Below are 102,146 nucleotides of genomic sequence, written 5' to 3'. Positions count from 1 at the left end.
TCGTCCAGCTTAATCTAATTTAATGTTTTTCATTTCAATGTGTGTGCTAATTTTTAAGTTTTCTTATTCGTCAGTTTTATTTCATCATAAGCCTTGCGGTTGGCGGTACAAATGGTTACTTTCCTGATTCAAATAGAGGAAAGTCAAAAAAGCCATGGAATAATACTTCCGAAACAGCGATGAAAGACTTCTGGATTCATCGTGAACAATGGCAACCATCATGGCATTTCAATGACGACGATAGCTCGCTAATTGTTGACTCTGTCAAAGTGTGGGCTTTATAATTCGCTTACTTTTATTCATTTTTGTTTAATTTGTGCAATTTAAACATTGATGAAATTAATTCTGATTCAAAAATTCCATTCAGTCGCTTTATAGGTTCGCTTAATTTGAAAAAGCAGAATGAAAATTATTCAGCAAATCGTTGAAAAAGTTTGAATATATCATCTTGCCGTGTAAGAATTTTAAATAACAAATGGTTAAGAATTTTATTTTATGTAAACACCTTTCGAATAATTCCTTTTCAAAATTTCCATTGACAAACAGGTTTTCATAAAGAATCCAAAACATGATCTACTTCTTTGATAAAGATTCTTTGTTCTCGATGAGTCATTGAAATGTGACATATTATCGATACTCACGGTGATAATTCAATATGATGATTGTTCACCAAAGTCAAATAAATTCAATATTTTCGAACAAAAAAAAATAAATATATTTTTTTATTTATTTTATATTATTTGCGATCAAACAAGGAGGTACGATTTATTTTGAACTTTGCAATGCAAAATATAAACGATTGAAAATGAGATGAACGAACTACAATGGCGTTAGTATCGTATTCATCTCTCATTGACCAATTGAATTTGTTCTAAAACAAAACTAAACCCGTGAATAACAATACTAACGTAATCGTTTCAACTAACAAAGGATACACGGTAAATATCTTCATTTTTTTTACAATCAAAACGACGGACGCACATTTTGATCTATTTTGTTTTTTTTTTATAGCTAACTTTCTTAATTTCAATATTTAAAAAAAAACAACTAATAACATTTGGAAATTTACTTTCAGCAAAATGTAAACAAAAAAATAATATAAACATAATAATATTGATGCCAGTACAACGGTAATAACGGTATCATAATGTATCTTCCTTGGTGTTGATTTGCAAATATCGACACAAATGTTTTACAGAATTATCGCGTTTTAAGCGAATTGAAACAGTGTTAACTATTCTATGATTTATTGTGGTGATTGATGTTGCATATGCTTTTGGCGGTATTCACGAATTTTGATGTTCAGGAAACCCTTGGATCCAAACAGATGCATATGCTCTTCCTGTGCACCGAATAAAATGAAAAATAGATGCAAAACATGAAAGGTGATGATGATGAAGTTTAACTCAAGAGCGTCTTACCAAAAAGTCATCAAGATCTTTCGGTGCTGGAAAGAATGTGCCGCATTTTCGGAATAAATCCATTATGAGCATCTTCCGTTGATCCATCAGAATTCGCTTCCTCTTGTTAAAAATAAGATCTTGCATTATTCGCGAATCTTCAGCTGATGTTGGTGTGGCCGGCGATGAATTGTTCGAATGCGCATCCAAATCTAATCGAACCGAAAACGATTGAATCCGAATAAAAAGTATTGCAGTGTGAAAATGACACGCAAAATGTTATTTTTACCTTTGAATGTGTTGACATTGAAATCTGGCCCGAAGAATCGATCGCCGATTAGACGCTTTTTAGCGCACTGTTGTTCGGTTGCTGATGCGTTTGATGGCTGAGCTCGTTTTCGTGTGAACGTATTGTATCGTGTAGGTGACGTTGGACTTGTATCCCAATCGCTGTTGATGCGATAGTTTGTGAAATCAAATTGTGGAAGCAAAGATAAACGATTTTCGAACTGATGTAGCTGTGGCAATTCGGTGACAATGGTTTTGTCGCAATCGTTTTGCTCCTTCGGTACTGTGTCGACAATTTTATCGTCATCATTTGTTGCATTCGCCTGTAATTTGTTTTGTTTTAATTGGGCTGGTGTTGGACCAAGACGAAATGGCTGTGCATCAACTGGGAATGGGTCATTTGTCGGTTTTTTAGTGTCATCAGTGTAAGCGAATGGGCTCAATGAGTTTTCCGTTGACGGTGTGACTGGAGAGAGTGGACTCGATAAATCCTTTTGACCATAATCGAATGAATGCATTTTTGCGGTGTCATTCTGTGCATTGCATTCAAATGCTCGTTCGTTCGCTTGTTGTGTCGGACTGTGATCACTTGTTGTTTTCCATCTGAAATCGATTCAAACACATCGCTCACATGTATGTACATATAATTTGATAAATCTTAAAAAGTACCTGTAATCGGGATGCATTTTGAAATGGTTTCGACGCATCTCGTTGGCCAAATCATGATATTCTTGCTTTTTACTCGACTCCATTGCGTACCATGTTTCGCTGAAATTTATTTAAATTTTTAGTGTAGTAATTTTATATATTGTTTATTAATCTTTAATTTTTTAATTTTAATCATTCAAATTAAAAAAATAGATTGTGAATTGCTCTGTATTTACCGATCCGTCATTATCTTCACCATTTTACCTGAGAATTTTAGAAACCGTTCGATTGTCACACATCGGATATAGCTTATGAACTTCTTTTCGATGACGTTTGGCGTAAAGCATAAATGAATTCATTGGTCGACGGATTTTCTTTTTATCTTTTGCACAATTCAAATCTTCAAATGTTTGATGACCGTTGTTATGCGGCAATTCGAATGGCACCGGTGATGATCGCATCATTTTGGTATCCGAAGTTTGCGATGGCATATACTGATTAGCTGTCGCCAGATAACCATCATTGTAATCCGTTGTGTTTGGAACTGTGGTGCTTTGAACTGAAGTCAATGGCATGCTTTGTTGTGATTGCCATTTCGGTTCCATTGCTGGATTTTCCATCATGTTGATGTGTGGCGGCTGATTTACCATCTGCGGATCATATTGGTACACATTTTGATCATATCGATTATAATAACGATTGTCCGTTACAATTGATGGTGGTTTTTGCGTTTCAAACATTCCGTAATCGTGTGGCCATGCATTCATTGGCTTAAACGTTGAACCATCGTAGGTTGGCGGCACTTGTGATTGCAATGCGTATTGATTTGGAACGTACATGAGTGGTTGACTGTGTACATGCTGGCTGACTTGTGTGTAATTTGGAACATAATACGGAATGCTGCTCGGCGTACTTGTATTATTCGGCGTCGTAACTTCAACAGATGGATTCAGCTCTTGCAATGCAACTAAACGAATGGAATATACATCAAATATGTATCAATCAATTAGCAATTCAACAATCCGAAATTAATTCAAAATGTAGTGAAAATGAGTCATCATTCATATTCTCTCAATTACTTACACAAACATTTCATGTAAATTTCGGTGCCTTTCGCGAACATATTACTCGACTCCATTTTGTTGCACAATTTTATTGTTCTTTTCAACAAAATTTTTTATTTTATTTTTTATTCACCCAAAAAATGTGATGCAATATTACAACATATTCAGTCGAACCACACAATATTCTTGGTAGTCCATTTTTTTTGGCTAAATACAATGGTTGTTTGATGACAATTGTGTGATTGATTTTGTTGCCGATTATGAATGTTCTTACTTTACAAGCATTGAATCCGTTTGAATGACATATGACTGTGTGCTTTAGCGATGAATTGAATATGAAGAAGTGATACAAAATCCCGTTGTCTTTTTTCACTGTGCACGCAAAATGAATAAATGCAACCAAACAAATGTATTTTAAGGAGTCGATGATCGATACGTTTTAATTACAAGTGTACTTTTGTTAATATCTTAATTCATTTCTATTGAAAATTGACATATAAATCGGTGTAACCGGTAATCGGCATTTAATGTGTTTTAGAGAAACAATTTATGATTTCGTTTATTTCAATGGTCAACACTTTAATTCGAATTCATTCGGAACTTATTTTACGTAAAACTAATTATAACTACTTCGATTTGATTGTTTTTGCTCTTCTTACAATATAAATCTTATTTATTAATACTTTCTTCTGTCAACGAACTCTGCATCAATCGCACTTGTGTGCTGCCAAAGGAATGAGTTGTATGCGCAAAATCGTTTGCTTTAACACCGACTGCTAGTTTTGTTCTGATTAACATGTACATCGTTTGCTGTGTTTGTGTTCGTGTCAGAATCATCGGAAATTGGAAGCATCGGCATTGACGCCGACATATTTGTAGTGACGCCATTTGCATTGGTATGCGTCGATAGTTTGTGTCGATATATGGTTTCGGCCATTTTTGCATATTGTTCTTTTCCCAACGGTGGCAATGCGTTCCACCACTTTACAAGCGTGCTTTGTATCAACACAGTGTCATCAGTTTTGTTTGTATGCTGTTGTGCGTATGCATAATTTTGTTGGGCAAAAAATCGAAAGCCGTTATAAACACGAAAATATCGCATCCACCGATTGTATTTGTTAACAAATTTGAGTTGCTCTTTCGGTGGCATTCGGCAACCGTTTTGTGTCAGATTTGTCATTAAAATCGGTGAATTCATTAACTTTTCAGCTGACTTCGTCGATAATACGTTTGAAGTTATTTCTGCTGATTTTTCCATTGGCAACGGTAAATGTTGCTGTTGTTGTTCAGAAATATTAAATTTCAAATCCTTTGTTTTTTTGCATGTAATGACATCCACTGGTTTTGTGTTGGTTGTTATTAGTATTTCATTGCCGTTAATGTCTAGCGGTTTGGATGTGCATTCATCTTCGTTTGATGTTAAGTCAATGATCGGCACTTCATTCTCCTTTACAATACAAGCTATATTATGAAACATTTGATTAGCAACATGGACTCATGACATTCAGGAAAAAAAATTGCATAATATGTTCTTACATTGTCGAGCATCACAATATTCTCGTCGTCGTTTGCGAGTGTATGACTTTTTTTGCGGTAAAATCATTTCACTTTTTGTCAATGGTTCTGATGGATACAGTATAAGTGGATTCCATTGATATGCATTGTCAATTGAAGTATCTGGAAAAATCATAGGAAATGAGACAATAAATATTTTTGTTTGATATTAACATTTTATATCGTTTTTAAATTTAAAAAAAAAAAAAATATCTTACGGATGGTGTTATTTTGACACACGGCAATGGGTTTGGGTAAATTTTTCACAATTTTTGGCTCGCTTGTTTTAACAGAAGCTATTGTTGGAATGTCATGCGATTCATTCACACTTGAATTCGGAACGGTTGGTTTAGGCTCGGGTGACGAAAAACCGTTTGATCCTCTACTAACGATTAGCGGTTCATATGGAATGGGAAATTGTGCTTGACCATAACGAAAACAATTGTTATCATTTGCTAAAATTACGTTTGGCATATTATAATAGCTCGATTCAACTACATGCCCTTTCACAGATTTGGCTGATTGAATGCTTTTATTCACTGATTTTTTTACGACTGGTTTGAATGCAGACTTGTGTGTTTTGTTTTTGAGGATGTCAAAATGTGGTTTAATTCCCATAAGCGGATAATGATTATAGGGTCTAAATAATGGAGGCGATGTCGTGTCAGATGTTTTTATTGTTGACGTGACCATTGTCGGTATGGTTTGCATCAATGGTGAATATTGTAATTCGGTTGCAGTAGGACCTAAAGCAGAGTTTTTTATATTTCATTATTAGACTATAGATTTTCAGAAGATGTGACTTTTTAATATAAAAATGACAAAGTTTCTGAAAAATTCGCAGAAAAAAGATAACAATTGAAATACTCACTCCAGTATGAATTAGATTGGCCATACGCTGGATTCATCGTGTATTTTTTTATTAATTTATTTTTTCCTCTTTTATTCGATTCAAACTCTGGTTATTTTTTTTAATTCACTCGCTGAAAGTAGTCATTCGTTCGGACGAAAAAACACTTTGATCTCCATCCAATAAATTGTTGATATTTATACTACGACGCTGAAAGATAATATACGCTTCGGTAGTTTGGAAAAAACGCGAAAAGAATTCGCACGTGTAATGACTTAAAAAGGAGCGCGTGTTTGAAAATATTCAAAAAATTGTCTGTGTTTTTATATCGCAAAGGTTGAATTATCTAGTGACATGTCTTTGGCAAATGATCGTTCTATTTAATACACAACGATCTATAACCGAATGTTTTAAATGCGACGTAGCCGCATCTGTTTTTAAAATAATTATTATTTTCGAAATGTATTTTTCATCTTTTATAAAGGGAAAAAAACAACGACAGTTATACACACTGAATAGGGTGAAGAATTTTTTTTATTTTTTGTTTATTGATGTCGTCTGGTTTTTATGAAGGACTGATTTTTTGGCTCCACCCACTCATGATAATTTCAAATATGATCTGAATGTATTGACACATGAAGAAATTAATGAACATTGAATAAGCTGTATCGAATTGTTTCATTTATTTTGCATATTTATTTTGCTATTGCAAAATGTGTCATTATCTGGTTTCTAAATTAAGAATCGTACGTAGGCTTCTTCTTACGTATGCAATGAGCTTTGTTTTATTTGACTTGCACCGTTGTTTACAAAATTGAGTACTTAAAGCAGATTCACCAAGAAAAATTGAATGCGTGTCAATATGTATGCCTGTTCAAGGTTTGATCAAGACGATTATGGTTTCGATTGGCACATCGATTGTATCAATATTGCAATGATATCGACATTATTGTCGCTGAAAGTACGAATCAAAATTGCAATCGAATATAAAACGGTTAAAATTCGAATTTGATGGCATAATGACTGAGAAAATCCATCAAATTCGAATTTTAATCCAATATCAGTCGGTAGAAAAAACATTGTAAGACGGCTTAATATTCGATCATTTTGTTCATGTATTGTCATCAATTTGTCGTTTTAATTAGTTTAATTTAAATTAGAAATGAAAAAGTTCGTCTTAAAAAATTCATATTTTTTCATTATTGCAAAGTGTTTTCATCGCTTTAAACCATCAATATTTGTTTTCTAAGGGGAGATCTCATAATTACAAAAAAAATCTATAGCACCTAATGTTTATTGACGCATTTTTAGATACGCACTTGTATCGCAACTTGCGCATGTTAATTATAACAAATTTATTAATATTGAAAAATTTCAGAACATTCATAAAATGCTATCATTACTTCTGGCATGGACATTTTTATGTACATAAATTATAAATTCTTTTGTTATTTATAAAATCGAAGGTTTTAAACTTTGAAGAATGAAATGAAATGAAACATTTCCAACGCAAATGTGAATGTGAAATTTTGGCATATTTTTCATTTGTTAATTGCATTTAGTTGTATTCAATCCATAGATTCTGATCAGGGGGTCCAGGGTATAAAATACCCTCCCCTCGAGCGTAAAAATTATTCAATTTTTCTAGGGTTTTCCATGCTCGATAAAAAAATCAATTTTTCTAGGGGTTTTGAGCATCTTTTTGCCGATTATCCCTCCCTTAAATCGTCAACTCCAGAATCTATGAATCAACAATCAACCATTCAATCCTATTCACATTTCTAATCTCTTTTTTTTGAACTGTTGGAAAATATCACGAAAATGTTTCACATGATGAACCCACAAATTATCAAAGTAATTTGCAACCAAACACTCGAATGTTGTTTGTCATTTTCATCCAACTTTTAATACGTTTGAAAGAGTCAGACATAAATTGAAATCAATGTGATTTGGAGTTTGCTCATTGTTATTCCCCATTCGAACAGTGTTGTGAGGAGGATTTGCATTGGATTAACATGTTATATGAGCCAGTACATTCGTAGATTCAATAGAACAAGAAAAAAAGAGTCAAAAAGCATTTTAATTAACTTTCATGACTTCTCCATCAATTTTTAATGTGTTACTTTAGTTACTCAGAATTACTTTCGAATTTCCATACATTTTCTGTTCAAGATTTTCTTCAACGTTACCTATTGAACACGACGATAGAAAAACTTCAACAAAAGTTATTTTTGTGCTAAAACATTCATAGAACTTTGTATAAAATTCATTCAAAGTATTGGTGTGTGTTTTTTTCCACAATCATATGGTTGGAAAAAACTATTATTACCCACAGCCACACGTGTTCTCTCTTTTCTGTAAAATAATTCAGACTTACCTTCAATGTCATATTAGAATTAATTAAGCAAATTTTCAACAAGTTTGATGCATTTTTTATTTTCAATTTATTGAGCTTGTTTATAACATCATAACATGACACGTATTCTAGTCAATACATTTATGGAATTTGTGTGTGCCAATACATTTATAGATAAGCAGCCAAGATCTCTAAAATGTTTCATGCATTTTGTGTGGTGTAAATGTGCATATATGTATCTCTCGCTTTTCTTTTCCTGAGATTTTTCAACTGTATTTGGCATGCTGCAGCACAATAATCGCAAATCTAATACATTCCATTCAATAATAGCAATAATAATCTTAAAAAACATCTACCATGTAAATATGTGATTCCCATTAAATAGTTTGATTTTTTTTCATGTCAATATAAATCAAATAAACTATCATTGTTATATATATAGTAGTTTTCTTCCATTTAATGCACAATAAATCTAATAGTTACGCTGTTTCGGTTCTGGTATTTTTCTTCTTCTGGATGGACTTATATTGATTGAACATTTATAAAATATTTGGCATATTTTTATACAAAAAAATACATCGCGTATTCCGTTTCATTTCAATCATTTGGACGTAATTTAAATCAATGGCAGTAAGCATTTCCTTTTGTTTAAAACTTTTTTGCAATATCATATAGTATTTGTACAATATTTGTTTTTTTCTTCATTTTTTTTTTGATTATATACTTAACATGGAACATTGATAGCTATATGACTTCCACGTTTTTTTTTGTCGGTCGTCAAAAAAGCAATTCCCCGATCTGGGATTTTATTTTAAAGTTCTTTCTAAACGACTATATTCGATAGAAATTGAATTTTTTGTTGGTTTCAATATATTCGATAAAAGGATTGTGGATTTTAGAAAGAGAATATAGGACAGGACAGCAAGGTAGAAATTGTATTGTCTCCTTTGAATCTACAAAGCTCCTTTTTCTTCTCGTGTTTCGATATTATCATCATTTTTTTCTCTGTGTTTTTCTCTTTTCATTGCATTGTCGTCTTCTCGACAATCTGCTGTTCTTAGGATGATTTCGTATCTTTCAATGATGGCCATCGACGTCGTATAACAACGAAATGAGTCTGTTGATATTTATTGGTTCTTTTATAGCCCCTCTCCAATACTCCAGTCAAACAGTAGCCCATGTTATAATCAGCAATACTTATATTTGACGTTAAATGTAGCTGCAAGTTCACCCGCCCAGCAAAAAAACAACGGAAAGTAAATATAAAAAGAGTAAGAGAAGAAAAATGATCAACATGAGAATGATTGTACTTTCGCTCTTAAAGCTATAACAAAAGAATATTTTGATTAAAAACTGTGCTGGAAAAATGGTTTCGTTGCCGTGTATATAAAAATGGTGCACTACAACATTATATTAACAACGAACTTTATCTTTGTAAATTCAAGCAAAAGAGAACGACGGAACGACCATTCTGCACAAAGGAAATAAGTCAAATCACTTTGTCAAGCGTGTGCGCTTGAATAAACTCTCCACAGGTATTTTTCCATTAGTTTCTATACAAATTGATGACATTTTTTTATCATTCATCATATTTGTTCTGTGTACAAAAAAGCAATTTCGTTTCTTCCCGAATTCTTCGTAAAATTCTCAAACGATTGAAAATGGAATACAACTTACCTTAAAATCCGGATCGACGGTTTGTTTTTTAAACGAGCCGATTATTAACAATGAGCCCGGCGATGAGCTTATCATTTTTGCATACGTTGATTTTTTGCTAAAATAGATAGAATTTTCGTAATAAGAAAAAAAAGAATAAGTATAAACCTTTTTACGTTAAATGGAAAAAAAGAATCAATTCGATGGAAATGGGATTATAAATGAAAAAAAAAAAAAAAAAAAAAAAATATAGGAAATAAAAAAAAGATGAAAATCCATTAAAATGAAATGATTTCGTTATCGACGACCGATTTTATTTTCATTTATGTTTTTGGGATGTTGGATGGAGAATTCTCACAAACATATCGTCTCATGCATGGCAGGATTTCATAAAATCGATTTAAAGCCCAACAACCAATGGTAAAAAAACAACTTCGATCTCGATATTTAATTAAATTGCATGTGTAATTGAAATGGTGATTGCTTATTTCCGACAACAACAGCCACAATATATGCAAACGTCATTTGTATTTGCGTGCGGTTTTCTCGTGGATTTTCATGGGAAGGAGGGCAAACAGGAGATGGTTTGTTATCATCGTTGCATTGACATCAGCCTATCGGTTATGGCTTCGTATTATATGACGCGAGAATTTTTGTTGCTATCACCGCTGAATCAATATTCATTTGAATTTGCATCATTCTAACGGGGTGATTTGTATGCGCAAGTTTCATGTAGTTTTCAACGGACGAGAGAGAGAAAAATCACCGAATGCAACAGGCCCCTTATTTCCGATTTAATTACTGACTAGTTCTTCTTTCGTGCCGCGAAAATTACGCGACATTTTCCATTCAACTGAATGAAAAAAAAAATGGAGTGAGGAAAAAAACTTGGCATCTAACGAAAAGAAACGTTTTTTTTTTTCGTACTACCACAACTGATTTAACATTCACATATAGATTTCTTGTTGTAGCGATTTTTTCGAAACCAATAATCCAATAAGCCTGAATGCCAGCTGCAAGTTTTTCGGTAATATTTTTTATTCAATCAATTTATTTGCATGAGAGTCGGTGAATTAATGCAACGAATCGGAAATAATACATATTTCACGATACAAATGCATATATTTCAACCGCAAACACAATGAAGCTTTAGTATGTGCACTCAACCGCCACCACAATTTACAACGAACATGGATTTTCGTTACATCGAAATATGTATATGAATTTTCGATAAAATTGCTTTTTATTTCTTTTGTCCATTGTTTCGGCATGGCCAAGGATTTGGGATATAATTTATTAGCAATTTATTTTTATATTTTCAATAAACTTACTGTCGGGTGCCAGCTATCTCTTCGACAATGCATAGATTTTTCCACCATGGACATTGTTTGATCATGATATAACTTGAAGTAGCGCTTCGGGCCCATGCCTCCTCAGGGTAAAGCCAAACCTACAAAAGTAATTTTATACGATTGGGATTAAGGTGCGTTTCTTTCGATTTGTGTTGAATATGGGCCATAAAATTGTATAGATTTCAAGAGTGACCACTCAAGCCCACATACACACATATACACACACATTAAAGATGAAATTTATCTTTATTACTTTGTTCGGATAGCCATTGAATTTGAGAAGTTTTTTGCAGCATTTTCCTCGACTTTCAAAATAAACTTCTTGTGGGGTTCGCGGTTGTGAACGAAATGTCGGTCTGAATGCACAGCAACCCATCTTGATCGACGGTGACGATGGCACTGATAATGGTGCGTTGTTGATTTTCTTCGGAGTGAACATTGTAAATTTAATACAAAAATTCGAAATATTCAAACAAATAAAATGGAGAAAACACTTTGCATTCAATTCAAAATGAATATTTTCATATAATATAATTGTTCACTTGTATATTGCACAAACTTTTGGTTATATTAAATTAAAGCGTTCACTTCAAACAGTGAAAAAAAAACTGAAACTTTTCATTTCTAACTAAAATGAAAATGTAATCTCTTCATCGAATTAATTGAAAGTTTCAAAAGTTTTGAATTTTGCACGATGCAATGGAAAACAATTCCGATACACAACACAGAGTTACCGAACTATTCACTCATTTACAGGAGTAGTGCCTGAACTGTACTGAATCATTTTGCTCAATTACACACTTTGAAGTAATTTTGAAAAAGATAGAGAGAATGCGAGGTTTGAATCAAGCAGCAAAAGTCGAACTGCCGGGCTCAAAATGAATAAAGATTACTACACAAATCCATTGAATCACTTTATATTGTGCAATAACGCAATTCACCATCGAAATTCATCAGGCAGCAGACAGAGTCGTTCTAATCGTGTGACGCCAAGCAGCCACTGTGCTTCAGCCGTTTTACCATCATTTCGTGTATAGTGTTGAAGTTGCTTGCTCACACTCTATGTCTCTCCGCTCTGAGTTGCTGATTACATTAAATTGCACTTGTAACTCGCAGGCAGAAGCACGCAATGTGGATTACAACCCTCTTGTTTCAAACCGATTCTCTCCCCTCGCGCACAATGAAACCGTTTTATCCGACGCTTTTCGAAGCTATATTTTATGGTGTTTTTGTATCGTTCGTCGTTTTTGTTGTTCTTATTGTTGGTTTCGTTGCCGTCGCCGTCGTTGTGTCGCCGTTATCATGAAACGTGCATATCTGTAGACGTCGTTCACTTTTTTTTTGCTTTATTTCTATCTCACTTTGCATGTGATTTGCTTTTTTTTCTCTGTCTCTCTGCTTTGCTTAAGGGTTTTCGACGTTATTGTTTACAATCACACCGATATCCGAATGTTGAAATCTAAATAGAGTTGCTATTGTTGATTTTCATTGCACATCTATGGGCACATTTTAATTGCGTTAAATAATTTTCCATCCATAAACTTGATTATTAGCGTAATTGTGTGTACGTATATGTCTATGTTTTGTATTCAAATGCTTTTACACTTATCCGATTTTTGTGTGTGACTTTTCTTTGTTCCATTCGCTATTCCACGGTGTGTGTGTGTGTGTTTCTGTGTTTCTCACTAATGAAATTTTCCTTTGGATGTTGCTTCTGTCAGATTCTTTTTTTCTTTTCTATTGACCAAAATTCATTTTTACTGCGGTTGAATTTCTTTTTTCTTTCGCTTGATTCTGTCGAGTACTTAGAAAACAATGCAATACCATGAAATTGAACTTTTTCCGTCTTTTTCGGTCGTATCGAATGAAAACTCGACCCTGATTTATTCAAAGGAAACAATGTTGAACTGTTGAATGTTTATTCAAATAAATTAAGCACAATTTTACAATGGACGGATATCGATTAAATTATGTCGATGAGAAATAAAGAGAAAGGAAAAAAGAGCACAAAACGGAATTGATTTTTTTATCTCTATCGAGTTCGCGTTTCACTAACTACTATTCTTTCATCAATACACAAAGTTAGTTCGAACACATTTGATGATAAATATAGAAAGGTGACAGGAGCAAATGAAAAGTACGTACAAATCTACCAACATCGTGTCGAAAACTGTCGTACAATTTCCAGTGAAAAAGGCTTTTTTGCACGCGCGCAAAATAATACAAACAGAACATTGTATTCCCCCGATTTTCTTTTTCTCTAAAAAATAAACGGGAATATGAATGAACCACAACGTCCCAAGTGTCGTATCGAATATGCTTTGGCAATGGGAAAAACTCATATCCTTTTCTCCCTTTTTCCTACATTCCCCAACGCTGCTTGTGGCAATACATACAGTTCCATTCACTCTGGCCGTTTATGTCATGGAAGGACATGCGCCTCACGCATCTCATGTTCATTCTGTACCCATGTTGTACAAGTTTTTTTTTGTTTTGATTGTGCTCGCTATCTTGCGTATAAATACATTTATTCCGATTTCATAGCTGCAAAGATGCCAGTGAAGTGGAAATATTCAAATTGACTTTATTTTTATTAGCTGCATTTTTTTCGTTAGTTATTCCTTTAAAATAAACAAAGAAACCATGATTGCCGGCACGATGGATGTGGGGGTGCACATATGCGAAGGGTTTCCCATCGAAAAATTCGTTATATTACACATTTATTTGGCTTCCAGAGGAGGGATTTTGTTAACATGAATAATGCATTACGCGAAATCTTCTTCAATTTCTATTCAAAAATTGTTTCGAACAAAATCGAATTTTATTTCTTGATTTCCGATACAGTTATCGATTTTGTTGCGTTTAAGTTTTTCTATTCTCTTTATAATCACATATAAAAAATTGTCTTATCTCTATTTGTGAATAATAATCGTAAGCACTTGCATATTGGAAAAAAAAATTAAAAAATCCTAATTTAAACAAAAGAAATTTAACCGAAAATGTGTCGTTTCATACGAACAAGTAGATTTCCTTTGGGCAGTAAACGTTGTTGCTCTTCGTAATTAGATACGTACATTTGATATTTTTCGAATATTTGAGGATTTTTTGGTCCCCAATTAGCGGTCGGCTGAAGTGGGCTTCGCATCTTTTCTTTGTCATTAAGATAATACTTGAGGTATGCATAACCAGCCCAAAGTGGCAACTGTGCCACACCGACTGCTGAAACTGTCCAACCCAGAGCTAGAATGAACAAAGCGAGAGATTGAAAATATTCTCAATAAAATGTTGAAAAATTACTCACAGGTGGCCCATGCTGGGTATGGTTGATCTTTATATGTCAATGGTTTATAATTGATAAATGTATAGATAAGAATCGTGAACATCAATAATGGTGTCAAAAATGCCCAGCACACCCTCCAGTAGAGGCCAGGCTTAACTGAAATCATAAATTCAATGTCTCGGCACAATCGATTCACACCTGAAACAGCAAACAGTACTTGTCAAGAAAAAATGGCAAAACAAAATTAAAATGTTCGTAACGAAATTACCGTAGATCCAGCAAACGGCCACAATTTCTCCAATTGCCAAAATAAAAACAATAAATGATGCACCGTAGAAATCAACCAAACTGAGCAAATGTTGACCACCCTGTGTGATACATAATAAACAAATCCGCTCAAAATAAAACCATAAACTTGGTTTGAATGAATCTCAAATGCGCTTTGATAATTATTATTTATTATACCGGTGTGACATACGCTATTCCCACTGAAAATCCAACAAACGAAAGTCCAATTGCAGCCTGCCATGCCTTCAGCGACGTGAATTTATCACGCAAAATTGTTATAATACAAGTACACATCGCAATATTGCTGCCGATTCCCAGTACAAATAACATGAAGAAAAATAGTATCGAAAACATCTGTATCATCATCATCAGCATCATCATCATCATCATCGAAATACACACAAAAAGCAATAAAAAAAAGAAATAGTAAATACTTTGGATTTATGAAAAACCAACACTACTAATTAATATATCGTTTTATCTATGACCTTTGTACTAGTAAATGAAAATAGCATCAATGAATGTAAATAACCAGAAGTCATATTCAAAATCGCGCAGTAAGATCTGCACACATTGTATACATTGCCACATGATGATCTTTGGAATCATGCAGTCAAACAATCAACGATCTAAACGCAATCGATTACCGTTTGTAATGGTCGCGTCGAATCGGTCAGTAATCGGGGCGCACTACAGACCTACACATTGATTTATTTATAGGTGTTATTTAACATATGGTGTTTATCTGTTATTTTTATATTGATTATACATCAATTTTTGCACTTTTATTTATTTATTGTTTATATTTTATTGGCAAAACCCGTTATCGATTGCGTCATTAAACCCTCGAAATTCCATTCCATTGTGCCAGGCGACGATGAATGTTACTGTGCGAGAAATGTGCTTTGCAAAACGTTTTCACTACGCAAGACGATTACGATATTGCATCATACAAAAAGGGTTTTTTTTCTCGATTGACTTGTAAATTTCTACAAATTGCCAATTGGAGAAAAAAGCATCTCTTTATTAAGAAAACGATGTACTGTCATGTGCGTGTATTGAGTTAATGACTCCTTAACGATTTTATGATTGCTTTTATTGATTGTCATTGGAACTGAGTCATTTACTTGGCCATTTATCGAAACAATCATTTAATTTATAAATGTTTGAAAACAATACAACAACGCATTCAAATTGGGCGTGTGTTGTTGTAGTGGTCAGACATTTATTTATTTCAAATCGAAGCATTTACCTGTGGAAACTGTTGAAAGCGTGCAATTGCTTCAGGATAGCTGATAAATGCTAAACCACTACCTCCATTTACTACCGATTTTATGTCGTCCGTCTTAATTTCATGAGCCAAGTGCCCTAGAATTCCGAAAATTGTAAATCCGGCAAATAATGATGTAAAGGTGTCAAGGCTGGTTACAATGGTGGCATCTCGGTAGACATTGTGGTTGAATTTATTGAATGATGAGTACATAATTAGATTACCAAAACCCACGGCCAATGAAAAGAAGCACTGTGTAACTGCAGCATTTATCAAAACAATCATTAAGTTTATAAATGTTTAAAAACAATTCAACAACACACATTCAAATTGAGCGTGTGTTGTTGTAGTGCCCAAACATTATTTTATTTCAATTCGAAGCATTTACCTGCGGCGTACCATACCTAATATATTAAACTGTTAAATGTCTGATGTATTTAAGAAAAATTGAAAAAATGTCATCTCTTACACTTGGTTCTAGAATTTTCTCCCATCTCGGTTTGATAAAGTACAAAATTCCATTCCATGCGCCCGGCAATGTGACTGCTCGAATCAATAAAATACCAATCACAACATATGGGAATAAAGCCAAGAAATAGGATGCCTTTCCAGAACTTTGAATGCCTTTGATTAAAACGGCAGCTATAACAATCCATGCCAACAGCAAAAATATGGTTAAATTTAAGATCGGGGCGCCGATTCCGTCATTTATATCTTTTGCTTCTTGCAACACTTCTCGACTGAACAAATACAAGAAAATTAATATTTTTGAAAACGAATTTTTTTTATAAACACACAGCAAACGCACGTAAAGTAATATTCTGAACTTGACATTTTTCCGATAGATGTTGTAGCATTTGGTGTGAATATTTTCATACTGAGTGATGTATTTGGACTGACGCAATTTACCCAATCTTCTTTGCATATTGTCCATGGCAACGGCGATTGGAATGAATCGTAAAGATATCGACCGATCAATGCCATTATGGACGCATAATATGTACTCAACAAAAAAATCGCTATTATTTGACCGACACCAGCTCCTTGAATGCAAATAGAAAATTGATCATGTATACAAAAATAAATGTGATTATATGGGATCTTACCTCGAAAGAATGGAGATATATCGAAAACATTGATACTATTTCGGCTTGAAAATTGACCGATTACCATTTCCAGAAAATACAGCGGTCTTCCAATCACAAACAAAACAATTAAATATGGTAGTAAAAAGGCTCCGCCGCCATTGTCGAGTGCAGTAAATGGAAATCTTGAATAGCAACCGGACAAGAGCATAAATGATTGATATCAAAAGAGAAAATATGAATTGTCAATATACCTCCAAACGTTGCCCAAACCAACAGACATTGCAATGCATGACATTAGAAATTCGATGCCTTTTCCCCAACCTATAAAACATTCGCAACACATCAATTTCGCTTTTATTATTGTCTGCCATTCTTTAATTGTCTCATTTTTATCTTTCTCTTTTGTAATCTCTTCGTGTATATATTCCAAATTTTGTTCAGAGTCTGTTTCACTCACATTTGATCGTATGATCAATGCAACCGGTGGTCTTTTTTTAAACATATGCACAAATGATATCATACATAATACAAGTTCTGATTGTGATGTACTAATATTACCTTCACGTTCTGGTTCGGAATTTTGTGTGGTAGATGAACCGGCCGTTTCTAAAGTAATGGTTCCGTTTAAATCGCCATTGCCATTTTGACTTTTGCTTTCAAGAGCAATGGATTTTCCATATTCTGTCGAATCCACCTCATTCTCAAATGCTTTATTATTCATTTTATATTTTTAGACAATTTTCTGCGAATGAAAATGTTACATTTTTCGTGAATGAATTTGAAATAAAAAGAGGTGAACGAAAAAAAAAATATTGAATAACCGCAAGTTATGCGTGCCGATGTTTGATTTGTGCGATAAATGTTCGTACTTTTTGTTGAAAAATTCCACAAATATTTATTCAAGTGTATGTGTTGCTATCTATAGTGTGAGCAGAAAATAGAACGATTTAATTTCGGTTGGAGATTTCATGAAAACTGATAAAAAAAGTTTAATGTTGTGCCTTTTTGTGTGGTTGTGATAAAATCGAGGAAACAGCTGCCCGAATTGGCATTAGAAAAATGGATATGTGTGTTTGTTTTATGTAATTTTTTTCATCTTCTGTTTCTTTTGAATGTCCGAAATAAAAAAAAAATCATTTTCCGCAACTTACGAGTAATTATTGAAAAAAGATAAAAAGTTGCGGAAAAGTTTCCAATAAAAACCTCCAAATACCAATGTTGTCTAGTTCGAACTGGTCAATTTCACTTCGTCGAGTAGAGATAGATTTCAAAGCAAAACCAATTGAGATGAGCGTCTGCTTTAAATCGATTTCTGCTTTAAATTGATATGATTCATGCTAGAAAAATCAAATAAATCGTCGTTTCTATTTCTGTGTGGCTGTGCGATGTGAGTGTGCGAATTGAAAAGAATTTTCGCTTAAATCACTCAATTTCATGAGTCTGAATTTCCTGTTGACATTTCTTAGAACATTGCACAAAATATCTTTATATTCGCACCATCAACTTTCAGTGAAATGAAATCACGATCAGTATCAACACATTCAATAAAATACCGAACAAAAAATCCAATTAAATTTATTTTATTTGTGTGAGATAAAATGTGTCATTGGTTTTATGGATTTTACACTTGCAAACATTTAATGATATTATTCAATGAAATAGAATCAGACCAATGTGAAGATTGTCATGGTGACAATCATTGTATAGCAGCAATAATAATCCAGTAAATCTTGAAAAGGCAATACTTCACATTCATTTCACAACACAATAATTAAAATTTATGACTGAACACTAAACCGATTGCAATTCTTTTATAAACAACAAAAAAAACCTTCACACTGTACTATTCGTATTTGCCAATCTCATATCATCGGTTTATCTCTTTGAACAATAGTCGCGAATTTAAAAATACATTATACGAAGAACTTGGAATTCGATTAATTTTTGATTTTAATATTTACATAATTGTATTGAATTTACAAATTTTTTTATACTGTGATTGTCATTTCACTTACATTCGTTACGGCGCAACAGCACACCCGACCGGATATAAATGCAAATAAAATTCCAAATACAAAACGTTTTCGAATAAAAAATAATCCAGTACGTACGACACAAGTGAAAAACTTAGAGATCACCAAGTGCTTTGCTTCAGGAGCAAATGATAAAGAGACGACGGTGTCGTACGGAAAACTCGGCGCGCAGTGAATGAGCGATTGGCGCGACCGTTTGTTTTTATTCGGTTTCGTTATGTCTTACGCTTCGGGTTTCTATCATTCAATTGAAATGAATGAAAGACGCCGATGAAATTTAATTGTTTTACTCAACGCGCACATTTGTATTCAACTCAATGATGAGTGCTTCTTCGTCATTTTCATCAGCATACACAGACACTCAGATTGATTCGACAATATCACATGCTTAAATTCAAGTGTGGCCCATTTTAATCAACATCGATATTTCATAAGCATTGTTGCCATCATTCGATATGCATGTATTTTACAAGCACTTCGGGATGATCTAGTATCTTACTAACACTGGTCGAATCGGTCACGTAATCGGACTTGTTCTTATCGAAATATCCACCAAACGACTATAATCGGACATCATTTTTTTTATTTGTGCAATTCGCGAAATATCTAATATAGATTACAATCTGGGTTTTAGCGATTTTACGTCAGGATTTGGTTTTGTTTTTCCATAATAGTTCATAATGTTGATGTTTTATCTGCTTTATGTCGTCTGCTACTAATAAAATATAACAAATAAACAAAACAATAGCGGCATTTTTTGAAAGTAATTAAAAGTTCATTGACTTGAATCTTTGGCGAAAATTATTTATTAATTTCGTTTTGAAATCTGTATAATTTATAAATAATTGATATAATTTTTGACTTTTATCTTAATTTCGACTAACACACATACGGCCTTCTACATTGCACGATGAAAAAAAAATGAACGTCGATCACCGAGATTTGTGTTTTTTTTTCTCACCTCCGTTTTAAATGATTGGTTTGGCTCGACGTATAATCTAGATTGCTAAGTTTTGTATACACGTTTTTATTCTTTCGCTTCGATCCAATTTTCAAAATGCTGTGGTAAATTTGCTTTAAATCCTGTTTTGTTGAGAAAATGCGTGAACAAATTAAATATTCACAAATTGTGACAATAAAGTGTAAGTGTATGAGCGGGAGAAAGAGTGTGTGTATGTGTTTGGTGTGCACTTGAAAAGATGTCACATGTAAAATGATGATTGAAGGCACAAGTGATAGAAAATGTATGAATTACCCTTGAAAGAATATGGCTTCCTTGGTATTTGATTTTTGTATGTCAATTACTTTTGTGAACGATAAGCTAACTCAATGAAAATCAAATAATTATATATTTTAAATGGAACCATCTCGGCATCCATCAAGAGCTCTTACTTATCCATTTTTTCGTCTTCTTTAGAACATTCTTACGATTATCTCTCTCTCTCTCTTTCATTTTTGAACTCTTATCAACTCTTGTTGATCTTGGATGTATACTTGAAAATTGAAGTTTGATTCAAATTGATTTGATGATTGACCACAAAATATCGCTTAAAATATGAAAATATTAAATATGACTTTTACAATTACAATCAAAGAGATTCTACACCAAACAAAGTATACACTCTGTAAACAGAAAAAAACCACTTTACTACTCAACCACTTTTCTCAATGCGGTTAAGTGTGACATTTCATAGCCTAATCGAGATTTCGTTGAACGATAGTCAAAACATCAATTTGGTTTGAGTGTTTGAATCAAGTGTCTGTCTCCATCTGTATTTGCGTAAGCCACTTCCATTTAAAAATATGTATGTGTGAACGTGTGCATATGTGTGTATTGTTCTTAAGTGCATAATTAATAATGATATGTGTTTAAACAAAATTGGCTTTTAGGACTAGATAGAGATTGATCTGTAATTGTTACCAAAGTGCCAGTGAATATTTGAATTGTATGGAGAAAAAAACACAGAGAAAAAATGATACCTGAGAAAAACATTCGAAATTTTGTTCATTTGATCTGTACAACTGTGGCTTTAAACTGTGTTTTCAATGCATGGATTGTAAATACTCATGGTCATTTTACTAATAATAAATAGAGATAAATGATTTCAATGTTATTAATATTATTATTATTATTATTCAGGACGTGTTCATTAGGACGTAATAATTATTTGCTTGTTTTTTTTTTTAATGTTTTGAAATATTTAGAAACATTTTTTTTTATTTCTTCCAGAAAAAGATTCTTTTCGCAAAATTTGTTATTTTTCTTTCAAAATCATTAACAAAATAGTTCTGTTATTATATCTTAACAATGGATTGATCAAATTTGTCACTCGCTGCATTGAGTGTAATACAAAAAAAAAATGTAAATCAATCTGTTGAAATTATTTGTCAAAAGTTAATTTTTTTCTTGTCATTTTTGAAACTTTTTCAAAAGGAAAAAAAAACATTATTATAATCGTCAAAAATTGTGCTTGAAAGTCGGACAGCTTATTCTATAGACAAAAAGTAGTTTTCAGTAGTGTTGCTGGTATAATTAAACTCTCTAGTAATCGTGTGAAAATCAACAACAAAAAATGATGTGGCCAAATTCAGTTGCTTATTATTTTTTTTTTCATTTATGGTTGCGTTTATGTGTATGCCATTAAATTCATCATTAACAGGGCAAATGCTCATTCAAAAATATTCATTTTTTTCAACAATTTAACTTTAAATATTAAGTGTCCTAGTTTATCTGAAAACAGTTTGAATGATTTGATGTTTGTCATGTTTTTTTATCTATTTTTTTTCTTGTCTTGTTCATTATTATAAGATAGCCACATATGGTTTATGGTTTTGCAAATTACAATTAATAAATTTACTTTTCTTTTTCGGTTACGGCATCGCCGGTGGCAGCAGCAGCAGCGACGGCAGCGACAGCAGCTGTAGCTCCGGTTGCGGCGTTTTCGGCTTTTTTAGTTTTGTCAGCTTCATCTATTGTGGCCGCTGTAGGAGTTTTTTCGTCATCGGTCTGTGCGGTGTCCGTATTTGACTTGGCAACATCGGCCGTCTCACTATCATTCGATGCCTTAGTACTGTCAACAGTGGTTGCGGTTGAATTTGGTGTTGCGGCCGTTTCCGATTCATTGTCTTTGCTTGCCGTAACTTCAGCCCCACCAGCAACGATTGCATTCTTTTGTTTCGTTTCATTTGTTTCAGCCTTCGTATCGTTAACCTGAACCGATTCATTTGACGCAATGTTTTCGTCGTTCTTTGTGTCCTTATTTTCTTGGTCATCCGTCGTTTTCTTTTCATATTCGCTTAATTTGGCATTAACCGCTTCAAGTTGTGATTTTTTTTCATCAAGTAGTGATTTCAAATCGGACACTTCTTTTTTATAGCCAATGACTTCTTGTTCAAGACTTTCGATGCGTCGTTCTTCGGCCTGTGTGGCGCCCAAATTTGCACGAATAAAATCCATTGGATGTTCGGGTTTTTCTGGCGTTTCAAGCAATTTGATGAGCACTTTGGTGATGCTGTCAATGACACCCTTGCTTTCAATGTACTTGCGAAATTGGTCGCGTTTCGCATCAATTTCCTATTCAAATAAAAACAACAAACACACATATAATTTGGCATTCAACAAAAAGAGGGGAACTCTATATACTATGCTCAAGTGCTGAGTTTCGCACTTTCTGCCCAAAATGGAACAGTGACACATATGGATTACAATAAAAAAAAATGGTGTACAAAACGCAATTTCTGTACAAAATTGTATGCATACACGAAACGAAAAAAAGAGTCAAATACGTGAAATGTGAGACTGAAAATGTACGGTCGAGTTGAATCGTCGTAAAAATCAATAACTTAGAATTACTTACTCGGAATGACATTTTGTCGGTGTTTCACTTGATTTCGAACAGAGAGACAGAATGTGAGTGAGCAAGTGAGAAATCCAATGAGTCGAAACACACAGTTAGACAGTTAAATGGCACCAATAAAAATTTTTTCCTCGAAGCAGCTCTCGATTCGTCGAAGTTTGTTTAGGTTTCGATTTACACAATGATACAAACAAAATTGTGTATGGTTGATGCACTAAAAATCAATAATTCACTACTTTAATCAGAACTTCTCTGTTTTCTTTTTCGTTCACTTTTTTTATTTGTTTTGTTCACAATTTAAAGCGTTAAATATAGCTCTATTTTTTGGCTTTTTCACACGTCGCTTATGGTGTTGGCCGCCGAGCGAAACAATTTATTCGATTCTATGCTGCTGGCAGCGTTGAAGTTAGAACGAGAACTGTGTGTAATATTTCATTTGAACGTGACAAGAATCCGATGCAAAGTCTTGTTGCGATAAGTCCATGGATGGAGAGATATATTCATTTTGGTGCGAAAGACAAAGAAGGAAAAGAAATCCAATACCTTCGAAAAAACACACACAATCACAACTGCATTGAAAATATACACGAATGAACGAACCGCTTGTCTGTTTACCTCTCTAACACACTAAATTCAATGGATACATGCGAGTCACCCTCTGCAATGGTTTACTTCAATGTGCTTGTCAATGTGGCAAACGAAACGTTTTGATAATAAATTCGTATCCAAAATGTGCACCATCTGGACTAATACACATAGATATTTATGCGCACGCGTTCTGCTACACACACAAACACACAATGTTCTGTATTTGTCTCTGTCGTACCACTTCACCCAAATCGAATTTGGATCAAGTGTGTCTCTTTTTGCATAAGAACATCAAAAGACAATAATGTAAATAAGAAAGTGCGGTGTTTTTTCTGCTCTTTTCATGACACAAAACACCGTTTGAATGCAACAACCAAGCTATCGAAGACCAAACAATGATTTTGAATTGTCTGATTCAGAAATGGTCAAACACAAAAAAATAAATGACAGATTAAAACGCATTTGGTTTAGTTTTAAGGATGTTGATTTTTGTTTATTCATCGAATTATTTATGTACCATAATTTATTGTTGTTTGAATATTTAATTAACTTTTATTGTGTGTGTGTGTTTTTTTCCTCTTCATTCCTGTCTGTCTCATATTAAAAATATATATTGTTTTGTTTGTCCCCCAATGCGCCAGGTTTGACCTGGATTTGGTTTCCAACACAAATTCTCCCCGTTTTTCTCTTAACTCTGATCTTCTCTCGTTCATTTACATCGCGAATTTTGAATTGCGTTTTGATTTTATTTGTAAAAGCATTTTGAATTGACGAGCAACTTTGTTACTCGTCGCATTTTAGAACATTTTTTTTTTGTTTAGCCGAATAAATATGAAACCCTTTAAAAGTGTTTTTTTTTTGGTTGACTATTTCTTTAAATCCACAGATGGGCAAGCTTCATAGATCTATCACATAAATTAATCCAATGCGAAATTTGATTGAGCTCCTGATTGAGTTTTTATATTGTATGTAAAATGTGTGTTTTCTTCTGGTTCATCTTTTTTTTCATAAGTTGTTTTTTGTAGTCTTTGGAAACCCTTTTGCAATTTTATCGAAACAAGAAACAACATGATATGAACTTCATTTCGGCTGGCCATCGTTTGCAATAAATATCAAAAATACACATTTGGAGAGACTGTTTCTTTGACTTATTTCTTCATTTCTTTGGATATAACATGTATATGATGACTTGAAATCGAACGGGTAAGCTGACTACAATCTAGGATGATGCTAAACGTGTGTGTTTCATTTTTTTTTTGGTAAATTTTGTGTGTATGTCATTTAATATGTATATGTACGTTATTTGAAATTGTAAACAGTCATGGAGAACGGATTTTCGAAATGATACGGCTACAATGATTTGATTTTTTGTTGTCTTCATAATGTGTACATTTAAGTTAATAGTTTTTAATTTGTTGTATAATTGCATTTTTAAACTTTGTTCGTTAGCTTTAAATATATCATAAAATGGAGTGTCGTTGAGAACGATATACATATACTATATATATTTCAATGAATTTTCTTTTCTTTTCTGTTGAAATGTAAAACTCTTTTTCTCTTCTTTTCTTCTGTTTTTTTTGTCTCTTCTTCAATTGTTTTGGACCAACACAACCAAATTTGAACTCAATCTACTTCTTCACATGTTTTGAGCATTTCCGTTTCGCTGGTCAAAATGATACACGTTAAATGATTAAACATTTACAATTCGAAATAGAAAACAATGTAAAATAAAGTTCTCGAACAATACTACTTTGATCTGCATCTATTTACCACCTCCCATCCGCATCTACTAAAATTACGATTATAGTCAAAAAAATTAAATCTAAAAATCACCGAACAAGTTTTAATCATTTTTTAAATCCATTTTAAACTCATTATGTCAAGTTCCACCGTACATAGCTATGCTCATCTGATGAGCTTCATCATCAGAATTATCGTGATATTTTCTTTTTGTGCAAAAATATGTACAAACATTCATTCAATTTCGGTTTTATTATCATCGGCTACCTCTTAATAACTAACTTTTATTTAACGGTTCTTTTTTTGTTGTTGTTGGTGATTCAATGTTCACTTTACATGTTTCATTTCTGTATTTTGACATTTGTTTTAAGATACATAGTTGTTTACGTTGATTGCATTCATGAAAACCTATCTCTCCTGACAAATTGTTTTCCCATATTAAAATATATGTTTATAAAAAAATGTTTTGTTTTTGATCAATGTACGAAATTCACGGCAACTGCGGTGTTTTTCTTTCACAAATTTCTAAATACATTTCCCTTCTCATTTACTGACAATGCAAAAAATGTCGCAATTCCAATTATTCCAAATATATAACGTATAAAATGACATCGAATTATTTTTTAGGTAAAAATTGATTAAAATGTTTACATTTAAATTTTTGAATGTGAATAATTTTGTAGTAAAAAATGGTTTTTCTTTCTTTTTTTTCTCAATTTTCCAAACCAAAACAACTAACTGATTCGGAATTAACAAATTTTCATTTTGGTTTAATTTGAAAACTTTTTTAGTTAAATTTTTCTCAATTTTAAAAAGGGAAAATCCATTATACACTTTTCTTTAACATTTGGCATCCCCATTTACCATTCGCTAGCGTATCGACTCAAACATACGAAAACTGGCCTTATCTTACGGACAATTCTATAAACGATCATTCTACCTCTAGTCGGAAATGAAGATACACATTATAATCGAAATTAAATAAGAGACGAAACTTAAACTACTTAAAACTCATATGCATGTGTCATATATGAAAAATGATGATAATAATAATAATAATGGAATGCACGAATATAAAATAATTAATGTTGTTGCTGTTGCTTTTTTCTCTTTTGGTTGAACGAAAACTGATAAAACTATATCTAATTAATGAAAGCAAAAAAAAAAAAATCATGAAAAAACGTAACGCCTAATAGTAATTGTATCACCAAAATCATCCACGATCGCCAAAATCCATTTTGTCAATGTCTGAATCGGCTGGTATGTTCGTAAAATGTGTGCGATCGCTATTGAGTGTGTTTCGTTCATGTGAATTGGTTTTGGTTGAGTGCTCAGATGGTGGCTGATATCCGGGCTGAACGCGTTTTTGTAGTGCCGATACATAATTCTGCGAATAAAAAGCAAACATACACACATTTTCCTTAATTATTTCAAACTTTTTTCGCTTGAATATTATGAATATGAACGTATCGAACCTGTGAAATAATGTCGCCGCGAGCTGTTCGTACTTGATACAAGTACCGATATTTGCGTTGTCTAGCTTCTTCGCGTGTTTCGCGCGGTCGACTTGTTGCTCGATGATGCGTGTGTCGTCGTCGTGATCGAGCACGAGCATGTTTGTGATCAACACGCCACGCTGTGATGAAGCACTGAACCAATACGCTAAATACAATTACGCCAGGATAAATACAAATCAAGAGACCGCCCCAACATGGTGGTGGTGGCGGATCAAATTTCATGCCCACAATCTGTAAATAGAAATTTAGGTGAAGAAAAACAAAAAAAATCCATTAATAAACCAACAATTTCCATCTAATTAATCAAACTACTATGTAATCGATTCGATTATTATCTACTTCTTTTTTTCACAAGTAGTATAATTGTTTTTCCGATTTAAAAATAATTGGAAATATACCCATTCAATCGTGTCGGAGCCGTGCATAAAGAAGTCTATGGCAGACATAATCATGGTAGTTCCTACGATGCTCGATGAAACAATTGTAATAAATTTATCGCACAACAGAGTTGTTACAGCGAATATTATTGCTCCGCCACCAACCGCAACTTCAATTTCTCGTAGCTAAAAATGTAAAATACCAATGTACGCAAATTAGTTTGCATGCAATGAATATAAAAATTTCTTTTAAATTGGTTTTTTTTTATTAATAGAAAACTTACGCCAAACTCGTGATTCGGTAGAGTTGCAATACAGAATACAATGACTGATCCACTTGTGATGGCACCGGCTGTGGCAGAAACCAACACAGAGGCGATCGGATGCGTGGACCCAAGTACGGCACCTAGAAGGCCAGATACCATGGCCAATGCTGCGTCATATAAAAAGGTAGTGCACATTTCAATTTCAATCATCAAAATATCGTTGTCTATCGAGTTCACTTACCCGAATCAGCTTGACTGCCAACCAATTCAATTTGCAGATGTTTTAGCCATAAAACGCATCCGGTGCCAGCAGCCAATCCACTTAAAAATCCAACCGCACGTAAACAACGATAACCCAATATTGCAAAGACAATACCTTGGAGTTGAAAACGAAATGATCTCATTAACTTTCAACTGGTTGGTAATTGTGATTAAAAAAAAAATACTCACCGAAAACAGCCACCGTTGTCCATAATAAACTTAAAATCGTTTCGGGCGGAGTCGATGTGCATGACGGATTATTCATTGCATTCTATTCAATTGTGGTATAGAAATAGAAAATGATAAAGATTAATAGTACTTGGTGACGACAATGGTCTGGTGATGCTTCATGACTCAGTAATAAAAACAAAGACACAGATGGAAGAGAAAATGTGGAAAAAATGAAAATGAAAATACCAACCTGTATCATAAAAGGCCAAACAATAGTTTGACCTATTTTTGGTTCGGACATCACATATTTGGCACGATTTTCTTCATGTTGCTGGAAATGCATTCGAATAGATTTATTTGAACTCGCAAACAAAATGAAGTGAAACGAAAAAATAACTGAACAGCAATTTTGTGTTCGATTGTCAGTGGTGTTTCCCTTTTTCTTTCTTCAACTGGAACGCGCTTGCTGATTGCAATGTCGAAACGAACGAATTTATTCGTTGGCAAGCAGAGTTTTATCGATTACGTGATTTACTAGTGTATTTTGTCGTTTTGACAATATGCAATCGCTTTGCATTATATATATGTGAAGCACTTTAACGATAAAAATCTAGATGATTTCGTTGAATTCCTCAGTAAATTTCACAGATTTGTGTAAATAATTTTCCAAATGTAGAACTACGATTTGTATATGGGTGCATACAAAAAAAATATGGCTTCCTACATCTTTGGCGGCAGTATGTGTGTGTTTGGGTTAATGGCAGTTCTGAAATGAAAAACAAAAGAACATGTAAGAAATGTATTGTAAAATCATGCTCATTAAATTTTCATCAAATGGTCATCGACTCGATTGTATGCAAAAGTGAAACCAAAAAGGTTATCGGCATGAATATGACATGAGTATTTTCATATAAGAATGCCACAAATTCGATTTCACGTGGAAAAGTTTTACTCCCTCATCATTGAATAGCAATCACATTGAAAACTGAACAAGTTTTGTGATGTGCGGTGATGTGATGTCATAATACTGTTGGAACAGAAAATTGACAGAAAATAATAACAACGACGACGACGCCTACAATTGTGAACACTCAAAGGTATATTCATTTGAATATTCAAGTATTTGACAATTGCTCTATTTTTTCGGTCTTTTTGCTCGCTCACTCATTTCTTTCCTCACCCCGAGGTTTTATATTTATTGTGGATGGATTTGTTTCCATTGCCTACTTTGATGCATGCTTGCTTTGGCTTTTATCATAGCGTTTTAACCTAAATTCGCATTATATTTTTCTCCCTTTTTACTCATTCAACTTTTCATATTCACTATATGCATTAATCGCACAAATGGAATCACGACTGCTTTTCTTTTTTTTTCTCGTTTGTTCATTCGTTCTTTCGTCGAGAACACTTTCATTGAGAAACGGTGCACTGTGTCGGGAGAAAGCTTTTGAAACAGTTGACTTAAAATGGGAAAATGCAATTTTTAAAAAGGGCCCGTATACACCATAAAATATGAACTCGGCCAACCATTACTCTCTATCTCTCTCATGTTCACCGTCATTTAGACATAATACTCTTGAGCGTGGAGACAACAAAACAATGGCATATACGATAGTCTTTTGGCACTCGTTTATAAAATCGTTCCATTGTTCTACATGTGTTCTGTGGCGTTTTTCGTTTGGCATTTGTTTGTTCACTCGTTTTTTCCTCCGCATTGTGCAAATGGTATTGATTTCAGTTTTATTTTCTCATGCTCCCATTACGAATGGTTTCCTTTAAGTTGAATTTGTGCCTTCCGGATTGAGTGGAGATGTAAATAGACGTCGATATCGACATATGTGGAGCATCTGAGTACATCTTTTTTATAAAATAAGCATTGAAACATTCAACAAACTTTTTTTTCCACTTTCTCTAATATGTCAAAGATCAAAAGAACGAACTATGAACATTTGTTACATAATTGGAAACTTGTTCATTCCATGCGATTCTAAGAGCGTGCCTTCATGATATTTCGGCGGAAATTTGTCAACTTTGAACATTTCGGCTTTTGCATCGTTGATAAAACCAACCAAAATTGATCGATTTAACGCAAATAATAAACAATTTGGTGTGTTTGTTTATTTTGCGTTGGACGTTGAACGCTAAAAATAACCTCTGTGCACTTTAATACATCAATATGGCTTCTTCTTTCATTTGATAAAATGACGATACGCAGCGCTTTATTTTGATCAATAAAATAATAGATGAAGTCAATTGAAATGAATGATAGGGGCACAATGTTGACATCACAGCTTACATGAATAAGTCCGCTTAAGTATATTCAGTGTAGAGGTTGTGTTGGTATTTATCGAATCGCATTACACTCAATCATCGAGCAAAATTCCAACACTCTTTTTATCATCTCCGTAGACTATTATTCGAGACTCAAATCTCGGTCGAGAGATTAAGTTATTTGAATGGATTAAAAAGGACATATGGAGCGAAAAATTGAGCAACAAAAACTGACCAATGGACCAAAATTATTCTGAAGAGCTAAATATCAATTTATTACTGCGCCATTGGTCACCAAAACGGTAGCGCTCTCTTTCATTTTCGCTATCTATAGTTTGACCTTAATTAATACACAGATGTCACATCACTTCTATGCACATACATAAACAATAATTCACACTTAATTTAATCGCAGCAACGGTTTTGACTATAAAAAACCCAAACAAATAGAGAAAAAAAAAATCATGGTTCGAGAATGAAACGAGCGAGATGGAGAAACATCCATTTTCATACATGTACGGCATGTGCCGGGTAATTTCAAACCAAAATATGCCTATAAAGTACATAAAGAGACATGATGCTTTTTTCATCCATGAGCGAGTTGCTTGTTAACTTAAATGGAATCGCAGACACACGCGTTCTCATAGAAAAACAAGAGCGAAAGAGAAAGAGAAAGAAAGAGTGCGACTCAAAGACAAACAAACCTCAAAAACATGGATGGAAATAAAGTAAATCGTAATGTGTGCGAGAAAAATGCTACAATAAAAATATTACGCGAACTCTCGTTTAACTGGGGCAGTGGTTTCAGCTCATCAGAAGCATAAAGCGCAGTAGGCTATCGAATTCGATGTTTTTTCGTGTATTCGAAGAATTATAATCGGCTACTTAGTTGAAGTATACTTCGAAACGATGGAAAGAAAAATTACGATGAAAAACATCGATGTTGCAAGTGATTATAGTACTTAAGGCGTAAAGTCAAATTGTATGCGCGTTTAATATCTATACATCTCGTCGTATTTATTCTTTGCTCTGATTCAAAGCGAAATGTAGCATCATAACAATCGGTCGATAAACCACTTATGCGTGGATAATAATGGTTGGTCGTTCCCATTGTTTCTGCATCAAATCAGAGAAACCTCAACTCAAAATTTATTTCATCGTTATGAAAATTATGATCATTTCGAGCAGATTGGGATTGGTTCCAATGCGATCGTGTTTGTCTGTCAATACGACGAAAATTGACACAAAGTACAACCACACATAAATATAATAAAAATTGAATATATTAAACCGACGAGCAAATTGTATGCCTACTTCAATTTGATTATTTAGCGTAATGTTATGCTTCAGTGACACACGTATTTCAACTCATTTTCAACGATCGCAATATATGTTCCAATTGTGTATATATATTCGACTAAGTGACAATGCGATGAAACACCCACACATGAAACAATTGCGAATGAAATATGTGCATCGCGCGCTTCATACTTTGAATCAAATTTTGCTAGTCTTCGCTGGAGAGTGTGATATTGTCATGGATATTGTTTCTCATTCCAAAACATCTACATAATAATATCAGTGTGAATGAGTTGTGGTGTACGCGAAATTGATGTTTTATGCTTGTTAGTCGTTCAATTAACTTTCCCGTGACCGAATCTAATAACGGATTTTTTTTTTCATTCGCATTTTGTTCGTCGGTTCTCTTGTTTTACAATATTTTTCATTTGTTCAGTTCAATCAAAAACTTCGCTCTATATTAACAATGAATTTAAAATGAATGCGGTTGCAAACGGACAGCGTACAGGGTTCCAAATCTGAAACGCAGTTTTATTTTTCAACACTATTCAGCCATGTTATTATATGACGGGTGGACCAAGAATATGTAAACGAAAGCCATTTTCATATGAACTATTTTTTTTATATAAAGACTTTCATTTTTTGTGTCGATGGAAAATATTGTTTTTTTTTTTTTTTTATCAGCAGTATAATATATCAAATAATATTACCCTCGATATTTACATAAAATCAGATATGAAAACCATGTTCGTTTTTAATATTAAACCAATGGTTTCCTAGATTACGTTTTATTTTTATTTCTTTTTGTCTATGTGTTATTTTGATAACAATAGACGACTAGTTTGAGCAGGCCTCTGGTCTCATTCACATCATCATCGCATTGGAAAATGCGGATGGAATTCGTTCAACAACAATAATGGACGAATGGCTGACACAGAAAATGAAATGGAGAAGAAGAAGTAGCGAAAAAAAATGTCTGATGAAATGAGAAGATCTCACAGAATCTAGCTGCGTGCAAACCATTGACGTGCAGTGAAAGATAGGCACGAGCGACCGAAAAATAAACTAGTGAAAAGACACTTCTCAATTCCATTTTGCTTTTTCTTCTATATCGAGAAAATTGCGCGAAACATTCGATGCAATTAGCACACACAGATCTAAATAGCAAGTGGCTTTTTTCGACGCACACACACATGAACAACCGAAAGAAAAAAACAAAAAAAATGCGAATTGAAATTGTGTTAATGATGTTGCTTGTCGCGTTCGTGTTAGCGACGCGCCCGCGTCTTTACACTCAATTTTTGCTTTCTTTTAGTGCTTTCATTTGAGCTGGTCGTTATCTCATACAAGCTTGTAAATGCGTAATTAATCGTTTATTGTCTTTGTCCGTCACTGTTGCTCGCGAAAAGAAAGAAAAGCAATCAATTTCCTTTCGTTTCACAAACAAACACACGATTCACTATTTTCTCATGACAATTGAACTATTTTGATCAAATATATGAAACAGAAAAACGAAAACTAAAATGAAACACCGTACGTTCGCATTTTTCGCTTCCTCGTCGAATTCTTGATAATGTCTCATTCATTCTTTCTCCCACGACATGGACTATAAATTCACTTACATCTTTAATTAAATGAAAAATAAACCTCTTTGTTCTTCAACATCCCAGCAAATTCTTTGGTTTATTTCTCGGTGTGAAAAACAAATCAAATAATGTTGAAATTAGTGCACATTAAACACAAAAACCACAAAACAGATTTAAAATTATATGCGATAGATGGATGATACGTTTGGAATGACACATTCAATTTATTTGATACGTTCCAATAAAATTGGTGTGTGTGTGTGTGGTTTTGATTCTATTTTACACTTTAAATCACATTGCAAACTTACAATTTATTTTTATTATTTTGGATGGAAAAAAGGGAATTGAACTGAAATTTTTACTTCTTTTCTTCCTTTTTTCAAACTGTTTAGTGGAAGAACAATATTAACACCAACAGCAGTGGCAGTAGCAACAGAAGCAACGTTGATGTTGGCGATGACGATAGAATTTCTTACAATGTGTATGTATGCGTGTTGTAGATGGGAATAAGGCGGTGTCACTATGTTGCGCGCGGTAGCCAAATAGCTAACATACAACACATATACTTATGCAAATAACACATGGAACATGAGCGCCACTGAAGAATCGTCTATCGCACGGAATTTGGTATATGTCGATGATGCAAAAGAGAAAGAATACCATAAACACTAATGCATATACATATTGTATGGTGTATCGGCAGTGGAAAAGCAGCAGAAGAAACAGGAGAACGACATTGGCGGCAATGCGCGCAATTTCCACACGAACACCAAGCCGAAGGTATACACCGAAAAAAAAAACATGTTTCGGTTTTAGGGTAGCGAACTGGTTTGATGGAAAAGTCCTTCGCACACTTTTTCGGAGTCAAGCTTTTCGTTCTTGGTTCATTTTTCGGAGCTATATTGCAGTGTGTTTACAGATGTACAAGTTTTCAAGATATAAAGGACGCATAGCGTGCCCATGTGCTATAGAAACACTGTGTTACATACAGGTTTTGACAACCCTCTCTTCGTTCTCTATCTATCTAGCGTGTCTCCGTGTTGCACGTTTATTTCATTCTCTATTTTTTTTTGCCATTTCGTTAGGTCATCGAATCCGTTGTATTGCTATTATTAAACACTAATGCCACAATTGAAGCGTTTAACATTGTCGTTGATGTTTTCATCACGTTATCATCGCTAATAAATAATTTACACATCTGTAAAACACAAATAAAATGTTACGTCATTGCAAAAACATTTTTTTTGTAAATAACACAATCGAAATGAAAGACTAAATCCATTAAATTTCGAGAGCAGATCGTTTTCAATGCGAAACATATTTTCATGCATGAATCGGTATTCCATCCGATGAATGCAGTGAAATTCATATACAAATATGCCATTGAGTTTTTGTCATGTATTTAGTGCTTAGTTAATAGGTTTTGAATTGGAATGGGCGTTAGAAAGAAGAAATGCTAAACAAAACACAATTTAAATAGAAGAATTAAATAACAATAAAATGTAATAGAAAGAAAACATCTTGTATGCTATTTATGATCCATGCGCTATTGAATACCACTGAATACCGTCTCATTGTCTGTCTGTGCTTGTTTTTTTTTTCTCTACATTGGCTTTGACATAGCTGTATATTGATATAATTCCATAAAAATATCGCCGGATATTAAATCCAAAAAGAAGCAAATTTGATTAGCAATTCTAACTGTGCACGCATGAACCGTTCCTTCGGAAACCATTTATTCCAAGAGTATAGCTTACAATTTCCCCTAGATATGGAGAATCAAACGCTATGCCACAACATCACCAGACAATAACACCACCGAATTTAAATCAAGACTCTTTTTTTCTCGTTTTTAAAGATTTTTTTTTGCTAAGTTCACAAGTGCATATAAAAATATTACTAACTTTTTTCCACTCAAAATAACCACCAAAAAATATATATATATATTACTACACAAAAATCAATCGCCGAAAATAACTTCGTGTAAATAATATTCCAGAGATACTGTGTGTGTTTGTTCAAAATCAAAACTAGTAAATGTTCTCGTTTTTCTCTTAAATTATTTTCTTTTTGATTATTGCAACATCATTTTATTAATAAGCCGAAGAAGAAGAAGAAAAAAATCCACATGAACTAACTAAACTAGACGAAATGTGTGCGTTGTCTCAATCCCGTTACACAATATAGCGATGCGAACGAAACAGTGTTTTCAGCTGCACTGAGGCTACTGTTTCAAATAAATATAGCCAGAGAACATGCACACACCAACCACATTTATTTTGTTCCCTATATTTTTCGTTGCCCGTTTCGTTCATACAATGTTAATCGTCAGAGTACGGCACGATAGTTCAACGACGCGCTTACAGCTATTCCCCGCATCGGATGTGTGTGGACTTGGTCCGCACACGAACCGTGCATGTTTGTGTGTCGGTTTCGAATCGAACCGTGTATGTTTGTGTGTCGGTTTCGAATCGGTGACAGTATGGTTGTATGGAGCATGTGAATATATTCGAACAAAACGCGCTCTCGTCTAACGTTAACTGCTGTCGGTACGTGTATTGCACACGCAAATAACATTTACTTCCCATCAAAGCAATTCGACATACTGTTCATTTTATTATGTGTTTGTATTTCAACGATTGTTTCATTTCTTCGTTCGCTTGTGTTTTTTTCTTCGGTGTATGTTCAATATAATTGAAGCACATTATTGCGTATGTTTTACCATGGCAATGGGGTTCAATAGATACAACGTGTTTTTAATTTCTTCGTTTCAACGAATGCAAAATACCGCTTGTTGTCTATTTTCTAAATAAACATTTTATTTATTAAACATGGCAGGTTTCTGGGAATTTTTTCAAAATTCATGATGTTACTAATCATGCGTCGCAAATACCATTGCCGTACGATATTTTGGTCAAAAATACATGCTAAGCGATTTTTTTCTTCTTTTTTATGTGTTGATTGTATGATAATTTGGATAAGATAACAAGTGTGTATTATATTTAATTGTGGCACATCATTTTCGAAGTACACACAACATGTTATGAATGTCGAGCAGATGAAAAATGGAAAGTGCTGATTATCAAAACAAAAGGTGAAACTATTCACTTGATAATGAAAAAAAAAAAACGGATGGATATGCAATGCACTAGTTGCGATAATGGAATGGTTCAACGCACAATTATTACGGTGCATATTATATTCACATTTCAGTTTTGCATCACATCTTGTCAGTATATTCTCTCATCAAACGGCAATAGCAACAACAATTCGGATTACAAACGAACTGTATTGATATTAACAGTCACGAAACGGTAACACAATGTCTACACCACTGTGATGCTACTACGCTAATGTACGAGGCCAAATTACGAACAGCTGATTTTGAATGTTTGAATCAGAAATGTATTACAACGCCATCTGACGACTGGAACTTACGTTCAAAAATATAAAGCACACAAAAATCCCATTCGAAAGCCCCAACGACGAATGATTTTCGTTCTGTTTTGTATTCACTTCCATACGTCATTGCTGCCTGACATTCATTCGATGCGATTGTATGGATGTCGGTGTTCATGTATTAGTTTTTTTGTTTTCAATTGAAAATCGCATAAACATACGCACACTAACGAACCAACATTCCACAGATTTCACTCACATCTCTCTACGACGACAATTGCGCGCAAACATTTCCAATTTGTGTTTCGATGTTGTTCACACATACACGCAACACGCACATACATAGACATATACATGCATACGCATTCGCTGTCGGTTTGATGTCGACCAGCAGCACAAAATCTGTGTGTATTTCCATCCATGAAATCATCCATTGGACTCAGTTCTTATGCGACTGCTGTCATAATTGGAAGCTAATAATATAGAAGCTCAGTCGAACATATACAATATTTTCTAGTTTTTTTTTTTCTTCTGACAAAAAGATACTTCTCCCTTTTGTAGCAATGCAGATGGGAACTCTTTGATAGATTTTATCGTTTGACAACCGAAAAACTACACCATTTTTTTATCAACATTGTTTATCAATATTTACAAAATCCAGTGTATTTGTGATGTGTGAGAGTGTTTTTGTTTGCGCACAATAACAGCCGTCAAGTGAAGAAGTGAAATGTATTTGTAATTAAGTTGGATTTTTATGAACATTTAGTGAAATCAAATAGAATTCAATCATCAACCGAAACAAGTACGTCATTTTTAAATTGTATTATAGAACCGAAACTGATGTGAGTGTTTCTTTTTTTTTCAACTCAAATGAAATTCATTTCCTGCGCTCGAATGAAGTGAATCAATTGATAAATCGGGAAATTCCGAAAAATCATAAACATACGGCATCCGCTTTACACACAATTCAAGCGCCGTTTCATTCGTCAGTTTTGACTCTGCATGCACATTGCACACCAGCCGTGTCGACGATCTCGAATTAAAAATTGTCGATGTTTTCTTATTTTCTCGCTGAAATCTGCTTATCTTTTCTCTATGCACAAAATTGTTGCATTTGAATTTGTGTGGTTGTCTTTATTGAGTTTGAAGTGAAAGTTTTTTGTCGTTGTTGTTTCGCTCATCGTTTTTTCTATTTTGGTTTTGCGGTGTGCGAGTAGTATATCGTTGCCGCCACCGTCTTCGTCATCGCCAACGTAAATCGTGTTTTTTACAAATTGAGGATGTGAATGAATTGTATGCACATACGATTCTTTCGCGTGTCGATGCCAAACAAAGTTATAACACAACCAAAATTAAATGAACGATTCAACGTAATTGGAAATGAAAATAGCGACATGAGCGCGCGCTCGCGACAGACATAAATTTTTGTTTTGATACATGTTTTCTCTTTTCTTTTCTTTTTCTCTTTCAATCTCTCAATTCAGGGGCCAGCACAAGAATAGAAACAGTCCAAAAGGCACAAACGAATCACACATTGGCTGCACCGTACGGTTAAATAATAATTTATGTGATCGGTTATTTCATGTGAACTTTAATATAAAACACGCTGCGGTTTTTGCATATAAAATATAAATAAGTACGAGACGAAAAAGTTTTTTTCATTATTGACAACGATGCAAATATCCTTGACTTGAACAAAGAATAAATATTAATTCTAATAGCATCGCAAGTGTGTGTGTGTGTGTGTGTGTGAAGAAAAAAAGAAAAAAAACGAAAGGACGCAACAATAGCAAAACGGATTATGTCAGAAAAATACGTGGCCAGCTGTGAATAATAATGCTGTAATCAACGACCGCGACCCACAAAAATGATAAATTTATAAAACAAAGCGAAATTTAGCAGAAAGTAATAAGCACACGCGATTCACCTAACATTGGAATGACGTATTTTTTTTGTTATTAAAATTCTGACACTGTCGACTGGAGAGAGTTTTGTTTATTGTGAAAAGTGTATTGGGTTGGTAAATTCGCGTGTGAATTCGTCACATGGTACAGTTGCTTTTTTTTTTGGTTTAATTTAATGAACACCAATTTTCCCAACGAATTATTCGGTGAAGTGTGCGTGTGTGTCAAACAATTTGTTAATGCGAACTGTATAACATGCCGTTAGCCAACTCGGGAGATCCATGGAGAGCTCAAATCGGCAATTCAAACGTAACCGTGGTCAACACCGTCGTGGTGAGTATATGCAATTTTATTTTATATTGATTTTTCACTTCAGTTTTAATAGCACCCCTTTATGATAGCAATAGCTCACCCACTCACTCTTATCACTGAATGGTGGAGCACTTTTACCTTGAAAATATATTGTCTTGGACTGAAAAACTTCGATATGACCTTTGATTCCTTTACTGTTGAATGCACATTTCGTTTATGAATAATTCTCTTTGATTCTAACCTATTGAATGCCTGCGGCTTCTTCGTCGGTGTACTTTCATCATGTTTATTTTACTGGAACGAGATGATTTTGTGGTTGTTCCTAGTTTGCTACATTAACATTTGATGCCACACATTCAAAATGCTTTCTTCAAGAGTTGCCACATTCCAAGTGTCATTGAGCAAATATTTGAATACATAAATTTGACGATGATTAAAAGAAAGCCGACAATCTTTCGCCCAATATTTTTTTTTGTATCTATGAATTGGAAATTCTGAACTTCAATTGGTTTTTTGTTGATTGCATAAATGGATTTTGAAATTGATACAGTCAAACAGTAGGAAATGGAAATTTTCATGATTTTTTCGAGTACTTTATTTGCATTTGTCTCGACTCTGTCTGAAAAAACGAAACTCAGACACACATGATAGCGATCGATACCGAAACCGTTTTCATATAGAGCATTGGCTTCATTCATTTAAAGCGAGCTTTATACTTATAAACAAGAGATATACTCATTTAACGTTATTCAACAACACACTTTTTGCCTCGGTTTCTTTTAAAGCTTAGATTACATGATGAACCAAAGGGTAGAGAAAGAAACTGAAAATCGATCGAATGTTACACGAGTGGCGGATGGAGAAAAGTCACAAATCGAATGGGCGGGAATGTTGATTAAAAAAAAGTTTAACATCGTGCTCAATTATTTTTCGCACTTGAATGTGTATTACAGCGGGAACAAAGAGTCGTTGATACTCTGCGTTCTAGAGAACACATATACCGAACACTCAGACAACGGTAAACTTGACGCTGACACGATTCTCTTTCCCATCTGTTCTCTTGCCATTCCTCAATCAGAAAATGCTTGCGGTCTTTCAATACATATCAACACCGTACAATGTACTCGATATTCTATTAAGAAGAAGAGAGCAAAAAAACGAACAATAAAAACATGCAATGTCTTTTTTCTGTTGTTTGTAAGTCGTCTATGCCGAAAAATAACCATCAAGCAATATATGAAGTCAAAATTCTAGGTATTTTCAATTCATTTTCGTATTTCAAGGCAAAACGAATATATTTTACTTAATACAATCGCCGAGTCTATGTACAAATTGACTTTGAGCACATTGTCAATCAGTTTGTTTAATGTAACACAAACAAAATACAAATTGATTACTTCATTGAATTCAACAAAACTGTGTTCACTTGTCAATTCTAATCACTGTAAACACATTCACGTGCACACACACAAGCATACATGTACAGATACAGCGCAAAATAAAGTATTCACTATCAATTTTTGCAAGCATTTGGCATTCTGTGTACGAACACAAATCACTTCTATTTATTATACTAATTCCATGAAAAAGTAATTTCTGATTTCTTTGCACATTCTCATCGTTTCAAGCTGAAAGTACTACCATACATTCTTGCACTTTTATGGTCGAGTTAGAGAGAAAGAAATGAAAGAAGAAGAAAAAATAAACCCGAAGAAAACCATTACAAGTATATAACCCGTTTTTCCACATGTCTTTAACTCCACATTTTTGTTGGAATTTCAACACATTTGCTTGAATTAAAACGAAGAGTTTATGATTATGATGATGATGATGAAAAAAAGCTTCACTTATTTGACTCATTCATCTTCAACAATATGAATTTTCATCAAGTAAAATGTGTCGCTGAATACAAATATCATTTGCGTGTACACTGTGTACAGTGTGAAATTTATGTGCGAAACCATAAAATGAAACCAGAAATTGCCAGCGAGTAGTGAAAAAAGTGTAACAGAATGGAGAAGAATAAGCGGCGACGACCGTTATATATATCAGTCATTGTTTCTCTTGATTTCTTGACTCATGCCAAGCAGAGACAGCATCAGCAGCAGCAGAGGCGGCGATAGCTCACATTCGCGTGTGCTGTACTTGCGAATTATGTTAAGTATACATACATAATTAATGATAGAGGAAACATCGAACCTCCATAAATATTAATTAAAACAACGGCGACTGTTTCAATTCGTTTGTGACGAACGAAATATCATCTTTTCCTCAAATAACATAGACGTTAGTTGCCATACACATTAAGTTATGTATCGTTTTTGTTGTGCATTTTTTGGTTGCTGGCACACACAAAAAAAATTATTCAAACACAAAGTCCATCGTATTTTATTTATCACTTAACACTTGCGAATGCTTATTTTATTTCATGAGCGTGTTGATTTTGTAAATGTGCCACATTCATGGTCATGTCATTTTTTTTTATCGTGTCGTCTCTGCGTCTCCTGTTCTTTTTGCAAGATGCTTAGAATCATTTGTGGTTTGAGCTACTGCAGCAATCAATTAAATTGATGACATTTTTGAATAACGTTCATACTCAGAATAAGAGGTGTTTTTTTTTGTTCAATGTAAATTGAAATGTCATGCACAATGAAAAAAAAATACTCACTCTCATTTACATTTGAATGAAGTTGAAGACGTTTTTTTTTGCGATTCGGTAAACAAACAATCAACAAACAAAGCAACAGCAATATTCAAAGTCACACGTAACTCTTCAGTATAATATTGTGTATTTTCTATATATTTAAAAGCGGATCTGTGGTATGAGTATATGCGCAATTGCATCGTGATACACACACTCTATTCAAGTTGTAGTTTGAATGGACAGTACCTACGTTTGAAAAAAATTAATGCCAAAGAATGGAAGTCATTTTTATTCATTCTCTGTGTATGTAAATGTAACGTGATTATGTGTTAGTTAGCCATGTTATGATTTAAGATAATGACAACAGCCAACAAAACATTATTTGTGTCTCTCTTTTGGAGTGCGGCATACAATAAACGAAAGCGCATTCAGATGAGATTATGCATAGATTAAATGCAATGTGAGCGACAACGATGAATACAATTTCTATTTTGAGCTATATCTGCTGCGATAGAATGAGCGTGTGTTAACACAGCATCGGTGACAAAAACATTGATTGCGACACAACAAAAAAATATATACACGTTTCGAAAGGAAATGAAAATGGGGGCTCGATTCTCATCATCGCACATATGTTAAATAATACGCTGATACGAAAGTTTTTATCACGGATTGTCAAGGCAGAAGAAAAAAAAAAACAGAGTGATATGAGATTTTCTTGGATTAATTCATGTTCAACGCATATGTTCTCATGATAATAAACAATATGGTGTACCGTCAATAATTTGAAGAATTTCGGTCGGAGAAAACCGGCGAAAACGGAATTTTCACGACAAAAGAAAAATAAATGTGTTCTCAAACATGCCTATGTGCACGTACCGTGTATCCAAATCTCGGTATTCAACTCAGCTATTTTCATGGCAAAGGAGTTGCCATCATGTGCCTGATTGGATTTTATGGTAGTCGTTTGAATTCTTAATGCTATATGATTGTTGGTCTATATTTATGTGGCGAAAGTGAACCATCTCATTTTGGCATGTGTTTCAAATTACACGAATTTTTGGCATGTATCGAATTTCTATTCCCATGAGCGAAATCCATGTTTTCCTCGCCGGTTTTCCTTGCCGTACATTACGAAAATCGTTTTCATTTCACTGAATTGTTTGTTATCTATTTGTTTTGAATTGAACATGAGATTTCTTGTTCAGTGACAGTTGCCATTTCCTTCAGCTCTATCAAATTTTCTGCCTTGAACAAATTTTCGCCATAGAAACGACATTGAATCTATCGTCCCCATATGTAGCCGTATGTATCGATTTCTATGGATTCTCATTAATTCAATTAACAGAGCAAAAGTATGAAAAGTGAACAGATGGATAGAAGAGAAAACGTGGGAGAGGGAGAGAAAGAAAAGCTGATGGCAACTGTGTAATGTGGATATAAATTGGTCCATAATTGCCAACACATCGAGTTGGCGGACTCTAACTGTATTATTTTCAGTCTCTCTTTATCTGTTTTCTTACACTGAAAGTGCTTAGATCACAGAATGACGACAAATGGTCAGAGAAAATGTGCATGAAAAGAAATAGATATTAATGATAATTATTGCGAGCAATTGTGAATTGAACTGGTTAAATAAACGATAAGAATACTTTCGTTTGACGTAAATACTGTGCTTTCGTTTTATTTGTTATTATGTTCAAAATTGAGATCAAACACAGGCATCATTTCAACGAAATCCATTATCATCCTCTTGATACAAAGGTCAATTACTTGATGTGCTCTAACTCTCGTTTCAAGCGGTTTATTTTATCGTGAATGAATCAAGACGAACACTTAACGTCGCCAAAAATAATTCGAAATTTGAAACGTCAACGATAAGTATGGAAAATGGATTTAATACGGTGAATTTACGACCGTACAGTAATTATGGAATGTGTGGAAATGCATAGCGACGACAAAATAATGGGTAGATGTGCCCGCCAATGAGGTTGCTATTGTAATGAGTTCAATTGAATTGGCAATAAACTTGAAATAACACTGACGTTAAATCGAAATTAATGCGATCGACGAAAAGACAAACAACTCCATTCCATGGAAAATCATAATCAAGTTGTTGCAGCAACAACAACCATATATGTATCTTTTTCGCTTTTATTAGTGACTCACTAATAGTGAGCGATGAAGTGAATAACATACATAAATTATCATCGCCAATCTTTACGCCTTTCTTTTTCGACATAAAAATAGCCCATGATTCAAGCGAAATCGTTGGAATAAAACCCACTGTCAAACTGTAAATTTGATAAAATGTTCAAGGCTTAAAAACGAAATTCCAAGAAGTTTTTATGTATCACGTTCACTCAATATGCAATGATGACGGTCCATGCATACTCAACACAAAAAGTTTGTCTAGTTAGATTATTGGTTCAATTCAATTTATAATTAAATTTGATCAACGCTGCCATTGTTGTGTGCGCCTCAATTTTAAGAAAATTTAGCAGTAGCAGCCGTAGCATCTGTAGCAGTAGCATCGAATTCAATAACATTTGCACCCTGATGCGAATGTGAGACGCAAAATGCGCCAGCACATTGAAAATCATGAGTTTAATTACATCTAATTGTTTGTTGTGGAATATGGCCTATGCTGTGCGATTTGATTGAAGACAATTAGTTTTTGACATGCGTTGTTACGGGCACATTGTAACACTGCATGCGCTGCCACCATTCATTTTGCACAATTTTAATATGGAATGCAAAAGGTCAGAAGTGTCGGTTGGTTCTCATTCCGTACAATCAAGAAAACTAATGGTTGTTCGCATAGGAATTCCGTCTTCTAAAATGAATATAATTTAATATTGTAATCGAATAGTTTATTTCGCTTGTGTGCATTTATCACGCAGCACATGATGGAGTCCATTGAAAAAAATTAAGACAAACATTCTTTGTTCCGTAAATGATGGCATGAAACGAGAGCATGAAGTTTGAATTAAACTAAACGAGAAATTAACATTCAACAAATTACAGTCAGGCAGCCAGCAATACATGTATTCAATTTTATGATTATGACCTGTGAACATTTATTTTCTTCTTCTGAAATTATGCACTTCTTTTTCGGCATGCATCCAATTTAAAAATAATTTTCATGAGAGCGCCATTAGCGTAATGCAAGAAATATGTCAACACTTAGCGTTTATTGAACTAGTTCTATGAATACAAAATAAAAACAGTGCACACGCCATACAAAGCGAATGCGAGCTCTAGCATGCGCGCAAAATTGATGACGATAGCAAAATGTTTAATACATCAACGACGACAGTTCTGTAAATATCAACTTTATTAGAGCGGCAAATGTGTGCGCTATTGAAATACTTTTTATTTGTGTTTGTTGTAATTCGAAGTTTTTTTTTTTAAATTTAAACTGTGATTATTTGTTCGACTTTGACCGAACTTGTTTAGTTTATCTCAAAATGCATTATGGGGTTTTTGCTAAAAAATTGTGATACGTCTCCGGCGCAACCGACATTTGTTTGTATTTCCGATCGTCTCTGTAAAACAACTTTGTCAAATCGATAAACGTTGTTTGTTTATGTCGTACTCAACGTCAATATCATTTTTGTAGATACGAAACGACAACAAAAAGCCGAGCTAAGCGTTACAAGATAAACAAGATTATTCGTATGGTTTACTGGCGTTAATTTGAATTCAAATGTCAACCGAGATCGAGTGGAATATTTTAAAAACATTGTGGTTTTGACATAATTATTTGGCATTATCCCGAGATTTTAACAGCATTTACGAACATACAATTTGAGTGGATAAATCACGGTAAAACCCAAACACACACACCTGGCCATTCTGAAAATAGACGTTGCAAAATTGAAAACTCAATAAATTAATTAATTTTAATTATCAAAAGTACAATATTTTTGTCCTTAAGCCGATCATCACTCTGTGCACACGACCGAAAAAAGCCACTTCAGATAAATATAAATTCCAATGCGATAATTTATGGGCTTTCGAGTGAAAACCCAATGACATTTTACAATTATATAAACATCAACCAAAAGACGGGAAGGCTTGAGGTGAAATGAGGGGATCAAACGGAGGAAAAATGGTGAAGGCGAAGAAGAATGAGTTAGAGTGAGAACGAGAGCGACACGAGAACAATGAATTAAAAAGAGCAATTAGGATATATGCTTCCACAACTCATTAAATTGTCAAGCTTCTGTATGTTAATGTTTGTGTTTCTGCTCTAATTTCCATTTTTCCCACACTTTTCAATGGATTTCATTTCCTTCTTTTTCACCAATTCATTACGTTGTTGACCGTACGTTGTTTACTTGGGCCGTTGCATTTCATACAACCATTCTCATTATACTAACTAATAAAATTATTATTACGACGTATTCCATCGAGTTTGAAAACACTCAATTCCATCTCTACAATCTACATATATGCATATGACGCAAAACAACTATTACTGAAGCATCTGCTCATTTATATTTTGCACATTTTACGCTAAAATTGTTTGCACTCTGAAATCGGGATTGCGTCGCTTTAAATGAAGGGATTTATTACAATTTAATCAATGTAGTTTACAGTTGCATTTGGATTTCTGGCAACAAATCCAGATAATTCTGGAGAAATGTAATTCTATGTTCGGATTTATGGCACATTTTTGTGGCATGGATTATGTGACATGTTGTAACATTCAATGATATGCAGATGAAACTATGTGAAGCAAATTAAAACTTTAAATAGAACATTTGATACGCATTTTGTTGTCGTTTAACATGCAGCATGGTCATTTGTGCATCATTAATGTGAACTTCAACACTCATACAAAAAAAGATATCAAGGTTAAAGTATTCATTAAGCTATCAAATGGTTTACTATTTACCTAGGGGAGGGACACAGAAGAGCCAATTTTTTCCTAGTTTTTCTTAGTTTATCTCATCTTAGTTTACCCCTTGCAACTGCTTCAAATAGAAAATATATATTATATGTATTAACGAAATAAAGTTTTTAAAAGGACACCGTTGAAAAGCATTGTGTGACAAAAAACTTTTCATTCTGAAAATTAACTGTATTATACTAATAGATTCAATGGTCGTTCAAATTGAATGGAATTCAGATATCGTCAATGCCAATTCAATGGAACGGAAGACGATGTCCAAAAAGAGAAAATTTCATTTCAAGCGAATTGCAATATATTATTGCGTATAAATCCACCGATACATATTTGACATTCCACTTATTTTATGTGATTTCAACGATAATATTATGACGATATGTGAGGAAAATGGAAAAAGGCTTTAATTCTTGATGGATTTTTGGAATTTACGTCGCATTTCGGATATATGTCATGAAAATTTGCAATAGATTTGAAGTAGAAAATTGGATAAGCAAGCCAAAAGAGCGAGAGAGTGAGAAAAGACACAGATAGAGATTAAAGTGTAATAGAGAGAAATAGAGAGCAAATGCTATGCTGTGCTTTTTTATGTGGTTTTATCTAAAATGGATTTCAATTTCATTTATTAGATTTTATATGATTTTATGTTGACTTTATTAGGCATTCTGTATAATTTAAACTGTTCAGCTTCAGTCTCGCTCCATTCTACTTTATAAAATATTTCCACTGATTTTATGACATACGACAGACACATTTTCATAAATATAAAGTAGAGGTTTATTTGAGTATGCAAATACCGTGCAACTTTCATCATTTTAATTTACCTAAAATATGAAAATTAAAGCGAAGCATATGTTGTGCGGTATGCATAAATTTTGATGGTTATTACATAACTTCCTGGTGTTTTGACGTGAGTAGGTTGATCGAGTAAAAAAAGAAAATAATTTCCATGTCATGTATCTACCATTTTATCTCACATACCTGCACGAGAAACGCACATTTGTCCTTTGGACACTGCCGTGGGAGTTACAATTATGCCCGTAAAATCCACCTTCAGAAATCCCGTTGCGTGAAAATGATTTTAACAATTCCATTTGTTCATTTCATGGCTGGTATGGTTTTTATTTGAATTTCCAGCGAAACCTATATGAATAAACTGTTTAGCATAAAAGCATAAAACTGTGTCTCGCCGCTAACGAAGCATTTTCGTTAAGCGCTTCTAATCTATAAAAAGATTGAGGTATAGAACGAAAGAGTATGCGAAAAAGAGTGAGACATACATAGAAAAAAAAGCATGACTTTGATATTTTTGTGTAATGCCAGTCCGGCTCGTTACTGATATTGTGCCATACGAAAGTTGTTTTCCGACGTCTGACTGATAAAAAATATATAGCAAAAAATATGAGATAAATGGCATGGCAAAATGAAAGTATTCGACCAAAAAAACGAAACGATTTCAATCCGTCTGCGGCACATTTAGTAAATTTATTCCAGTACTTGATGCCAGAACAGTCCATTTCGCACGAAATTTGTGTTGCGAATTACTTTAATATATATGTGTTTAGCATTATAGTAGCATAGTATATAGTATGGGATGGTGAATGACTGTCGGTTTATTGCATGTCACCATATACCATTTAGAAAAGAACCCGTCGACCGAATAAAGGAATAATCATATTTACATCAAATGAACATGTTACCTACATTTTATGTCTTTCGATCGATAAAAGAAAGAAAATGTATATTGCATTAACATTTCATGAAAATGCTTTTGCCGTGTAGTGGTGACTGAAGTAGTTAAGCACATAGACCGAATATACTGTCATTTTTTTCGTCATAAAATCACCTGAAGCCAGACACTTAACGACATAAAGAAGCTTGCAATCACCCTTTCAAAGAAATTCAAACGGCATTTGTTAAGAACCATCAAATTGACACAATTTGCTCAAGAATTGAAAATTGAATCGCTTCTTCTCATTGCCGCAAACCAAATTATCTACTGGAAAATGAAAATGAAGATTTTTTTTTCAATTTTACGAAACCGGTGTACCCTCTTCCAGAATAATCTGTAGAACCACTTTTATGCTCATGGCATGATTTAATTCTTTTTGATGCTCTCGCGCTGCTGACGACATTTCAGATATGACAAGCTTCAATCAAATACCAACTTTCGCTCAAGATAAAAAATGCTTACCATTTTTTTCTCACTTCAATCTATCGCGACATTGCCAAATGCTTGTCATGTCATTTGCTTGACATGTATTTCGCCAGCCTTTTCCAGAAGCATTGCCTCTTGGATGACGGAAATGATAGATTTCTTTATCATGCAAAATAAAAGCCATTGAAAATTGTTTCGAAAAAATAAAAAAGAGCAAATCAATGACGAGCATATGCAAAAACTCCCATTCTATTTTGTACGAAAAGCGAAAATAAAGTTATATTGTTCAAAAATAGAATTCGCTTTTAACATTTGACCTGAGATTAATGGCACATCTGCTACTCATATTCATCACAAATCCATACAAAATTAACGGGATATTATTATATCTGACTGAAAGCAGTATTATTTGGGTATCTGGGATAAACACAGAGCAAAAAAAATATAGTAAAATTACTACTCCCTAATTAATATTTGTAATTATTTTGGTAACAATCTAATCAAATGGTTTTGGATCATATTGCCATTGACGTAAATACTCCGAATTTTTATTGGATCGAAGCATATTTTATCGATCTAGTATTCAAATGGTGAAATGATTCATTGGCCGAAGGCAATAATATACTGAAATAAAATCTTTCCTTTGAGAGTTCCGCACAAGTAATTGATGGGTATGCGCCTGGAGTTACTTTTTCTCTCAGGTATGATTCACTTTGAATGAAAATGGGAATAGCCGACACCGCACCTTCAAACTTACTATTTTAAAAATAGTATTTTTCGGCTTTTCATTTTTATTCTCAATCGCTCATATGTAGTGCATAATATGAAAAAATTACTATTCTTACAAAACTATATCTAGTTTATGAAAAAAAAAATCTGGAAAATATCTTAAAATATTTGTTTGTCCCAAAAGATATCATTATTTGGAGATTTACTGTACGATGTAAAGTGTATCTTCACTGAAAACCTTGTGCCATGTGTGCATTTTTTTCCATCAAACAAAAAAGCACTTCCAAAAGAATTGAATTTCACTGGTTTTATATGGATTCATTTGATTATCCACATCAATTTTTTATTTACTTTTGAATAAAAAAAAAACTTTATCTATAGAAATTGCTCTCTCTTTAGAACAATAAGAAAAGCTTATTTGTGTTGAAGTATTCAAAACAAAAAAAAATCTCAATTCAATTGTTTTATAAGCCAATTTTGCTCATAATTAAGGAAATGCTTCTATTTCAATGAAAAAATAATTGTGCTACATCCATTGAATGTGCATTTTGCGTATTTTGTAATCTCGTTTCATCCAATTAATCCCGATATGCGCCGATTAATAGCTAAAAATTAAATTGAATACGCAAAATACGTGAATCAAGTTAATGCCAAAATATTACAACAAAATGAAGAATTTTTTTTTTTATTTCGATCCGAAGGTTTTGAGAGCTCTTCAGTGCAGTGCATTTAAAATGATTAAATCCTATGTTCGAATGAAATGGTTCCCAATTAGTATTGAAAACGTAATTCTTCAAATGGAAAATTATCGAACCGAACGATTTCAGCAGCGCGTCGCAATTTCTTCTAGACAACAATGAAAATACTTTGTTATTTTAAATAAATCAGCATTGATTTTGATGATGTGAGAAAGATATTATCGTCTGACGTCAATCAGACTTCGGGAAGACTGAATAAACAATTTCAACGGTATTGTTCAAAGTTTTTTTTTCTGTTCGCTGTTCATTTTGCACAATTGAAAGACTTTTGCTCTTCCAAAAGAAGAATATATTATCACTTTATCAGTGCATCGAAGATAAGAGATGTTGGTACTTGAAGTTCTGAGCGCGCCGTGAATTTCAGTCATTTTATATGGTTGAACAAATTGAATACAGTCATATTTACAATAATCCTGTCTGAAGAGTGCCACTTTTCACCACTCGAATATCAAAGATCGCAAATTGTTATCGAAGTAGACGGCATACCAAAGAAGCCTTCCACTCCAATTATGTCTTTTGTCGATGTTCATCTGAATAAAAACCATGACGATTTGTTTGTTTATTTTTACGATGATATTGTCTTGCAAAATCAGAATCATTTGACCGGCAAAACCATGGTAAGACAAACACTTGTGCGGAAGACAAGCATCACAATAATTCGGAAACATTAACCCCATAAATTGTATGTCTTTCAGATGAGAATTCACAGCACGTGTACTTGAATGATTGCTGATTTGACTGTCTTATGGCCCACGCAAATGTGCGTAACATTTCAGCACTACTTACGATTTTGTTTTCATGTTTTTAACGAGAAACGAAAAAGAATTTGCACATATTTTCATTTCAACCACCCGAATAAGAAATATTTTCGTCCCACTCAACGTATGTAGGCCCAATATCTATAATTAAACATACGCATTAATCAAAAATTAAACGAATACCAGACTGCAGACGAAAGCGAATGTCAAGAAAACTTTCACATTCAAAAGAAGTCGAATCCAGAACATTGTGTTCCAATGTGGAAAGAGAAATTCGTATTAAATTCACATTTTTACTTTGGAGAGTGTTTCCAAATTAATCGGTTTACAATGAAAGACATCCGTGTCTTGGTTTTGAAAACGAAAGAAGAAGAAGAAAACAATATTCGACAACTTACCGTTTCTTTGATGACTTAAAATTGTTAATTTAATTTATCCCCCGGGAAGGAACCCAACGAATTTTCCTGTTGATCATAAAAGAACGATGTATAAATAAATAAACTCGCAGGCATATACCGAAATCACATGACAAAAATGAATGGATTTGACAAAAAATACTCAATGTGATAGAATTTAAGAGCCTGACGTAAATATTTATTATTTATGCAGCAAATCAAGTTAAAAAAAAGGAACATGGTCAATACATATAAATTCGTTGCAAAAATAATGTGTTATAATCGGATTAAGGAAACAGTGGATGTTGTCGTATGCCGAAAGGTTTGACCTTTTCTATTATCTCCGGCAAGAATTTTACAGATATACCATTCCAATTGAAACTATCATGGATGGCGCTCGTGGATATATAAACCCACATCAAGTGTAAAGATTACAAAACGCCACTTTATCACATTTGCTATAGCTAGCAATTTACGATGAGTTTTTTTTATTGCTGTTTACATTCCTCTACATCGAAGTATGGATGCGTCGTGTGAAATGTTTTATGTTACAATGAAAATATTTCTGTTATCTCGTGACTACAACCAATCGAAATAATAGAGGCGAGAAATGTTTTTTTTTAAACATTCAATAACATGCAATTAAGATTATTATTCTATCAATTAAATAATTTAACACCGACGCAGTTTTTATCCAGAAAGTGTGTGTGTGTGAGAGAGAGAAAGAAAGCGAGAACAAGTGTGGGTAAAAATACATATCGGCAATTCGGGCGTCAAAACAATTCCAATTTGTATGTTGGGAAGTTCCCACGCATTTTTTTATATCAATGCGTTGATACATATTTTGATTAATTCACCCTCTCGAGTTCTGTATGTGTACTGAAAATCGATACTTGCTTTCTCCATTCGGGTTTTTAACTGATTTTCTTTTGCGCCAAACATCCTCCAAACAGAAACAAAATAAAACAGTTGGCTGGCACTTGATATTGTTATATGCACAACATGACCTTCAAACGATAATTTCAATGCGCGCTCTTTCTATTTTCTTAACATGCACACACATTACACATATCAGGCTTCCAATGAATTCGAGTTGTACATTCAATATTTTAGAATATCGCATGGCTTTCATTTTGTATATACAATGGGATTCCATCTTTGTTTACGCAAGCGGTTTCATATAAAATCGATTGAGGGTACAATGTTTTGGATGATTGCAAACATTTTTCTAGTAAACTTGACAAAAGGAAACGATATAAACCTTACATAAGCTCAATAATAGAAAATTCAAGAGAGGAAAGAAACCTTCACAAGCTCCAATTTTACAGCGTTTTTTTTTCAACCAAAATTCAAGTACATTCATTGAATTCTGGTGAAAATTGGCGTAAAAGTTAAGTGTGGTTTTTTTTTCAAAGCCATTAAGTCGATGGTGATCGATTGTCGATAAACAATATGGAATCATTAGAAAATAGAGACTATCTAAAGCGTTTTCTAAATATAACATCAATTTACGTGACCCTATAGAAACCCTATATCAACATACAACAGGTCTTTTCGTTTAAATTGATTGCTTGATGGGCATCTTTTATTCATGCTCATATTCATAACATATGAATAATAAATAAAGACAGCATTCTTCAATTCAATTATCATTCGGTTGAAATATGTTCCGCTTTGCACACGGCATCCCTATATGTATTATTCAATGACTCAAAAATTATGTAATTTATAAAACATACGACCTTTTATAAATGTTCTGTTTGTTAAATCCATGTGCTTTTCCTTTGTAAGTATTCTAAAGCTTTTTGTGGTTCTCAACCTAATAACGTTTAGCAGGGACGAGACTGCCAAATATCTTCATTGTGTCGCATTTGTTTTACGGGCGTTGTTTTTCTTCACGTAGCGGCAAATTGTTGAAAGTTTGATTGCTACAGGGTTACGCTTCATTTGTATCTTCTGATTTCTGCATTTTTTTTTCTCTCGCTTTTTTTATTGTGAATTTTATTGAACTTACAATGTCACGTCTCAAGTGCAATAGAATTAAATCAAGAGTCAATGGAACATGCTACAAAATCAATTGTACAAACGAATATGTTCTCTAAAGCAAATGCGCGGTAAATCGAAAGGATTATTTTCTATAAATGTCTGTTTTAGCTCCCACGTCAAATCAACTTTTACCTCCTGGCACCGATGAGAGAAAAGCATTAAATTTTCAATAGAAATCTCACAAATGCGCTTATACGTATACACGAATACAACTTCTTAAAATGTGATTCGGTCACGAAACTACAGAGACTGGAATTCTTGGAGAAAAGAAAACATTTTACATTCAATCAAGAAAAAAAAGGACAATGGAACGTAGAGCATGAATGACATTTGTTCAAAAATACCATATGAACTCTTTGGTCCTATTGTTTTGGACTTTTTTCTACCGACTTTTGGACTGTATGTTTTTGCGTTTTATGTGAATTGAATGAATAACCTTATTTAAGATTCACTTTTCGTATTCGACTCGAATGACATATTCCATTTTCCAATTTGTTTTTGCAAAAGCTTATTCACATCTAAACATTTTCCCTTCAGATGAAACTCAAAACACGCAAATATTCATTCGTTTGTCCGGCGCCTTTGCCTGAATTTTTTCATCTCGTAATACTTGTTTTCATGTCTGTGGAGTAAACAAAATATCAAATTTTCTTACCTTCGAAATCCGAGTGGTCCAATCTAAGGGTGTTCATGTCAAACAAACCATACTAAAGAAGGCTGAGTGCCAAGGAACGAAAGAATTTGTATTTATATTAGTTCTCAACGCACCAAATTAGTTCCAATAAAAAAACGCAACATCTGCAAATAATGATTGTGTTAAGATTTTTTTTTTGGAAAATTCAATTTAAATGTGCCAAAAAACGCCAAATACGTGAATAGATAATGTTCCTTGTGGTTCAATTAAATGCCACATCGAATTGTTGGGCCTCATTTTTCATTTCAAGAGACAATAAAGAAATTCCTTAAGTCGAATTCATCGCCGTCCATTGCCCAGCATTTCATGGGATCAATTTCTCATTATTGCTGGCTCAAGTGAAATTTGTTTCGCTTTGAAAATGGCAAACAAAAGAGAATCCAAGACATTTATTTGGTCAGACTAAAGCGATAAAATCTTGTGCATAAAATTCTCACACCACAAACTCATCGTGATAACAGTTTGTGTGAGCTGTCAAGCTGAAAATTAGTTTGCGTCTTCTTCCATTGAAGTTGTTTTTTCCCTCTTTTCAAATAATTCTTGTTTAATTTGTGTGCATGCAACGTGTTTTGAAAAACCAATATCGTATCAATGCTCTATCAATTTTCCGCGCAACAAAATTTCTTCTTGATATCTCAAGGAGTATTTTCTCATTTCATAAAATTCGCCCAAAGTAAATCGAAATGTGCTAATGAACATTTTGTTAAACCATTTATTTTATTTCGTTGCTTTAGGCGCATACAAACGATGAAGAGATGGTTGTTGACGAGCCCATTGATGAAACAACAAAAATTCACGGCGGTCTGCATCGTATGCTAGGCGATGGACGAATTTTACAACCGAATACAAATGATCAAACCGAAATGATACTTACGCCGCAGACAAAATCACCGTTGTCTGGTTCACAACAAGAGCTGAACCTAGAGTCAGGTCACCATAATCACAACCAAAGCGAACATGAAATTGAACTAAAAGACGTTGTTAAAGAAGGTCACGACAAAGCCGATCCATCGCAATTCGAATTGCTCAAAGTACTTGGCGAAGGTTCATTTGGAAAAGTGTTTCTTGTGCGTAAAATTGTTGGACGCGATGCTGGCGTTTTATATGCAATGAAAGTAAGTCTCTCAGACGATAACCGTAGCGAGTTTCATTTCACTGACTTGTGTCATTTTCCATTTGACTTTTATTAGGTGCTGAAAAAAGCAACGTTAAAAATTAAAGACCGTGTACGAAGCACAAACGAACGAAATATATTAGCAGATGTGGGCCACCCATTCATAGTTAAGTTGCATTATGCGTTTCAAACGCCCGGAAAATTGTATTTGATTTTGGACTTTTTACGAGGTGGTGATCTTTTCACAAGACTAAGCAAAGAGGTACAAATAATTCGATTTCAATTCAATTTAGATGTATATCATTTGCAAACACTTTGCATTTGAGTGGTGCGATTGTTTTTCTTTCTCTTCTCTTCAACAATGTTTTTTTATGAATTTTTAAAATGTAGGTCATGTTCACGGAAGAAGATGTTAAATTCTACTTGGCAGAATTGGCATTGGCACTCAGTCACTTACACAACATTGGCATCATTTATCGAGATTTAAAACCCGAGAATATTCTGCTCGACCAAGATGGACATATTGCACTTACCGATTTTGGGCTATCAAAGCAACCACTCGACGGTTCCAAAACATACAGTTTCTGCGGAACGGTCGAATATATGGCCCCAGAGGTAAACATTTCATTTTATTTATTCAATCGATTTTTCAATCGAAAAATCGCTCCAACATAAAAGCTACATATTTTTTCTGTTTTTTTTATAGGTAGTGAATCGCAAAGGTCATGACGTAGCAGCTGATTGGTGGTCGTTTGGTGTGCTTATGGTACGTTGTGCAATGTAATAATCAAAAATTCTGATTGATGTTGATTTTACTTTTCTCCGAAATACATTCATCAATCATGATTCATGATATTCGTTTCGAAAATTGAATTTTTTGTTTCCCTTTCTCTATCCATCCCTCTCTCTGTGTGTGCATTCGATCTGTATTTTAGTTTGAAATGTTGACGGGAAATCTACCGTTCCACAGTTCAACGCGACAAGAAACAATGGATCAAATTTTAAAAGCCAAACTCGGAATGCCTGACAATTTGAGTCGTGAAGCTCAATCTTTGGTAAATATGCGTAAAAATCCATAATAATGATTTATGAGAATAAATCTGTAAATCAAGTGAACATATTTTTTATCATTAATTTTCCTCTCATTTTTTCATATATTTTGTTTTCTTCGATTGAATAAAACATTCTAATCACATCTTTTTCGTTATTTATGTTCTACAGTTGCGTGCATTGTTCAAACGTGTGCCAGGCAATCGACTTGGAGCCGGTCCAGAGGGAATTGATGAAATAAAAAGGCATGAATTTTTTGCAACAATTGACTGGGACAATTTATTGTTGAAAAAAGTGCGTCCACCATTTATACCGGCTGTGTCGCGTGACGATGCTTATTATTTTGATTCAGAATACACATGTAAATCGCCACGAGACTCCCCCGGTGGCCCAGTTAGTGCAAGTGCGCGCGAAATATTCCGTGGTTTTAGTTTTATTGCACCCGGTCTACTGGACGAAACTGAAAACATGACAAACGGAGGCACCACCTCAAACACAACAAACCCAAGCGATAGCAACACAACAAATACAATATCGGGAAATACTCCACAAATACCTGCTTCAAATAGTGGAAGTGCATCCAGTGCACTAACATCCAGTGCAAGTAACGGAAACATTCCACCATTGTTTCCGTCACGCATTTCACCATACACAAATGAAATGCCTGGCTTGAATTCGAGCGCATTTCAAGATGAATACCAATTGGGACGAGAGCTTGGTCGTGGTACATTCTCAATATGCCGTCTGTGTGAGCATCGTGCCACACGAAAACAATATGCGGTGAAAATAATTAGCAAAGCTGATCGTGACTGTCGCGAAGAGGTCGAGATTCTATTGCGTTATGGAAACCATCCGAATATTGTGACATTGTATAGCGTACATGAAGACTTTAATTATATTTATTTGGTGATGGAACTTCTCAAGGGCGGCGAATTATTGGATCGAATTTTATTACTGAAACGAATGTCAGAGAGTGAAGCAAGCGCTGTTCTTCGTACCGTCGTCTCAGCTTTGGCATATTTACATGAACATGGTGTCGTTCATCGGTATGCATTTGCATTACATTCAATGACAAATTTATTCAATTCAATAGTTTGACATTATCGTATTTTTTTTTTCTCTGACAGTGACTTGAAACCATCAAATCTTCTCTATGCTTCGATTAACCAAACGCCCGATTCATTGAAACTATGCGATTTAGGTTTTGCCAAACAACTTAGAGCAGATAATGGACTACTGATGACACCTTGTTATACAGCCAATTTTGTGGCGCCCGAAGTTTTAAAAAGACAAGGTTATGATTTAGCATGTGATATTTGGTCTCTAGGAGTTCTACTGTACATTATGCTTGAGGGAAAAACTCCATTCGCAAGCTCACCTAATGATTCGCCCGAAATGATTTTAGCACGCATTGGTGCCGGAAAAATTGACTTGGACTCGGGTGTAAGTATAAAAAAAAAATGAAATCCACTCAATAATCAACCTGTTCAATAAAAAAAATGTCTCCTTTTAGATTTGGAATACGATTTCATCGGATGCAAAAGACTTGATTCGTCAAATGCTGCATATTGTGCCAAATCGAAGACCAACGACAGCTCAAATTCTTCGACATCCATGGATTGTGCAACAAACACCATACAATAGTACTCAACCGATTGAAATTCCATCCAGCTCAAATCAATCGATGATCTGTGATTCAACGGCCGCTGCGCTGAAGGGTGCAGTGAATGCAACATTCCGTGCAATTTCGTCACCTCAAGCAGCCAATGTCGGCCCAGTTGGAGCAAGTGCACTTGCTAAACGACGTGCCAGAGATAAAATTAATGCGCATGCCACATAATATGCAATTGATACGATAAATGAATGTTGATCAATATCAAAGTAAATACCGAACAAACAAAACAAAAAACAACAGAAATATTATATTCCAGAACCCGATCAAGTGCTGATAAGTTCCAATATATCTTTAAATGCGTTAGAGTGGTGTTTGTGCTTCAATATTTTATTTAGACTATAAACAATTCTTCTATGTATTTGAATTTTGTGTATTTGTAAAATTGTCATTTTAAATCTAAGTTTTGTTATTGTTTCGCTCCAATCCCATTTAACAAATTCTATTTTTAACATTTAAATCGGTGTAAATCTATGGACTAAATGACAACAAAGACAACAAAGAATCACAAATGTACCCTTAATAAAAATCCAATTATAATCTTATCTAATCGCTTTCCAAATTTTTATCTATGTTTTACGAATGAGCCCTTCTTCGTGGTTTGACCCTTTGTATTTACGAATCCATTTTTTGTTTGATTCAGTTAGATTTCCAATGTCGATCTGTTTGCGACTGTAGCAACGAAACAAAAAAAAACCAATTACACAATTAATTATATTTTGTAAATAACATTTAATCCAATTTAGTCAATCATCACTAACTGAATTAGTGAATGACAACAAAAAGTTTGAAAAAAAAAGAGTTCAAATAAATTTTATTTATAAATACAATATTATTCTTCCATTGTAATTTTGGTATTTGAACAAACAAAAATTGTTTATTGTTACGTGTTTTTGTGTATACATTTGAAAATGAATGTTGATCTGTGTGTTTTTACAGCTCATATTTGTAAATTAAAAAAAACTTATGATTTGTGGCTAATAGTAAGAACACCAATGTATTTTTGATGATATTTATCGAACAATTTGACGAAATTGAAATGGATTTTCCCAAGAAAAATCAACAATTCTATATTGTGGGATGCCAACCAAAAACAACAACAACAAAAAAAATGACATAAAACCCCAAAATATAAAATGTACAATAATTATGCATATATTTTCAAAAAATCACCTTGCATACTAAATGAACAATACCAATAGAGAATATTTTTGTATATTAATTAAACGAAATGCTCCACAGTCATACTGATTTAAGCAAAAATCAATAATTATGATTATAATCATAAAATATGTTTCGTATCAATTAAATAGGAAAATGGCAAATTTCAAGTGCACATTCAACACATCTTATGCAAAAACTCACATTTTTTAGAAAAAAAATTCTTCCCATATATTTAGTCATGCGTGCACTCATGACAATGTGCAAACGAATCTAGTTCAATGAATGTAACACCTACTAAAAGAGTTATTTGATCAGATAAATTAGATTGTAATGGATTTTTTTACAACAACATTGGAATAAAAATGAAATTTATACAATTAAAATTTAAGAACTAAAAATATTTTCAATTTCCCAATTAAATCAATTCTAATAAATAAGTGACATGAAGAAAAAAAAGACACTTTAAGTCCAAATTATGTTCAACATTCTATTCCTTTGGCTTTCAATCAAATTCATTATAAATAAAAACTTTATTCTTAACCACACACAATTGAATTACAACTGAAATGGGTTTTCTTTTTTTATCGCATAAAATGTGAGAAAATTTCTCGGATTTTAGTTTATTTGATTTATTTCGAATACCAAATCATAAACATACTTCACTACAATTTTTTTTTGCGATGAAATATTTCGGACAGTGGAAAATTATCTCATAATTTGAATTTTCTGGTTCAATTTGCATCAGAATCATTTCCCTATTTCTCCGCTGAGTTTTTCAATCAAACCAAATTTATTATTTACAATAAAATTGAAAATACGTTCCTGGAAATAATATGTTATGTACACGGGTCTTTTGAGAATTGATGAACCATAAACATATTCTATTCTTTTTGCGTTTCGCTCTATTTACTTGCAGCATGAATAATATAATCGAAATCGTACATTTTTCATCTAACAATAATATGAGCGTTTATTTATTTTGTGCGTAAAACAAATTCAGTAGTCATATGCGCATGAAACATAATAAATCGTCCAATCTCAATTTATTGAAACGAGAAATCTGCTTTGAATTTTTTTTTATTTCGGGATTCAAAATTGTGTATTTTTTTTTATTGTGAGATGATCAATTTTGATAGACAGCATCTGTAAAACGCATCATCGCTTAAATATTTGAGGAATTATATTGTTTCGCACAAAATTTCTATTCAACAGTTGAAAAAAGGTGATCAAGTGATACTGACGCTCTCTATAGAGCGCACAATTTTTTTTATAACACGTATATAATGAAGTTGTTGAAAGAATAAGTATTTGTGAAAAATAGACAAATTTCTTTCTGATGTTTTAAATTGAACAGTGAAAAAATGGCATTGAAATGTATATGATGATGAATTATAAATAATATTGAAACCAGAACGCAACTGATAAATCAATTATGTTAAGAGCAAAAACGTGCACAAAACGCACGAATTCGAATCGAGTTTGTGGTCGAATGTGTTCATAATCGTACATCGAAGAGTTTGTTTCAACACTGGAAAGACCTTTGGAACGCAAGAAATGAAAACAAAAACAAACGATGAAACAGACAATCATTTACGTACGACAATCTGCAATGTGCAATTTGCACATTAAATATGCTGATTGGTAGAGGGAGAAAATAACAACACAAAATCGCAGAAAGCTTTGACAAAATCCAGTTATATCGCGTATGCTTATGTGTGTTTTATAATAAATCATTTTATGATGGTTAATTCTCTGCAGGAAAGAATTGCGAAGACGATTCCATGTATCTCTTCTCGTGTCGGGGTGTAATAATCATAGTTTTGTCTTTCACTTTTTCTATTTGCAAGTGGGATTTATGCAGTAATGTGCGAAGGGGGGTAGGGGGTTTACCCCCCCTGTGATTTGGATAAGAAATTTTTTTTCGCGAAAATTATTCGAATTTGCTAGGGTTTTTGATTCTAAAAGTGAAGACCTTTTTTTTTTAGCTCATCAATGTAGAAAATTGAGGAGAATTCTTTCAATTTCCTCGGTTTTTTGGTTCCGAGTGAATTTTTTCCGATTTGCTATGGTTTTTCGCGGAGAAAATTCTTTCGATTTGCTAGGGATTTTCGCGTCAAAAAGTGACTTCCAAAAAAAAAACAAACGAAAATTTGTCTGATTTGCTAGAGAAATTTTGGTTTCAAAAACCACCCACCCCCCCTGAAAAATTTTCCTCGCACATTACTGGATTTATGTGTTCACACACACACATTATGTTTTCCATTGAAATTTCGAAAGAAGTTGTATGTATGTTTATTTGAATTCGACTACTACTAGAAATTCTGATGCTGAAAATGTACATATGTATCATATGAATCGTGACGACGAAAAAATAGCTTTTACTTTTCTCTAAATAATACAGCAGTATAAACTATGTAAACTTCATATCGCAGTATTATTATTTGGAGAAAAATAATAGCTATTTTTACGCTGTAACGATTCACATGTCATTTTAGTGCGAAAAAAATATTACTTGAGTATGATACAGCAGCATGCCACAGACGTTCGTTGCGCTTTTGATTCTCGTGTGCGATTCAATGCCTCACATAAAAAATATATACATGCAATATCATTATTTTGCAGGTGAAGTACGTAGATTCGCTGCAACACGCGCGCGCAATATCATACATTTTTCTGGTTGTATCACTTTGTCACACTTTGGAAATGTTTTCAGACGAAATAATAAATGTATAGATAAAAAAGTTATTACGTTGCGCCGATACGCAAAAGAGAATGTTTTTTTTTAATGAAAAAAGAGAGAGCAGGTTGTGTTTAACGACTGTGCGCCGTATAGACAACATAACAAAAACCAACGTATTTTCGCGCGCTCGTCCGAGTAAGCGCCTATTGCACGCCATATATATATATTTTGTCAGTTATGTATTATTATGCTCGAACTTGTTAGTTGTAGTTTTCCTTTGTGCTTTTCCTTATAATTGCTTCAATAGAGTGTTTTGCTGATGCTTATTATTTATTATTGAACGTTCTCGATTATTATGGTGTTGATTTTTAAGTCAGTTACTATCGAACTATCTTAGCGAGTCATACACAAAAGTTGTGTGACATTTACGCGCTTCTGAATCGCTCATTCCAGAAATATTTATCACCTTGTGTCAATATCAAAACATTATCGGTCTGTTCACTGTGAATCAACCTTTGGTGAATATCGATAAAAATATTTTTTTTGTACCTATAAATTGGCGGTTTTCTTTTCGTGTAAAATATTATTGATGTAGTTTGATATTTTATAATAGTTTATCTTCATATTTCATCTTTTATAAATGTGTTAGGTACACGTGTGTGATATCAGTGCCACTTTTACACTTGTGGACACATTTGATTATTCTGAGAATTTCATTCGGTCAATTTGCCTTTGGAAAACGTAATCACCGTTCGGTTTTTAATCACACCTAACAGGTTCCGAAATGTCCGACACAGAAATTAACGAAACATTCGATCTGGACGATAGGCGTGCCGAAATTGTTCCTGCACTTCGTAAACCAAACAAAGGTAATTTATATCCAATCATATTTACAGTGCATTTTTAAGTATAACTCATTACTCATTTGAATGTGTGGTCAGTTATTTCGTTTCAAATGCATATGATTTGTATTTTTGTATATTTCCGATGGTATATGCTTATCACTTTCACGTTTTTGGATTATAATGCAGCATGTCATGGGATTTAAATGTGTTTAAAATATTTTCTATTATTGACAGAATAAGATTCCGACTGTTACGGCATAAATAATTCAAATGAAGTGTTATAATTACTCTGTGTTTGCCTTGATTTCCAATTGAATGATTAAATTTAGTTTCGAAATAATTAGACACAATCATGAGATTCATATCAATCGCCATAAATGATATTAATAAATGTGTGTTCGCACTATTTGTGTTCGTGACTATCATATCCGACGCCGACCGACCGGATAGTTCGGATGCTTGGATGTTCTCACAAAAATGAACATTTGTTTTTACAAAAATCCAAAAAATTGAATGAATTTTTCATTTTTTTATTCCCATTTTAAATAAATTTCATTTTTTTCTCAATTTCGTACAAAATATTGTATTCAATTTTGTCCGAGCACCGCAAACATCTGACCACCGATCCGAGCCGATCCGAGTCCGTCAAAGAAAGGTCGGCATCGGATTTAATAGTTTCGGCTTCAGTCGGTTTCGGAGTTGAAAAATCGCCTCCGTTGCGAACTCTGGATATTAAACTAACTAACTACACAGGACGGTATGATGTAATAAGCATTGCCTTCAATCATTGATCGAAGTAATTTCCATTGTTTTTAGTTTTGCGTGTGAATAAAATGCATGAAAAATTTCTTTCACTTATTCGTTTTTGTCCGACTTGATTCGTAAGTAAAAAAAAAAAGAAATTGAAATATGTGACCTGCATTTTGTCAGTCCAAGGAAATACAGTTTCAAATGAAGTGTTAATCTAAACATGCGTTAAAATTTGCATTTATGCGTTTCAAATTTTATTCTCAAATTCAAGGTGAGATTTGCATTTTATTAATGTTGATTTGTTTGAGATTTCATTCCATTCTTCATGCATGAATGCTTGATGATTAATTTTGTTCTACGTTTATATCGATATAAAATAAATAATTTTGTCATTCCGACCCACACTTAAGCAACGAGACACTGGAGCGCGTGCTACGAACACGATATGAACGAATAAGAAAAAGCGCAAAATCAACGTATTATAGTCGCATGCAATGATGCATAAAATGCATGTATGTTCTCTCACTGCGCCGATTAGAAGAAGTATTGGATTCGTATTTAATTTAAAATTCACACACTTTCGATAATCTTTCCACTTGAGGCATGTGTTTCATTGTCAACTCATTCAATGCTCCTTCTTTCAATTGATTTCAAAAGGCTTTTGTGTTTGGAGATATTTGTGGCCAGAATAACTACCGAACAACAAGAGTGTGCTGGTCATTCATTGTTTGCTTTTGCTTTCACCAATTTTAACGCCACAAACAGTTGGAATCTTGGCATCTCTTTTACTATACAGTTTTAATATTTAAAATGCTTGCAACTGTGTGTATGTGTTGTAAATAGCCGCCTGTTTTGAGTTTTGATTCATTCGAATCGCGTATACAGCAACCGCAACAAAAAATTGCTATCGATAAAGCATTTGATTTTATGACCTTTTGATTGATACATCAAAAGAAGCTAAAAGAAAATATTGTCAGAGTCGTCATTATTGCTGTCGCCGTCGCTTCACTCAAACTGTTCTCATGAATGACTTATTTACACATGCATTCGCATTGGAAATGTATGAACCGATCCATTTTTGTAGACGCTTTATTACAACATTATTGACTCGTAAGAAAACGCGCAGTGATAAAACTGAAAGCATTGTATAAATCAAAAAAGGCAATGCAATTAAATTAACGATTTGCAATTTCGAAATGAATTTATATTGATTTATGAAATGTAAAGAGTGAAATGACACCGACCGAAGATGAAATGAACTTCCTTGTGAGTTTTTTTTCAGTTAACATTCATGGTACTTCCTCATTTTAATCGCTAAAATTCAAGACTTATTGAACTGCGTTTCAATCAATTCGTTATATATATTGATTTCCATTCAATCACAAAAAAATGGCGAAAACAAAAAAGAAAACTCTTACTTTTCTGTTTGATAACGAATAACAAGAGAGAAAAAGAGAAACAAAATGCTGTCAGCAACGTTGAAAGTTCAAGGTGTATCGATCAAACACAAAGGATAAACCAAACGTAATTTGATTGGATGAAATCGAGAAGGACACAAATGTCAACATGATAACTACAAAAAAACGTCTCATTTTTTGATCCGAATTAAGGACGAGAAAGTAGAGGTGTTTCTTTTGTGAAATTAAACATCAACAATTGTAATATAATATTGCTAATTTGTCGCTGTGTGAATTATATGATATTTGGAGTATGTACTCAGATATTTGGACGGAGGCGCGTTATTGACTTTAATAATGAGAAATTCTTGGAAATTATATTGACAAAAAATTAGTAAAAAAAGAAGAAAATTATCGTCAAGCCAAAAATTAAGTAAATTATCTAACTTCTAAGGTGTGTATAATATGACACATTGATTCACACGCATTACGTATGTAATTAGCATAATATTCAATAGTGTATCAATTTGGTTCGTTCAGATCTTTTTTTACTTTTGTCAACATCCCATTCACACACTGCTCTTTATTCATTGAATTTTTCATTATTGTGCTATCGCTTTATTTTCAACCGCTGTCCGAATAATTTATTTTGTCACTGGAACTTTCATTGATTAGTTCAATTGCTTCGTAAACAATACGGTTGCTTTTGTTATTTTAAACGACTTTATATTATGTATTAACATCGCTCACCACTACCTTCCTATTATTCGAAGTGCTTTTGTTATCGGTTACTACTATTTAAAAGCCGTTTTAAATTTTGAAAAACTATGACTTTTTTTATACTTTCAATTTTCGTGACTTTTTCCAGAAACGTTGATAAACTATTTCTTTTTCTATTTAAATTATAAATAAATGAGATTGAAATATCAACAAGGCATGGAAAAAACCAATCGAAAATGATATTAAAAAATAGTGGATGAAAAAACGATTGATAAAATGAAAATTTACGACAAAAAATTCAGTTAATTGCAATTGATTAGAAAAACCCAAATACTTTAAATTATGTGCGCAGCATTTGCCAGTGAACATGAATTGAATGTGTGTCATACGAAGATCGAAATAAAAATCAACCAACAAACTAGAAATATCAATTGCATGAGACACTAGACACTAGAGACATTTTTAGCGCATTATCATAAGTCAGAGAAAAAAGTGGATTTTGAACCCATGGCGCTAATTTCAACACTGTCGCTCACTATACGCGTAAATATCGATAGTTGAAGTCTTCATTGAAGAGATTCACATTTTTTTCTTGAAAGATGTTAATGATTCACATTATTTCACATAACTGTCTTAATATTATCTATGGATGTGTGTACAAGGTGAAAGAACAGATGCCGATAGAATGATTCAAGTCATAAATTTAGCTTTGGACTCACAGTTCGTATATCTTGATTGCGTATAAATTGTGAAGTCCCACTATCACTTTGTATCTAATATGGACACATATGAAAAGCATGCGACTTTGGCATATGTTGCTTTTCCATTGAAATGGCAAATGAAACCAGCCTCTGTTTAATGATGATGCAACTCTTTTATGAATTGAAGATATATTCCAATAAACTGTTGCATATGATTTCATCGATTTGCCGGTTCATGCATCGATTTCATATAGCTAGCGCAGTAATGTGCGAAAGGGAGGTTTACCCAACCCCCTGTGATTTGGATGAGAATTTTTTTTTTTGCGAAAATTATTCGAATTTCGCTTCAAAAAGTGCTTAAAAAAACGAAAATTCATCCGATTTGCTAGGAATTTTTTTCTTTTTGAAAAATCAGATCCCCCTTGAGAAATGCGGCTCGCCCATTACTGAGCTAGCGGTATGCACATTTTGCGTGAGTCGTTTCGTATGCAGTTCTACATTAGCGTTTTTTATACAGTTATGATTGGGTTTTTCAAATGACTTTAAAATGTAATCCACGATGCATTTTGTGTTTGCATGCCTTCGAAAAAATGCCGTATCTCTAATTAGCCATTGAAAATTGGTTATATTACAAAATTATATTAAATTGATTCAATCGCAGCGAAAATAAAGAAATTTGCTTGCATTTACGGTTCGAAAAACCTATTGAACTGGTGACGATTTTATATATTATATATGCTGAAAGAATGAAATCTGAAAGAGATGCACTCGAAAAATATACACATTTAATGTCATCGGAATGATAACACACACACACACACACACGAGAGAAACAGTGAGAATATGTGTGAGGCAGCGCATGCTGAACAAAAAAAATCGGTACGCGAATAAATCGAAGGGAAGCGATTTATTCAACACGTATAAATATATATTTCAATAGGATAATCAAATGATGAAAATTGAAATGAAACAGAATCGGTTTTCTTTTCTTCCAACAATAATTTTAACGTATATTGCATTTGTAAAAAACAAACAAATATATTCAAAACAAAACGTTCGCGATAACGAAAAAAGTTAATTAAGCGGAGAAATATTTTGCAATGGAAGGTGAAATAGAAAATAAAAATATTGTTTTGCATTCAAATCGAAGAAGTTCACTTTGTGTCACATATGAAGTTCAAAGTCTCTCATATGAGATGAGCCCTTCTAATTTAAGAACAATTATACTTTCCTTGAACCAATTAACAGGCATTAGTTAATCAATCAGGCCAGTATGTAAAGGCAACGGGAAACGATTTCCGTTATACCTTGACGCACATGATAAATCTAAAATCTCTAATTGGTGCAAATTTAAAAAACAAATACTGAAACATGTGATTGGCCGAAACACAATCGCCAACAGATCTTGAAAGTTAATTATGGAATTTTCAGATCAAATGGCTCATATTCGAAGCGATTATTGTTTTAAAAATATGTGGCTGATTTATACTTTGAAAATGTCACACCAAGTGCATTCGATGGAAAAATGATATTGTTGCACATTCTTTTGCATATGATTTTCCAAGTCATTGATTCACGGGAATATATTAAATTGTTAAGTTGGATCTTGATGAGGATTGACAAGCCACAAGAAAAACAAACACACACATACACAAACACAGCCGATACCACAAATTGGTAGAATAAATGTGTATCAAACTGACTAGAGACGTTATCGGTTTGGCATCACAACGTATGGACGACGAGAAAACATCAAGTTCAAAAATTATCTAATTCGTTTGTGTTAATAGACGAGAGCAAGCACAAGCTATACAGCAAAACAAACACATTCGTATCGACGTATCGTCGTCAGCATGTGTATATGTATATCAATGTAGTCCGTCTATAAAATGAAGCGCTTCACTCAGTTACCGGTTTAGTCGCGTATTAACCGTTAGGTATATACGAATGATGTACCATTTCACTCTTCGGCTTTGAGCTCAGTAGCACACTACACAAAAGAAATCGACCAGATTCAAACATAAATAGAAAAAGAAGAGAAATAAAAGCGCGTCAAAACAAACCACGAGAAAAAAAACTCACATATTATCGTTCACTCGTGCTTTGGACATACGAGAGTAGAATTCGTAGCAAATTTCTGTTTTTGTAAAAGTGTGACGATTTTGACGCGTACAAAAATAGTCGATAGAGAATTAAAAAATAGCCGAAATTCTTTCACTTCTTGATTGAAGGTTACTACATTCTGTCTTCAGTTCGACAGATAAAAAGGGAACTTTTTCCCCATCAAAATTTTCAACTCGGTTTTTGCTTCCATTTGCCCATGTTTTCTACAGGCTTCACTTGATTCAAATAATTCAAATACAAGCATAACTATAATTAAATCAGTGAAAAGTTCCGAAACGAAAACAGAACCACGCGAACTAAGTGAGAAAAAAAAAACGTTCAAGTTCAAAGTGAAAATATTTACTTTTCCTCGTTTTTGTATGACACGCGCTTTTTTTACTCTCAAGAGACGGTTTTAGGTGAAGAAAGAAGTGTGAAGAAAAAAAAAACAAAGTGTAAATACTCAGGAATACTTTTGCATAGTTGTGTATAGTAGCCGTGCATCACAGAACAGCTGTGTTTGCAAGTTTTTTTTTCGTTCGTTCATTGTGCTGCAACAAACTAAAAATACGCGAGCAAGACCCCCCATTTGTGACTGTTAGTTCTTTTTTTTTTGGTGCACGAAAATAAATAATAACTGAATAAACACCAAACAAAACTAACAGACCGCAATAAACTTGACTTTGATATTGAAACGAAGCTTGTGCATTGAAGCATTATATCACGGCAACATGGAAAAATGTAAGTTCATTTATTTTTTCGTTTGATGTAATCGATGTATGAGTTATTTTTTTAAGAGTGAGCCCTTGTTGTTGGTTAAAAGTGAACTCGTGGCTTCCTGATGTGACGCAGAGAAGAAATGCAAAATTGTTATAAAATCGAAGTGGTAAAGTCTCCTGTTATGTGCGACATTGTTGATGTTTATGTCATAACGATTTTAATCGCATTTTTCAAGTGAATTAAACATGTTTTGGAAAAATATTTCAGACTTCGATTGCACTTCAGTTTTTTCCCTTCTTTTTCAATTTTTTGCGATTTAAGCAAATGAAGTTTGATATTAATCTATACCATAAATACGTTTATTGCCATATAAAGCAATCGTTTACGTAGCTTAGGAAAATTATTTTTTTAAAATTAGATTTCATTTAATCGTATACAGCTCGAGAAAAACATACAAAGAATTTCTCGGGAAGGAGGAGATAATGAGATAATGATTATTCATTTTGACAAACAAAAAATGTATAAACGATTAAATTCAAGTCATATGTTTTTATATTGGTATATTACTGCAAATGTAAACAAAGATCATCACTTTTGAACCGTACGCATGCTCCGTAATTGAGTAAACAAATTTACGATGTGTACGCTTCTGAAGCTTGATAGTCGTGTCTATAAGACTTGAACCGAATGCACACCCAACAACAAAAACCACATCGATTCCGTTGTTTATGTCTCGGTTTTCAACTGATAACAGCAGACGGCATTCGGAAATTTGAGTGAGTTACTTAAAGACACTGTACAACTGAAAGATTTGATTGGAAATGAGTTTTTTCATGGATCGATTCCCTATGCGCTTCGCATGATCATCACAATTCGATTTACATCTTATTTCGAATAGAAATGCGTTGTCGACCAATTTGTTGTCAAAGCGATACCGAATGAGATATGGGAAAAACCACTTAGTTTCGTATTCAACTTATAACTATTTCAATTTACAAGTGAAATGTATCATTTACATATTTGCCGAATTCTTTCATTTGGCACGACGACTCATCCGAAAGTGTCCATTTGATTGAATACAAATGTAGAAATTGATCAAACCAATAAGACAAAGACATTTATAATGGACATTGTAAAAGGAAGTGTATTCATTTGATGTTATAAATGATGTGATGCATGTGGTTCGATAATTGGGTGAAGTTCAGAATAGCAAATGGGTCATTCAACATAAAAATAGCAATAAAGTTGTATGAGGTGTGGCATGAGATATTTGCGATAATGTAATCGAGCTTCGTTCTATTCACATACACACACACATAGTACATATATTCACGCGAACTTCCTGACAACGAGAAAAGCACGCAAATTAATTTCATGGTTCAAGCAACTTCAATCGATGGGGGTTCTTTGACGAAAATATTTTTGTTTTTTTCTATTTAAGTGATAGTGTATTTGCATGACGTAAAAAGATGTTTTGTTTTGACATAGTCAAATGGCATTTTTGTGAATTCGCATGTGTCGTCGTGATGGTAATTCGTAAATTTTCAATCACTTTAAATTGGTGCATTTCGATTATATAATTTAATACAATTTCAAAGTGGAATCAATTGACTTTAGAACATTCCATAGCAAATTTCTCTGACACACAAATTGGAAGCGTATCCACAAGCACATCGTTTGTTCAACTGAATCAATTACTTGACCATTGTGTATCAAAGATAACGTTCACAGCAGGTAAGCTCAAACTTCGTAAGCGACCACATTCAAAGTAATTCGTTTACTCTGACGTAAATCTTTCGAATAAGTATCGTTCATCGATTCTCGAGGTCAATTTGATCAGGATGCATTCAGTCAGCGACGATATAAAACAAAAAAACAAACCACGAGACTCTTTAAATTGATATCGTTAGTTTAGCTTATGTAATTTATCCGGGTTAGAATGGTTGAGCAGCGTGCATGCTGTCTCTTATAAAAACTAATTTATTTTAACTTCACTTAATTCAATTCAACATACAACTATTGATTTATCTCTTACACTTTGGTTCAATTTACAGCAATTGACTTGGAAGCCAACGGAGTAAATAATACAAACAATGTTCGCAATAATGAAAAGAAACCAGATCCACCTAAATCGGATCCAATTCAAAAGGCAATGGGATCGCTTGGGAGATGGCATGTCATCGTGTGCGGATTTATATTTCTATTGAAATTCCCGGTTGCTTGGCATCAAATGAGGTATTTGCGTGATTATCGCGTGCTTTAAGATGTTTTTTTCTTCATTACAATTGATATTGTGAATCACTTAAATAGTATCATCTTTATGGCACCAAAAATCAATGCTACCTGCGTCAATTCAAGTATAATCAATGAATGTTCAGCTGATTGCAATGCATATGAGTATAAACGTGACATTTTTACGGAAACAATTCAAATGACATGGAATTTGGTATGCAATCGAAAGCATTTAGCAAACTTATCACAAACAATTTTCATGTTTGGCATTCTTGTGGGAAATATGGTCTTTGGTACATTAGCTGATAAGTAAGCTTTTGTTTTCTTTTAACAAAAACATTTGAATTTGTTTTAAATGAGTTTTTTTCTTTGAATTTTCTTACTTAAAATAGATTTGGTCGACGGGGACCATTGGTGATTGCTGTTTTTATCCAATTGATCTCAGGAATTGCGACAGCATTTGTTCCATGGTTTTGGCTATTTTGTGTACTACGATTCGTCACTGCATTTGCAACTGGAGGCACAATGGTCACTAGGTTTGATATTAAATGTTCAAATTAGTTTTCAATGAACTAAGTTTTCTTTTATCACTTCCTTTAGTTTTGTGCTTGTAATGGAGCTCGTTGGAACGAGTTGGCGTGAACTGATTTCCGTTTTATATCAAATTCCATTTAATTTAGGTCATTTAACATTACCAATGTTTGCTTACTTCTTTCGCGATTGGCGTCACCTACAGCTTGCTCTATCACTTCCATCGCTTATTCTCATTTCATACTATTGGATCATACCGGAAAGTCCACGTTGGCTATTCACCGTTGGTCGAACGGACGAATCGGCAGCTGTGCTTGAAAAAGTGGCCAAATTCAATAAACGACCAACCGAAACAATTAAAATGGATTTGGACAAATATGCCATCGCCACAAATACAAATGTAAAAGAAGTGGCCCGAGGCAATTTTCTCGATCTATTTCGTACGCCGAACATGCGTTCAAAGACACTTTGCATGTGCTTTAATTGGCTCGTGTGTGGTATGTGCTTCTTTGGCGTTGCACAATACATTGGTGAGAGTGACGGTGATATTTTCAAAAATGTTATGGTATCAGCTGCCCTAGAGATACCGGGAACGATTCTATGTATTTATACAATGAAAAAATTCGGACGAAAATGGACATTGATTTTCAGTAATACGATAACAGGCATTTGCATGCTGTTAATCGCATATAAACCATTGATACAAGTCGAATTAGCATCGATCGCCTTAGTGGGAATGTCAGTTTCATTCCCAACTGTTTATTTGTATGCCGGAGAACTCTTTCCCACAGTCGTGAGAAACGTTGGAGTGGGCACAGGTAAGTCATTTCGATTATCAACAGCCAAACGGTTGAAATTAATAAATGATGGTTCCTTTTATAGCTTCAATGATCGCTCGAATTGGCTCGATGGTTGCACCCTTCATTATCACTTTAAAATATATCAGCCACATTTACCCACCGATCGTATTTGGAATTGTGCCCATTTTGGGCGCAGCGCTAGTATTATTATTGCCAGAAACACAAGGGTATGAAAGAGCTTACCTTTTATATATATTTTTATGGATTTTATTATACTGTTTTCTATTTGTTTTAGACAACCACTTCCAGCCACCATTGAAGATGGTGAAAACTTTGGCAAAAAACCGAAAAAATGAACATACAACTCCACTCCATTTCCAATTACTTTAAAATACTTAGAAGATTAACAAAACTGTGAATTTTTATAATTTGCTTTAGAATGAATTAAGTTATATAGATTTAATGAAAATTTGTAGACACAAACACATGATTTTCCCGGAGAATTCATCACATTTGTTTGAAGAACATATTGAAACATTTACAAAAAGAAAATTTAAAGAAAAGAACATTTTTTAACTTCTAATATTTAGAGTATTTGAACAATAAATAAAAAAAAAAACCACAACTAACTATCTCTGTCAACATGAATTAATATGGCATATGTTTTACTTGATGACAGACATGCTCCAAAAGGTATAGTGCACATTATTTGCCGAGGTAGGTATTATGATATATTCAAAGTATCAATTTGATAATGATGAACTTTTACACCTTGAAAAGTAAACTTTTGACCATTTTCGTTCCATAAAATACATTTAAATTTTTTTCTTTGTCACTCGCCTCATTAATTACAATTAATTCACCCATAAATTTGTTCATGCAAATGTATAAAAGTCAACATAAAAGCCCATTTTATTACTCAACCAGTCAATATGCTAAACACATATTACATCTTCAAAGTGATCGTAATATTCATTCGGTGAGTGAAGCAGATGCTCGTACAGGTGACACATTTATTGGTGCAAATAATTTTTATTGCATGAAATTTGCACTTTATTGGCACTTTTGTGCGCATTATGGACGTCTGTTCAGTTTAAAAATAGACTCTTCATTGCATTTATTTTTATGGTTGATTTTATGATGTCTACTTTACTTTAGGAATGATTTCATGGACTCGACCCATCATCAAACCCAATTAAATACTTGAAACAATTAAACAGAGCTTCGCATGTAATAAATCACTCATTTTGGGTGGTCTTTAAGTATACCGAAGTCATCAGACTTTTGGAGAGAAAGTAATACTAAATAAGTTACGAAAAAAACTTCACATATGATTAGAGTAAATGCGCCTTAATTCGTTGCGTGTTTATATTATTCCCTTTGTATCTTTACATTTATCCCTCATACATTTTATTATTGAAAAAAATACACATGCAACAACTAACTAGATTGACAGATTGCATTTTATGGAATGCAACTCCTTTAAATTAAAATTATGCTCATAAAAAATTAACGATTCTGTTATGAGAGAATAAATTAAAGGCACTGCTATCAATGATCACAATTAATGCCAGGCTTACTTTTCTTATTGACATTTTTGTATTTTTGAGTGTAACAAAAATCGACATCGTGGCGCTTACCATGGTTGTTGATTTTTATAATTATCATTGACTTTGGTGAACCAACATCCAAATAGATCAAATGAATAATGTTCAATCTGAAGTGGAACATTGACTTTATGAGCGACTTTTATCGTTATGGACAAAACAACTGAACTAATTTCACCGCTTTTACAAGTTTGATTTGAATTCAATGTGTTTCATTTGAATCTCACGCAATGTTCAGAAAAAAAAATCACACTTTTTTTTATTGATTTTGATATTGACACAAATTTAAACGTTGAATCAACGGTTATTTATTTCGAATGGACAATCGCATATGAAATTATTGCTCAAAATCTTTTACAAACAATCTTTTGCACCCGGATTTGTGAGTGATTTTGTCAATTGAGACATTTTCGGGTTGCACATGTTTCTGAGTAATTCTCAAATGATTGAGCCAAAATGGTGCCCTGATGATGTTGATGGTAATGATTCCGTTGCATTTGCAGTGAATGAAATATTTGCACAAAAAACACTAAACGGCATAAATTCAACTTATGTAAACAAAACTGAAATGACTTGCACATATTGAATTTATTTCATATAAAATGTGATTCATTTATCTATATATGGAAGACGAATGACATAAATTTCTCGGAAAAACTAGAAAGAGAATGAAAGAAAAAAAATATAAATGCGATGTGAGCGCGCCAAAAACAAAACCAAAAACAGTTTTGTATCCAACGAAAAGCAGATATGCGAGATATAACATTTGGCATGCCACATATGAGCTGAATTGTGAGCGAGTAGCGCCGCAATGTGCGCGTTTCTGTGAGAACAATCATCATCATTGTCATCGTCATCATTTCACTCCGTCGGTCGGTCTGTTGATGCTACGAACTTCATCATATCGAACAGAAGAAGAAAAAAAATATATACAAACGACAATAAACACATTCGCGCACGCCGAGAGAAATTCAGTTACTGTTGACGATTCGAGCAGTTACGATGTTCTGAAAGTTCTTTCTCTTACTCTGTTATATCAAACTCTGAGTAATCGTTTTCTTCGATCCCAACATTTACAGTGTGTGTATCATATAATATATATTTTTTTCTTGTTCAACGGTCATCGATTTTTTTTTTCGAATGAATAAAAAAATGTAAAATTTGTGAATTTAAAAACGAAATTGGAAAAAAAAATTAAAAAATATATATTTCGGTGAAAATTTAAATTCTTCTGCCCTCGACTTGATTGTGAGTCAGCACATGAAAACAGACACAAATTACATGACTTTAAGTGATTTTCTCAATCAGTGCAAAACAAAAATAAACAATAATTTTCATATAAAAGCTACATCTTTTGTCTGAAGGTTCTCGATACAGCAACGAAACGAAAGGAAAAGCTATCATTTTCATCTTTATAGCTGTAAACAATTTTTATCAATCTAGGTAATGTGAATGCATTTTCAATCAACTAAAAACAAAACAACACTATTATTATTATTTATGGCGAGAGAGACGTACACTAGCTACAGTTAAATTTAATGTAGTGGTTGTAATAACAATAATACAATCAAAATAAATCACATTTAAAATCAATGATACTCGACACCAAACCGGACACATATACAAATTTATATTCGCGTGCCACATGCCAAAAATTACTACAAATTCCCCAAACAGAGTATGCAATTGAATACGTTCATTTACACTTTTGAGAACGCGCCAATTCGTCACATTCTATAAAAAATGCTATTGTTTATTTCTGACAAAATTCCATCGTAACGTTGGGAATAATTGCTGGGTGCGAACAGTTTTTGGTGTTGATTCTGAAAAAGGTGAATGACAAGTGAAAGTGGTCACCACAAAATCTAATCGAAATGTCATAGAAAATTGGTGGCTTCATTATACTAAAACAATGCCAAATAAAATGTGTCTTTGAAATGAAAAATAATGTATATACCGTCCGATGAAATAAATTGGCAAAAAGAGATTTTGATAAATTTCATAATTCACATAAATCGTTTACGATTCGTACTTTATGTTCTCCAATTCGTGTATCATATCGTGTAGGCCATTCCAAATGATAATTTGTTATTTGTAACGCGCGCGTGAACGGCCGTTGATTTGTCTGCGGTTAATCCCAATGGTTATATGATCATCATTTATTATTTCGATGTGTTTTATTTTTAAAATACTCTGGCTAAAGCCCATCGTATGCCTATAAAAAATTTGATTAAAAATTCATGCCTATACATCATATAAAATTCTGAGAACGTAGATATTTTAAATTCAACATCGAAAAGGTAAAAAACGAAGACAAAAAAAAATAAACCTAAATCAACAAATCAGTTTCGAACACTTTTTTGGCGAGATCTTTCGATCAACTGTGACCGCTGGCCGTTTTTCACGTCGTTAAACTCATTTCGTTTCATTTCGTTTTGGTTGTCGTGCAAATCGTTATAAATATAGTTTTAAATGTCATCTTCTGATTATTTCACTTAATTATTTGTGCGCACCGATTCATAGGCAAACGACATCACAAAACGCCGAATTTCATAAACAAAACTCTTTCAATTCTCCCATTTTATCGCTATCAACGAACGTATTTTTCATATTCATTCGTTTGTCTGTAATTTTCTCACGTTTGATGACGATTATTCACAAGATCAAGAAAAAAATGTTTTTTTTTTTCCCTGGTGGCGTTTGCTTATTGTCGTCGCTTTGGAAAAGGAATTGAATGTAGCAAAAAAAAATATGTTCCTGTTGAGAAACAACGATATAAAGACATGGCTAGAATCCCACACTATTTTCGTGTGTGTCGTCGACTGGTCCTTTGGGAAAAAAAAACAAAGCATTTTGTGTGCGCGCATTTAAAATTTTCATCAAAAATTTTGCAAAATAAATGAATTTATTGATAATTTATTTGACACATTACGAATTTCGATGTAAATTATCTCGAATGTCGACACACACACACACAAACATATATTCGCAAACACAGAAAAATAGCTGAAAATGAACACCGCATCGCGACTTGTATATATTCTGTAGTAAACAAATAAAGTGTGAATATTGTCTAACATTGTAATTAATTTGATGAGCATATTCGTGTTGATAGGCTAAATGCTTATTATATGAAAATGATGTCGTGACTGTTTGCTTGGCGACGGCAGCGGCGACAATAGGCGTCGAACGATGCGACAATTTACATTGAGCATTTTTCATTTTAAAATCGATTTTAAATGTTGCGCCAAGCGCGAAAAAAAAGTGTTTTGGCTTTTTATTGTTATTTTATGGGGGCACCGTTAAAAAAAATGAATTGGCCAAAAACAAGCATGTGAACATGTGGCATTTGCTTATGATTTACAATTATTAACAGCACATTTTCACAAACTAGAAAGAAATAATATTAAATTGCCCATCATTTTTAGTTCAAAATTCATTAAGATCGTGTTGTTGATGTGGATGTCGTTGTTGCGATGTGCAAACATCAAAAATAATATGATGAATAATTTGCCAACAGGTGCAAAAATCGGTGCCCATTTTCCATTCGCATACACCACACCGAAAATGCTTTTTCCGATCAAATCTCAACTTCAAATTCAATTATTAGCAAGAAGAGCTTGTCGGTTTTCATTTGATTCACACGCTCTTTCACGCTCTCCACCTCCCTTGTGCACTTCTCTGTATCTGTCTCTTTTCCCTCCTTTCCTTCTCTCATCTTCAATTTCTCTCTGAATCAAACCCAACACATATAATTGAATTGCTTTGGTTCGTATGCGCTTCTCTTGTTGCAACACGATAAAATGTCGATTGTGTGGTTTTAGTTGGATTGCATCGATACAAATCCATTAAAATAATCAAAGCTTGTGTTGCTTATAACTGAACGGCACTACACAAAAGGACGTCCACTGCAATCATTTTAATGTACCTCAACGAGATTCGCTTGCTTTACGTCTACTTCATTCGCTTGTCTGGGAGCGCTCACTCGCGCGCGCATTCATGCAACATACACTTTCACATCATGATCGCCAGAATTCGTGTGTTTCGTTCAATTCATTGGCCAATCAGATGTCAATGTCACCGCCATCACTATCGATGCCAATGAAAAGCGAATTGGATGTGGAAAGAGGAAGAGCGCATTACCCAGTAATACTCACAGGACCAGAATAGAGCAGATGGTCAAATAAACACAAAAGCTTAGCAAACATAGATACAAATGAAATAAAATAGAAAACTGTTACGAGCCTCGAATTACGAGTATCGATGAAAAGTAAATCAATTGAATGTACTGCAATTGAATGCAATTCATTCTTTGTTATTGCTTTCAATACATCCGTTATGGGCCTTTCGTATGCGACACAGTACAATTTCACTTTCAGAAGTTCCATAGAAAAAAAAATTCACTTTGTTGAAGTAAATTCTTCTCCGGTCTGCAAACAAACCAAGAATGAATTATATTGACACTGAAATGTGCTTGGTTTATGTATCAGGTCTAATCACTTCGTTAAACTTCGTTTTTCCGGTGCTCGCTGTATTTTTCCTGAAAAATTTTCTGCTCACTCGCAATCATTATGTCAAATAAACGTAAGCGTTCATTTTTCAAATGCAACGAGAAAAAAAGAAGCGAAAAACCTTACACACAGCTGTTGTTGCTGTCTTTTCTCTCTTCTGTTTTTTTTTTGTTCGCTTCATCGTGTGTCCGGCTTCGTTATGAACGGAACATAAACATGGTTTTTCTTTCGTAACGAGTTTATGCGGTAACACAATGGCCTGCCGACTTATCCACCCAGAAGTGAAGAGAAAACGACAACAAAAAAAATTGGATTGAGTTCAAAAGAATTATTCATTCTTGTCTAGTGCACTTGCTCTTTTTCACATTGTTTTCACCAAACAGTTAAAGTGCATACGGTCAATGAAGAAAAATAGAGACACAGAGAGACACAAAACTAATAAAAAAAACGCGGTCGTTGTGTGCATCGTATTTTTTTTTTTTTTTTGTTCTTTGTTTGTCGCAAAATTGACGGTTTTGTGGGTATCACCAATAAGACACCCTTCTTTATTTCTTAAATGAAAATTAGCTCGTTTCGCATTTTTTTCCACTTGTGGAATCCAAATTAAGCATACACACCGCGTGTTCGCACACAAAAATCGTGAAAATCATGAAATCTCTATTAATAAACTATCGTAATTAAATAAATGTGTGCAGTGTGCTGTTGGCGCAAGCACTTTAATCGATATTCCGTGAATGAGACGTTGAAATATATCACCTCTAGTTTTGAACAACAATTATTATTAGGTTAGCTCTTACATAGGCTCGTGCGAGTATATTTGTTTAATTGTGTGAATGCAAAAGGCACCGGGGCAAGTGAATATTCAGCGCATTGAATGTAACTCTTTCTCACTCATTCAAACATTTCTATTGTTGCAATACGCCAATTTACATCGAAATGCCTACGGATCTTTAGCCGTTTTGTTATTTAAAATATATAATACACGTCATCGACCGCTTTTCTCGTTTTCACTTGTTTCTTTTTCGGTTTTTTTTTTTCATTTTCTCAATTTTTCTTCGTTTTTGCGTCGCTATTGTTGTTGTTCTAAATCGAAACGATTGAAAACGTGGCAACATGATTTGAACGACTTGATCCAAGCATTGACATTATAATTCATTCAATCATTAACTTTTGCTGCGATGATGGTGTAGCACCATTTCAATTCAATGAACACAAAATGGTGTGATTATTCAATAAAAATCTCTCTTACAGACACATTGCGACAAATAAACAATGCCATTCGTATACACGACCATTGTTTTTTCTTCTTCACCATCATCGTTGTCGTCGTTTTTATTTTCGTTGCGATTTGATTGGATGTGTGTGTGTATGCGGTGTATATTCTTCTTCCGAGCGAATGAGTCTAAAAGTATATTAATATAAAACGTATCCATGTCATACTGAATATATTTGCATGTGTTTTACTTTACGTTCTGTGTCTTTCGTCAACATCAGACAAAACTAATGAACAGAGATGCCGAAGCCGACTTGCTACGGCATTATCTAAAGGAATCGTTTAACAAACTAAAGCTTTAAGATGCAACAGAAATGAAAGGAACAATAGCAAAAAGAACAATAAAACTTAAAGTTACACATTTAAAATGTAAAATGTATCATAATATTTGCATTTCACTCAAACATCTATAAAAAGCCGAAAAACCGTTGGCAATCACGGCACGTGAATGCTGCACATTCTTTGTTCGTACAAATATCTCTATACACTGAGTGAATTTTCACTCCATTCGCTCTCTTACTCCTGTTTTTCTGTCGCTCTGACGTGCTCGCGCACAAGCCAATCGCGTAAAAATGTGATTCTCATCAGTTACACAAACGATGTGTTGATGTGTAAAATTGAGACAAGAAATTACATTTTAAACGTGTTATCTTCATATTTGCAGATATACACACAGAAACAAAAGAAAGATGCTCGTCAAAGACGAACTCAACAATTGCAATTTGCATTTTGAAATGCAGCTAAGAATGGTGAGCGTTGTGTAAAACATCACAAAAAGGAGATAAAGAGAGAAAGAAAGATTTTATGGCATAAATATGGGCACTGCAGTGAATAAGCTTTGAAAAGTTTTCTTGTGCGCATAGCTCATTTACATTCTTCAGATCAAATGCTCCATTTTTTCCTTCTCTTTGCTTTAATACATAAACACACACACTCCTGTGTCTCCTATACACAAACAAAGCCGTTTATTCTGTCAAGAAGTAAATTTAACGGTTTTGAGCGCATTTTATTTTTATTTTATGAAATTGTGTTTGTCATGCATATATTATATAAAATAAATACTACAACTCCGCTGTATCGCTGTATATTGATGCACATAAAATGAATAAATGATGACTCTATGCAAATTTGTTTTTTTTGTGATTTTGATATTGTTGCAGTGGTTGTTGTTGGTTCAAAGTAAACGAATTGTCAATTCAAAAACCGATTTCTTTGATGCCACTCCTTTGTTGTTGGTGTATTTTCATGAATACAAACCCACCGAACACTATAACGACAACAACGACAACGTTTATTACGTTGCGAGGAGTTCTGCACAGAAAGAAAGAACTGAAGCTGAGACAGGGATATCATAAATATTGCCTGAACTGAAGGTCGTTAGTCTTGCCGCTTAAATTCAATTGTTTAAAACATCTCCCAGATAGTTCAATCAATAGACGACTAATGTATCCTTGATGTACGTTAGATTTTCTGCTGTGTTATCACTTTATATTTGCGCCACAAGTTTTTTGCTCTTTTTGCCGTAGCCTGTTCGGTCTTACCTTCACATTGGCACGAAGTAATACTCGAAAATCAATTCACTTGAGAAAATATTTCTGATAACGATCAGATTGCGATAGAAAAAGGAATTCTATACATCATTTGATACACTAATTGGTCAATTGATTTTGAAGTGGTATTAGTATTATCTGATTGAATACAGATCACTCACTCAGGAAAGAAGCTTCATAACTTGGCGAAAACTTTTGCAATACACAACATAGAACAGTGCAAAGTTTTACATGTCATGTAATTAAATTAAAGATAATTCACCAATAAAGTGATAAATCGCAAAGTGGCTCGAATCACTTATATGAAACATAATCAAATTTGTTTTATGACCATTAGGAATAAATATATTTGGCAATAAATTTTTGGCCATTTTCAATTAGATTATTGCAAAAGTTTTACATGAATGTTTATTTCTATCTCCATAAAATGTATGGAACTGTCTATACTTGATGTCATACAATCCATTAAAAATCAATCATAAATACTTGATTAGAAAATTGATTAGGCCACATTTTTATAGTTAGTTTATTAGTGTCCATCATTTTCTTTGTAACAATCAAATTTCTGCCCAAATTAATAAAGTGGCCATTGAGATAAATTGGTTTATGAGATTGAGATAAATGCATAGATATGGAGTTATTACGAATTTTAAACGTTTTGAAAAAACTACTCAAATCCTTCAAAAATATATGGAGCAATAACAGAATCTTACCTTTAGAAATACCATTGAGAAAAACCTAGGTTTTGACTCAATAAAAGAAAAAATGGTTTTTCCCCCTTCTTCGAGTTATTAGGATCCAATAATAATTCCTATATATGCCATCAAGTACATGATGAATTCAAAACAATTATGGTCAAGGATCAAAAGAATTTATATTACGATTTTCGGTGAACAATGACGAATTAATAATGAATGAGAAATATGAATGTGACATTATTTGCAATGGAGAAAAAGTTTTCATTTGTATGGGCATTTTCAAAGGCGTAATTTTTTTATACTGACTTCCACCTTAATTACATTGTTTTTGTGTAATTGAGTCATATCTTCCTATTTTATTCGAATTTCATTGCAACATTTGTACCATTATCACATTCAATGCTGAATTGGATGAAAGGAAAAAAAGGAGCTTTAGTAAACGTAAATTCCGAATGGTTTGTCATCGTGTCTTGTGTTGCGTCCACGTTCAGATGGTCTTCTGTTAAAACGAAAATTCATGATATTGTGTTAGTGTCGCAACATAAATCCATGAATGTTGTTTTGCTTGGCTGTATGCCACATGCATTGTTTCAATATATATCTTCATCGCACATGCTTTATTTGTGGTATACAGAAAGTTTTCTGTGTTTCGCATAACAAATCAATAAGCAAAAACGAAAATACCGGGAGGCGAATCAACTTATAATACAAACGACACCGTATGTACATCGTACAACATAGAAATCGGAAGAAATGTACAAATGCCTATCGGAAACGGGGTCGATACGAATGAGGGCGACACATATGAAGTTATTTGTACTCTAATAAATTAAATTGAGTGCAAACACAAAAATTCAATTGCTGAGAAATCCAGCAATCAAAATGGGACGCATGTTGTTTGTCGAGATTGACTACAAGAAGTTTAATGGTCTAGAACACGCATTCACCGTCATTTGATTGAGAAAAGAAACATTTTGTGATTTAACGCTTGACAAATATTGACGCATTGTTTGAGTTTTTGCATGCAATGACCCATCATTGAATTGTTCAAAATGAGCCGATGAACTTGTGTTTTACTTGTATCTGGATGTAAGGACAGTCATTTCGATTTCTGTGTGTGATTTATGAAATATGCCACCAAATTTATTCCGATACACATGAATCAAATGCATTCTGAACAACCGTTCAGTTGGGTCGAAACAAATTTGTTTGTTTTTTTCTTCTCTTTTTCTTGGTTTGGTCGACATTAGGCAAATCCATTTTGTAAGCTTATTTTACGAGAGAGAAAAAAAAAGAATGTTGTATTCGCATAAGAATGCTTAAATGAAATTATTCACAGGGATTTAAATAATCGATGCTTGTGAAAAAGTGTGTTTCAATATGATTGCTGTTTTGTGATTCAACTGTTGTTGCTATCGAAAGAAGTGGATTACTTTTTTATGTTTCTTCCTACTCAAAAAAAGCAAACCGAGCGAGAGAGAGAGAGAGAGAGAGAGAGAGAGAGAAATAAAAACAGTTTGGCTCGTGACTTCGATGTGATGAATGTATAAAGTAAAAAAAAGGGAAGAAAACCTCAAAGCCAAAAAGCTTTGTAAACATGGTACAATAGCAAACGAAACCCTTTATCGGAAAGCTTTGCACATTATGTCGACGAGTAATTCACTCAATCTTATTCTCACAACGTCGAATTCGAAACATGAGCAGAAGAAGCAGCAGCAGCAATGACATTGATGCAGCGCGTTAAGAACTTTCAATCTTCTAATCCCGTTCGATCGCACCGTCAACCAAATATTTATTTAAAGTGTATTTATTTGTCAATTCTTCCGTCATGTATTTCGACTCGAGCGCATCAGTTTGAAAACTTGTTTTTTTTTTCACTTCAAACTCATCGTGCCCCCATTTGATCCATTTTGCCTGTTGACTATTGTTGTTGTCGTTATCGGTACCGTATGTTTTATATCCAGTTTTACCGTTATTCTGTCGACGGTTTTTTTTTCTTACCAAAGTGAATTTATTTCACATAAACACTCAGTATTATTCAGTATTGGCTTGGCATTTTATTCAAATTCTCTGAATGCGATGCTCGTACACACTTTATTGCTTATATTTTGTTGTTGTTGTTTAAATCTGTGTGATATATTTGCATATGATTCATGAATAAAAATCAAATATAACAATCGGAGGAGAATAAAGACGAATACGAGAATAGAGAAGAGTAAAAAAATGGCTCATATGGGGCCACGTTGTGTCATGCACACATACACAAACATAATGATACTTCTGCATGATATATGCTAACACAAACAAATCAACATCCCAAAAGCACTTTTCATTTCATCCATAATATAATCGAAGTGATCGGAGCATAACGTTCAACCGAAAAAGAAAAAGCACGCCATCGAATTTCAGTAAATCTGACTATAAGTTCGGCATGAAAGTGAACAATTGAAAATCGCGCAATGGAATTGTTTATTGAATTTGATTGTTATTCAAATGTTTTTGTTGTGTTTGGAATTGACGGATGAATCTCATAAATTCATTGATTTTCAAAGTGCATTAGTTCATTTGACGTCAAGAAACAAAACGACTGGAAATGGTGACGACGTGTGAGTACATGTTGAATGTCAATACTGACTACAATATATGAAGTCATTTCATCATCGGCATTAAATCATAATTTAATTCAATTCATCATGGATCGGTATTCAAATATACGGGAGAAAATTTGATTTCTTTTTATCTACCATTTTCTCTTCCATCTCTTCTTCGTCATTGTCTCTACCCCGATCCCGAACTGATTCACTTCAAATCTTTTCGGGCAGAATTGTTTGTGTGTTGCAATCAATAAAAATTCATTGGTTTGATATTAAAATCGTCATTGTTATGCGTTGTTATGTAGTCATTTCAGTATGCTTCAAAGGTTCTCAAAATCTGGGCTTTTTTTCTCATCAAACCTTTTAACAATTTGTTATCACGTATCTATTTTTCGCTTTACCTATCCTATTCAATGAACGACAGGATTTTTCTACCGTTCTCAATTTCGATTTACATTTTTATATGGTCGCAAACCGCTTGAGAAAAAGCCAAGCACATTATTTCTTCTGTTATTGTATGACACGATAAAAAAAGCCACCCGAATAACAAATGCCGTTTTCTTTACAAACATATTCCCTCGTTTTCACAGTGGATTTTCAATATTTGTGCAACCAACAACAATTTCAAAATGATGGTAATAAAGTTAAAAGATTTTTTTCCCCTTTTGTTCAGCAATTGATTGTTCGACGATAAAGTAAAAATGGGACGGTGTATCAATTTGTCAGTGTGGTTTTAAATTGAGGTCTCATAGTTTTTCTTTTGCCTGAAACTGATACGGAAAGAGACACATGAAAAATCGTAACCGATTCGAAGCGATAAGTTTTCACAATTTGTTCAGTGTCAACAATGGAGGCGTTCCGCAATCTATGTTATCTAACTTGGCGGAGAAAAACAGTAACTATTTGCAAGAGAAAATTGCAGAACAAGTCGAGTGCGTCATTATCTATGCTGAAGTTAATTCTACCAATGTCGACACGTTTCCATTGCACAGCCGAAGCAATAAGCATATGTACAAGAAGAGAAAAAAAAATTGTTTACTCTCGTGAGATAAAAAAGACAATGTTTCTCTTATCACAATTGCTCTTGCATACTGGTTAAGGGTTGTACACCATAAGCGCTGCAAATAGTGCTCCCAATGTATATGCAGGTTCCTCAACAAACAAGGACAAAATCCATCTAACGTGGCCGTTTAGACTTAACTAAGGTCAACATTGATGAGTTTTGAGAGAGTGGGAGAGCGAAAACAGGTGCTTGGCATATACTTGTGCTGTTCGTTATCTCATAATGTTTGGTAACACAATTGGCACAATTACTCGAAAAATTGTTTCAAATTCAAAATGCAAAACGACAATACCACAATAATAAATAGAGACGAAGAAAAATGCCGACGACAGATTTGATATTATCATCAATTTGATGCTGTGGTTTGTATATCCTCATGAAAATCAAATTCAAATAAGCCAAAACCATGAAAGTGGAAACTAGTTTTTTCACTCTCATTTACGTTCGTCATTGTCAATATAGTTTGAAAGTTACCATCAAAAATAAAATTGGTTTTGGGCTCAACCGACGACACAGAAAGAGAGAGAGAGAGAGAGGGAGAGAGGGAATGGCCAGGATGGACAAAAATTTGATGAGAATCCTTGAAGCATTCATATACCAAATTCTATTAATTTACGGAAGTTATGAATTGCATACATTAATTGCTGTATAAATTAGTTTCCAGTGAGTAGCTTGCAAAACGCAAATCAAATTGAATGATTCAATCTGACCCAACCGCATGAGCTTTTTTCATATGTGCCTGTGTACTATATATGAACCAATGCAATGATGGTGATGAATAGGAACGAAAGCAAAATGTATTTGCATTCAATCAGAGTTTCGAATTTTGTTTATTCCAAACCAGATAGAAATAGGAAGAGTGCATACAAAAAACCAAATCCAATTATATTGTCAATATGCATGGCGTTGAAGCGAGCATCAGATTTCTATTGAAATACTTAAACCACTTGGTGTTGTTAAGCCTAATGAATTGAATAATTTGACATTGGAAATGATTATCAAGTGGAAAATCATAACAAAACATACTCTCTCTCTCTCACACACACACACACACTATCTCATTGCATAATTGCGTTTATGATCATGACCTTTGGCAACTCTCACTGTTGCTGTGAAAAGAACGCGTAAGCTTACTCGATGGCAACTGAACAAACATGGAAAATCTGTCAAGTCGAATTTGTGTGTATCGAAATGAAATTGGATTCAGGTTGTCCTTTCGCATTGGTAAATACATACTGCGTTATTCTAGGAGTTTCCGCACACACACATTAATAGCATACTCAGCACGCTCAAATGACGCATATGTTCAAACCAATGAAGAAATGAAAAATAACAACGTGTTGAGTTCATTCAATTGAAACGGATGCACACTTCGAATGTGGTTGTAAAACAGCTTGTTTACGCCATTGCATTTCAAATTATAGTGCAACAGTAGCACGATTTTGTCAATTTTCTCGCATTTGTTCGCGTAAATTACGATTCCGTTAGAACAACTACAGACAGTTTGTTTGTAATTTAATGAAAAATATTACTTTAGATATGCTAAAAAATGTAAACAAAAGAGTACCCAGAATCGAAACGAGCAGACGCTGCCGCTTGAAACTTGTGAAACAACAAATCTACAACGACGAAAGGAAAACGATTTGGAATATTTTTTTCTTAATAAATTAAAATGTCTGTACACATTGGCTGAATGCGCTCTTTTCTCGGCGGCAGAAATCCAAAACAATGAACATATCCGTCGAAGATGTAAGTGTTCGCGCACTGAATGTGTGCGATAGCGTAATCCAAACGATGGAAAAGTGAAAACTCAGCAAACATCGACACAAGCGCCCGAGTCATTGAAATTTTATACAACTTTTTTTCGGTTACGCTGATAACGTCACGTCGACAATAATAATTTGCTTGGCATGTTCATCGCACGTAATTTTACGATACCGAAATTGAAACATTTACAAACCTACGTCAATCGACTACAATATATATGTATGCACAAATAATAATCATTTTGAAAATGTGCAACTATCAATGTTTCTATCCCGCTCTTTCTTTCTTTCCGTTCATTTCAACTCTTCAACAATTCGTAGTCGTAATATGCATCGTGCCATGGATGAGATGCAAAATGCAATTACAAGCATCTATTTCGGTTTCATTCGAATCTTGTGTATGCGGTCACTGATTTTCTGAGAGTATAATTCACATAATATGCGAAAAGATAAACATTTGCAAACTCGATTATTTAATACACGACCCTCTCTCATTTTGTAGCCTTCCCCTCGAGCATACAGCATGCAACACTTGACGGCAGTCTATGTATTTCGAATGGATATCCATCCGAGATATTTTAGAATATCTGGATATTTAACGCAACTGCACAGAGCCAGAGCTGTGTGCGTCGCACATATAATCTACGGTATGTCGCTACACGTAAAATACAGACACAGTGTGACTGTGTACGTGCGGCACTTGATACACATATACATCGCGACATACCATAGATTCTATTTGCGACGCACACAGCTCTGGCGCTGTGCAGTTGCGTTGAATATCCAGATATTCTAAAATATCTCGGATGGATATCCATCCGAAATACATAGACTGCTTGACGGCATACTTATACTTTCTGCCAAAAGTTTAGAGTTTAGACTCATCATTACATTTTTGGAGTTAAAAAAATTGACATTTTCTATGCATTTGGAAAAGTTCAGAATTTTTATAATGATATTCAATTGAATTCCATTAATGGAATTTACCTATTGTAATAAGCAAATATATCCGACTTTTGGCCGTCAGTGTTCATAAAGCGTGCAAAGCTCATACAATCTATTTCATTTTTAGTTCCATCAAGATTTCTACATAAACAAACACATAGTTATTAACAAACAAGCCTATACGATGGATAGAGAGTCTCTATCAGAGGAAGAGACAGAGACAAAGAGAAAGAGAAAAGAGCACACAAACGTTAGAGTGATGTACACATTTTTTTGCTCCTGTTTGAGTGCATTGCAATATGTTACGTTTACTTTAATGAATCAGTCGGCAATCTGCACAAAATGCTCTGCTATAGAAGTTATGCTCGTGTGGATGCTGTTGTTTGTATTTTCCATAGTGGATTTGGTGTGTGTCTGCTTTTTTATCTGCTGCATTTATATGTGTAGCACACTTTTAGAGCCATTCAGTGATGAATGGCTCCATTTGCATTGCACTTCAGATATACTTTTAAAACGTCCTCTGTGAGTACGATGCATTATATAACAATGCAATTGTTTTCGGTTTTAATCTACTCTTCCTTTTTTTCATATACTCACGAAGAGATTGAACGGATTTGGGTGGATTGAAATATTGAAACATGGTTTTTTATTTAACGCCATCCTATATTTAATTCACTCTATTTCGTAGTAGTCTCTTTTCGATTAGTGCTTGCACTTTTCCTGAAAAAGGTATATATTATATATACATCATTTGTAGACTAGGAAGCCAGAGCTATATTTTGAGGCTTTTTATAAAATACATAGAAAATAAATGCTCTGAGGTGGTGAATTTATGGAATTACTTTGGATTCGCTGCAATTAAGACCACTGCGGAAGAAAAAAATGGATAGAAGTAAGCAAGTGGAGATGACGATATACCAAAAGCTTTGCCAAAATATAAACATTAACTCGACGATGAAAATCGGAAGGTCGTAGATATTTCGTGCGGTTTGACTTATTTGGGTTGGAAGTCGAAATAGTAATAGTCATGAAAATATCAACAAAGCTTAGCTGGAATATTCATCCCCACTTAACGAGAGCAAACTCCAACCGAATATAAATATTAAATGATGTTAAGACAATTTTCTTCTCTATTACATAAATTGTTCATATTTGATGCTAAGTTTGTCTTCACATCCGTCACATTCGGAGCGATCAGTTCACGCTCCAAATACTTTCAGTATTTTATGTCATTCCAAATTTGTGCCGTTTTTATCATTTTGAATGCGTGCACGTTAGAAATTTATCCACAACGCGCGTCCTCACCACATTCTTTAAATTCATTTGGAACCACAGCATTTTGTTAATACATTATGTGTCAACGGAAACTTTGCATTTTGAATGCATAATTGAACAACAGATCATGGAAATTGACCTTTTTAATCAGATGAATAAGTTAACAGAGTAATCGAATGCATAAACATTTGTAAAACAGCGTAAACCTGATAGATTTTGTTTTGAAAAGCAAAAAAAAGACTTTTAAAACTGCATTCTTCTGCAAGAATTTCTGCCAAGATTGATATTCTATAAAGCAATGTAAAACTTTGTGCGCATTAATAAATTAATTGGTCTTCATCTCAATTGAATTTGAAATGCAAGTTTTTAATTAAACTCGAGTCGATGCATTTGCTATTACGTAAAACTGAAGAGTTCTTTTGATTCAATATACTGATAAAATAAACAAACTAGCCACGAAATTGCATTGAGCTTGAACATATACAAACTGACACCCCAAGAGTTAAAATGAACATTTTACTGAATTCAAATTGTGACGAAAAATTGTACGAAAATAAAACGCAAAATTCAGTATTCGCTGCGGTTCTTTGCTCTTCTGGTGCCAATTAACTTTAATCGTTTGCATGTTTAATAACAATTTCTAAATTTGTTGGGCGTCAAATTGAAAACAGCAAATGTACACGATTTACATAGATCACTTACACACACACACACATGCTCGCGCGCGCACGTTCAGGCAAAAGAGCTTTTCAAGTTCTCTCTTTTATTTGTGCATATTTATTTTTTTCAATTCAAACAAAACAAAACGCCTTAATGAATTCCAATTGATCGCCTCATGATGAGCGACGATTAAAACCATTTCACGATTTTAATTAGACTAGAATATATGTAGAATGTCGTGAGATCGTGATAAAACATTGCTTCCATTCTAATGCGCTCAACTTGCTAAATCATGTTGAAAAATAGATTTTCAAACCATTGGATCGTTGTTTCGGAAGCAGATTTATAATGTCGCACTTATTCAAAGCAATTATACACAATCAAAGCATTTGGAATTTTATCATTCAATGTAATTGAGAAACATGACAAAAATACTGTTTGAATGTTGATGCCAAAACCGAAAACGCATCTGTAGAGAAAATAATTAAAACAAAAGACAATTCATGGTTTCACTTTCAATTGAGGAATTTCTTAATTGACTGATAAATGACTGTCTGATTAACTCATTCATTCGATGCTTTTAATGATGACAACCACACACTCATTGTTTGATATGTTCGACAGATATATTTGCATAAACGTTCTTGCTAAAGTGTTGATTGCCATTTTAGAAATTAATATTAATTTAATTCGGTTTCAATTAACCGAAACTTTGTTTTAATGCATTCGTGTTTGTCAGTTTTACGCGATTGCACTGCTCTTTAACTACGTAACTTTTCCACTTTTCACAATGATAAAGTTTTTTGCTAAACTAAAGCAATAAGTGAACGATAACTTTGAAATTCGGGGGAATCTGAAGAATTTTGCAAATAAATTCGTTTATTTTCTCAATATGAATCTCTTGCGACTTGTAGAAACAACAATTGCGACAAGATATGTCATGATACAAAATGTTCAACATAAGTTTTACACTTCATCAATAAACCATAAATTATTACACACTTACTCCAAGTTTTGTCATGAAAATAAGGATATTTTTCATGTAAAAACTTTTTCGCATACACGTGAACTGCAAATGAAATAGACAAATGAGTGAGAGAGAGAGAGAGAGAAGAAAGTGGGAGGAGAGTGATGTAACGTATGAGAAGCCAATTACTATCAACAAACGTGTATGTGTATGAGTAATACACGTGCAAATTGACTATAAAGTAACATCGTTAGCGTTTTTTATGTGCAATGACAATCAATTAATTTCCCTTGTAGCCTGTCATTTAACCTTGTGTGTTTCTGTTTGTTTTGCGGTTGGTTCATCCGATTTATCGTGTATCTCCAATCTGGATTTAATTGTTCATAGTTTGTCATAATGGTTTTTGTGGTTGTATATCGAACCGTTTAACCTACAACAAACCGATTTATTTACGCAATTTATCCCATACTGTCAATATTCTGTATCCTTCATAAAAAGTCGATAAAAAAATTAAAATGGATTTTGAGAAAAATGAATTGAGAGATGAATGGTAACATTGACCCAAATACTGTTTTCTGTTTTCTCTGCACACAGCACAAACACATACAATAGGTCAGTTAAGGAAAATCTGTCCAAATAATCACATATTTTACTCGACGCTGAAATTGCTGACCGATTGGAATGAATGTCAATGCGAATAACGGTGCGAAAATCAAAATACCCGAAAATATTAGCCGCTAAAGAAACTGGATATAAATTGAACGAAACAAAATTTGTGGCGAATTATTCGAGTAAAGCAGAGAAAACACACATTTAATACTCAGCAGGATGTCAAACAATCGCACATCGATTTCCGATAGAACACCGTCGCACCGGCAACTGCACGGCGAACCAGATAAACAACATAACCATGAACAAATGAATGCGATGACAAAAAGCAACAAACACTCCAGCCAAAATCATCATCTTTCTTCACATGAAGACTGCGATATCATCGGGGAAATCATTGGCAAATACGGGAAATATCAATTTTTTATGACATTTTTACTATCTTTATTCCAAATACCAAACACATTTCACATATCTTCGCCCATTTATCAAGTAAGTACAACCATCGAACATATTTTTTTTTTGTAATTTTCAACTCATTTTGGCATGTAGTATAGAAATAGTTACGGGTTTTGATTTGGTTTTCATCTTGATGTCAATGCAATGAAATGTTTCATCTGTAAAAAAAACTAAAACGAAAAACCAAATGTAATTTGGATGGAAATGCACTAACAAATTGAAAGTGGAAGTTAATAGCTTCATATAAATGCACCGACGTGGCGTTCTAAAATTGATTTTACAATGTGTTTAAACACAAAATCGTAATCGATGAAATGTTGGGAAAATTCAAGATGACAAAATCTAACGTTTTTAAACTGAATTTCTAATTACTAATCCATTGACTTCACATTTGACATAATTTCAATTCATTAAAATTTCTTGTGATTATCGACAATTCGTCAATAATTGCGATTTGATTGGAAATAGCGATAAGTGACGTTTTAAGCATCGAAAATTCATTGATTTTAAAAAACATTTAAATAAACTAAAATTAACGCCATTTAGTGACATTTGTTTTTTCTCGCGGAACCCTGCTGCTATTTTTTTTTTAAATATTTATTATAATTGATTTATGTTTGAAGGCAGCCGATAAACATTTTTGGTGTAAACGTCCAGATAATTTGAGTCACATCGATATCAATGTATGGCGAAACCTAAGTGGACTAAAAAGCTGCAGCATAAGTAAACACAACTGGAATCAGATAACAAACACGCATATGTTGGTAAGGTCAATTTTTACATATAAATTCCAAAATTTACGTTGATTTTTGGTGTATGTGTGTGTGTGTTAATTTTGGATAGTCTCCATTAAAATTCGTTGCTATATTTCGGTTTAACCAATAAATTCTGTATCATTTTGGTGAATTCGGTTTATGAAAGGAAGCGCTTGTTCAAAATACAACGGATCCCATAAAATGTACCGAATGGGAATTCGATATGGCTGATAATTTGGGCAATACCTGGACATCCCAATGGAGTTTGGTGTGTGACAGTGAATATTTGAAAAATGTGGCCGAAATGTTTTTTCTCGTTGGTGTCGCATCAGGTGGCATTATAAGTGGATATTTATCGGATAAATTTGGCCGACGAACGATGCTGTTTTGGTCGGTGATCTTTCAAACGATTTTCGGTATACCAACATTAAATAAGAATCAAAAAAATATTTTAAAAAAAAAAAATACGGACATTTAAAATAACAACTTTTTCTCCATATCTTCTTTTCCAATGAACAAAAATAGGTATTGTTCTTTACATTCCATTGTCGTTTCGAGTGCATTTAGCGTTACGTGGTTTGCTCGGTTTGGTATCGGTCTCAGTCACATATGCCGGTCTTATATTGGCCATTGAATTTGTCGACGGCAAATGGCGAACAATTGCTGGAATGTACAATTTATTTCCATTGCCCGTTTCATACATGTTAATCTCGGGCATTGCTTATCTTACGCAAGATTTTCGTGTTTTACAACTATGCATCGCAATTCCTGGCATCTTTCTGTGCTTTTTATGGTAAATTATTATGCAACTTGATACATAAATACGATTAAATGCCACAATGCTAACATTCTTTCCTTTTCATTCGTTCATGCATTCTACTTTCGTTTCTTGAATATATTAGGTTTGTGATCCCAGAGTCGCCTCGATGGCTACTGTGCAAAGGTCGAACCGCCGAAGTGGCAACAATCATTCGAAAAATATGTGCAGTCAATAAACGTGAATGTCCGCCAAATGTTGAAAAACTGTTGAAACCGCCTCCATCCGCTGACAAAACGAACGATGGATGCATTTCGTTGTTTGGCAATTCGTACTTACGTTTAATAACCATTTGCTTTCCTTTGATTTGGTTCACCATCAATTTGGTGTATTACGGTCTGATTTTGAATATGAACAGCTTCGATGGAAATGTTTATTTGAATTCGGTAAGTATTTTTTCTACTTTTACTTCATTCGCTGAGTGATAATTTTTTTTGTTTCAAAACAACAAATTAAATGCTGAACAAAAATGCTCTCTCTCTGTCTCTCTCATTGATATGCATTCTGCGATTGTCGTTGTTTTTGTCATTGCTTCAGAATGTTTTTGTTCAAAATAATATTTATTGTCGACGACAATTTGCCGTTGTATATACGGTTGACGTGCATCGATGTTACGTGGCTCGTTGCCAAAAGTCAGTCGCACAAACAGAACAATATTTCGTTGTATGTTTTGTATTGTTGTTTTTTCTTGTAGGTAAATGCATATAAAAAAAAATGACCGTAGCACCGTCGAGAAGTCAATAGTCTTGAGCTATGTTGTTTTTGCTTTATCATCAAGTGAAAACGAAATGCCGAAATTTCTCAATTTACACATCGGCTGGTATAGTTGGCTCTCACAAAGATCATTTTTCTTATTTTGTTATAAATTGACTCTTTGACCATTTTGGTTAGTCTCTTCTACAACAATTCCAATGGATTATTGGTCAAACTCTATACATTTTTTAAAAATAATGTTTAATGGAAACAAAGCAAACGAAGTAGTCCAATGAAATCATCATCTTCATTTGATTGATATTGTTTATTAAATTGTTCTGGCTTTCGTCATATGGATGCAAATAACTGAATAGCGCCATCTAATAAAAGCATTTTTAATGACATGCTTTAATTGATTTGGCTGTTAACGATGTGTATATTTATAAAAAGAAGCGTTAAATCAGTCATTCAAAGGCGTTACCTGCTTATTTCTTTTCAAAACTGTGAATAAAAAAAATGAACAACCAAAATCAAATCCATCATCGATTCGTGTCTGAACAATGTTATGTATTTTCGGTTTTATTTTATCTGTGTATTCATTTTTTGGGGTGTGAAATGGTGAGAATTATTCTTTTTTTAAAAATGTGTTGTTTCAGTGTTCTTTTACTTATAAAAAAATAAATTAATCCTTGCTATTGTAATCATTTAAATAGCTCCGATAAAATATCAGCTATCACAATTCTATATTGTAAATTACTTCTAAATTCGAACGTTTGAAATGAATTGAAAAACATGGGCTTGGTTTTTTTTAACATTGACAAATAAAATATGTGAATAAACTTACAAAAAAAGGAACAAAAAAGAAGAAATAAAAGTGTATGAACGGAGGTGGTTGGAATAGAGAAATTCAATCTAAATTAACTAATTGCCATTTTTTTGACGGGTGAAATCATGTTTTCGGCTCGATTTTGATCTTTCATGCCCAAAGCCATGGTCAAAATTCGTACCATACATTTGTGATTTTGTTCGTTTGATTCGCCATTTTCGTCCGTCTCATCGTTGGTTGTTACTTCACGTTCCAAGTTGAGTTTCTCTTTGGCCACCATTGCCATTCCCTCTTCGATTGTTCCCTCGGCAATGAAACGATAAATTGTCACTGGTTTTGTTTGGCCCATACGATGACACCGATCTTCGGCCTGTTTATCATTGTACGGATTGAAATCGATGTCATGTATAATAACGGTGTCGGCTGCGATTAAATTAATTCCCAAACCACCGGCTTTGGTCGATAGCAGAAATACAAAAATATCTTCATTTGCAATGTATTCATCGATGATGGTTTGTCGTTCAACAACGGCCGTCTGCCCATCGAAACGCAAGTACTGATGATTTCGAATATCCAGATATTGTTCCAAAATGTCCAGCATCATTGTGAACTGACTGAAAATAAGCACACGATGACCATCCGCTTTTAGTTGCGGCAACAAACGATCTAGCTCACGAAATTTACCCGAATCGACAATCAAACGATCGGGAATTTTGAAACCGGTTATGTCATAGTCTTGCAATGTTTTATAGAGTTGAAAATCAGATAGATAGGCCAATTCTTCGAATACATATTGTGGATTGCGATTCTTTTTGTAATTTGGATGACGCGATAGAATTTCGGCGATTTCATGGACTTTTTCATCGCTGTAATAATAACGCAATAGAAGTGGATGATTGGCCAGTTTTCTCATATCCATCATTATTGAAATGCCTTTTTGTTCGTTTGTCGCTTGTACGATACCGTCGTCGCTCGAATACAATTGCACCAAATCCATGTAATTTTCTTTCTGTGATTCAGTTAACGGCACCTTGACAACAACATCTTTTTTCTCCGGCAAACAGGTCAGAACAACATCTTTCAAACGACGCAACACAAACGGTTTCATAATCTGTTTTGCTTGTTCAATTTGATTCCTTTCAAATTCCGACAATTCTTCGCCTTTGAGTTGTTTGGTTTTCTGAAACAGATTTTTTATGTCATCGGTATTGTTGGCAAACATTGACCTTTAAAGATAAAAAATAAATAATTAAAATAAAAATAAATAATTTATTAATATTAATAAATTAAATAATTCAATTAATTTACGGCATGACGAAGCACAATAATGACATCAATTCGAGTAAATTATTTTGCAACGGTGTTCCGGTGAGTAACAAACGGTTTTCGGCATTTATCTGAGCCAATTGAATGTATCGTTGTGTGGTCATGTTCTTTAACATATGCGCTTCATCGAAAATAACGTAATGCATTTTTGTGACCCGGAACATTTTTCGTTCTTCTGGCGTTGAAGCAACCATGTGATATGTTGTAAGCAAAACATCAACACCTTTCAATCCACCCTTCGACCATTGAATACGCAACGAACGACGTTCATGTTGGCTACCGTAATATTTTTCAACAATTAACGCTGGACACCACTTGGCCAGTTCGTTATCCCAATTGTCTAAGGTCGATGATGGAACGACAATTAAATGTGTACCACACGATTGATTGGTTTCTTTCAAATACGCCAAAAATGCAATCACTTGAATTGTCTGTGAATTTTAAGAAATAAAATCAAAATATCGAAATGAAAACAATCAAGCCAAAAATGTGTTACCTTTCCAAGGCCCATTTCATCAGCAAGAATTCCATTCATCTTCTGTGAGTGGATAATTGCAAGCCAATTTAATCCAACTAGTTGATAGTCGGCCAACTTAAGATCATGATTCAATAATGATGGTTGTTTCACCACTTTGTCGCCTTTCGATACAGCCTCTTCCAATTTGTGCACCAATTTTTTGCACTTTTTCATAATGCGATCCATGTTATTGCGCTGATTCAAATATTCTTGAGCTGAATTCAACATGTCCATCGACAGTAATTTGTGCGTATCAATTTTGTACAATAAATCGGTCCAATCGGTGAATGGTCGCAATGGTAGAAGTATGTCAATTTTTTTCGCCGATAAACTTTTCACGGCCATCATTTCGCCAGTTGTGCCGGTGTTCAAGAATTCCAACACTTTCTTTCGGTCTTTTGTCATTACAAATGTTGTTTCAGCATCACTATCTTCATCACTGTCGTATACACGACTCGATTGACGATGATTATCATCGCCACTGCTACCGCCTGACTCGTTATGCTTTACACGACGTTTTTTATGCTATTTTCAAAATACAAAATAAAACATAAACATTCAGTGTTTTGAAAAACGAGATTATGATTTGTTTTTTTTTGTCCGAAACAACAACAATTTTTTTTGATTAATTTACCTTGGGTTTTGGCGTTGGAGCCGCGTGAACTTCCTTATTGGGTGAATTTAATGAAGAGTTCAGCGAAGCATTTGGCTTTGGTCGGAAATCAGGACTGGCCTGTGTACTAGTGTTTTTATACTTTGGATTTTCGAGTATTGCATCGTACGCTTTCTGAACATCCCAATCATTTCTTATGAGAAAATCTTGTAAAGTCAATGAATCTACAGTTTGATCGATAATCTCGCGAAATATTTTGTATCGTTCTTCTTTATCTTTGGTAGTTAGTCCCGTTTTAGCAGTGCCATTTTGTGTTGGTTTTTGTGGTGATGATGCTTTCTTTGCGTGTTCATCATCCGAACTGTCACTCATTGCACGGATCCTCTTACGTCCCGTTGCCAATTTATTCGACGAACCACTGGCTCCATTCATACCTTTATTCACTCGAAAATTACGCAATTCACTCAACGAACTCGACATTTTTTTGTTTATTTTCAAACCAATTTTATTTTACTAAAAAAAATATCTTGAATTTACTACTTAAAAAAAATTCAACTAAACACTTTCAATAAATTCGGCTTGAAACACAAATTCACATTGAGCACTTAATTTTATTGAAAATCTTAAAAATATTTTGCTAAATTTGATGAGCTAATCAATATCACCATGTGAAAATACCATTCACACAATTCGATAAACCAAAATATGTCCAAAAAAATGTCCAATAGAAACACAATTTAAGTCCAAATTAAATTTTGTGAACGTATAAAAACTACAAGAGAAAATCGTATACTGACGTAGAATGAAAGAAAAAAAAAGTGAGAAGAGAAAACGCGCGTTGTACAATGACAATTCTAATAGATGCTCTGTATTGAATGCGAGAGTATTACTCTATACTACCGCTTTTTTCTCTCGATCTTGGCTTGCTATTCACAACTACATAAACACCAATTTTTAGAGAATTAGAACAGCTGATGGTTTGACATGAAAATGACAAAACGCCGCTGTGCACAACGCCATCTCTGGCTCAACGTGAAAACTGGACCATTGAACGTTATATCCAACTTCTTACTGCTTTTCCAATTTGGCTTACATTTTTTAATATGTTTGTTTTTGTAAATAATATTTTTTGTTGAATTTTTAGGCTTTGGCTGGTCTAGTCGAATTACCTGCGATCGGAATTGCCATTATCATTATCATGTGGGTTGGAAAAAAATGGATTTTATTTTCAACAATGTTTTGCGCTGGTGTTTCCTGCTTATGTATTACATTCATCGGAAACAATTCAAGCATTCAATGGTTGAAAATTACCTTTTTAATGTTAGGTGGGTATTAAAAAAAAACCTTTCAATTTTATCAACTATTTCGTTCAATAATCATTTAATAAATTGATTTGTTGCTGCAGGAAAATTTACAATTAGCGCTGGAAACACTGTAATGCCCGTTTATACAGCCGAACTGTATCCAACGGCCATTCGAAATGCCGGCGTTGGCGCTTGTAATATGGCGGCGGGTGTTGCTTTGATTATTGTTCCATATTTATCACTTTTGGTAGGATTTCCATGGAAAATTTTCCGGTGCAGATTTTCATATTATTTCTTTTTTTAGGATCAATATTACTTGATGTTGTTGGTAGCATTGTTCAGTATGTTTGGCAGTCTTGTTGTCATTTGTTTGCCTGAGTCAATGCCACACAACGCAATCAAACGTACTTCAAACGCATCTCAACACAGTGGCGAGGAACAGCACGAAGAGCGGTAGGTTCATTTCGTTTTTTTACAAGTTTATTATTTTCAATAAATTTTACATGTTTCTAGTTAATTCTTTCTTTTTTTCTCAAACGTGATTCTTCTATTCCAGTGCGTATGTATTTTCTGCATAGAAATGTTCACAAACATTGAAATTCATCATTGTGCATTTTGGATGCAAACTCACATTTTTTGAGACAAACAGCCCATCTAATCAGTAAGAATGCGTATTAATTGTTTTCGACTCCAAATGCATATGAAAAACAATTTGAATTTTTTTTGTTGAGATTGTACTTTAGATGCTCTAAAAAATCGTTTAATTAAATTGAAAACAACACAAAAGTATATGTCAGTGTCTAATGTGTATTTATAGTGTTACCACCACGATTGAAAAATGATGTTTAAAATAATAATAGTTTATTTTAGTGGGGCTGGAGTATTTAATCCAAAATTTAGCAAAAAAAAAATGTTCAGTCGGCCCAAAAGTAGCTGTTGCCGTTGATGTTGTTGTTTTTGAAAGTAATTAAAATATTATGTGTTCTGAATGTTGAAGATAAGAGATAAAAAAAAGTATAAAATAAAATCCAAAGATTATGTGAAATTGACAATAATTTCTTTGGAAATCTCGAATCGGTGAAGTTGTTGATTGAAACAAACATATTCATATCAGAGGAAAACGCATTTACAGTGTGAAAAATTGAACGCAACCGTTTGCAAAAATAAAAACGAAAATTTCACATAATACATTAAAAGTATATCTCCAATACTTTTTTTTTTTGAATCACCTGCTGTTAGCTCATAAAAAGAGAAAAAAGTGTTTATTTTGAATTTTGTTCCGCATCTGAATTGTACAAATCTCCCCCTTTGTGTCACAAAGATAATATGCAGCCAATAGAACGATTTCGTGAAGTTGGCGCAAACAAAATATATTGGCTAATTCAGAATTCAAAGCAAAAACAATGTAGATGATAAAAAGCAGGAAGTTTTTTTGTGAACAACAAAATCAAACATAAGCATCAGTGAGATTATCATTTTATAAAATAGAATCGAACAATTTAAACAAACCATATGCATAAATATACTATACAAGTAATAAATAAACAGTTTAAATGTTTAAATAAAAAAAAGCAAATTTATTTGGCTGGTCCAAATAATTTGATATTAAAAAAAACAACAGCCAAGAGTACAGTTTTCAAACAAATATATGATTCATTAGAAGTTAAGCACACACAGAAAATAATAAGAAAAAATAGCCAAAAACAACAAAAATACACACATTTTGTAGTCATAATAGAAAATCATAAAATATGTCAAATATTCATAAAAACTTATTCTCATTGAAAATTTAGATTGAGCGGCGAAAAGTAAACACTTGAACAAGTGTTCTTTACTCCATAATCGTTGGCTCAAATAGTTTCAATGTTCTGAAATTGTCAAGACAAATCAGACGATAGCATATATGCGACCTAAACTGCTAATCTTTCTTTTCTTACTGTGAAGTATCTCCATCCCCCCCTCCAAAAAAAGAAAAAGAAGTATATTTTTCATTTGTAGACTTATAAAATTGAGTATTTAGAAATTAGCTTATGTTTAGTCGCCCAATATCACATCGCTAGTAAAACTTATCAGTAATTTTGAATTTATTTTACGATAATCGATAGCAAATCGAATTAGAACTTGTTTGAATTTACGAAATTGGATCTTGTATTTTTCGGTAAGATCGAAACGGTACTTACTTTAATCAAATATCGTTAAATGCAAAGTTGTAGATGAAGGCAAAACAAAAAGAATTGTGTGTTTGTGTTCGTACTTAAGTGAATAAATATGTATTTCTTATTGCAATCAAAAGCATGTATTAATGTTTAGGCGTGAAACGAATTAGACTTTGGTTTTAAGCATAAAACTATTACATTAGAAAACAGAGCCGATGAAATAAAATCAAAAAAAAAAAAAAAATCACAATTATCGATAGACAATTTAAGAGTTAATACACTGGTCAAAGTTTTGATGGCAAAAAGTTCAAGCCGAAGTCGATCATTGGTTGTTGATTTCCAAAAGTTTAAACAAGAAAAATGATAAATTTGGACAAAAATTACGATAAATTGAAGCGAGTTTCTACTGAATTATATGCATAACTGCAAATATTCGCACGGCATCGAAAAATAAATTGCAGAAAATATCTCAAATTGTCCAATTTCCAGTTAAGAACCAGCAATTTCAGCTTGAACATTTTACGAACAAACACATTTGAACGGCGTACGTAGATGATATACATTTCAATCAAACACAAGCATTTTTTTATAGTTTACAGTCAATTGCGGGCACACTTGACTCGATAACATACACATACAAACACATACCAAAACAATAGACAAATCAAAAACCATTCAAACAAAACGAAACAAAGCTAAAAAAAATTAACAATATAATTGTAAGCATTAAGCTCTTTTTATCTCTAAATAGCCGCCCGGGTTGATGTGGGCAAAGCAAAAAAAAAAAACAATAACAACAACAATAAAAACAGAGAAACAAAACAAATCAAAGTCGTGACAACTACATACATCAAAATTATGCAACACATTTAGTGCAAATCAAGAATAAGAACAAGTCAGTGCACTGCTTA

General features: G+C 33.6%; 10 protein-coding genes across 22 annotated transcripts; 3 read left to right on the top strand and 7 right to left on the bottom strand.

The window, feature by feature from the left end:
* Window positions 1–746: 746 nt before the first annotated feature.
* Window positions 747–3,857, bottom strand: LOC116339845 (putative transcription factor capicua). The gene is made up of 6 exons (XM_031765913.1): window positions 3,420–3,857; window positions 2,601–3,303; window positions 2,358–2,456; window positions 1,690–2,291; window positions 1,422–1,612; window positions 747–1,342 (listed from the first exon to the last, which is right to left on the bottom strand). The coding sequence occupies exons 1-6, from the start codon at window positions 3,472–3,474 to the stop codon at window positions 1,247–1,249; spliced, it is 1,746 nt and encodes a 581-aa protein (XP_031621773.1). The 5' UTR covers window positions 3,475–3,857; the 3' UTR covers window positions 747–1,246.
* Window positions 3,858–3,953: 96 nt separating this feature from the next.
* Window positions 3,954–6,086, bottom strand: LOC116339846. The gene is made up of 4 exons (XM_031765914.1): window positions 5,826–6,086; window positions 5,173–5,700; window positions 4,937–5,077; window positions 3,954–4,861 (listed from the first exon to the last, which is right to left on the bottom strand). The coding sequence occupies exons 1-4, from the start codon at window positions 5,860–5,862 to the stop codon at window positions 4,164–4,166; spliced, it is 1,404 nt and encodes a 467-aa protein (XP_031621774.1). The 5' UTR covers window positions 5,863–6,086; the 3' UTR covers window positions 3,954–4,163.
* Window positions 6,087–8,264: 2,178 nt separating this feature from the next.
* On the bottom strand, window positions 8,265–13,825 carry LOC116339402. The gene is made up of 4 exons (XM_031765254.1): window positions 11,422–13,825; window positions 11,148–11,266; window positions 9,838–9,934; window positions 8,265–9,379 (listed from the first exon to the last, which is right to left on the bottom strand). The coding sequence occupies exons 1-4, from the start codon at window positions 11,605–11,607 to the stop codon at window positions 9,218–9,220; spliced, it is 564 nt and encodes a 187-aa protein (XP_031621114.1). The 5' UTR covers window positions 11,608–13,825; the 3' UTR covers window positions 8,265–9,217.
* Window positions 13,826–13,940: 115 nt separating this feature from the next.
* On the bottom strand, window positions 13,941–19,315 carry LOC116339400 (sodium-dependent nutrient amino acid transporter 1-like). Of its 2 annotated transcripts, none has more exons than XM_031765250.1 (12): window positions 19,110–19,315; window positions 17,653–17,836; window positions 17,346–17,415; window positions 17,113–17,276; window positions 16,815–17,049; window positions 16,476–16,746; window positions 16,395–16,410; window positions 15,989–16,266; window positions 14,914–15,090; window positions 14,717–14,816; window positions 14,470–14,646; window positions 13,941–14,408 (listed from the first exon to the last, which is right to left on the bottom strand). In XM_031765250.1, the coding sequence occupies exons 2-12, from the start codon at window positions 17,813–17,815 to the stop codon at window positions 14,158–14,160; spliced, it is 1,902 nt and encodes a 633-aa protein (XP_031621110.1). In that variant the 5' UTR covers window positions 17,816–17,836; window positions 19,110–19,315; the 3' UTR covers window positions 13,941–14,157. The 2 variants fall into 2 exon arrangements, with proteins under 2 accessions (XP_031621110.1, XP_031621111.1); XM_031765251.1 differs by lacking the exon at window positions 19,110–19,315 and adding an exon at window positions 18,765–18,788.
* A 602-nt stretch (window positions 19,316–19,917) lies between these two features.
* Window positions 19,918–23,415, bottom strand: LOC116339401 (c-Myc-binding protein homolog). The gene is made up of 2 exons (XM_031765252.1): window positions 22,985–23,415; window positions 19,918–22,701 (listed from the first exon to the last, which is right to left on the bottom strand). Exons 1-2 carry the CDS (start codon window positions 22,994–22,996, stop codon window positions 21,982–21,984), a joined length of 732 nt encoding a protein of 243 aa, XP_031621112.1. The 5' UTR covers window positions 22,997–23,415; the 3' UTR covers window positions 19,918–21,981.
* A 923-nt stretch (window positions 23,416–24,338) lies between these two features.
* LOC116339553 (transmembrane protein 198) lies at window positions 24,339–35,300 on the bottom strand. Of its 6 annotated transcripts, none has more exons than XM_031765500.1 (8): window positions 35,199–35,300; window positions 28,155–28,670; window positions 27,923–28,004; window positions 27,714–27,848; window positions 27,491–27,639; window positions 27,228–27,392; window positions 26,788–27,060; window positions 24,339–26,699 (listed from the first exon to the last, which is right to left on the bottom strand). In XM_031765500.1, the coding sequence occupies exons 2-8, from the start codon at window positions 28,245–28,247 to the stop codon at window positions 26,526–26,528; spliced, it is 1,071 nt and encodes a 356-aa protein (XP_031621360.1). In that variant the 5' UTR covers window positions 28,248–28,670; window positions 35,199–35,300; the 3' UTR covers window positions 24,339–26,525. The 6 variants fall into 6 exon arrangements, with proteins under 6 accessions (XP_031621360.1, XP_031621358.1, XP_031621362.1 ...); XM_031765498.1 differs by having other exon boundaries at window positions 34,965–35,298; XM_031765502.1 differs by lacking the exon at window positions 35,199–35,300 and adding an exon at window positions 34,818–34,835.
* Window positions 35,301–36,919: 1,619 nt separating this feature from the next.
* LOC116339606 (ribosomal protein S6 kinase 2 beta) lies at window positions 36,920–59,312 on the top strand. Of its 2 annotated transcripts, none has more exons than XM_031765581.1 (10): window positions 36,920–37,261; window positions 37,944–38,696; window positions 54,507–54,887; window positions 54,963–55,148; window positions 55,277–55,501; window positions 55,593–55,652; window positions 55,822–55,941; window positions 56,108–56,982; window positions 57,064–57,379; window positions 57,450–59,312. In XM_031765581.1, the coding sequence occupies exons 2-10, from the start codon at window positions 38,619–38,621 to the stop codon at window positions 57,774–57,776; spliced, it is 2,568 nt and encodes an 855-aa protein (XP_031621441.1). In that variant the 5' UTR covers window positions 36,920–37,261; window positions 37,944–38,618; the 3' UTR covers window positions 57,777–59,312. The 2 variants fall into 2 exon arrangements, with proteins under 2 accessions (XP_031621441.1, XP_031621442.1); XM_031765582.1 differs by having other exon boundaries at window positions 36,920–37,301.
* A 2,550-nt stretch (window positions 59,313–61,862) lies between these two features.
* Window positions 61,863–72,903, top strand: LOC116339549 (organic cation transporter protein). 4 transcript variants are annotated; one of them, XM_031765491.1, is made up of 9 exons: window positions 61,863–61,970; window positions 62,102–62,321; window positions 70,318–70,422; window positions 70,743–70,923; window positions 70,999–71,229; window positions 71,313–71,456; window positions 71,521–72,269; window positions 72,334–72,478; window positions 72,547–72,903. In XM_031765491.1, the coding sequence occupies exons 2-9, from the start codon at window positions 62,237–62,239 to the stop codon at window positions 72,605–72,607; spliced, it is 1,701 nt and encodes a 566-aa protein (XP_031621351.1). In that variant the 5' UTR covers window positions 61,863–61,970; window positions 62,102–62,236; the 3' UTR covers window positions 72,608–72,903. The 4 variants fall into 4 exon arrangements, with proteins under 4 accessions (XP_031621351.1, XP_031621350.1, XP_031621352.1 ...); XM_031765490.1 differs by having other exon boundaries at window positions 70,306–70,422; XM_031765492.1 differs by lacking the exon at window positions 70,318–70,422 and having other exon boundaries at window positions 61,865–61,970.
* A 1,941-nt stretch (window positions 72,904–74,844) lies between these two features.
* LOC116339475 (organic cation transporter protein) lies at window positions 74,845–101,479 on the top strand. 3 transcript variants are annotated; one of them, XM_031765367.1, is made up of 11 exons: window positions 74,845–74,938; window positions 75,223–75,301; window positions 91,755–92,261; window positions 92,852–92,992; window positions 93,150–93,399; window positions 93,509–93,776; window positions 93,886–94,186; window positions 98,920–99,100; window positions 99,181–99,326; window positions 99,384–99,532; window positions 99,636–101,479. In XM_031765367.1, the coding sequence occupies exons 3-11, from the start codon at window positions 91,989–91,991 to the stop codon at window positions 99,655–99,657; spliced, it is 1,731 nt and encodes a 576-aa protein (XP_031621227.1). In that variant the 5' UTR covers window positions 74,845–74,938; window positions 75,223–75,301; window positions 91,755–91,988; the 3' UTR covers window positions 99,658–101,479. The 3 variants fall into 3 exon arrangements, with proteins under 3 accessions (XP_031621227.1, XP_031621226.1, XP_031621225.1); XM_031765366.1 differs by having other exon boundaries at window positions 74,879–74,938; window positions 75,116–75,301; XM_031765365.1 differs by lacking the exon at window positions 74,845–74,938 and having other exon boundaries at window positions 75,011–75,301.
* LOC116339474 (SWI/SNF-related matrix-associated actin-dependent regulator of chromatin subfamily A containing DEAD/H box 1 homolog) lies at window positions 95,040–98,490 on the bottom strand. The gene is made up of 4 exons (XM_031765364.1): window positions 97,797–98,490; window positions 97,142–97,687; window positions 96,628–97,076; window positions 95,040–96,545 (listed from the first exon to the last, which is right to left on the bottom strand). Exons 1-4 carry the CDS (start codon window positions 98,253–98,255, stop codon window positions 95,411–95,413), a joined length of 2,589 nt encoding a protein of 862 aa, XP_031621224.1. The 5' UTR covers window positions 98,256–98,490; the 3' UTR covers window positions 95,040–95,410.
* Window positions 101,480–102,146: the final 667 nt, after the last annotated feature.

Source organism: Contarinia nasturtii, unplaced genomic scaffold (assembly GCF_009176525.2).
Source record: "Contarinia nasturtii isolate CC-2019 unplaced genomic scaffold, AAFC_CNas_1.1 Cnas_scaffold_533, whole genome shotgun sequence".
In the NCBI taxonomy this organism is placed as follows: Eukaryota; Metazoa; Arthropoda; class Insecta; order Diptera; family Cecidomyiidae; genus Contarinia; species Contarinia nasturtii.
The sequence above is the reverse complement of the archived record's forward strand: the minus strand, read 5'-3'. Positions and strand labels throughout refer to the sequence as shown.

Excerpts from the sequence above, each read along its gene's own strand:
- LOC116339846 (XM_031765914.1), bottom strand. The coding sequence starts at position 5,862 with ATGAATCCAGCGTATGGCCAATCTAATTCATACTGGA. Across the intron at positions 5,701-5,825 it reads CCAATCTAATTCATACTGGA|GTCCTACTGCAACCGAATTA; the intron begins GTGAGTATTTCA and ends ACTCTGCTTTAG. Across the intron at positions 5,078-5,172 it reads GTGTCAAAATAACACCATCC|ATACTTCAATTGACAATGCA; the intron begins GTAAGATATTTT and ends TGATTTTTCCAG.
- LOC116339606 (XM_031765581.1), top strand. The coding sequence starts at position 38,619 with ATGCCGTTAGCCAACTCGGGAGATCCATGGAGAGCTCAAATCGGCAAT. Across the intron at positions 54,888-54,962 it reads GCGTTTTATATGCAATGAAA|GTGCTGAAAAAAGCAACGTT; the intron begins GTAAGTCTCTCA and ends GACTTTTATTAG. Across the intron at positions 55,653-55,821 it reads GGTCGTTTGGTGTGCTTATG|TTTGAAATGTTGACGGGAAA; the intron begins GTACGTTGTGCA and ends TCTGTATTTTAG.
- LOC116339549 (XM_031765490.1), top strand. The coding sequence starts at position 62,237 with ATGTCCGACACAGAAATTAACGAAACATTCGATCTGGACGATAGGCGT. Across the intron at positions 70,423-70,742 it reads AAAGATAACGTTCACAGCAG|CAATTGACTTGGAAGCCAAC; the intron begins GTAAGCTCAAAC and ends TTCAATTTACAG. Across the intron at positions 71,230-71,312 it reads TTTGGTACATTAGCTGATAA|ATTTGGTCGACGGGGACCAT; the intron begins GTAAGCTTTTGT and ends TACTTAAAATAG.
- LOC116339845 (XM_031765913.1), bottom strand. The coding sequence starts at position 3,474 with ATGGAGTCGAGTAATATGTTCGCGAAAGGCACCGAAATTTACATGAAA. Across the intron at positions 3,304-3,419 it reads AATTTACATGAAATGTTTGT|TTGCATTGCAAGAGCTGAAT; the intron begins GTAAGTAATTGA and ends CCATTCGTTTAG. Across the intron at positions 2,457-2,600 it reads ACGGTTTCTAAAATTCTCAG|CGAAACATGGTACGCAATGG; the intron begins GTAAAATGGTGA and ends AATAAATTTCAG.
- LOC116339475 (XM_031765367.1), top strand. The coding sequence starts at position 91,989 with ATGTCAAACAATCGCACATCGATTTCCGATAGAACACCGTCGCACCGG. Across the intron at positions 93,777-93,885 it reads ATCTTTCTGTGCTTTTTATG|GTTTGTGATCCCAGAGTCGC; the intron begins GTAAATTATTAT and ends TGAATATATTAG. Across the intron at positions 99,101-99,180 it reads AATTACCTTTTTAATGTTAG|GAAAATTTACAATTAGCGCT; the intron begins GTGGGTATTAAA and ends TTGTTGCTGCAG.
- LOC116339402 (XM_031765254.1), bottom strand. The coding sequence starts at position 11,607 with ATGTTCACTCCGAAGAAAATCAACAACGCACCATTATCAGTGCCATCG. Across the intron at positions 11,267-11,421 it reads TCAATGGCTATCCGAACAAA|GTTTGGCTTTACCCTGAGGA; the intron begins GTAATAAAGATA and ends TTACTTTTGTAG. Across the intron at positions 9,380-9,837 it reads CCGTCGATCCGGATTTTAAG|CTACATTTAACGTCAAATAT; the intron begins GTAAGTTGTATT and ends GTGAACTTGCAG.
- LOC116339400 (XM_031765250.1), bottom strand. The coding sequence starts at position 17,815 with ATGAATAATAAAGCATTTGAGAATGAGGTGGATTCGACAGAATATGGA. Across the intron at positions 15,091-15,988 it reads GCTTTCAACAGTTTCCACAG|ATGTTTTCGATACTATTTTT; the intron begins GTAAATGCTTCG and ends ATGATGATACAG. Across the intron at positions 14,817-14,913 it reads GAATAGCGTATGTCACACCG|GGTGGTCAACATTTGCTCAG; the intron begins GTATAATAAATA and ends TGTATCACACAG.
- LOC116339553 (XM_031765500.1), bottom strand. The coding sequence starts at position 28,247 with ATGCATTTCCAGCAACATGAAGAAAATCGTGCCAAATATGTGATGTCC. Across the intron at positions 27,061-27,227 it reads GCTCCGACACGATTGAATGG|ATTGTGGGCATGAAATTTGA; the intron begins GTATATTTCCAA and ends TTCTATTTACAG. Across the intron at positions 26,700-26,787 it reads GCGGCGACATTATTTCACAG|AATTATGTATCGGCACTACA; the intron begins GTTCGATACGTT and ends TTTTATTCGCAG.
- LOC116339474 (XM_031765364.1), bottom strand. The coding sequence starts at position 98,255 with ATGTCGAGTTCGTTGAGTGAATTGCGTAATTTTCGAGTGAATAAAGGT. Across the intron at positions 97,077-97,141 it reads ATGAAATGGGCCTTGGAAAG|ACAATTCAAGTGATTGCATT; the intron begins GTAACACATTTT and ends TAAAATTCACAG. Across the intron at positions 96,546-96,627 it reads TTATTGTGCTTCGTCATGCC|GTCAATGTTTGCCAACAATA; the intron begins GTAAATTAATTG and ends TTATCTTTAAAG.